The 144179-nt window shown below is 38.5% G+C and overlaps 2 protein-coding genes across 2 annotated transcripts; one reads left to right on the forward strand and one right to left on the reverse strand.

Moving 5' to 3' along the window:
• The first annotated feature begins 46528 nt into the window (after positions 1 to 46528).
• Positions 46529 to 95467, forward strand: fancl (FA complementation group L). Its single transcript, XM_084735477.1, has 14 exons — positions 46529 to 46882; positions 48609 to 48667; positions 48802 to 48862; positions 49376 to 49432; positions 49779 to 49876; positions 60448 to 60544; positions 63540 to 63608; positions 68871 to 69021; positions 69139 to 69222; positions 71637 to 71682; positions 74180 to 74261; positions 75211 to 75327; positions 94699 to 94770; positions 95199 to 95467. The coding sequence occupies exons 1-14, from the start codon at positions 46796 to 46798 to the stop codon at positions 95232 to 95234; spliced, it is 1116 nt and encodes a 371-aa protein (XP_084591603.1). The 5' UTR covers positions 46529 to 46795; the 3' UTR covers positions 95235 to 95467.
• vrk2 (VRK serine/threonine kinase 2) lies at positions 95327 to 117139 on the reverse strand. Its single transcript, XM_084736515.1, has 14 exons — positions 116931 to 117139; positions 114939 to 115073; positions 113193 to 113248; positions 112557 to 112626; positions 111646 to 111733; positions 110802 to 110910; positions 110504 to 110596; positions 110198 to 110330; positions 103373 to 103493; positions 101590 to 101648; positions 100023 to 100201; positions 97935 to 98078; positions 96760 to 96945; positions 95327 to 95653 (listed from the first exon to the last, which is right to left on the reverse strand). The coding sequence occupies exons 2-14, from the start codon at positions 115066 to 115068 to the stop codon at positions 95327 to 95329; spliced, it is 1695 nt and encodes a 564-aa protein (XP_084592641.1). The 5' UTR covers positions 115069 to 115073; positions 116931 to 117139.
• Between the last annotated feature and the right edge of the window lie 27040 nt (positions 117140 to 144179).

Raw genomic sequence — 144179 nt, forward strand, 5'->3', positions numbered from 1 at the left:
AGCATCAGATTTAAAGGGATAGTTTGGATTATTTGAAGTTGGGCTGTAGGAAGTACTTACCAAGTCTGCGTATTACTTACAGGAAATGGCGGTTAGCAAGCCAACAGTTGAGCAGAGAGCAGTACCAGCACGAAAGCTAAGCAATGTACCTTGTGCCTGTTATATAAACCAAATATCACTCTCTCCAAATCAACCAGACTCCACTGGCGAAATCAGTGATTTTTCCGTGCAGACCACAGGAGCTGCTGGTCTACTGCTGCCTTGATTTTTTTTAGTTTGTTTGTGTTATTGTGTGGCTTCAGTGAATGTGAACTAATTTTTAAAGCATCAAAGTCACAATTAAGCAAACAAGCAAATCGAGGTGACAGGAGGAGGCTCTTACGTTCTGCAAGGTAAAATTATTAATTTTGCTATGGAGTTTGGTTGGTTCGAGAGAACGCAATACTTGCCTTGTATAACAGCAGTTTGTCATCAGGACAGGATGTCTGACAGCAATATGCAATATCACACACACTTAAACTGACTTTTTAGGTGTCTAAAATACATTTTGCTGCTGACCCTGTCCACAGCAGTACGTTGCTTAGCTTCCTACAGCAGTCCTCCTGCTGCTTCTCCACACCAGAGGTATGTCAACCACCATCTAACACACTGACTATGAAGAAGTACCTCATACAATCTCACTGCAAAAAGTCCAAACATCCCTTTAAAATGAATGATACAAAAATTACACGCTGCCTGATCAATTTCCATCATAATACATGGAGCAACAAGTGAATGGACCCAAAGTTGAGACTGAGTTGGTACAGTTCAAAAGATTTAATGAAAGCAAAATCAAAATACAAAAACTCACAGAGCAGCCCAAAAGGAAAGAACGGAAAAACAAATTCTAAAAGAGCAAGCGAAGTCCAAAATCCTTGAAATCCTAAAGAAAGTCCAAAAACCTTCCTGGGGAAAACACTACAAGACTTGACACAAAACATGAAGAAGGGAAACACACAAATTAAATACACGGGCAACTAATCAGGGCAGGTGAAAACAATCAGTAAACAAAAAAAGAGGGAAAAACAACAAAGGTGGGAAGTAAAGCAACAGAAACAAGGAGGAAGGCACAAACTTCAAAATAAAACAGGAATAAGTTTCTCAGTTTATGGCAAAGTGTGTCAGGTTGGCAAATATCAGCGAGATTGATCTGTAAAGTCAGAGCTCAACAACACTGAATAAACTTTGTCTGTGTTAAACTGCAAGTTTCAAACCAACTTATGAATTTTTACGAATACAATGAGAAGTTGCTTTGTGTGAATATATTCAAAAGGATAAACTCTGACACTTCATTGTTGCATTTTTGTTTTCTCTCAGATCCACGTGTACCCTGTCGTGTGGTGGTGATAAAGGGTGTGATGACGCGCAGAAAAAGCCCCTGTGTGTCGTGAAATCGAGGACTTTGTGGACATCTGACACCTCTGCTGTGTTCACTCTTTATTTTCTTCCTACACTTGAAGGAGGCCAGTGCCTGTGAATGGCACATGATATTTGAGCAGTAGAAGAAGAAAAAGAAAAACCTTGACATCAAGCTGTATTAAAATATTTAATTTTCATCAGCTTTTATCATATCTTCTCTTTTTTAATACATCAACTTCTAGCTCAGCCAAGATCAAAAACTTTTTCTTTTCTTGTCTTTCTTTCTTTTTTCTTTTTTTTCTTTTCCTTTTTTCTTTTATTTCCATCAAGCAAATTGAAATTGTGCATACAGGTGGAAATGTTTTGATGAAATATTTAAGAGAAAAGAAGTGTTACACATTAATGGTCCAAGGTAGTAAAAAAATGGTCTGACACTGTTCTGAAGTATTGCAAAAGCACCATGATTTTCCTGTTTGGTTCTTAAAGAAATCCCTTCTTCACAAAGAACTTTTAAAACCAAATTATAAAATGTTTATACTTCAGAAATTTCCATCCTACATGACAAAGAAAAAAGAGTAGGAATAATGAAAAGAACAATACTGATGGAAAAAATTACTCAAACTTTATTTATCCATCATAATTTTGGCATTAAGACATTTTTTAAGCCTGTGATCAGCCTTTACATCAGTCGTTACAAACTCAACTTGTGCAACCCAACACAGAACTTTATTTTGAAATCTCATAGAAAATTTCCAAAGCCTGGCTGAATTTTGAGAAATTGTGAATAAAATGATGCACAAAATATCAAGAATATTTCCATTTGATGGAATGATGCAGCCATAAACATACTGATTCTCAGTTTTAGTACTGGAATGACCACAGCAGTCATTTTCACAATTTTCACATTTATATGTGCAATAACTTTGTTTATTTAAAAAATGTTGCTGGGATAGTTACCTGACTTCTCCTATAAGACAGTGTTTCTATTTTCATATATATTTATTTACTGATTGATTTATAATGTTTTTTATATATATAGTACACAAAAGGTAAAGAAAATTAGATAAATTTTACTTATTTCAGCACGGTGACACTGACCGTACAGAAATCGCTGCAGTATATTGTCACTTTTTGCGCAGTAGATGCATCTTGGTTGCTTGCAAGCGGCCTTGACTTCCATTAATTCGCCTTCATTAAAATACAACTAATTAGACTAAATCATCCTGATCAGTAGAATAATTGAGGAATTTGAGGAGCATAAAGTAGGGGAGACTTGAGATGGTTGTAACCCTTTTTGTCTCAGCACCTATAACTCCATGAATTTTTGTGTTTAAGCTCTAAAATGTCCTTTTATTGATCAGCAATGTGTCCAACTTTTATCACATTTTTGCACAATTATAAAAATACCGAATATAACAAACAGCTGCAGAAACAACCACTGCAGCTGCACCCTCTGATACCTGCTGGAAATATTATGCTATTATGATATTATGTTGTATGCTTCTATATGTCTTTAGCTCGTTCCGGCCTTTTCTCATTGGGTCTGATCATTTTTCTGATGATTCTTGGATACAATTTGTTCTAAATGTTAAAATCTTGTTCTCAGTAATACTAGATTGATCAAATGTGAACAGGATCTGTCACTGCCCTGTGAATATGTGCAATTATTATTACTATATGCAATGGCATGCATATTGATAAATGCATCATTAAACTTTATTAAAAGATGATTTTAACAACTTTAAAAACACTAAAGTGTAAACTTTATTCTGATCAAATTATTATATTCTGTGCAAAATGTGAAAATATGCGATCACTATCACAAAAAACAACACATAGATGATATTGTTCCAGAGAGGCATAGAAAAAGAGAGGAGGAGGAACAGAGGGAAAAGAGAAAAAGTGGAGGGAGACAGAGTTGGGGGGGTAAAGCTCAGGAGGAGGAGCAATGAATTCCCAAAACTAATCTGAGTATAATCAGGGCACTGCCCCAGTGTCCTAACCCCATCTACACACACACACACACACGCCAGAAAGCTTCTGCCTACCCATAACCCCCAGTGTGTGGGCGGTGGTGTTCCCATGACCCACTTAACACATCTGGGTCAGCTGTATTCAACCACATACACACGCCTAGACAGGTACATTAAGACAAATGAACACACACACACACAGGTTCAGATGAGGCAGAAAGGTGTTTTTTACACGACTCATGATAAAAATATAAAGTTTCGCTGCTCATTACTGGTAAATCTGTGACACACGCTGCTCTGTGATAAACTCCACCATTGTTCCAACATCCTGAGTTCACCGGTTCTTGTTTTTTCTGAGTGTTTACGCAGGTTGAAATCCCTTCTAATGCTTTTCTGAAGGCCCATCTCGAGCAGGAGCAGGGGCCGCATACACTTCACACTCCACCGTATATAAAGAGCACTGTGAGAGGAACACCTTGGAGAGCCAAAAGGTTGTCTCGCTAGTTGTAGCGCTGGATGTAAACGAGCAAGTTTTTTTGGCGCGGTGGGGCCTTTTTGCAGAGGCAGGAAGCGAGAAAAGGGCACATGAAGGGAGCGGTTAGGCTCTTTAAATGCAGGGGTAGCACTGACTGTATCGCTTCCAAAAATAAAAAATAAAAAATGAAAAAAAAAAAAACTTTTGAAGTGTGTTTGTGTTTGAGGCGAGGGAGCAAAGGTGTGCTTTAGAGTTTGAGGCAAAAGGCAGGAGTATCTTCAGCGTGTGTGTGTATGTGTGTGCGTGCGTGCGTGTGTGTGTGAGAGAGAGCGCGAGTGTGTGTGCGTGGAAGTCCCTCATGCCAGTTTTAAAAACCATCCGTAGCCCAGGTAAATGGCATGCTGTCCTTTGCACATGCCCGGTGGCTTTCTCTTTCTCTTCACAGGGAAGAGTTCAGAGGGCCAGTTAGCACCGTTCACAGCGGACCCTGAGGCTTCACTCTCACACACACACACACACACACACACACACACACACGCACACACACAGAAATTCATGCGCAAAGATTTCTTTGAGCGCAGACACACGAGGCCAAAAACACATTCACACATGCTCAGAGGCTCTCGTAAATTCATGCAGCGGCAGCAGTCGTACATGCATACACACACATGTGCACACACACACACGCACACACACAGTTGGCCTGTGGCTAGAGTGTTCAAACAGGCGTGATATTGAAATCCAGCAGTAGGGAGAACAGTGGGTTTTGCTGAGGTCCATAGCAGGTTATTGATCAAGGTTAGTTTACTGTGAAAACTCTGCCTGTGGCCAAGGGCCATTCACACCATAGGTGCATGTGAGTGTGTGTATGTGTGTGTACGGACGCAAGAGTGCAGATGTCAGTGTGAGAAAGTGTGTAGGTGAATATGTGTGTGCATTTCAGTGTATTTTTGCTCTCACATATATTGAAAGTTTATGAATAGACAACAGTGCTGTTGTGTTTTTATCAGCAAACAGATTTTTTTTGTAAAGGAATTTGTTTCCTTTTTCTCACAGCTGAGCTTGTGTACAGGTATAAAAATGTTATGGTGTAAAAATTAACCAGTACACACTGGGAGACCAGTAAGGAGATATACATGCTGTTTAAACGCACATTTGCATTTGCATATTTTGCTCTAAACACACGCAGGATACACAAGGCAGCCATGATGCGTAAGGGTGTGTATACAAATACATAGTTAAATGCAAGTATATCTCTGACCTAAGAAGTACTGCTTCATCAATACACAACTACAGAGCCATGGTTGACATGTGTGTGAAATTCTATCTGTGCAAAGAAAGAAAGAAAGAAAGAAAGAAATCATCAGTTTGAAGTGAAGAGTCATAACCTGGCTTTAATTTTCACTCTAATATGACACTCAGGAGTTCAAACTGCGGGGAACACGATGATGCTCAATGAATTAAAATTTAATCTGTCACTAACTTTTATTTTCCAAAACAAATTTCATCATGTACCAAAATGCTGCAGAGGCATTAGAAAAACAGTAAATCACCAAAGAGCTGCAAACATCGGTTCACTGGATCTTCTTCTCCCTGGGATGACGACGCTGACTGGTCGATCATCTCAGGAGTCGAGCTGCTGTCAGCTGACATGAAACCCGTCCAGAAGCTCCCAGACGCAGCTTCTAACTATTTCCAGATCCAACTTCAAAATAGGTTAGTTAATGCACATTTTCACATCAATAACATATACCGTGGCTTTTACTTTTTCAGACCAAGGTCGATTTTTCCAAAGTTTCACTTCCAACATGAATGCATCCGACCAATCAAACTAACAACATGGTGGATCGCTTGTTTCCCAGAACTCTGTTTTATATGACAAACAGGAAAAGAACTGGAGAGACAACAATTTAAAAGAAAACAAATAAAGAGGAATAGCAAATGAGCTACAGTATGATCTTATGTTCTAACTTTATTCTTTGAATTTTATGATTTTAAAAGTAGACTTGTAACACTAGACAGGACATTTCCTGAGGAAACTGCAGGTGTGAATGCTGGCTGTTGAAAAGCAGCTGCTAAATTGTATGAATGATGTGAAATATTTTAAGGGTTTTTGAAAAGCTGACACTGTGTTTCTCGTTATACTAAGATAAAGTCTTGTGCCCAAAGTTTTTTTTTTTTTTTTCTCAAAGAAATCTTGCTTTATTCTTGAAATTTTGGGATTTCTGTAAAAGCACACTTGTAACAAGAGTGAAGGTGAGTTTTGAAGAAAGTGCGGGTGTGAATGCCGACTGTTGAAAAGCTGCTGCTTAACTGCACTGCTGGTTTGAAAAGTTGAAATATATCCTAAACGTATGAACGATGTGAAATATTTTAAGGTTTTCTGAAAAGCTGACAGTGTCTGTCTCATAATATTAAGACTATCCTCCTTTTTTCTCAAAAAAATCTTTAGCTTTATTCTTGAAATTTTCATATTTTTCTAAAAGTAAAACTTTTCATGCCATTTTATTTGAAAAATGTCAGATTTTTCTTTCCTGACAGCGATCCTATACTCAGTTGTGAAACATAACAAAGGACAGGGTTTGCACCAACATTTCTTATAATATATTCAACCTTGTGTGTTTGCTCATATACTTTCACTACAGTAAACTACCACACACAGACGTACTGTAGAAATGTTCTGTTCACCATTTCCCAGAGAAACTTTCTGCTTCTGCTACAATAATAGAAACAAATTAAAGTGTGTATATCTGTATAACACAAGACTCATTTACATTAATAACATGTGTCTTTGAACTCAAAGCTATAACAGGGTGGTTGTTTGCCTCTTGATGATAACCTGCTGGAGGTCACTGTGCGTCCAATTTGCCACAACACTGTTTAGATACCACAAAGAACAAAACCAATCTGGCCCCAATATGGAAGAAAAGATCAAAGATTACAAATATTTCCTTTCTGAACAGCCATTCAATAATGGGCTCACTGTGTTAGAACGAGTCTCAGTGAAGTCTTTGTGGTGCTGTTAGACGACTGCAGGGTTCAGATGTGAGCTTTACAAGCAGAGAGAGGTTCTCCTTCACTGGCGGTGTGGGACCACTCGTGGTTTTTCATGTTCTGTAAAAACTACAAAACTTGGCTGCTACTCTGCTAATCTCTCTGACATGCTCCACACACGTTGGGAAATACACACACACACACACACGCACGCACGCACACACACACACACACACCAGCGCTAACAAAAGCAGATGTGTCTGTTACTGTATTCAGGGCCTCAGAGGCCTGGCATCAAACGACCTTCATATGGAGATTCAACACAAACGCACACTCACACCTTTACACACATCCATAGACCAGTGTGTGAAACAGGAGGGGCACTTTCAGCACGATCTCACACATACAGTCAAAAACTTTACCACACACACACACACACACACACACACACACACACACAGGAGAGGTCTTCCCTGAGTCCGCTGACACACACACACACACACACACACACACACACACACACACACACACACACACACACACACACACACAGCCTCATACATACACATGCATCTCCTTCACAGGAAGGCATGTATGTATGCAGGCTGCTTTTTTATTCATAAAATGGCAGAGAGATGTCAAAGCAGCAAAAAGTTAAAAAGTGGCTATCTATCTTTTTTTCACTTCATCTCTTCTCTCTGTCTTTCCAACACCCCGTTGCCCATCTACTCAAAAGTGTGCACATGCATTTTCATGGGGAGGATTAAAAAGAATATCTGCACAGGAGCATCTTCCTTGAAGACTTTTGGAGAAATTTTGCACCATCTAAACATAACTAAACATAATGTCTCTGTTACAGACTCTCTTGTCGGTCTTGCACAAACATGGTCCTATCCTAAGTCTGATCAAGTATTTTCTTGTGCCTAAACCAAACCAAACTGCAACCGTTTCACAGCATTAATCACATGTTAAAAACAGCTTTCTAGCCATGTCACGTACAGGCGCTAAAGGGTACCTTGTGCTTCAGTATGAGACGCCGAGGGGAGGTGACAAAATTGTCAGTATGCGAGGAGTTGGGATGAGAACATGTTGGCTGACTTTCCTTTAATGCCCTCACCCTCCATGTGCTGCATCTTGAGAACACATAGCATTAATCTCACTCCATAGGAACACAGATTTTTCTAGCTTTGATAAAAAAAAATGTTCTACAAATGTACAAAAGTGCAAAAGTGTCATTAAAAATGTTTTTTAGTAGGACGTGGATACTGCAGACAGTGAAGGAAGTTAATAAATACAGCTATATTCCAACACTTCATAGAGCTGTCCTGCAGAAAAGGCTGGCTTCTGTGCAGGTATGCTATCGGTGAGTTAAAGAAGGTCTGATGATGCCCCGATTCTGTGTTGTAATCCAATGCCACCCATGAAAAGACCTTCACAATTTACTGTCCAAAAACTGATCCTGCTCTGTGATGCATTTCAAATAATGACTCTTTAAAAGACAGTTCCTGTAACGGCACCCACACTGTCGTCCTGCTACCAGACCACTGGCATCCAACTTATCTAACTTAGAAATTAAAGTTACAACCAACTCCAGGCTATAACTGGTGCACCAGTTCCACTTAAGCACCTGGGTGGGACTGTATGGACCAGGTGTAACTTGGAAAGTCAGGCTAGTATCCATGGTAATAACAGCAGGACCACACACCCGGAAAAGATAAGCAAGGATGCAGCATTTCTTATGTACAGGATAAATAACAAAAGGGCATTTTATGACAAGAAAGTTGTCTGTGACAAGGACAAACCTACTGGACATCTATTCAGAAAGTGAGCTGATGGCAAGCACTGCTTCCTCTCTCATCAACTGCAGCATGTGCTGGACAGAAACATGGCACTGACCCCCGTCCTGCAGGGACTGACGAACTGATTACGCTCAGATTTTATGCAAACGGGGCCTTTCAAAACATGGTGGGAGTTATGATAAATGTACATCAGACAACAGCATGCCACATTGGTAGAAGAAGAATGTCCTTGGCTGTCTAACGCTTGCTCAGGAATTTAATTCATTTAAATTACCTGTGAGAACGTTTCTATGCTTTACATACGACTCCACAAGTTTCTCCATAAGTAAAATATATCTTTCTTTTCTTTTGGTTTGCATTATTATCTACATCTTCCATAGCTTGTTTGAAGGTAAAAGTTAGAGCTTTGGTGTGTTGCTTGGCAACAATCATCAATTTGTATGAATTCACATGGACTCACATCATAAGACCGGGCTGAGCTTCAGGCTCAGTGCATTCAATGTAAATTCCAATAACAAAGTTGGACGTAGCTAAGACTGGTGTAAGAGTTATGAGCTAGTTTTTTTATGCCAAGCTGGTGCTTAGCATGTGGTGACTAACATTGTATAGTTCCTTCACAATAAAAGCTCTCAAGTGGTTCACTGATCACAAACTTTTTATGAGAAGTATAGCAGCATCCAGCAATCCTGCAAGACAAAGTGAAAATGCATCTCCTTGTGGATTTCACTACGGTTCTACCGAATGGCCCAAGTGTGCTACCAAGCCAGCAGAAAAAGACCTTCATTCTTTGTGCTGAAAACAAAAGTCTCCACAGAGCACTGAGGCCTGTGGTCAGCCAAAGATGACTTTGATGTCTATGTTTTCTTCATTTTGCCGAAAATGTGAGTTGACCACTGGGCCAATTCCCCAAAACCTGAATTCTTTAACCTGAAACCGCAGCTCCACCACTACACGAGTAAATGACGAACAGCCAGAATGTCCTCACTTTGCAAAAATGCCCTCCCTGTGAAGGTCTAAAATTTAAAATCATTCTCACAAGGATTGGCAAGCATGAACACACACACGCACACACACACACACACACACACACATATGCACTCCCTCCATCCCCTCTCTTTCCGCCTTCCTCTGTCCGGTCAGTGTAATGGATGGTGAGTCTGTTGCTTACTCATGCATACAGCTGACAAATTGTCCCTCTCCGATCATGGCCCCGCCGCTGTGTGATTTGTGAAAGATGGGACGCGACAGGATGAGTCGGCAGCTCAGATTGAAAAAGGGCACTGAGGATACAGACAAACTAAAAAGGTGCATTTGAAGAAAATTATATATCTGAGGGCTCACAGGCCACCGGGGTGTGGATGAGCTGCCTCTGAGTGTGAGTGTATGTATGTCTGACTAAGATTAGAGATATGTGAGACACGTTTTAGCAATGACCTTGCTGTGTAGTGGACTATGAGGATTTTCATCGAGTACATGTATATACTGGTATATGAGAAGTTTCACCGACAAAGGCAGAATCTCTGAGGCACACAAGGGCCATAGACAGTATATAGTAGGCTAAAATCTGAATTCATTTGACAGGATTTAACAGAGATATCCCACATAATGTGCACTAGTCCCCATTTAAAGTGCATAATATGACCCACATACAGTCCAGCAGTCCCTGCTTACAGTATAATTTAACCCACATACTACTCACTGCTCCCTGGACCTATTATTGTAATATAACCCATATTCTCTGCAGTACATTCCACTGTTATCTCTGTCACTGGGAGTTTAATCCACCAACAACCTGCTCCTCTGCTCCCTTTAAACTGCTGTGGACAGAGTCAACAGCAAAAAGTGCAAACTTAATTCCAAAAAAGTTAAGATGCTGTGTAAAATGGAAATAAAACCAGACTGCAATGATGTGCAGATGCTTTCTGACTTGTTTTCAAATGAATACAGTACAGAGGAAAGGAGAAAAAATGTTATTGTGTGACTTCAGTGACTTGAACTAACCATTGTTAAGTGTTTGCACTCAAATCCCAAGTCCCTAACATTAAGTTTTTTGCACACTGTTAGGAAACGTAGCACGTGAAGCTACAGCTGACGTGTTTTGTATGTCTGGCTCATGGTAAAAATTCAGGTAATAAGCAGAAATTGCAATCAAAATAGAAACAGTAGACCTCGCAACCCCTCCTTTGAGCAGTCCAGGAAGTAATTATCGATACTCTTGTGTAAGGTTGCCTGCCTTTGTACCTTAGACAGACCTTAGGCGTACAGTTCTCAGCCTCTTATAACCAAACTCTGCAGATAGCTATATATTTCAACATTAAAATAATAACAGGCTGCTTCACTTGTTGCATGAAAAAGTCTTGTATAATGGTCCAATCTTTTTCTGCATCTTTGAGTCTTTAGAAATGAAACTTTTATATACAGAAAATAAGGCAGCTACTGACCTGAAGCTGTGGAAACAATCACACACACATAATCACTCATACTTTTCAACTACCCAAAAAACAAGCACATGCTCCTAATGTGATCCTGAAAATCACAGGCCAGCACAGTAGAGCTTTCATAAATTAGCCTACTTTACGACAATCCTCTAGCTATTAGGAGGAAGTAAAAAAAAAGTACATCAAAGATAAAAAGACAAAGAAAATAAAGGAGTGAAGGTACAGAGGGGTGGGAGTGGGGGTGAAAGGGACCCTGGCTAATTCAGAACACTAGACGGAGCATTGTGCCAAGTCTGCCTCTCCTCTCTAACCCCCTACTCCCACCCAAACCCCCCCACCCAACCCTCGCGGGTAGGTCTGCACTGGGCCTTTGCCACGTTACACATTTGCTTATTTGAACAAAAAAAAGCAATTTTGGCACAAAATCGGCTTCTCTCCCTCTCTCATTCTCTGTCTGATCATTCCTCGAGGCCAGAGTTGAGGCTGTGATAGAGATTAGGACAGCAGCGCTTCTGACAAGGCAGCTAAATCTATGCAGCCTGACAAACCTGGCGGTAGCAGTGTTTAGGGAGCGGACTGTTAAAAAAGAGACAGAGAGGGGCTTTGACTAATAGCGAGAAGAGAGACGAGGAGCCGGGTCAGGAAATGGAGCATTCTGGACGGGGCCAAAATGGTTGATTGGGGAGACTGATCAGTTATGATTTAAGGCAGATGTAGGGCTCTCGCACGGCTGATTTAGGTTTATAAAAGAGTGTGTGTGTGTGTGTGTGTGTGTGCCTGCATGTGTATATGTGCAGCGAGTGCATCTGTATCTGCACGTGTGGCTGTTTAAGGCTGACTACACAATCTGTGTACATAAGAAGGTGTCAGTGGTGCGCAGCCCATGGGGACTTTTGCAGACAAACAGTCTACACTTGCAAAATGCTGAATTCACAACACTACAAGAGCCACTGCTTCACCATGGTGAAACCACACGCCACCAGTCAAACACAATATGGTGCCCATATGCCCGTGATGGCATCCAGATGAGTAAAGTAGAGGGAACCACATGGCAGGGAGCCAAGTTTGGTCTGATGAAACCACTCAGGGACAGCTCAGTTTGGTTGCCTTCTTCGCCACTGGACATTCAGGATTCAAACAGGAAAAAGGTCAGTCTGTCTCTGGTTTACTCATCTCCCACAGGTAAGTTCATGAATCGATAACTCCACTTTATTCCAATTTGGCACTTGTAGGTGTTGCCATCATTTTTTGTTGGTTTTGGTAACATTGGACCTCATGCATGAATCGTTTTGTGGCATATTTCCTGTTTGTTCTTTGGTAAGCGCGCCCTAGACCACACATAAGCCAGTACACACAAAAGCCAACTTAATAACGAGGAAAAGGCTATTTACTTTATGAAAAATGTTATTAAACTATTTATTAGTTGTAAAAAGTTTAAATGTTTAGCTGAAGATGATTAGACACTTCTTCAAAACCTGTTTGCTGTTCTGGAGTCTCAAATTAGACCAGAGACAAACTGATCTAATCCATCTCATCTGCAAGTCTGGCTGCACCTGCTGCACCCCAACAAAGGAAACCTCTCCAACGATGCTCCAATGCCCTCATCCATGTACATAGAAAAGTTTTTCTTTCTCTTTTTGCTGCCCTAATGCGGCATTTCCTTAATTTTTCTTCTTCTGAGTTGTCAGATATCAGTGTTTTTTTGTTGTTGTTTTTAGTTTGCAGACAGCACTTCTGCTAGCATTATATGAGTTTATTGGGGCTTTTCTATGTGCTAATTGTGAATTTCCTGGCATGCGCATCTGATTTAAGATCAAACACTACTCATCCACATACTCGTAAGGAAGAACTGGTTTAGTTCTGGTGGTCTGTTCCCAGATCTCTGTAATTATGGTGTTATTATTTCTGATAGAAGTGATAAGACAAAAGTAGGAGGATAAGACCCAAGGTCAGACTGAACTTTCATTCTTGACCTTGGAAATAGTTAGTAGTAAGTTTTTTACTACCTTTTATTTCAAGCTTTCAATCACATCTCACAGCATCTGAATTCCAACTAAGTAAAGATGTGATTAAAAGCATGGAGAAAAAGCTATTAAATGGCACTTGAGTTAAAACTTTTTTGTCAGCTGACTCAAGGTGTAATCAAATAAATTACACACAAACTTTATTGCAGCGACTGTTCATCAGAGACAATACAGCTGAAGCAATATGCAAAGTGTAAGTCAAGATAATTTGGTTTGAAAGCATTTATTATACAATAATACACAGCAGCAATTTCTATGATAATGTAAAACAACACTGAGGATTGTAGCTCTGCACATCATTCAAAAACAAAAACAAAGCACTCTAATAATTATTGCATGTGTGTGTCTACACGTGAGTGTTTGTTCTCACCCTGGATTGTGTATTGTTACTCTCTCTGGGTCTGTCTTTCCGTCTGTCTCTCCGCATCTCTACACCCACCACCTCGCAGTCGCAGATTAGGCCGCTTAGCGCTCACCACGGGGTGAGCTAATCACCAAGGAAAGCAAGGGGTTTGGGAGGAGGAGGGGGGGTAAGAGAGAGGGAAAGAAAGAGAGACTGAGGGAGAAAAAGAAGGGGAGTGGTGTTCAACTGCCCCCCACCTCCCCATCCAACCATCCGACCCCCACCAATCCCGCCCCCGTACTGCCCGCAGGGCACCGTCACGGTGACAGCGGTGTGACAGTAATCTTCCAGTGACACTTTTCTGTTTTTTCTTTATTTTTCTTTTTTTTTAATAGGGGGTTGAGAAGGGGGATAAGGGAGGGGTGGGGTACTATCCACACACAACAACACCCCACCAAACCCAGAGGTACCATGACACTTAGGCGACTGTCCCCAGAGGAGGCAACAACACAGCGGCACAATGCCAAGTGATGCTGGCACCGGCACAGCCAGCCGGGAGCACAGAGATGCCTTCCCTTCCTTTGCCTCTAAAAATACTTCCACACAATGCATCTGATAATAGGTTTATGCAATGATGCACCGGTGCATGGTGATGCATCCACCCCAACATCACCCATCACCACCACTGCCACCACCAAGAGAAACAAGGGACTGGAGCACAGTGACTGAAGCCATTTCTTGTGAAAATAGACTAACCCGTGTCTTCATCAGAGTCAAGAGGTGATGAAAACACTGATGATTGACTCTAATGAAAACACTTTCATTGGTTTGAAACAAACAACAAACAACGGCCAAAACTGCATTTCTGGGGGGAATATTTTCAGGCCCAAATTCATATACATCTGGTGCAAGGGTGGAGAATTGTGTAGCGACATTAGGGACATGTTCAATATCTGAGGATTACTGAAAAATATCCACTTTTGTATGTCACCATCTAGTCAGTGTCAGTTAGTGATATTCAGTAATGTGACAAAGCTCCTGTGCTAAATTATAGACACAAAGACATGCATTTTTAAGCTTTGAAAGATTGCTCCACATTATGTGTCAAGTTGTACCTTGTACTTATAGAGGGTCTCTTTTTACTGACAAAATATTAAATATATGAATTAAGCAACTAGCAACAAATCTGATGAGTTATTCTGACTGTCAGTGGGAAAGTGAGAAATATACACAAATCTATGATTTTGTCATTTATTCGCATGCATGCTATAATCTCAGTCAGCACTCCTCTGGCAGCAGCACAATGTCTCTCCCATCGCACTGTGCACCTCAGGCAGGAGACTCATGGTTTTTACTATATTTATAGGGACATGTACTCATCAACTGCGGCATAAAATATCCCCGCTTGATCTGGTGGACAAAGCAATTACGGCAGTCAACCAGATGGTCAAGTCAAGTGAAATTTATTTAGTGCTAAATCATATTTATTGTTGACTGATGTTTCTGCCATAAGAGTTTAACTCATAACTAATCATGGATGCCATATGCCTGTGCTACATCGTCTTTTGAGTGTGTGCTTTTAAATTTTATTCTTAACATTTTTGGAGATTCCTCAGTGCACGACTAGAGGGAACTTCTTAAACTATATGTCAGGTCAGTGTTTCTCAAACATTTACCACCACATACCACCTCAGAAAACTTCAGGCCCTCCAAGCACCACCAGTATGACTAACTTTAAAATACAGTAGCGTAGGCCGACCCTGTTTAGATACGGACAGTTCAGGCAGGAGTCAGGTTTATTCCTAATAAGAAGATTATTTACTGTTGACTGTTGTCAGCCACAGACACACCGTACAGAGGAGTAGCGCTAGAATTGGCTTTCTCACACACATTTCACACAAGCGCTCATGAACCACAACAGGCAGCCCTTCTCACACACACACACACACACACACACACACACACACACACACACACACACAATCATTTTCACTTTACTTTCAACTAATTGTATCATATAGTTTCATAGCCTTTTGATCATATGGATTTTTTAAACTATTATTATTATTTTAAGAGATTCCTCTGCGTACCACTAGAGGGAGCTCACGTGCCACCGTTTGAGAATCCAGGACATAAAGTAAACACTGATGATTGACTCTGATGAAGACAAAACTTGACTATACAAGGGGAAAAATACACATCTGGTTGACTAAGTAATCTCAGTTAGAGCTGCAAATATTAGTTGATTAACTGATTAGTTGATTCAGAAAGAAAATTAATTGCTGACTATTTTGATAATTAATTAATCGCTTCAGTCATTTTTCAAGCAATTTTTTTTTCTGGTTCCAGCTTCTTAAACATGAAGATTTGCTGCTTTTCAATGTCATTTTTAACAGTAAATGAAGAATCTTTGGGGTTTGGACTGGGGTTGGACAAAAGAAGCAATCTGAAGACGTCAGCTTGGGCTCTGGGAGGTTGTAATGATTTTATTCACTAAAATGACTTTAATATATGTTCATTCAATTAATTATTTATTCAAATGTATGTTTATTAATATACTATTAACAAATTTATGAATGTATGTTTTAACGTTAATTTGTGTGAACTGTGATGTTTAAAGCATGTTCTTATTTCAGATGTTTGTTTTAAATGTATGTATGTATGTGGACCCCAGGAAGACTAGCTTTGCTTTAAGGCACTGCTAATGAGGGTGCTAACAAATAAACAAATGATGAACTGATTTATTGTGAAAATAATCGATTAATAACAATTAATCCATCATGAAAATAACTGAAAGTTGCAGCCCTGATTACAGTCGCATGACGGAACACTGAACGAGCTACGGTACGTTTTAGTCAGATCAATTCACTGCTGCTTTTTGTCTTTTCCTGAAATTTGCTGACAGTAAGAAAAACACTGAATATCCTGATCATTTAAGTGTAGGCACCGCTGTGTGAAAGTGAGAGCACGTATAGCAAAAGAGGGAAAAGGCGCGTTAGAGGTCACGGAGAAGCACAACCTCTCGCCACACACTGCGCTGAGTTATGATCGCAAAACCACCTGTTTATTGTAAGTTATTCTCTGTGCTTGTTTGAATTGGCACACACATAAGAATTTATCTCCTTGTTGAGCACAATGAGGAGCAATGTGTCTACGCATGTGTCGGCAAGCAGAAGGTAGCACTCCAGACAATAGGAAAAGAGCCAGATTTAAGAGCATTGTCGCTTGGTGTGCGCCAAGCATCTCCATAAATCCTAATACACAGTCATTCCCCGTGGAACGAAAAAAAAAGAAAGGCAAAGAAAGGGAGGGAATGAATGCATTTTCTTCTTATCTATCTGTCTTTCACTCTCTTTCCCCAGTGAGAGAGACAGAAGGGAATAAATGGCTCCCCTCTCCGCTCCTCTCTCCTCGGTGTGGGCTGACAGTGCAGCAGATGGTGGTTTAAGCAGTGAATTTATGAGCGCCACAATCTTAATGTTGCAGAAAGAAAAGAAAAGGACTTGCATCAAACGCCACTGACAAATGCACTTGCTAATATTAATGCACTCCTCATTCATCCAATATGCTGCCTAATTGCTTTTCTGTACACAGTAATATGGCACCTGCTGCTCAAGTCCGGCACTCGCGTCAGGAGAGGGGAGACCGGAGAGGAGGAGGTGTGGGGGGGGGAAGAGGGTGGTGTGGTAGAGAGATGAGAAAGAAAGTGTCTCTCCCTTTTTTTTTGTCTCTCTCTCTCCCCCCTTTTTCTGTGATGGATGCAAGGCTGTGGATCATGCGCCAGACCTGTCAGTGTTCCTAATTAAAATTTTATACTTACAGGCTCAGGGAAAAAAGGTGGAAAGCACTCAGTAAACAATCAGTTATGAGAGGAGAAGAAGGGAGAGGCCATCGCACACATGCAAGCAGAGTCACAAAGTGCGACACACCGAGCCACGCGCACAATCCAATTTTAAGTACAGCATCATACGTTGAAAATCCGCAGACTTTATTAGAGCTTAACAAGGCCATCTTGCCCGCAGATCAAGCCCAAATCCAAAAAGGGTCTGAAAAGTAGCGAGCCGCCCACCTTTGCTGCAAAAAAAAAAGCCTCTTTCATGGGCTCTTGTGGACATGCCAAATGTAATAAAAGCACAAAGGCTGTTAGGCTGTGTGGCTATGTCACCTTCAAAGTATCAGTGACTAAAGTGGTTTCACAGAAATGTTGAACTGAGCCAGAAAGTTACAATGAGCCATAAATTTCCTCTGGACTAGTTTCTACTGATCTTCGTCATACACTGAGACATGAAGCTCATCATTAAACATTAAACGAATCTTTCGATCAAACCTAAATTAAAAACAATCAATAGGGTATGATTGCACGTGTATTATGAATTATTCAGAGCTAATATCTTGCACATCATCCCTATCAGCTTGTAAAAATACAATCATCTGCTTTATCGGAAGCTGCTTTTATTCCTGGTATCAACTTTCATACATGTTTTTATTCACATTTATTCTCCAGTGACATCTGACTTTTTCAAGTCAGACAGATGAATACCATCATTTTAGCGCTCTGCATCATGTTTGGGGTCCATCTGGGGCCCGTGTTAGCCCCCTATAGCCCCACCATTATCTGCCCTCCAGCTGCTGTTAAATGCACTAAATTGTAAAATAATGAGTTTGTAAATTGCACGCAATTACGGATGCAAATTAAATAAATCCTCCAAACTATAGATTGTCCTTTCTCCTCACATCAGCACTTAATTGATGCATGTTTGATGGAGAGTAGCAGCAGCCAGGTAGTTCCTTGAGTGGCGGGATGAGAAACTGAAAATGCATTTTGTTGTTTGAGGCTTCTGAGGCTGCGAAAAGATGAATTGTGATTTGATGGAACGGAGTGCGCCACTTATGGAATGAAAGGTGCAGCAGGATGGTGAATGATCAATGCATGTGATGAAGGAGCAGATCAGAACATTAGAACCTCAGAAAAACACACAGTAAGTCGGTGGAAGTCGGTGGTCAGTGGGGTCAGGATGGGATACAGTTAAAAACACTTCATTTCCTGTTATACAAAATGTGGTGTATGCTCTCTGACTTTTCTCTAATAATTAATCATTTTCTTGTGAAATACTGGTTCTGAAAAATATCAACTATCAATAACAATTTAAGAAGTAAATATAAGTGACTCAGACCTGTGATGTGGGGTCAACTTACTATGTTTTAATGGCTCAGAAACAAAAAAGGGCTCAGGGTTTGTGATGTTTTTGTTATCACAAAAAACATTCAAATATATTAATGTAGGGCAAAAGAGTATTTGAACTACAATAACACTTTTTTACTTTTGCAAAACTCTAAAAATGATGCTGATTGCAAAACAGAGCAAGTCGAGTGATTGTGGAATAAATACTTCTCAACCATCAACTGAAATATTAAAGGAAGATGATGATACAATCATATTAACAGCAGGGATGGAGACAAAGTACTGGCTATTGCAATATTACATTATAAATATGTCTTGATACCAGACTGTGATGATATGAACTGTGATATTTCACTGTTAATTATTTGATTTTATTATTTGCATTTTATTTTATAAAAGAACTGCTACTGATTGTTGCATTGCTTTTGTTTTGCAATTCAAACATTTATTGCCAAAAACTATTTATGCCAAATCTTTTTTGTGCAGGCTATTTATTTATTTATTTTTTTATGAAAGAAGGGAAGCAGAAGCACTTTAATATATATATATATATATATATATATATATATATATATATATATATATATATATATGCAGACAAACTGCTGCACACATCAGATTTATTATTTCATAAATATGATTTTTTTCATTAATTTTTCTTTAATGTTGTGATCTATATCTTATCATGGACTTCTTATCATGACATTATTGTACCTTGAATTTTTGGTATCGTTTCATCCCTAATGCTTGGTAACAGTGACATAAAAAGGTGACTTTATTCTGCTCATTATTTAATTAAAATCAACAGCCAAATTACAATATTATGGAAATACATCCAAACTATTTTTTTATTTGATGAAGCAAAATAACCAAAAACATCACTACCACATTCCAGGCCATAGCCAAGATTTTAGAAAGTCTCTTGAATATCCCCTTCACCACTAATTTTTAACACTTTGACCCGAAACCCCAAATTTATCTATTTTATTTAATCAGTTATCTATTTAATTATACTCTTGCTTAAATGTATTTCCCGACTGTGAATCTAAATTGTTTTTCAAAAACCTTTTTGCACAGATATTTACTTATTTATTATTATAATGGGCTACACATACTTTAATTTAAACTACATAACCCTCTGAATCAAGCAAACTGGAATTAAAATGTGTATATTTTTAATTAATTTTAACACACTAACTCCCCCAGAGGTTGCTGTATTCAATGTATTATAGTACATTATAATGTGCAGTGTGGCTGTGTGACAAATAGTATTACAATGCATTATATGTGTGACACATGCATGTAACGGTGATGTATTATAATGCATCATAAGGATGGCTGATAACACAGTCATTTAATAGTAATGTATTATAATGCACTGTGGCTATAACACATATATTCTGCATAATACATCCATTAATAGTCACACTAATTATGAGCTTTTTTTTTTTTTTTCCAACAGCTGATTATTATTAACGTTTTAAATTCTGATCTGATTCAAGTGTTCCCAAACGTTCCTTCTCTCAGCTAAAGGAAGATCAATTATTAATCTAAAAAAACAGCATATGTAAGTTGTAATAATGAGGCAGCAGACGCCGAAACATCCGACACACACACACACACACACAGTCAATCACGCAGGATTCACTTTGAGCATCCGACACACACACACACACCTGCTTTTACCTCTCCTTTCCCCCGGTGTGTCTGCGTATGTGGGCGGGTGTTTTGCATGCATTTACCTTGTTCCCTGTGTGTGTATGTACCATATGTGTATGTGAGTGCGAGCTAACTCTTTTATGCGTGAAATGGAGAACACTATGCACCTGAAGGCACACGTCAACACGCCAAGAACAGCCATCAGCTCAGGACTTGAGTCATATCCAGCTGTTCACACACAAACACACCGAGACGAACACACACACTCAAGTGTTTTCGCCTGCATGTGTGCAGGAATACAAAAACACATTTGACATAAATAAAGTAATAAAAAAAAAAATTTTTTTTTCCAGTGCTATTCCACCCACACATTACTAACAACTAACTACAACTGCGATTTCCCCCATGAGACAAATAACTGGCATTAGTTTAATTATTTCGAAGTCTACACAGAACCATCATACACTCAGTTTTAATAAAGAATGTGCTCATAGCTGCTGAACTGATACCAAATTACTGGAATTATTCAGTAGAGTGTGATCAGAGAAAAGGAAAAAAAAAATTGATTTAAGAATAGAAATAGACTTAACACATTTCTCTGTGTTTTACTTGATACACAGGCTTGTGGAGTCCAGATTACATTTAACAGGATTACATAATAAAAAGGTAACTGTATTCCACTAAAGTTACAGACAAAAAATACATAATCAGATTACAATTACATTTAGTAAAAATGGAGATTATTAGCAGCATTACACTTTAAAATAATGAACATATGTGCACACATAACAGTCTCAAAAAATGCTTTCACTGTGTGTCAATCAATCAATTAATCACTCAATCAATCAATCACTCAATCAATCAATCAATCAATCAGTTGTACATTCAAATTCAATTCAAATTTATGTTTGTTTTTATGGTGTGTGTGTGCGCTCAGCTTTTCTCGAGCTCTAAGGAAAAAAGGTTGGCAACGCCTGTTCTGCAGTATCAGTACGATCAATACTTTCCTTAAAAACCTGGTCTATCAATCTGAGACGTGTCTCCTGCCCTCTGGTGGATTGTCTGTGCACTGCAGCCAGCAGCCCACCTGTGAGTGCAAAATCCAACATGGCCGCCTTCACGAAGTACTCTTTGCTCCTTTTGAAAAAGTTACAGGAAGAATAACAATTATATTGTTACGGTAAAAATGTCCAAATCACAACAAATAATGAGGAAAACTAAGGAAATACAGGAAGATAACAGGGTCTCTGAAGATACAACCACTCACACACTTCTGGTGGGTTTTGGGGATTATGTTCAGACTAGTTTATGCTTTTTTTTGTTTTTCAGAAGACTGTTGCATACTATGCCTTTAACAATGAATTTTAGTGTCAAAAATTATAAATAAATATAAATTTAAAATGGATCAGATTTACTTGAAATAATATCTATTATGTTTTGTTAAAAAAATAAATAAAAAACATATATGCCGATACTGTTTTATACAGCAGTGATAAGCCATATATTGGCTGATAATACTGGTCGACTAATCTTGTCATAATCTGTATGATATACTGATATACAAGTCAGATTATATTGATCAAGCTGTGTGGAAAAAAAGAACCAAATCAACTGAAATGTGCCAAATTTTCCAAAATCAATAAACAATCAACAATGTAACAAATGTAATTAATAAAGTATGCCTCCTTCTTCTTCAATATTTGTTTGTATTTCTAGAAAATAAATAAATAAATTTTAATAAATGCCAAACAAAATATCACATATATAAATGATACAGAAATAATTGTTAAAAGTTATTTTTTTAACAGGATTTTCTGGTGATTATTTGATTTATCAGGCTTTACAGTTTATAACAGTGAGGTCACATCCCAGTGCCACACTTCCAGCCACTTGTCTGCCAGCGGCAGCACCGAGGTCACCGCAGCCCACCGTGTTTTATAGTTTGTGTGTTTTAGGGAGAGAAGTAAAAAAAAAAAGTGCCTCTCCTAAATTAATCACCAGCACATTTGTGAGTCGTAGAAAGACCAGAGCATCGCCATCATCATCTTCACTGGAGATATACTACACAATCCTTTTCCACAAGCCGACTAATTAGCCGCAGAAAGGTCAAGAAAAGTCAGAGTGTGATTAGAGAGAGAAAGAGAGTGAGAGAGGAGAGAGGGGGGGAGGGAGGAAATGAGACAGACAAGAAGAAGGAGAAGAAGAAGAAGAAGAAACTCGCATACATCTAGTTTTGGACCTGTGCCAGAACGTCTCCTTTTTTTATTTTATTCACCGTCCTTCCTCCTCCTCCTCCTCCTCCTCCTCCTTTTACCCCGCGCCGACTGACTGAGAGCTTTTCTACAAAACGTTGGCTTCAATTTTTAATGAAATGCTTATGTTGCTGCACCTGGACACGTTGGCTAAGCTGGCCCATCAGGTAAGGGTTCCCAGGAGGGTTATTAAAAGCAGATCGGACCTGCCTGGGTGCCAGCCGTGATGTGAGGCCTCCAGAATCAAATGCAGGAGAGAGACGGCTCTGTTTCTGTGCTTTTAGGAAAGGTGTGTGTGCACTTTATAAGTCATGAGTGTTTTAGTCATTTTTGTTCATATTTGTAGTCATTGCTCGATGCTGCATGATTAACTGGAGGCTGTAGATGGATGTGTGTGCATGAATCTGCTGTGTGTGTCAGACGTGCATCTATGAAAACAAGTAACAGCGATACATATTTAAAATATTGTACTCTGTTGCAGTTTATATTGGTAGTACAGTCACTGTCTTTTAAAAGAAATGATTACTTTATTTGTTTTTGTTGCATGCATTTGACATAAACAGATTAAAGCTTATAATATGTAACATCTGCACTGAAATGTCAAAAATCATCAGACACATTGTAGATTTTTTTTGAGTTGTACATATGATTTATCTTAAATGATTCCAGCAATAGTCAAACCAGAGAAATCTGTAATTTGTTCAATGTAACGTTTCCTGCTAGCTGCTAACTCCAGGAAAACACAGGTTATGTCAGTTACAGTAAATGTGACTTAACATAATGTGAAAAACTTTAATCTTAATTAATTTCTGCCTGCCTGCCGTGTTAGATCATTTTTCATCTGCAACGGTTGTTGTTTAACAATGAACAACTCCAGTGATCCTACGCCACTCCACGTGTCATCAAACTATGTTCTTTTGTAATTATTTGACTGTGAGAGGGACCTCTAGTGGCACAACTGACAGACTGCATTTCAAAAAAGTGCCATAATTTGTGTGCGTGCAGTGCACCTGCCCTGCACCACACGGGAGGAGAGGCACAGTCAGGACACTGTCGGGAACGTGTTTTTGGCTTGGAAAGAAAGAATATTTTAACTACACACGCAGTAAAGAAAGCTCCCACACTCTAGCGCAGTGTGAGCTCTGCTTGCCATCAACCAAACTTCCTTTTGCAAGTTCTTTGTTATGCTAATGTGGGTTTAATGTTAAAGATAGAGGGTGCCGTAAGACGTACAGACTGTAAAGCTCCCCTGTGATTTTGTGCTATTAATTTGCCTTGCGTGTTAGTTCAGGTAGCTACCTGGATAATTAGTTGGGCTGCCCACAACTAAAGATTTTCTGAGTCAACCAGTAGTTCAAATGTAATGCTAAAGGAAAAAGTGGTTGACTCAAATGATTCTCAGTTAATGGCTCTTTGGAAGTTTGTTGTGTGCATAAGCTGCTCACCTGTTTGTGGCCAAAGGATGGCAGCACCTGCCTTTATTTAGCAATGTTAATGCTCTACATGACAGTTTGTTCTCACTCTGAAGTATTCCCAAAGTACGCTATTTAGAGTACATCCCTTAATTTAAGTATTCTAACGGAATACGTTACAAATTACATTTTAGCAGCGGTGGCAAAAGTACACACATTCTTTTCTCAAGCAGAAGTACAGAAAGTTGTGTAAAACTCTAGTAAAAGTCAAAGCACTGATTCAACTTATTTACTAGAGTAAAAGTTAAAAAAGTAAGGCTCTGAAATGTACTTGGGAGTATAAAAATAAAAAGTCACCTACTGAAGGACATTTCTACTGACTGTTTCTGTGCAAAGCTAACTGCAGACGAGTATCGTTTTCTGGCTTTTGTCTTGTTCCGTCATTTACTTCGATATCATGTTCTATTCGATACGCACTGATGGATACACTGAGGAACCATCTTTTCTATGCGTCATTGTCCCATCCATAGGTCTTGATTTTGGAAAGGTGGTGTGCAATGGTGCAAAATAAAAATAGTCAATAATTCCACTCAAATGTATTAAAACTAAAGTACCAAACCTGTTTTTTTGAAGATGTAATGAGTATAAAGTTCAGATATTTGTGTTAAAATGTAGGGAGTAAATGTAAAATAAAGCTCTACTTACAATAACAGTTACTTCTGATCTCTGCATTTTTTCGGGGCATTTATTCAGTAATCTGTAATGGAATATGTTTTAGAAGCCTCCCAACACTGATGTATTTGTGGTTGTGTGTGTGTGTGTGTGTGTGTGTGTGTGTGTGTGTGTGTGTGTGTGTGTGTGTGTGTGTGTGTGTGTGGTTGAGTGCCAAGTGAAAACATGACTGTAGATGCAGCACCGGTGCTATTCCCAGTGAGCCTCGTACAGTGGTCTTGCCGCAGGCTTCTCCCCTGGCTCAACGTTGAGTCAAAACATCTCCTGTGGTTAAAAAAAAAAAAAAAAAAAAAAAAAAAAAAAAACAGTAGCGGCGTGCGCTGCTTCCCTGTCAACAGCAAAATACGGCAACATGTTGGATGACAATGACACTGACACTGCACTCCCAACCTTTGGGAATATGCGGGAGTGAAGAGCTGGTGTGTACTCAGCATCACAGATCCAAATGATGTACAGTGTGTGTCATTCTGGAGGCTTTTCTGAAGCAACACATGCTTTGCTGCACACAAACACACTCACAGGGCTCTCTCTCTCTCACACACACACACAGACAATGGCTGTACACTTGGCCCTCTACCTGGAATAGCCTGATCCCTGAGGGGAGTAGTGTTTTAAGACATTCAAACACACGCACTCTCCTCTCACACACACATACATAGATGCAGAGTAAGTGGACCCGCAGCCTAATGTAGTTTAATCACTCCCAGCACATCCATCAGGGGCTCCAGTAAGGGGAGTGGAGTATTTTATCACCACTTTTAAGGGTTATTAGTACAAATACACTGTCACCCTGCATTACCACTGCAGCGCTTTAGGGTGCCATGCCCTCACCACATTCATTACAATCTCTATCAATATCTATCAGAACTAAACGCTCCCTCTTTCTCTCCCTCCTTCTGCGTCCTCTCCTCACACACTCGCTGCCATTAAAAGATGAAGACTGACTTCCCCCCCTCCGTCTCCTTTGCCTCCTCCTCCTTTTTCCTCCTCATCGTCATGCCTCCGTCTCCCTTCACCTCCTCTGACACACACCTCTAAAAGTTTCACTCCATTTATCGTCCGGCACTCTTCCGGCTGTCGGACCAACATGATGGAGTTTGGTGGCTGGCAAGGACACCGCCAGACGGCGACTTTAAGAGCCCAGTGGTCACTCTAAAAAAAAAAAAAAAGAAAAAGAAAGAAAAAAAGGGAAAATTCCTGGATCGGATGACTTCTTTTCATCCAGGCTGAGCACATTATTCACTTAGTGCCATTACCAGGCATGCAAAGGTGAGAGGATTAAGAGAGATTTGCTGCTCTCTTTTTTTTTGTGATGTGTGAAGTTACTTGAGGAAAGGGACAGTCTGCAATTTCTGGCCCGAGGAGGTGAAGTGGGGGTTATCAATCAAACTGTATGTGACACCTATGGAGTCCATTACTGACTGGCGAGACTGACATTTTGACAAATTTGAAGGGATGTTCTTGTTCAGGTCTTTTAGGCAATGATAATGTGTGGGGCGTATCTGTGTGTGTGTGTGTGCGTGGGCCTATATCATCATTAGAACTTGTGTAATTAGCTGTATATGACAGCTAATGTGGATGGTAGCAGTAGGGTTATAGTTATATATAATACCCATGTCTTTGCATGTTTTCAATCTGTACACAACACACCAGGCTCTTAGTCAATCATAATTCAGTCATAACACTGATTTAATAGCCTTCATATTGTAGCAGACTTTATTATGCAAACATGACTCAAAGGCCACAATGGCTTCAAAGGTTGTGCAAAATCTGGAATCCGTAATGTTTTAATTAATGTAGTTTTGATAATCATCTTTATGGGAGAGTGAAATGTTATCAAAGAGTACTAAGAAAATGTAAATCAGGTTTATCAAATCACCGCAGTTAAAGGATCATTCCAGTTTATTACAGTTTTGGTGTGGTAGTGTCGATTATTAGTGTCCTTGGTTGAGCGCAGCCCTCCACGTACTTTGTTCCTGCGTCAACCTTTCTGAGTGAAAATAACCACTGAGGTCTTTGCTGGTTCAAATGCATTACATGAGAAATTGCTTTTGAGCTTTTAGAAGCAAAAAAATCCTATGGCTAGTCAGGGGAATAATTATGCTACATGGTGTTGCCAGATGTACAATAATTATCTTATTTTTACCATAAGTTTAGCAACTGTACAATATACTATTCCAAAAAATTTTGACATAAACCTGCAACAAAACCTTGTTTGACAGCAACCAATCACATCAGCACTGCACTGATCCAGCAGCTAGCAGAGCAGCGACACAGTCTGGGGCTTTTATTTTGACAGGTAAGAACAGAGGGAGTGATTGTTTGATAGTCTGCGACTGATTCTGTGTAAAGCGACACACACAGGTGACATCTTGTTAGAATGATGGAGCTTCCCTGTGATATCATTTACATGATTGACATGTTTTGCTATTCGGTATAGTATCCTGGCTCCTTCTCAGGTTGTTTCTAATTTTTTTAAAAATCTAAATACGATATTTCTGTATTTTGCGTTCCGTTTCCATTTGCCAGAGTTGAAGCCCCAACTAGTGGTGGATAGCTGTGTAATATCTCAGGCAAGAATTAACTGGCTTTGTACATGAAAAATACTGAAAAATAGTTTAGCCGACTAGTATTTCTGGTGCTGACTAGCGAGGGTGATGCTCATTCGTATAGTCAACTAAACTGTGCACATCTCTAGTTGCTACATAGAAAAAATAAAGAAACAGGGTTTGATGAGTGTCCTTTCACTTGGCTGCAAAATGTGCAAAAACCACAAAAGGCCCTCTCTAGACTCAGTGTTTGGCATGTCCATTCTGGGCTACACATGGCGGTGCAACAAAGCAGCATACATGGAAGAGGACCTGCGCCCTCTGCAGATATAAACAGCTCATTCCAAGGAAACAAAACCACAACAGTTCTTATTTTCAGGTGATTATGCAGTAATGAAAACATCATTATGAACATTATATTCAATTTTTGCTATTCTCTGCCAATAAATATCCATGAATCTTCTCACACACAGCTCCTGGCAAACTGTCCAGCGAGTACCCTCCCTGCTGCCCAGTGTCAGATGGGATTGGCTCCAGCCTCACCGTGAAGCTCGAAAGGTTAAGTGGTTATAGATAATGATAATGTGTAGGTCTTCACAACACATTACTTACCAAAGTAATTACTGAGATCTGGCAATGCAGTGACTTAATTATAAAGTAAAAAAAAAATAAAATATGAGCAGTTGGATAATCGGACAGGTATTGAATAAGACTCCAGGTTAGCCAAACAACAAAACAAGTTATTATCCAAACTGTCTGTTGTGAACATCCATCATAGTTTAAAAACTGCTTTCCTGGTTCATTTTTGACCTATGACAACTTTCTGTAGTTTTCCAGCCAAAAGAATTATTACAACCATTATTATTTTCATTTTTACCTCCAAATATACCAGATAATCTGGCAAAGCTGTTGGTTTGTTTACAACATGTCTGATGGTTTGACATCTCATGTTTCAGGTTTCCTTCTCAACAATATGTTGGGTACAATATTGTCTGAAGTCATACGTACAGTAAGCAATAGAAATAATAGACAAAACAATTGAAATAAGTCCAAGTTGAAAAAAAATAAAAATAAAAAATTAGCCAAATCATGTTAGCTAGTTAGCCTGACTGACTTTCCAAGTTTAAACCAGCAACACTGGCCATGAGATGTTCGGTTGTTTAAAAACAAATTTTGGTGTACAGGATGACGCAGGGTCCCATTTGGGGTCTTTTGTGATATTGAATCAATGCATGGACTTGTGTACTTGCCAATACCCAATCCAGCATTTTAGGTTGTATGGGAGGCATTTCTGATAGTATTGGTATCAGATCAACCCTACTGACTGACCATCAAAGAAAAACAAAAAAGACATTGCTGCCAGAAGTTAAACAGGCCTGGATGAGAAAATGTTTGAGGAATCGCAATCAACACCAGTTGTCTATTCTTTAACAACAATTGGAGGTGAAAATTTAACTGTCAGTTTTTACATCTGTCAACAGTAGTGTGCTGGCTAATGTTAGCCACAAGGGTTAAGAAAGTTTACTCTTACTTTGCAACACCTCTCTTTCACTTCTGTACTGATGTAATCATCTGGATTTTAACTTGTAAATATCAAATGCAATTCTCGACATGGCCCCTATGATTCTGTAAACCCCTCACAAGAACAGGTAATCTGTGACAACACTGGGTCTGGACAAGATTTCTCACCCAATTTTCAGGATGGCTGATTCTGAGGAAAATAGGCCCAAAACTCCTGTAGTATGGGGTCAGTATAAGCTAACTTTCAAGCTTAGGCTGCACAGTTTAACCACTGAGGTTTACAATTAGATTATTCTGCCTTAAAGGACTAGTGTGTAGGATTTAGTGGCTTTGAGCTTATTGCAAAAACCTTGTGTCACTCTCTCCCCCCAAGCAAGAAACTTCGGAGGCCGCGAAAAAAAAAAAAAAAAATGTGAAAGGCCGTGTCTAGAGCCAGTGACTGCTTTGTCCGTTCTGGGTCATTGTAGAAACACGGTGGTGGAACATAGCAAACATGTTGCGTCACCCTCCCCTTCCAAATGTGGAGGAGAAACAATAGTGGCCACAAAACAAGCAAAAAACACAGAAGACTCTCTCTGGAGCCAGTGCTTGGTTTGTCCTTTCAGACGACTGATTCTAAGGAAGAGAAAACGCAACAGTTTTTATTTTCAGGTTATTATACATGAACAAAAACTTACTCGTGTAAATTACATTTTCAATTTCTGCCTGTAAATCTTACACACTGGACCTTTAAGAGCAGCTCTACCTCATAGAAACATTTGGGTTATCAGAAGATCCAATCTGTCTTCATTTATCTCTAAGCCTAAACACTGCAAGATTTGACACTTCCCATCACCAGCATATGAAATGTAGAGCTCGGAGTCCTGTCACCACTACGTGGCAGCTGTTGGCCACAGGTTCCATGGCTGTGGAAGGTTATTTGGAGGTAAACCCACACAGCTTTGCTTGCTAAGTGGCACAATTATCGTGCTTACACAGTGTTTACGTCCATGGCACACACCTGGCACAATTGCCTTGGTGTGCATTACCGTAAACCAACCCTTAGAAAATGGCCCCATATAGGGCCCCAACCCCCTCCCTGAAAAAATATGAGGAACAATTTAAGTTTAAACATTTAAGATATATAGCAGCTCACTCCAAATTAAAAAGAGATTACAGAGAGAAGCATTTAAATCCCACTGCTGAAACGGCCTCAAAGCCGGCAGGTAATGAGGTTTTCAAAAGAAAAAAAATCTCGATTGCATGTAAACTGTCTGCATATGTGTGCATCTGCATGTACACAAAAAGACATACAGATCGTTTAATGACAACCTCCACCATAACATCAACTCCATATGTTGCACCTCCTCACACACACATCCAACCACTTCAGTACTGTTTCAACTCTCCATCTGATCAGGTGGCTGTTTATTCTCCTTTAATTATTTTCTTCTCTTTTTTTTTCTCAGGATCATGAAATAAAAATCTATACTTGGATTCCCAGAGCTCTCGTTATCCAGTTGCACATATTTTATAGTGATATAAAACGGCAGAGTAATGAACGCTGGAATTTGACCCCATGCTGTTCAGGCCATGCAAAGGTCAGGAAAATTAATTTTGCCCAATGTTGCAAGGGAGAGATGGAGAAAAGGAGCAGGAAACGGAGAGGAGCAAAAAGGTTATGAGTACAGTGAGACATCCTGTGAAATTTGAACCTTTTAAGCGGCGTTATTCACCAGCTGATGAGTTACTTCCATGATTCAAACGTCTATGCGTTCCTCAGTTATTGCCGTGCATACGTTGTGAAATTTGAACTTGTAGCCTTGCAGATATGGAGTGTATCTTTTCGGTGCTCTGTAAATTCAATTTACCTCTTAAAGCGTGGTTAAGGATGTGTTTGTGTTTCCGTGTGTGTGTGTGTGTGTGTAGCACCTCGAGCACTGCTGTCATCCTTTTGAGAACAAAAGCACTCAGCGTTACAAGCCGGTCCAAGCCGAGTTCTGCCCTGTTATTTATGGAAAACGAGGAGTGTATGGATTAAACAGATGATGCCAAGACAAAACAACAAAAAAAAGGAGCCATGATTCATTTCCCCAACCATGAAAAAGGGGCCAAAGGACAAACAAATCAATGGCAGTTTGGATGATATCTGGCCCCAAGCACTGACAGGCCCCGGAGTGTTTGGCATGGACGTAAACGTGAAAAGTGCAGTTTTCTTTATATGCAGCGAGGCGGGCCAAAGCTACAATATATGCTATTTTGTCCTGATTAACGTTGCTCAATACATGCATTTGAAGCAGTTGTAGTAGTAGTAAAGCTTCCAGCAGCTGCGGTGTGCTAAATACATATATTTTCCTCCTTTTTTTTCCAGCTGAACGGATTAAGCAGCTGATGCTGATGATTTTAAGAGACAACGGCGAGATCCATCAAATTAGAAACCAGCCAAAACAATCAAATAATGCACTGGATAAATGATGTCATACTGTAAAATCTATGGCTTATTGTCTGGGCAGAGGGCCAATTCACATTGCTACACTGGTTATGCAAAACGGCAGGAATGCTCCGAACGTGAGCTAGTCATCAATATACAGCGGCAGCAGCAGCCCGCTACTGTTCTTCAATGTAAATTTGATATGTGTTTGTGTGCTTACGGCAGCCCTGTTAAAAGCCACATGTGAGGGAGGATGAGGAAGAGGAGGGAAGAGCGGAGCGGAGAGAAGAGGAGAGGAGACGAGCCCTGGCTGGCTGCCACTCATCTGGGCACCTTCTCTAAGCAGGGCAGAAAATCAAACACGCCAGGAAAGAATTAAAGGAGAAAGAGAGAGGGAGAGAGGGAGAGAGAAAGAAAAATGATTTTTCTTATAAATAGCAGGGCTTGCCAGAAGGCAGAGGAAATGAGAGCAAGTGAGCGCTGGAAAAGAAGGGCTTGAGCTTGACACGGGGCTTAAAATTGAGAGGGGGCGGGAAGAAGGGACCTACTGCGCGAAAATGTCTCCAACCAAAGCAAGGATTAGTGTTCCAACCTCCTCCACCGCCAAGATCCGCCAGTACAACTAATCACCTTCACAGCTTCTCTCACTCTCTACTCTTCTCTTCTCTCTCCTCGTCCTTTTTTCACTCTTTTCATCCCCCTCTCTTTTTTTTTTTGCCTCCACTCTCCTCTGCTCTTTAAAGTATCATTTCGCCCCTCTCATCGTCATTATGGCTAAAATTAAAGCAGAGTATGTTCTGCCAAGAACGATTAGCCGCCGCAGCCTAACTGGGCGCAGTAAGGTGCTCAGGGTTTTTTAGTCAATCTAGCGCGCGGGTGCACGGTGCATTACCAGGCACAGGAACACACTGCAAACTTCAAAAGGCATCTACATATATGATGACAAGGGATGTCGCAGATAAACCCCCCTCCCCTTTCCTCTCCTCTCTCCATCCCCTCTCTTCTTGCTTTCTGTCTGTCAAATCCCCTCTGTCACTCCATCCCTCACTCCCTGCACCCCCCCCCCACCTCCACCATCTTCTCCACCTGTCAGTCCATCCTCTTTTCTCCTCTTTTCCTGCTCCTCTCTTCCTCTCTGTCACCGCCATCCATTTCCTCTCCTCCCCGACGAGGCTCCTCACAAAGATGGCGACGGCGACAAGAACGGCGGTGCATAAACATAAACAAGTCAAATTGATCCCATAGAAGATGAGCCAGTTTGGGGGGGGGGGGTGTATGAAACAGACAGGAGCGATTAAGCTCCTTTCTCTCTTCTTTCTCTCTTTCTACCAATCTCTCTTTCCCTCTTGTAGAAGGTGGTGGTGGTGATGGAGGGGGGGACCATACCGGAGAAAGAGCCACTTCATAAGCAGATGCCTGGCATACGATTGCAGCCGGGGGAGTGTGTGAATTCATTCTCCTCCGCTATAAATACACGCCGTGTCTCTGTATAGGTGCATGCGCAAAATGTAATTAGGCAGTGAGGCAGAAAAGCGAGCTGCCTTTCTCTATGTTTGCATATTTTGTCCACAAATAATGTACTACAAAGGCAAAGAGAGGCGAAATCTCTCTTGAATATTCATTTACAAAATAACGGTTTGCTGATAAGGCCAAGGTATGTGATAATCAATTAGCTAAATGTTCTACAAAAACCTGGCAAGAAGGAATCAAGGCAATAATAATAAATATGCACACACACACACACACACATTCATACACAGAGTGTATGTTAGTGAAGCGAAATGACGACTTCAGCAGAAGTCTGCGCTGAATATCCATACCACATTAGCCTAGATAAAATATCACAAAGAACAAAAAGGGAGCAGGATGTGTATTTCTAATGAGTTTGTTTGTTTCAAGTGTTCGCACAATAAGAAAGAGTTTGTTTTACATACAGTGAGCCTAAACGCACCTGCTGTTGCCTGCGTGCTGTGCGTGGGATTAAGAATATTACAGGAGAAGATGCAGATAGTGCAGATGGAATACAGAGCTACGTGTGTGTGTGTGTGTGTAAGTGTGTGTGAGTGTGTGACAGTCGAGGAGGTCAGCAGAGTGTCAGGATGAGACCTGGCACGATGCTGCAGGTCCATTTAGTTTTTCTGAGCAACAAATTGAAATAGCACAAAATCACAGTGACGGTTGAGTAAGAAATGTTTCCAACCTGCACTCCACGGCCTTTGAAGACGGGCAGACACACACACTGAAAATCATCTCTGTAGGGCGGCAAGTGATGATTATTTTCATCACTGATTAATCTTAATATTACTTTCTTAATTTATTTAATTAAATGTTTGGCCCAAAAACATCAGAAAATAATGAAAAATGCCCAAGAAGGCAATCCAGGAACAGAAAAGAAGAATTCAAAAGGCTTTATTGTAGTGGCTAAATGCCAACTACATGTCTTCATCAGACACAGTGGAGCAACCAGTCATTTCTGTTTTTTCAATGAAAAATGGCCATCACAATTTCCAAAAGCACAAAGTGACCATTATTTTATTCAGTCAAGAGTCCAAAACCCAAGAATATTCCATTTATGATGCTAAATGTTTCAACTCTACACTTCATGGACTTCACAAACATGCAAACACACAGACCTCTGTATGGCTGCAACTAACAATTAATTGATATACTGTGTGGTAAGTGCTTGGTTTATCTGCCCAAAGTGTCCAAAATCAAAGTGTGTTCAATTTATAATGACATAAAACCATCAAGAGCAACAGAAATCAAAGAAAGCTCTGCATTTTTGCTTAAAAAAAAGACTAAAATCAGGGGTTCCCAAAGTAATTTTTAACGCAAAAATAGCAGAAATTGATGTTTTCAGCCTGTCACTCTTATCTCATGACTGTATACAGAATTTAGTTACCATTAATTATGTAAATTCTAAATAATGAACCTGAGAAGAATAGAGAAATCTACCAAATAAATCTCAGCAAAAATAAATGTCATTTTATATTCTTCCCTTTCATTTCAAAGTTTAGGAAAAAACAATGCTCATCTTACCTCACTACTCTTACAGACACTAAAAGACATCACCTTTGACAATAAAAAATAACTGTGTGGACATTGTTCACTATTTTCTGACATTTTATAGATGTTGCATCCCTTAACTCTTTGTTGTAATTTAGTAACTAGTACAGAGGCAAATAAAAATCGACTTCTGATAAATTCCTGACACTCTTGCCTGACTGGGCAGGTAAAACACAAAACGCCCTGTTGAAACTACATTTCTTCCACTATTGTTCCAACTTCAAAAAACTGTGATAAAAGTTAAAATTTCATAATCCTCCTTCCTGCTGAGGCACCCCTGTTGGTCCCCTTATTATAATAGTTGCTGATTGACTTTCTGTTGATCAGCTAATTGATTATTGAGCTGATTGCTTCAGCTCAGGATCTCTGCATACATGCAAATCATTCCCTGCTGAAGTCTAATTGTGCAGCATGTCCAATGTAATTGAATTGTTCTACAGGCACTTCTGCAGTATTAAGAATTACAGTTGTTACCACCACACTGTTGTGTTCGCATGTGAAACCAATTACAATACATTTAATTAGGCCTTGTGCCTATTAATAACTGCTAACTAATGCTGGTGTTAGATATAAGCAGCTGCTTTTAATAAGAAGGATAAATGTCACCACCACCAAGGCATCCCTGCTGCTCCTCCAGGCCCCCGTGCCCCTGTCACCACGCAGGGCACGTCGTCCTCTACTGGCCGGTGTGTGAATTACAGCTGACCCTGCCTCCTGCTGCCGACCTGGCAGGGAACAAAGAGGCAGCGCCGTGCCAAAGAGGCCTATCACTCTCTCCTTCAGAGGGGAGGAAGAGGAGGGAAGGGGGACAGGGTTAAAGGGGAGGGGGGGCTCCGCTGTACTGGAGCAATGCAGCTGTGCTCTGTGGTCGACTCCCAGACGAACGGGGGCAAAGTGTTTCTGTGTGTGTGTGTGTGTGTGTGTGTGTGTGTTGGGAGGTGGCGGTTGTTGGCACCGAGGGGTGGGCTGGTAAGACATCTGTCATCCTATCATCAGTGCTGTCACATCATAGAACAAATGGGCTGTGGGATTTTTACAGCCCAAAAACAAGGGATAGCAAAAGGTACCGGTTAGCATGTGATCTATCACCGCTCTTTTGTGCCGTTTTCAATAAGTGTCGTCCACTGTGCCTCACCTCATCAAAGGGCGAGGGGAAAAAAACACGATTGAAAATGGTGACAAATCAAAATAAAAATTCACAATCAACTCAGCGTCATGAAGCCGTCCTGCATGTGAACGTCCTTGGCTGAAGCCACGTTCAGGGGTCTGGAAGTCCCGCTTCCAAGCGAGGACGAGAAGTGAGTGAAGGGAGAGTGGCATATTTAATTTCCCCCACCCCTCCACCCCATTGCACCACCATCCCTTTTGTTTTTTTGAAGCGGGCCGCCGCACCGAGGCAAGGTCTTCCATAATGACACCTTGACTGTGAAGAACTTCATCCACTCCGCCGCGCTATCTGGAGCCTGCGTAACAAGACGGCGGGCTTTGTTGCCAGGAGAGTGGAAGAGAGCTTTGAACTGCAGACTGACAGCGCAGGGGAAGCCGTTCCAGGCGTAAATGTAAATTACTATTACTTACACGTTTAACCCAGCACCTACAACCCCCCCATGCACGCACACACACACACACACACACACACACACACCTCACCCCACCCTCTTCCCTGTTCACTGGCTTGCACTCGGCTGTGGATGGAGGTAGTGGTGGTAGTAGTGGGGGGGGGGGACAATTCTGACATCATGTTGCCCTCTTTTGGTGGGTGTTTGCAACTGCACATCACTGTCCTCTCACCTCAAAGGCAGCAACTCAGCCTGTCTTTGCTGTTTTTAGGTACAAAAAGTCTGAACAAGTGGAGTAACCACCAGCATGGTGACGAATCATTTGAATTATCTTTTTATTAAATGCATGAGTGCATGATGAATATGCAGCATTAAGAGCCATATTAGCCCACAGTGGATAAAATCTGGGCAAAACTTGCCTTTCTTCTCACCCTTTCACACACCTCAGCCTTTCCTTTTTTTTTACCATCTTTCAATAAAACTTACTGAAATGTCTTTTTCAAGAGAGATATGATCAAGATGGCAGCGTAAGATGAGAAAAAATGCAGACAACAGAAACTGACGGTAAGATGTATGCCACAACAGCCTGTCATCCCTTATTTAGGAACAAAAACAGTGGAGCAACCACCAGCATGTTGACCAGTGATCTTTACATTAAATGAATGAGCACATGATGGTATTTGTCATCATCACCCTTAAGAGTCATGTGGATAAAATGTGGAGAATATTAGCAAAATTTTTCTTTTCTCCTCGCTTTTTCACACCTCCCCGTCTTTGTGTCTTGCCATCTTTCTGTAAAACTCATTAAAATGTCTTTTTTTCACAAGAAATGTGACCAAGAAGACAGCTTAAGAATAATAAAACCAATGCAGTCAACATTAACTGACTGCAAGATGCATGCCACATGCTACAACAGCCTGTCGTCCCCTTTTTAGGAACAAAACGTCTGAACGGTGGAACAACCAACAGCTTGTTGACAAATAATTTGAATGATCTTTATATGAAATATATGAGCAAATGAAGAGCCATGTTAGGCTGTATCCACGTTAGTTAAAATCTGGACAAAATTTGGAAAATTCACCTTTTCTCCTCACTTCATCACACGTCTCGGCCTTTCTTTCCTCACCATCTCTTTGTTTCACCATCATTAAAATGTCTTTTCATCACGAGGGCAGTTTTAGATTACAAAAGACAACACGGGCAACACAAACTGACTGTAAGATGACTCCCACATGCTTCAGCAGAGTGAAGATAATAAGATGCATACAGGGCAGGAGTTTCTAATAAAGTAAAAACAATAAACTGGATGGAAAAACAATGAGTGAGAGTGCCACAGCATTTTCCACATCCTTTAAACTGGACTTAAATTCAACAGAGGTAAGCACCTTTGTCCGTCTGTACTTTTCTGCAAACACGATCTTCACATGGGGAACCACAACATGTAGAACACTATACATACAACAGTGCATGTACACAGCAGGGCTGAGCAATATCTTGATATTTTATCGTGATATGTGACTAGATATCGTCTACTTTGGATAAATCATGATATGTCATAGGTTTTGTGTTTTTCTGGCTATAAAATCTTCATTACAGTACAGTAAACCTACACAACTTTTCCAGCTGTTCTGTAATATATTCACATTAGTGATGATTATTATTATTTATTAATTTTATCTAATAGACTGTGAAAGAACACTGTCGTCACAGTGTCAATAGAAGAATTTGGTCAAAAATGTTTTGATATTTGATTTTGTTCACATCATCATGTACAGTGGGCAGTTTATAATACAGCAAGGCATCATATTCTAAAAAATTATCAATGTTATTTTAGAGTAAATGTGCATATACATATTGTATAATATATATTGTACGTATTGCAACATAGCCTAAAAACCCTGAGGTATTATTTATGAGCCGTATTGCCCAGCCATAGTACAAAGTGAAGAGGAATTTATATATAAAAGTCAACCGCTGGGCACATACAGTTGTCAGGGTCACACAGCAATAGCAATAGTACAGATAACCTCTACTGTAATAAACCTAAAACGACACTGGGCAGGCAGGAAGTCATGAAGAGCACATCAAGGTAATCTAATAAAAGCGCTCAAAAAAAGATTCTCTACAATTTGATGTGATGTTGTGGGGGGTTTTGTGCATTTTCTCTCACCAAAATAAAAATAAATTAATAAATAAATCCATGACTGTCCTGTCCTCACTCAAAAAGAAGAAAGAAATAAAGCGGTGCAGCGCAGGGGGACACACTGCTGAATAAATCAAAACTTCAAATGCAATCAGTGCCCGGACTAACTAGCGTCAGAGGGTTACAGCCGAGGCACGTTATGAGAAAACAGGTGAAAACAGATACTATATCGAAGCTTAATCACGGGGCCGCAGATTGGATTTTAGGTATGAAATGACACTGAGCGTGGATTGTGGATCGAGGCTTGTGTTCTGCTGTTGATCTTATTTTGCCACTCCACACGCGCAGAGCTGAGCACACTGGCAGCGCCTGTCGTCAGGCAAAGCTCCAAGCCATTTCCCCTCGATGCATCTCGACTGAATCAATAGGGCCCTCGCAGCATATCATTAGACATAAGTATTATAATTACTTGTGTTATTAATTTTGCCTTAATACCAGGGATAATATGATATGTAATTCAACCCTGTTGAGGGAAGAGAAAATAAGATAATCACAAATGCATCTCTTATGAAAATCAATGTTGAAATGGATATTCCAATAATGCCAAGCCACTGCCCCTCTGTTTTTTCCTCATGCATATCAACCAGTCATTTTCCGCATTCATCTGGAAAAAAATATATAAATATGTCCGACATATTTCACATAGGCGCTCCTGTCTGAGGCAAAACAATATGGATTTGTGTTGCCTCGCAAACAATTTTAATAAAAAGCTATTGATTGGGGATCGAGCAGCTAGCCTGTGGGCGCGGAGCAGCAGACCCCAGTGGGTCCAGATCATTAATGTCCTCAACTGCTGGCTTCACTGGCGCAAATTTGTTCAATAAGGGTCTGGCACGCATGCTTCAGGGTCTGATTCTGATAGAGCCACGTCAAAGTATTTGTGGCTGCTCCACAGGCCACAGAGCTGAGACACGTTTGGTTACAACATGACGATCTGCAGCATGTGTTCCTCGTCTTCTTTACAATAAATCCCATTTAATAAACACGTGTGATACCAGAAAGAGGCGAAATGATTAATGAATTTGAACGCACATTACTCCTCCACAGCCTGACCACTCATGGCAAACATCACCTGGAGCCACTGGAGACACACACACACACACACACACACACACACACACACACACACACACACACACACACACACACACACACACACACACACACACACACACACACACACTCTGTAGAGCTCGTCATCGTCATCCTGACAGACGGACAAAAAAAAAAAAAAGAGCAAAACACACTCTCACATCCTCTGCTTTATGTCAAACCTCACCAAAATTTGCGCAGCTGCAATATCTACACCCGTCCAGAAACACACTCGCGAATACTTTCTTGAGCAGGTATCAAAGCCTTGGCGCAGCGAGACAGTTTTAATTACCAGGTACTTTCCTTATGCTTATGATTTCAATTTCTCCCTGCAAAGCTGGTAATGATATTCAAAATGCCTGCTGGCAACTCCGACTCCTTATTCTCCCCTGTCTTTCCTTCCCACTAAGATGTGAATACCCCAGTTTATAGGCTTATTTGTCCTCCAGTCACTTTGTAAAATCTTTATTCGGCCGAAGATATCTTTTTAAATGCGAGCCTCGCTGGAAGGAATGGCAATAAAGGTTTTGGGGAAGGGGGGGGGTGGGAGAGATCAATGCAGAATGTATTAGCCTGCACTACAGAGACCGACTTCAATAATAAAAGCATTGATCCTTTAAAGTGAAGCTTATTCTGGGACGGCATGGTAAAGGAGGGATGGTCCATTCCAATACTGCACCGGCCAGATGGAGAATCACAGCAGGGTATTTCACCACCCTCCTTCCCCCCTCGACCACCCCCCCCCCAAATACTCACATTATATTTCAAACCCGTATTAGATTCAGTCGCACAATTACTGAGGGATTCCTGTTGAAATGCATGCATTATGGAGGAGCATGTCCAATAATACAGCATATGGAATAACATATTTAATTGGCACTACTTAAGCTCTGCCAAGTACAAAAGAGGGTGAGAAAAAAGAACAGAAGGACATGTGAGGAGGAAAATAAAGTTGAATAAGATAGTAGATTTTTAAAGAGAATTTAAGGACATTTTAATTTACTATACTTTTTAATTTATTAGAGCAATTTAGAGAATATATATATGTGCCAAAGATTTAGTGTCAGCTACCGCGTCATTTAATTCCATCCAATTTTCTTTGCGATTTCTTGTTTTCAAAACAGGAGCCGCTAATATTTCCATTAGTCACCGGACACATCAGATCCCAGCAGTGTCTCTGTACACAGCCGTCGGTAGTAAAGCGCCAGCAGTAATCAAGCGTGAGGGCTGGATATATAACAAGCACACTTCACAGTATGCCTAACAAGCACACTTCACACACTAATCAGCTCAAGTGGACTTGCATTGCATCCACATCCTTGCGTTTGGCTCAGAGTAGAGACGAGCCCTGGCTTAGATTATGAAATGATCTGGATAGTATCAATAGATAAGGTTATCTGTGATTCGCCCGGTGTAATGAGTGCGTCAAGGTTTAGCAGGGAGGGATCTGCTTCTGTGGTGTTTAGTGATAAAATAAAGTGCTGAATGTAAAGTGGGGGGTCAGAGGTGATCACACAATGTGCTTTTTCAGTATTGATCTTCTTATAAGCCTCTAAATGCTTTGCTTTACCCCATCAGGCTGCCATATCAACATATGCAACGCAATAATACACACAAATGAGGCGGAGACGAATATATGCGGCTATAAATATTCAGACTCAACAGGGAGGCTGCAGCTTTATCCACAGATCTGCTGATTGGTTCCAATTTATCCTAATCTATGAAATGTCAAAAAACTTTTTTAAAAAAATGATCAAAATAAGTTTTGAAAGCCCAATCTGATGCTTTCAAATGGCTTTATTTTTCCAAAAACCCAAAATATTAAATTTAACATAATGCAAGACAAACTGAAGCAGCACATTTCCATATTCAAGAGGCAGGAAGCAGCAAATAATAATAATAATAATGCCATTTTTCTTGATTAAACAACTGACCAATTAATCAAATGAAGTGAATTTTCTTTTGATTAACTAATAGATTAATCTAGAGCTGCAACAATTTACCAATCAATCAATTAATTGCTAACTATTTTGATCATCTATTAATCTTTTAGTCTAAATTCTCTGATTAAGTGTCTAAAATGTGAATATTTTTTAGTTTCTTTGCTCCTCTTTGACAGTAAATGGAGCATCTTTGGTTTGTGGACAAAACAACATTTGAGAACATCATCTTGGGCTTTGAAAAGCACGATATGATCGATATCTTTCACCATTTTCTGATTTCTAATGGACCAAAAAGCTACTCAATTAATTGACAGATTAATCGATAATGAAAATAACCATTAGTTGCAGCCTTAGATAAATGAATTAATTGTTTCAGCTCTGCGCAACAATTTGTAAAAACCTGCAGTTAAGCCCGTGAAGCTGAAATAAACCTAAAATAATCCATGAATAAAGAGGTAAGAGAGAGATGTTTTTGCTCCGTGTCAAAATTCGTATAATTTTGTATTTGGTTGGGATCTACAGTAAATCTAGTCTAATGATTTTTGCACATAAAGTTTCAGCTATTCACAGCCTAAATACAAAAATATAAGCATCAGCATCAGTCTGTTGTGGTCTAACACTAACACACACACACACACAAACACACGGTGACCTCCAGTTGCACCTAGTGTCTCCTCCACCCACAGAGGGACAAGGTGGGGATGGTAGGACAGACACCCGCCTCCTGTAATCCCATCAACTCATGTCAGACAGCAGTCTGGATACAAGCCTATCTGTGAGGCCTGTAATCCACGGCTAAGACTTCACACACACACACACACACACACACACACACACACACACACACACACACACACACACACACACACACACACACACACACACACACACACACACACACACACAGAGCTCCCACTTATCTGTAAACACACACTTGCACTCGAAAACATACTTGCAGAGAAAAGTGATAGTTGGTGGCTGCTTCACTCAATCTGTCTTTGTAGAAAGACATGATATTCGACTGTGATGTACAGAAAGGAATAATCAGCATAAACATGAAAATGTTGTCAGGTACAGTAATGAGCACGTTCAAGACAAACACACACTGATGCATGCAGTAGATATGTTTAAAAAAATGAAATGGGTCCTAAAATGTACCTAATAAAGGCTTAAAAAAAGACAGGGGGTGTATTCTTTTACTGTTAATATATCAAAAAGAAAGAAAGAAAGAAAGACAAAGAAAGAAATGTTACTATTTTGTGTGAGACTTCATGACTATTGTAGTCGTCATGTACAATTTTTGACAAATGTGCTGATATATTCCATATATTTGCCCAAAAATAAATGAAATAAAAGATGCTTTGTCTATTAGGAACACAAAAATCCAACTCGTGTAAATTAATGTCTTGAGATTGTGCATAAAAGCTGCAAATCCTCCTCGGCTGTGCTTAGAAATCATGCAATATATCCCTCAGATTCAACATAAAAACAGACCAAAATTAAAATAAAGACACAGTTCTTATTCAAAATGGTGCTCAAAAAGGACAAAACAGGAGATAATCTACAACTAGGCATGCACAAATTCCTGAATGTCTTCAACACATTTTGCTGTCAAGCCATTCAATCAATCACCAGTCCAGGGAACAATATGTCCCATTATCATTCAGATACATGCAAAACACCAGGAAGGGAAAAAAAGAAAAAAAAAAAAAAAAGAGATAAAAAGGCACGTCGGACAAGGCACCCCTGCTCATGTCTTGCTTCAAAGAGAGAGAGAGAAAAGGGAGAGGGAGAGAGAGGGAGAGGAGGAGAGAGAGAAAGAGAGGGAGACGCAGGGTGCAGGACCCACACGGTGTAGTTCCAGCCAATTGCATTCCAGAGAAGTGACCATGGCCAGTGATAAACAAAGCACCATAGATCATTCCTCTCCCAGACGGAGCCCGGCGCTGGAGGCAGCGGAAGGCAGAGCGGTCAGACAGACAGAGAGAGAGAGAAGGAGACAGAAGACGACAGAGAGCTCACCGCCTATATGCCCCTCTGCTATCCTCTGATGCTACATTTTGACGCCCTTTTTGCAACTGGAATGCCATTAAAGCCGGCCGAGCTGCACGCCTGCAGATTTGCTCTCCATGACAAGAAGGAGAAAGCGAGCCAAAGAGAAAGACAGAGAGGGAAAGAGAGAAAGAGGGAGGGAAGAGAGCTCCTGCTGCTGCTTCCTTCTCCCACTGCCACTGTGCCGATGCATCGCATTCAAAAAACAAAACAAAAAAAAGCGTTAAATTGTTCCCCATTTCCCTAAGAGAACAAAAAAAGGCATTCAACACTTACCCACTCCCAGACACAAGACTCAGTGTTCATTTGAGCCCAGTGTGCGTCACAACAGAAACCTCAGATATTCCTCCAAAACAGATGTGCAAAGAGGAGCAGTGAGGTTCTCCCTCTTTTGTTTGTGAGCCTGCCTGGCTAGGTTTCTCTATTTGCATCAGCCGGCTTTTTACAGCTTTGAAGCAGGTGGATGACAAAAACATCAATCTCTCCAGGCACATTGTGTGGCATGCACACTTTGACACACTCCCCTCACCAGCTCTATACAGTATAATCACACATTCCTATTCTCTCCTCGCAGCTCCATGAGTGAATATGGGCTCAAAAGGAAACTGAAGGACAAGTGTGCATTGTTGGAGTGTGCTTTTGTTGTAATCATGTTTTGATTGGATTAGAATGGGAATTTGCTATATCTCCAGAGTTCCATTTGCCATATGTTGAGGCAATTTTATGCACACTGGTTAACGGAGGACATTGTCTGATGGATGCAAGTTAGCAACAGACAATAAGCATGAGCCAGAATCATAAGGTGTCCATTTGATTGTTTTCATTCTTTAAGTTGACATAGAGACATTATTACGTTTTTGTGCATACAAATGTTCTCTGCAGCCCAAACAAGAACTTGGTTAATACTAAATAGCAGGGCTGTGGTCAGTGTTAAGTTCAGACTTAACAGCAGCGAGGTTAAAGTTCAGTTCATGCAGATTAAAGCGGATGATGCATGTTCATCGCTTGTAGTCTGGTTAAAGTCTGTATACTTGTTGGGAAAGAAAGGTAAGAAAGGTGTGAGTTTGACCTGGGTGGAAGAACTCTGCAGCTGCAGGTTTGTGGTCTTAAGGCTCGGGCCACATTGGCTGCGTGTACCTGTGTGTGACAGTTACCTCGCTGAACTGCTGCAGTTTACACGCCTGTTGTACTCACACAGGCAGCCTCTCTGCTGCACAGCTGCTGCTGCCAGCCCCTTATTTGTGTTGATATACAGATCATTTTCACTGTGTATTTCTGCCGAGAGCTACACGCGAAAAAATTGGCAAAACTCTGAATCTCTAGATGAAATAAAAACCAACAGGTTCTGCCTCACACACACTTCAACAGGCAGTGTGGCCTGGCTGTTACCCTTTTTTGATGATTATAAAACACAGTGCAGAGCGTTGTCAACTCTTGTGGGAGTAAATGAACGTCACATTCATGTTCACTATTTGCAAACTGATACATTAAATTCACCAAAAACATGAGCTTGTTCACTGCATGCAGTGTTGGTCAAGCTACTTGGAAAATGTAGTGAACTAAGCTACAAATTATTCTACATTAAATGAAGCTTCACTACATTATAGCTGCCCACCAGATAAATTTAGCAAGCTAAGCTACAGTAAAATGACAAAAGTAGCTTAACTACATCAAAGCGATTTTTTTAAAGTAAAAACAAAGTATCTATGAATCTGTCTGTCTGTGTTTAGTAGTATATTTATTAGCCCCCTTCTGTTCTAGGAGCCATCTACACAAATATCTAATTATTTATTATGTTATTATGACCACAATAATTTGGTTTTGTAGAGAAGTTTGTAAACCTGCAGAAATAATATTTCTGAGTTACACAACCCAAAGTTACACTTTTCAGCTTCTTCTGTCTTCTCATTTACCTTTTCCTGCCTTGCTAGCTAGCTAATGTTAGCTGTGCGTGTTTGCTGACTGAGTTGTGATGATTAGCTTAGCTAGCGATTGTTGTGTTAACTTTGGGAAATACCTGAATGTGTGTCCTAAAATTTGTGTTGGACGTCTTGGATATTGACAGGAGCTTTTCTTTTAGGGTTCCACAGTAAACACCGGAACGTGTAACTGTTCTGTGAGGACTCGACTTGTTGAGGTTTGGCCATGGAGATTCACGTCACGTACACGTCTCCTCTCCTGCTGCGCGCGATCCATCCCGCCCCGCTTCGACAATTCGCGACCATCTTTTTATACACAGTCAATGGCAGGCATCAGCAGGACGGCAGGTACGTGACGTCACACGGAAGAGACGCATTTAAGGTTTAGAAATACGTGGGGAAATGTAGCTTCTGTGGACGCTACCGCGTTATTTGATCATTAAAATAGCTTCACTACTGAAAAGCTATTTGATGTATAAAACAGCGACGTTACGACCACGTTACTGAGAAATCTAGTTAAACTAGTAACGCCGCTACTTGTAACACCGATTAATGTGATTGCATTTTACCTCTTCTGCATTTTCTCCTACTTTGTTGCTATATGTTGAGGCTATGCACCACCGTAGATGGCGCCACTGTGCAAATCTCTCTTCTTTATCTATTTCAACAAAATCTTTTGAAATAATCTTTCCTGCAAATCAGTGAAATTAACATACCAGCTGTTTATAAGGAGGGGAATTATTCTACGTACCATAACAACACACTAAAGGGTGTTGTCAACTTCATTACAACTTTGCTGCAAAAATAAGATAAGTGAGTAAGAAATTTAAACTGAAGATAACTCCTTAAACACCTGAACATGAGTCATTGTTATGAAAACAAAGGGTCTTCATTTTAACAATATCTTAATCTATTGTAATTTCATAATTTTAGGCCATGGGTTAGCTCGCTCTGATTTTGCCTAACATCACATTTTATGTCATATTTTAGCAGAATAACATGATAACTAATTAATCTTGCAGTCAGTTTTCAGTCAGTCACAACTTTTCCTCTGACAAATACTTTGTGTATCAACCCATGCAGTAATAACTTGAACAGAGGACAATGAAAGATTAGAAAAATAAAAATAAATACAGTAGCCAAACTAGTAGTTGAAACAAATACACTTTTATTTTGCAGTAAGAACTTGAAATTTGAAACGTACTTCTAATCTGCTCTCCCCCATATGAAGCTTAATTCAGCTCGTAGTGAGTGTCAACGGCAATAAAGTTATTTTTGACAGAGCTTCAAACACTCTTTTTCTGTAAAACACGATATCATTCATAAGTTCTGACTCAGACATTGCAATAAAGGGCCTTTAAAGTCATAACAGGCCTTGTAATCATTGCAAATAACGGTGATACAATGAATGTACAGCGATATGACACATTCACACACTTTGACATTTAAACGTCGCACCAACATGTGAGTGTGTCATAATTCCTATATTTCCGATACGTTCCTGAAGGCAGCTACATGATGTCACCAGTTTTGTTTTTCATGGCGCGATGTGAGGCGTTTAGGTTCAACTTTATGAAATGTGTTCGGGTAAAACAAAGTGACTTCTTGCTAAATTCTGCGATTTAACAGCGTCGGTGGAATCATCTACAGCAAGTGAAATGTTTCGTCGAGGCTTTCGAGTCCTTTAAATATCTTAAAATCATTGCTCGGGTGTACTGTCAGGCTTGCTAACGTTAGCTAAGGAAGCAGTCCTCTTGGTTGGACAGCTGACTGAAAGGTTGACTGATTAACGGTGGTGCGATGGAGGGTTCACTGATTAAAGACAACCCGCTGCTTTTACCTCTCAACAAGGAGAAAACTGTCTATGACGGCTTCATCACAGTCCAGGTGAGTTAATGTGTTTCTAGTCAACACACCCATCCACCAAACTAGCTACATTAAAAAAATGTTATTTTAAAGATTCCTCGTTATGCACAAATTTATATGTGTATTAGAATATACATTCATACATTTTAAGAATGTCTATGAACTGGTAGTGAATTCGGCTTACGTGTAATATTTGGGGACTTTAGAAAAACTACTTTTGTGTCAATTTTATTGTTTTACATACACGTTACAACACCTAACTACTGTCACGTTACGTCATGTTCTCACTCATGTTCTAACTGTAAAAAGCCACATTTTGAATTTGAAGTTTGTTACTTTCTCTGTATGCTGTTTGCAGAATTGAAGAGTTGATGCTAGTGATTCAGTTGAGGTGCAACGTTATGTTACACACAATGTGCACATTTGACTATAAGTGCAGAGACTTTATATTGTTCAATTTCTCAGTGGAGTTTGGCAGGCCATGCGTTCCTCCCCCTTCCGAGTCAGTTTAAAGGGTATTAAATATCACACTACAGTCATGCAATGATTCACTATGATTCCCTAAGGAGTGCACAATTAATCCAAATATTATCAAAATCACAATATGGCCAAGTGCAATATCCAAATTGCAGAGGCTGCAATTTTTTGATAAAGGAAACATGTTTGACAGGCTATAATGAAGTACTGTGGTGCTGCAGAGGTGTCCTGACCTGCCAGATGTGAGAAAGCATGTTTGTTTGGTACAGATGCCAACAAGTGTCATATCATCATGATTTTGAGAAAATTGCGATGCAAAAATGACCACACTACTTATTAATCATATTGGTATTGAAACATTTGTCAAAATAATCACAAGTGGGTTTGTTTTAATATTGTGCAGCCTAGATTCTGTGTGTGATGTGTTCACAGCACAGGCGTAGCATTTAAAAAAACACGTTGCAAATACACCAATGCAACCAGATACATAAATGCAACATACCATAGAAGAACACCCCCCTTGTGTGCTAGTGACTTTTTAAATATCAACACATAAGTTATCTCTTTATCATCACAATGCTTGGCCTTCTGTAGCCTGTATTTCTGGTCTAATGCCTATATGATTATCATGCAGGCTATAGTCTGTGTGTTAGGATAGTAAACTATCTGTCATAAATGCTAAATATCCTCACAAATCATTAAAAGTCCTTGATAGAATTCCACTTTTTCACTCTGCAAGGTCTCATGAGGTTTGTGCATCGGCTACTCTGAGCTCATGCTCAGAGTAGAGAAGCAGATGTCAGAATAACTCGTAACAATAAGTTCATGAGTCACAACCGTGGCAACAACAAGCGTGTTCAGCACTTCTTCATGTCCTCTGGAAACACTTACGTTTTTTAAATTTTGTGCATTTGTTAGAAATTTATGAAGATATTTTCCTCTTTCTTCTTTACTTGAGTTTTCATGTTTTCTTAAGCTGCATATTTTCTGGTTCCTTGGCTTCTCTATAACAGTAAACTGAATATGTTTGGGTTGTGGACAGAACAAGACATTTAAGAACATCACCTTGGGTTTTGGGAAACACTTATTGATATTTTTCACTATTATTTTTCACCAAACAACTAATCGATTAATCAAGAAAATAATCGATAGATTAATATGCACTGAAAATAACCTTTAGTTGCAGCCATACATGTAAAACTGACTTTCTCCTAGACAGGTAATAATAATAAACTATCTTCTTCTTCTTCTTCTTCTGTCTCGTGGACAGGAACAAGATTTCAGACTGAGGATTCTGCTGCCACCAGATCGCCAACTTACACACGCCAGGTACAAATGATCATTTCACCTTCTCTTTACAAGATACCAAGACCGGATATATTGATGTCAGAAATCGCATTTAACAAAATGTGTTTTATTTACCGTTTTATTTGTTGTAACTATGTGTAACTCTGTTCTTGCAGGCTGCACTGCTGCTGGCAGTTAAAGCACCTGTTGCGTGGGTATGAGCACATAGTGAAACAGGTAAACTCTCCACGCAGCACCAATCCCTGTGTTGTGTTTTGCTGCAGATTTTGTCATATTATTTGTTTTTGTCATATTGTGTCTGCCAGCTGAGATCAGGGTGACTGTTTTGTGTCTCATATTTTTTTGTCATGTCACTTTGGCTCCTTTGTGTTCTGTGCATCGCGCCCGGCGTCGTTCTTGTTCTCTCTGTCACCCATCAGGCTCGCCTCACTCACAAGCAGAGAAAAATATTTTTCACTGTTTAATTAACATCGCCTGGAAAATGTCCCTATTTGTTATGTGGCCCCTCAGGGTTATTTGGATGAGATTGATATTTCACCCCGGGCTGCAAAGTTCATTATTTTCACAGCCTTTAAGCTATCATTAATTATTAAAGCTGGTGGCAGCCCCCATTAATCACAAACACTGTGTTTGATTTGAATGGCTGGCTAGAGGAAAAAAAATAGACACTGTCACTTCATTATCCTCCCATTCAAGGATGTCTTTTCTCTTGTGTTTGACTTCTCGCAGAGGCTGCAGCAGTCGGCCGATCTTGTCAGTTTCATTCTGGAGCTGAAGACCGTCTTGGTAAGGAGGAGAATGACACAGTGGTTAGCACGGTCACTTTGACATTGTTGCTTCATGAATAGGAAGCAAATGGGAACCTTCAGGCACTATCAATAGCCTTGATTGTGAGGCAGACATGTACATGTATATTTTGTTAGATTAATGAAAAGTGTAACAGCCTGTGTGCTTGCCACTGAAGCCAAAAGGCACAAGACTTGCTGGCCCTGATTCTTTTTTTTCCCTGTATTTACTGTTTGTTGTTTGCTTTTAGTAGAAAGATAACGATGCAGTGTGGTGAAGTGGTGATGATGTGCACACAGTAGTAATCTGAGCTTTAAAATAAGAGGCGTTCTATCTGTCTTTGCAGGAAGTGGGTCTGAAGAGTCGTCCTCGGTGCCGCTCCATCCCGCCTCCACAGTATTACTCGCAGCTCATCTCTGAGATGGAGACCCTTGGCTGGGGCAAGTAAGTGACTACTAGGAGCATTAACACTATCTGGAAGCAGGTTTTAAAGAAACATAAACCACGAAGCATTCAAATGTTGGGAAAGTTGGCAGCGAGCGTTATGTTGCCAGCTTTACAAATGAAAATAGAATTTTCACATACACAAGGGGTGCATTATTCTGTCTAGAAATCAAATATTGAACCTTTGCCCATAACAGTTTTGCAGAGCAGAACTTAACATGTTTAAATAGCTTAAACTTGAGCCACGTTTCCACCGCAGGAACTTTCCCCGAGGACTAGGAACATTTGGAGAAACCACAGGGACAAGGATTGAAATTAAGATCCAGGGATATTTTACTCTCCAAACAGGCCCTGCTCGACTTTACAGTACAGGAGCTTCAGGAATGGGGCTTGCAGGGCTGGATATTCCTGATTGGTTGAGAATTTGCAGCATTTTATTTCAGCTACCTGTTTAAAAAGTCTGCATTCTTGTTTTTGATCGTTGTTCTCTGACACAAATAAAAAATCTGTTGCTTTATATGGCACTATTGTAAAAATGTGTAAAAACAGCTGTTGTTTTTTCATACATCAGCGGACTACGTTTTTAGTTAAAGTCTTTAGACCGCAGTGGAAATGCTTTGGGTTGAAGGTACCTTTTAGTTCCTGTGAACTAGAACTGCTCCAGTTTGATACCAGTATGGGAAACCCCTCTGATGCAACCAATACTGCTGGATCAGTTATCAGCGGATACACAAGTCTGTGAACTGACTGGAACCAGGAAGGAAAAAATGGTATCAAAACATCTTTAAAGTTGTCGGTACTTTGTAGTGGTGGAAACATGATGTAGTCTTATTTGTGTCAGTGTAGATACTCCAACTCCCAGCAGCACTCAGATATCACATCCTACACAGTGCTGAACATTAACTGTTTGGAGTGCAGATGTGGCTTTCAGACATGTTTCCCTGTCTTTACTGTAGGCCTGGAAAAGATGCAGTCTTGTATTTTTATCATCTGGTTTTTATTGGGTCCCTTAAAGGGACGGTTCATCCCAACATCAAACATACATATTTTCCTCCTACCTGTGATTTTTTTTTTTGATGTCTGATTTCTCTCCAGTATAATGGAACAAGATAGCACTCAGCTTGTGGTGCTCAGACAGCCAAAAAATACATTTGGAAAAACTCAACAGCAAAGTCTCTTTCCAGAAACCATGACCTGGTTACTGAAGATAATCCACAGACCTTGTTGTGAGCAGTTTCATGCAGGAACTTATTTTTTTCTACGATAGACAGAAAGTAGTTCCTAGAAAGATGAGATTAATTGTGACAGTAAACTACTGCTGCAGTGCTGCTAAATGAATCTTCACTAAATGCAAACAGTTGTTAAAATTGGTGTACGGTGAGAATCAAGTGATAATCAAATAATTATTTTCTCTTAATGAACACCAGGCTGATGTTCACTCCCCCACTTACATGGTCCCAGGACACTCTGGAAGTAATTTGCCTGCAGAGTTGGTTTCACAGTGATCTAGATGTCAACTCTATGGTTTTCCACGTTGGGAACTTACTATCTTGTACTGAACAGGTCAGAGTTCGTGGGCCAGAAAAAAAAGGCAGTTGTAGGAGACTCACAAGCCAAACACAAGGAAAAGTTATCATTGAAACTGTAAGTTATTGACATAGATTTTTTTCACGTATTTTCTCCAGAGGTAGGATTAACATACCGAGGTGTATATATGGCGAGAACGCTATATGGAGCAGCGCTTGTTTTTTTTTATTTTTTTTTTTCCCCAGCAGTCTGAAGTGATTGGAGAGCCTGCAACAACACAGCTCCACATTAACAAATGGCTCTTAATGACTTCCTTATTTTTAGTTATTGAGTTATAGTTAAATCCAGGTCACATTTAATAACTCTGAGCCCACGTGCGGTGACAGGCCCCGCTAATACCGTCGTCTCCACTCGTCAGGAGAGAAGGAGGAGGAGGAGGAGGAGGGGGGTGGCGGTGGTTAGTAAGATAGCTATTCTCCCCGAGCTCGGATTAAGCCTTGACTACTACACTCATTTTCCACTTTCCTATTAATGACCATGGCTACAATTATGATATTAGCAAAATGCAAATGGCTCTAATTGAAGACTCTCAGGTTGTAATAGGAGAAGGGGGGGGGGTGAAGGTATGCTTTATGCTGGAAATGGGACCAACATCATTTTCAGTGTCGTGTTACGGTTAGGAGGCATTATACACAGTGGGCCTCAATCTCCAAAGCACTCGAGATTCGCTTAGCGTCTTAATTGGTATGGGCCGTGCTAATAGCCACCAGGGGTTTTCAGCTGTAATTCTGTCTGCTGATTGGGCCAGGTAAGTGAGTCTTTCTCTCTCTGTCGTCTCTCCGTGTGTCTCCGTCTCTGCATTTGAGAGTGTGGTCATCTTAATTGGCTGGAGATGGCGCACCATGTGTTAATTAATGGAAAATGAGGTCAAGTAGGTCAGCCGCCATCACTCGGTGGCCCCAAAACGTGGCCCTGGAAGCTCCGGGGCTCATTACAGGCACAGCTGGCACTCCATGTTCGCAGCCTCTCGGTGTACAGACAGAGCGGTGCGGAGCGTCGTCTCCTCTCACAGTGTTATCACTCTGTCACACTGTGTTGCTGCTCTGCTGAGGACAGTTACACCGGCTCTCATGACTGCAGGGCTCTGTTGGGCCAAACGGGGCCTGAGCTGAGGGAGTAGATGCTTTCTAACGGATTTTTTTTTCTCATATTTGTTTTGTTACATTATTAGGCCAGCTAATAAATGACTTCTACAATCATGTGATGTAAATGCAATGACAAATAGTACTGGGATTTATGCAGTTACGTCCAGTAAGTAATGGAAATGTCCTGGTTAGCACAGTTAGACTGCAAACCAGGCTAATTAATATATAGGCAAGGGCAGATATTTCATGCTACTGTTGGGGGGGGGGGGGGGGGGGTAATATATACTGGAGAATTAGGGTTGCACCAGCATGTCCAAATGTTTTAAATAATTATTTTAATGGTAATAATAAAACAGCAGTGTCCATTGAAAACTATTGTTTACAGCGAGGCAACACCCATTAAATGAACTAAAGTAAATATATGCCTAATTAGATTCAGTTGATCTGTCTTTGTAAAAATCCAGAACGCTATGAGGCCTAATAGAAACTTAATATTTTAACAACTTTTTAAGGAATTAAGTCTTAATTTTTTTCCATTAAAAAAAAATCAGATCATGGCAGCCATGTTTACATGCAGAAAAAAAAAAATACACTGAGAACCTAATTACTTAGGTAAGTTAACTTTAAATTTACATTGCAGTAATGTGATGTAATTTTCTGAACCAACTGTTCTATCATTTCGTCTTTAGCCACTTATTCGTTATATCCACATTATTGATGATTATTGATGAAAGAAATCTCATGGGTTTAATATTTTGTGAAAACGCCAGCAGTCAACTCTAAAAGTATTGTCACAATGTCAAGGTTTTTGGTAATTTTGCTAATTTTATCACTTGAAATCCCTTGAAATACACAACATGTAGTCAGTCACAACCTACATGATCAGTAATTGTCAATACTGGCAAATATGTCACTTCACTGTTGTAATAGATTTTTCAGCTAGATCACCCAGACCTATTAAATAATATGTTATAGAAATATTAATGTTACCATCTATAAAACAAAAAGTACTTTGATATGATTTAACAAAGTATATATCATAAATACATATCTGACATTTGTAATAAAAAAAAAGAAACCGCGATTTTTATAAAGGATAGTCCTCTTGCCTACATAAGCATTAATGCATTAGGACACGCCCGCGTTGATGCCCAAGATTCAACCGTGATGTCATGGAGTAAACACAATGCAGTAAAAGTAAAGTAAAACATCTGACACATCCTTTAATTAAGATTTGCAAACTAGTGACTTACTGGAGGTCAGACGCCACACACTTCCAGTTTGCAGAACTTCCTCTACAGACACTCCTCTCAAGAGCTAGTGTGTGTGTGTGTGTGTGTGTGTGTGTGTGTGTGTGTGTGTGTGTGTGTGTGTGTGTGTGTGTGGGAAACGATCATTTTAAGCTTAAAGATGTATTGTTTTTCATCTGTAATTAGCACAAGTGCTTTGAGAGCATATTATTATATTACATAAAATTATATAGTTATGTTTCCAATGATGTGTGAGGGAGACAACTGTCTGGTTTTTCCCCCTGCCCTCTGTAATTTCCACCCTTGTATATAGTAGTCTTCTTTGGGCTTTGTGAGATTAGTGTACTTGTATTTTTGTGCACTTGTTATGCACATACATTGTTTGTGTGCATGTAACTTACATCGTCCTCTATTGTACCTTGTGCATGGCATCATTTTGCATGTGAATTCCTCATGCATCACACACAAGCACTACATATGTGTTGATCTCACCATTCATTAATCACTTTGTCGACACACACACACACACACACAGAAAATCAGAGACATGCGCACGCACACACAAACACACGAGCACAATTGTGCGTGGTGTGCACTGTCTGGAAGCAGCTCACTTGGCTGTGGAGTTGCAAATGGGATGCTCTCATCAGTCTTCCCAGCAGGACGTCTGACTGTCACGCTGTTTCCATCATGGCCAAGTAGGGGCGGCAGCTAGTCCCTGCTATCCTGGGTGTGAGACCCCAGAGGAGAGGAGATGGAAGTGTGTGTTAGTGATGCACTGACTTTTTCACTGCCAGTACTGTTTGTAAAGTAAACCCCTAAACCTTCAAAGTTGGTTGATGCTCAGTACTGGTGTGACTTTCTTAATACAGAATAAAATATATGCTAAAGCTTACATTATTTCTGCTTCATGGAAAATCACCTGCATATTATGTCTCATATTAGTTTTTTTTAGCATTCTGCACATTCTACTTGAATACCTTGTCATGCATTATACTTGCATTATTTTTGACTTTCTATTTGGAAATTACCACAAAGACTGAAAAGGTCAGTCTAATAATGGTGCTCTAATCGGCCATCATTCGTTATTGGCTGATAGTCATTCAAAGTAGTTTCACTGGTCTCTGTAAAGGCTGATCAGAAGAGCCAATCAGCCAAAACAAACACCCATCAAGCGCCAAATGTATGTAGGTTTTCCTTTTGGCAAGTAAATCTCAAAAGGAATAGTTATATAATAAAAAAAACATGCTGAGAGCTTCTACCACATTTTGGTGTTGTTTACAGGTGCAACGTTTGACACAAACAGAGACGGGGACTTCATTGTGCATTCAAGTGCACCTTGTAAACTTAGAAGTCTATACTCAAATGGTGACAGAGGTTGTTTAAAATGAGAACGTTTCAATTTTTTTTTATCACTATTCTTGCACAACATGTCCCCAGTTCTTCTGTGATGATTTTCAAGTTGTTTTATACTTAATATACAATGTTGTTAATAGTTGAATAAATAAATAATGCTCCAGGATAAATAAGACTTCATGATTGGCAAATGGTATCAGCTAATACTGCTTCCTGTGATTGGTGATCGGCCCACAAAATCCTGATCGGAGCATCCTTTAAGTCTGTCTACAGTACTGAAACATAGGGCTGGGCGTTAAATTCCAGTAGCAGATGTGCAATACATTTAGACAGCTGACTTCTATTTTTTAACCATCACTGAATTAATTGCTAATTTGAAAGGTTGGATAACATCCTATTGACTCAACTCAAGTCACACAGTGTATATTGTAAATATACTGCTAGCATCCTGCAGGTGGAATAGTGGGTAGTAAAAGATTAATTTAATTCCTTTATAAAAATGTTATAATGTCTAATATGTGTCTTTAAAACCTGTAAAAACCATGTGCTGTGTTTTCCCATCAGGCCTAACAGACTGGTGACTGCAGAAATACAAAGGGCATGCAGTGATTTACTCAGGTATCATGACTGAAATAGGATTAAAGAGCTAAGATTTTCCTTTTGAGAGAACCGGCATTCTTTTAAATCATGCACTCTGCAAATCACCAGCGCTTTATTTCAACAACTCAACTTCTTATTATTGATTTGTCCATTTGGATGCTTCTCACTTCCTTCACTTGAATAGGTTTGTTAACTGGTCTTGCGTGACAGATTTGTGCATTCATTGCTGTTAACAGTAATGGTTATTTTACGGTATGTTCCTGTACTCTTTCTACATGTGTGTCTGAGGATAGGGCTCGGTGATATGGACAAATCAAATATCACAATATTTTTTACCAAATACCTCTGTCGTTATCTTGCCAATATTTTAGGGATGACTATTGGTGCATTCACAGAATATGAACACACTGATTTATTTTCAATAAATAATCAACATGAATGTGGGTATAATGATCAACAGAACAGTTAGAAGAGTCTGGTAAGTTCAGAAAATCACTTAACTGTAATTTATGGTTACTGCAGTTCGTTGTTTGTAGGGAAATATTCTATTTGCATAAACTGACAGCTGATGACTGACATACATAGTTTGACTGCGCTGCTGCTGCATTTACCATAAAATACTTTACCTCTGCGGAGAGAACGCTCCTGCCTTGAACTCTGCACACACCGCAGTAACCATAAATTAGGTTGGTTAGGTTCACACCAGCCTCGTTTAGTCTGGTAGAACCGAATCCTGGAGTGTTGGTGCAGTTTATTTGAGTTTGCCTGAATGCCGGACTGGAACTTGGGTCCAAACCAAACAACTGCAACTGTCCACATCAGAGGGCTAGTTTTGGGTTGCTGTCAAGTGAACTCTGGAGAAGTTTGTTTTTTGTGTGAACACGGGCTGTGTGATAGCAAGAATCCAGCGACACACTACGTGTCACGATACCAGGGTAACGATTAAAGATTGCTGTTTTTCTTTTCTTTTTTTTTTTATCTACTTTTAGTCAACAGTTTAAGGTGAAGGTTAACTTTTTTAATGCAGTCAGAACATTGAAGAGAGAACAACACTGCTGTCTAGTGGTCGGGGGTTTAATCACAACACAAAATAAACCATTGCCACAAATCTTTGCACATATCACAATACAGTATCACAAAGCATAATACTGCGATACTCAGGTTTAGTGAACGCCATTTGAAACAGTCATTTCATTCGTTAAAGATGTTTTCTCTTCCTGTTTCGGTGAACTAGTGGTGGCGTTCTCTACCAAAATATGGCCTGGCAGGAGACAAACCTGGACTCACAACAAAGTGAGAAGTCCTTGCATTATTATATTATTCAATACCTGCTGATGGCGCTCCAGGATTTTCGCCATCCAGGTATAAATTTTGCCATCGGTTGTCTTTCTACCTGTGTACTGTCTTACCAATAAACGAACAACATTTCCACCAATTCTTACAATTCTTGGACAGTTTGAGTTTTGCTCAACTGAAAATGCATCGTCCTCTCATTGGATCGATTCAGGAACCGGACTTCCTTGTGTGAACCTCCAGAAGACAATATCTAGTGTCATAGTATTGATATGACATCGATTTATTGCCCTTACCTACCTGACGATATAAAGAAAATCTGAGCTGTTAGATTATTTCTGCCTTTACTGTATATCCCCCATCGGTATTGACACATCCCTAAAATGTGGCATAGTGAGAGGCGTGTGTGTGTTACAAACAAGCAGAGAGGTCAGTGTGTTTGAGTGATCTTAATCTGCAGATGGTGTAGAGTTGAAGAGATGAGGGGATGATGAAAGTGAGTAAGTGCGGGAGCAGAAATTTATCAGGTCAGCATTCAAGAAAAGGACACAGAGTTGAATTTGTGTGATCATGATATTATTTGTATGTGTAGTTGTTAGTGTGCGTATGACACTTCAACACTGTTGCCCTTCGCCCGTGTTTGATTGCAAGTGTTTGAGTGAGCAGACACTTTTATGAATCGGGCACATTGGACACCGTCTCCCATCATTCCATCACTTCACTAAGTGTGTGTGTGTCATTCCTGAGCACACTGCTCACATCACTCCTCTCTAACACACTCCATAAATCCTCCGCAGATATACAGCCATGTCAGCCTCGGCACAGAGCGTCCATCGTAATGTACTGTAAATCTGGAGGAGGACTGTCCAAATCCTTTGTCTCAGATCAGTCTTTAGTCTCCGGGTCTCAGCAGACCAGAGAGGGACTTGAGCGGGGGAGGAAGTGGTTCCTTCACAGTGTGCTGGAGCGGCAGTAAATCTGACAGTGTTTTGTCCTCAGCCTCAATAGGTTATAATTAGCTCAGGAAGGAGGGGCTCTGATTTACAGGTTGATTCAAGCTTGAAAATGTGAACCTATCCTAAGGTCACTGGAGACGCGCAATTTTATGAGAGCTTGAATCTGTCTCCCGTTACAGCTCAAGTCCTTGTGGTGTTATGCTGCGTTCCAGACAACGTCAGGGGTCGAAATTCTCCTTCTAGAGTTCCTACTTATGAATTTTGGGCAAATCCCTCTACCTTGACTTCATGATAAAGCTTCTGTCTGTGTCACACAAAAGTGGCAGCATCCATAGACGCCTTAAATAATACATACTATAATATAGTAAATGCTGTTCTGCATGTAAATTGATGTCAACATATGTTGAAAATGTTAGTAAGTGCTGTAATATAAAATGTACAATGGCGCCTTTTACCTAACCTGTCATTTTTCTTCATTTTTGTAGTTTATGCAAGGAAGATGCATGTCAGAGGGTTCAGCTGAGTGGATATTTGCCACAGAAGTTATGAATTTATCAGGGTCAGCAGTGTTTTGTGTTTACTTTTGCACATGGAATGCTTTTAAGGTGGAAGTTGAAAATTTCAGACAGAATTGAACTGGAATGGGAACTGAAATTCTGACCTCTGACGTTGTCTGAAACAACAAGCTTTAGTATTATATTCTTTTTACTAAAATAGTGGAAGAGTGATATCGGGTTGGGTGCTGTGTAGGACCACAACTAATGATTATTTTCATAGTCATTTAATTTGTTGATTATTTTCTTGATTAATCGAGTTCTTGTTTGGTCAATAAAGTGTTAGAAAATTGTAAAAAATGTCAATCAATCAATCAAAAGTCAAGGTGAAGTCTTGAAATGTCTTATTTTGTCCACAATCAAAAGGTATTCAGTTTATTGTCATAGAGGAGTAAAGGATAAAATATTCACATTTAAGAAGCTGAAATCAGAGAATTTTGACTTTAATCAATTAATTGTTGCAGCTTCAAAGTTGAGCTAAGACAAGTTTAACTGCCTTGTAAACTCATTGTAAACCACACCTCCATCTACCTTGACATCTTGGTTCACCAAGACGAAGTTTGGTTGAACTGATCTCCACATTAGATGTGAACGTATTCTGGGTCTTGAGGCTGTTTTCCTCCCACTCGTTCTTTGGCTCGGTGGGTGTCCTGTGCTACTGAATGAGAATTTTTCCCTCAGCACTCAATCTCAAGACCATTAAAGTAGCAAAATAAAATGAAAAATATCGCCCCAAAAAACACTGGTGTTTGTTCCTGTCAGCAGCAGTCCGTTGTTTAGTCATGTGTCCTGTTGAAGTGTCTTTAAGCAAACTTTAAACCTAAACTTCACCAGCTTTAAAAAAACAACATCAATCATACAATATTACTCTTGTCACTGTGAGAAAGTTTCTCCCCAGAATTTAATCAATCACAGCACTTTTTCTTAAAGTCCAGTCCATTGAAATTATTCTTGGGTAAGCAGCTCTTAAATGTAGTTTAGTTTATTTGACAAAAGTTGAAATACAGTACTAAAAAGAAATACGAGCATGTAGTGCTGCAAATTTTGTGCATTTTCTTTAACCAATAGTTAAAATTGCTAATAATCAATTAATTAATAAGATACAGAACACACATTTTTTCTCATTTTAAGATTAAGCTTAAGTTTCCTTATTCAACAAATGACAGAAACAGTGTCAAATGAGGTGCAATTTCACAACAAGATGGAGATGGAAGTTTATCATCAGTCTTTGAAAGGGTTAAGATGTTGTGTTAGTTTTGAATTGATACATAAATATAATTAGTTTTAGCAGTTATCCTCCCGCTCATCACAGTTATTCTTTGAATGCATCTGCTCTGATTCATGGAAAATTGCAGCGTAATTTTATTGCATCATGAAATGTGTCCTCACTCCTGTTCTCCTGCATCAGTCAGGTGATGTGATGGTTACTATTGTGCAATTAACAGTGTGTACATACAGTCAGCGTGTCTGCACACAATTTTACTAGAAAGCATAAAATCCAGCATGTTTCTGTGGTTACTCAGCATGAAAATGAGGCTCTCGTCCTCGGCACGATTGGATTTGTTATGTGCGATTTGTTGTATTACTCCATTAGAGCATTAAAAAGGCACTTGCCTGGAGATGAATGCAAATCAAAATTTAGAGAAGAGAAGCCTGTGGTTACGTGTTGCGTGTTTTGGGGCGTGAATGTGGAGCTGTAGCCTGATGTAATGTCACTGCGTTGGTAGCCGCAGTGATAAATCTAAAGGCAGAGTTGATGTCTCAATATTGCTCTCTGCAGCTGTGATTAATGATGGATGATGGCTGATGTCAGTTTACAGAGTTATGTGTACCCTTCTCTGTGAATGGATGTTGATTTATTGTGTATGTATTGTGTGCGTCCATCTTCAGGCTGCTCTTCATAGACACCGAGTTCCAGACGCTGAGACTGAAGGCAGAGGACTCCTCTGGAAGGCAGCACGTCCTCACTGTTAAACTCAAGTCGAAGGTAAGACACACTCTCCTACACACACAGAAACACACACACACACAGTTTACTGTAAGAACTGGATAATTTTCACACTGAAAATTATGCATCATCAAATGGAATACTCTACAGCTTGATGTTGACCTATAGCCAATCCAAATCCAAACAGGCCGACTCCAACAAACGCATATGGGATGTTCAATTTGCTGATAGCAAATCAGTGATTTACATCTGCGCCCCTAAATCTAGGTCAAACTGGAGAGGGTGTGGAGAGACATGATAACCCGCTGTGACTGAGATGTAGCACAGATAAAACATCTCCACATAGACCCCAGCATGATAGAAAACCTTCCTCTATGCATAGAGAAAACCAATACACCCACACTCATCTGCATAGCTGCTGGCTCTGCTCGCTGCTATTGAGAGAAGTACACACAACCTTTACCTACTGTAGGTAAAGGTAAATGTAGGCTGCTGGAATAGCAGTGTAATACAGGGAGTTTGAAATGTTTGCATGTCACAGTTCTCCAAATTGTCAGATAAGAGGTGACAGAGTGTGTTTAATGATATTTTGTCCCAGGAACATGGAGCGGTTTTGGCTGATTATAGTATTGAATTGTAGATGCATCTAGACAAGACTCTCTCGCAGTCAGAGTGTACTAGAACATACTTCTACAGTCTCAATCTCAAATCTGATCATTTTGTATGAATTGTGACATTAAAGTGCCCCTTATGTTGCTGGTAACACTCTGCAATAGGCTCAAGTATTCCCACAATAAGAAGCACTACTCTAAAACAATGTTAATAAAAATAGTTGCCTCATGTTAACCTTAAAGGACAACACCAGTTTATTACAACGTGGCTCCACTTTTCATAGTTTAACAAAGTTATTGTTGAGATCTGAGAACACAACATCATCGCTACAACAAAGTCTGAAACAAACAGGCTGGTTGTAGTTTAGCCTGATCATGTAAACCGCTTTATTAGGAGGTAAAAATCCCTCAGTGTACAGAAAAATTGTACAGCAGATCAAAGTTTAAACAGGAAGTAGGTCTGAAAATTGCATGGCTGTATTAAGAGGACTAGAGGCAAGGGTGACCAGTGGTCAGCTGTGTTAAGGCCACCACAAATTCAAATTATTTGTATTTCAATCTTGTTTGGTACTGACCTTTCTAAGCGCAACCAATGAGATAAGAGCTGTATGTGAGGATGCAGGTGGGAGAGACCACAGATATGTGCAGGGAGAGGAGGGAGAGGCTGATGGTCGAGTCTTGAAGGGAACCCCAGACCCGTGGAAGATCGCAAGAGTGAACATTTTAATGTTTGTGTAGCGTTACAATGAAGGAACAACAAACACAAATTTCACAAGAGTTTTGCAAATCAAGTGTTTCAGGGTTCACTAAACGCTAAATCTGGCTACATTCTCGCTAGTAAACATTATTTGTGGTGAAATGTGAACAGTCAGGTTTGGCTTTGAGATATGAGCTAAATCCAGTGCTAATGTTAGCTCAGCCATTTGTATACCAGGCTAACAGGATGTAGTGGTTGTAGCACTGTGCTTTGCCTTTATGCGCCCTACCTCGCGGTGAGTTGAGGACAAATTTCTTAAAACATGATGGGCTCCTTACTGCTAGAAGAAAATCCCCTCAACTCAAAAAGCATTTTTTCTTGTACACTGCATGGATGTATTAAAACATCTGGATTCCAGACTCAAAGATGGTGCCTCGTCACTTTAATGAAAACTGCTCACCAAGCTCATTATTTTTAATTTTAAAAGTTGTATGCCTGCCTTTTTTCTTTAGGGTATTTCAAGGTAGTCCATTATGATCTAGTCAGGAAAAATGTATTATGACAAAATCATGTCCTACATGGTCAATTTTTTCTGTGTGACTGGAAACTGGATGTGTTATTATTATAAAATATAAGAATATTTGCAAAAACTTGTGGTTTCATTTAAAAAAAAGTAATTCTTAGTATAGTAAACTGGATATTCATGGAATCATAGTAGTGTAAAGTAGAGTAAAAATAGAGTTCTCTGTGTCTGAAACTCTTTTCTTAAAATCTCAGTCAGAGCAGAGCCTGTAGTAGCTGGCAGGAGTGTAACTATCTTCACAGTGGGGTTGCGTATTCTAAGCCTAGTGGGTGAGTGGCATGGTGAGGTGGTGCTTACCTAAGCCCAGATGACATCCACCGGGGACAAGGGAGGGTGGTGGGACCCCACTCTGTGCCCACCTGCCCACCTGGCCCTCCTCACCCCTCTGGCACCAGGTAAAAATAGCTTGGAGTCCTCCCTGCGTTCCAGCTGCTTCCACCAGACAGGTCATCCCTCGCCAGGCACAGTTAGGAAGGAGGCGGCACTGGCATGGACGCATGGAGGCTTGGATGGCAGGGGAGTGAGAGAGGGAGAGTGCAGGGAAAGGACGCAAAGTAGCTGGATGTTGAAGGTGAACGGAGAGAGGAAACCAGAAAAATACATGTAGACCAGTGAAACTCAGGGTCACAAATCATGTGAGAAGGAAGTGCTAGAGGAGGAAAAAAAAAGAAATAAAGATAGATGTAAGGAAAGGATTCAGAAGATTTATTAGATTTTACATTTAGTTTTTTACATTTGTTAACAAGCATTTACCTTAAGATAATTTTTCTAAACTCTTAACACAGTAACACACCTACACCACACAATTAAGAACAGAATTAGTTGTCATTTAATTTATAGTTAATTAATATTTGATTAACTGTTGCAGCTCTATAAATAAGACAGGACAGATCTATGAATTTGGTTTTGCGTAAGCTTGTATGTAAAGATTTAAGCCTTTTTGAAGCGTGTTAACTTACTGCATATTTTGTGAAAACAACGTGAATTGTGTTAATGACATGGTCCACAACAGACAGATGTTGTGCTGAATGTGTTTAGAGCTTTGAAAATGTGACTATAGATTTGACAAACGGATGTTAATGATTGTAAAAAAAAAACTGTAAATGAGGTCTTAATATAAGCCTCCGTCTTCTGCACCCACAGCACCCTGCAGAGGCTCCTGAGTGCTCAGCTGACCTGCCGGTGCCTCTGGCCTTAACCTGGACTCCACAGGTACATACATGTGCAAAGTAAAGTATTTACCAAAACTATTTCATCAGCTCTACATTAAATTTTCTGCTTAACATTTGACAGGCTGCTAAAATATGTTTTTTTTTTCTCTCAGCAGGGTTGATAAAAACAAAGGAATACTTAAATTCAAAATTTATACCACAGTATCTTACAAATCCTCTTACAAAACCTGTTTTTTTTTTAACAATAAAAGGACATTCATAAAGTCTGTCAAAACATGGGAGGAAAAATTAAAAACTGTTAGCACCAAATTAACACTGAGCATTGAATTAAACATTAATAACCCATTTCTGAGGTCAAATATTTGTGTTTATACGGGACTCAATTTAAGGTTTGACAAGTGTAAAGGCCACGCTGCTGTATACTGTTTTTAATGATTAACCTTCGGTTTGTACAGCTTGTGTGTGTCTGCACTCTGTGATCTTCTCACAACAGTCCTCATCATTTCAGGCAAGGTCCACTGTGATTAAATACCCCCAAAACACTACACAATAAACTGAAAATGTTCAATTAAATATTTCACTAATGGCCTTAGGTTGCAATTTTTAACTTATTAATTTAACTAAAGCAGTTCTCCTCTCATTCAGTTGTGGTTCCTACAGAAGCTGCTGAAGTTATTAATTGTATATGGAGCTTTATGCAAACTTTTAGTGAAGTACTGGAGATACTGCGGTTCTAATGCAGCCGTCATAGTGTAAATAAGTCGAGTGTGTGTTTGGTGTCAGAGATGGAATGATCGCAAGCATTGTGTGGAATGATGGCGATCAGCTCCGGTTGCCGTGGTGCAGCTGTAACACGACGCAGCCGTGCCTCAGCCAATAACATCGTCACGTTAATAGTAATTCCCATAATGTTAACATCAAGCTAACGGACTAACCAGTATGTTAAAAAAAACAAATGATACTCAAGAATTTTTTCTCCCATCCTTAATAATCACAACACTTGTCCTTTATTGTTGACTGACATGAAACATAAAGAACACTAAAGATAATCGTGTCAAATTCAGTCCACCATCATAAACTGCATTTCTAAAAGGTCACAGTGGAAAAATGTCTACTAGACATTTTTAGGCCACAAATTTCCAGCTGTTATGTTGTGAGAATATCTTATGCCAAGTCTGTCACATCACTTTTTTGTCAGATAGATTTGATACTTTTGAGATTTCTTCTTTTTTTGCTAAACCTCAGAGCCTCAAATGTGGACGGGGATGTTTGATGTTTTCCGTTTAATGTTTTGTAATGTGACGTTTTGAGGCCCTCTGAGACTCAAACTGTGATTAAGGGGCTACACAAATACACTTGACTCATCCTGCGCTACCTATTGCATAATTTGACAAAACACTTCTCCACCTGCTGTAATGAAGACGTTCTCTTTCAGCCCCTCAAATGTAGTCCACTATAATTGGCATGAAACTGTTTTGATGTAAAACCAGCTGTGCGCTCTTTGTATCTCTTTGCTTCCTCGTTATTGTTGTTTGCCGTCTTGCCTCTTTCACCCACGACTCTGCTTGTCATCTCTGTCGCTGCCTCTGAGTCTGTGTGTCACTTGCTCACTCATACACACACACACACACACACACACACACACACACACACACACACACACACACAGAGTTGCTTTTTCCATCATAGAAACTACTGCTCCATATCTGAGCATTGCACTGGACCGTACTTTCTGGTGTTTCAAATATATAACAGAAGGGTGTGTGTGTGTGTGTGTGTGTGTGTGTGTGTGTGTGTGTGTGTGTGTGTGTGTGTGTGTGTGTGTGTGTGTGTGTGTGTGTGTGTGTGTGTGTGTGTGTGTGCTGAGTGACGGTGTAGGCAAAAATCAGAGAGAGGAGAGAACAGTGAGAAAGAGAATTTGAGCAGAGAGATGCTAATGTGTGTGTGTGTGTGTGTGTGTGTGTGTGTGTGTGTGTGTGTGTGTGTGTGTGTGTGTGTGTGTGCGCGCTGTTGAGCTGATACATGGCAGGCGTACAGTGAGGACCAGCTTAGAACAGCGCTACCGTATGGAGCCTGTCTGCCTGCTGGGTCGTTGATGGATCTCTCCTACACTGCAACATGAAGTGTGTGTGTGTGTGTATACGTTTGTGTATGTGCTTGCATCTGTGCCAAGTGTGTTTTTGTCTGATGTGTGAAGGGTGTGTGTGTGTGTGTGTGTGTGTGGCGGGGGGAAGGGCCTGTCTGTCGGCAGTCCTGACATGTTCATTTGAATGAGTAATTATTGCCTGCTCTGTTGCAGGGCCAAGACATGCCACTCTGTGCATTTGTGTGGAACTAGAATGGGAAGAGAAATAAACCTCTGTGTGTGTAGTGTGTGTCCTTTGTGCTCGCAGACTACACAAAGGTGATTTTTAACAACCAAAAACAGCATGAATTAAGAAATCGTGGAGGTTTCAGTGTGAATAAAAAGGTGAATGTGAGCGTGGACACCAGAGTCCGCTGTTGAACACACATCAACAGTTTTACTCAAAGTCCTTCCCGTGCGTCTGTTTGTGTGTGTTGTCTTGTATTTAATCACCACATAGAGTAAGTTTAAGTCTTTTTGAAGGTCATGACCACTGACATGAATAAAAGTGGACGCCGCATCTACATCTCTAAAAGCTACAACGATGAAGCCAAAATATTCAGGGTACGAGTGCTGCCATCTTGTGCTGGTGATGTCATTTGGACCCAGAGTCTGCACAGTGGTGATCAGCGTCAGAGCCGTGATCACTCCTCAGCTGTCAATCATGGCATGAAACCTGCTTTTTTATAGTATCAAATAACAAATTAAAACCAAAATGATCAGAAAAATGAACACTTGAACAAACAAAATCATCAGAACTCCCTAAAATGACACAAAGCATCTTTGGGAAAAATGTATTTGACGTGTGCTTTGATGCTCTAATTCAGCTTATGTCCTGTCTGCTAAAATACAAGAGATGGGATTTATGACCTATACTGCAGCCAGCCACCAGGGGGCGATCATGTGTCAGATATGTCAGTGGTCATGAATAGGGGTGTTTCCTCTACTTAACAAATCACCTGGATTATTTAGACTTTTTCTAACACGCCGCTGCTATTAGTCGCCGCATCTCTCAACTGATAACCACAGTTGAAGTTCATTCTGTATTCATGTTTTTTCAGCCTGACGTTGTTGAAACAGATCAGTTGATGTTGCTGCAGCGAGAGCAACAAGTTAGCAGACTGCATGTCTGTCCAAGTTTGTTGTCTTTCGTGAGTATTTTATCTTGTAACAGGATAGTTTGCATGCATTTCCACACTGCTGATTTATCCCTGTAAGGAAAGTAACTATCCTGATTGTCTTTTTCTTGGCTGCTCACTTTTATCTGCCAGGTGCCAGCGGTGTTTGTCTTTTCTTAAAGATAAGGGATCGATGATTTCACTTTTCATCAATCATACTGGATATTAAGAGATATTAAGACGTGAAAAGGTTTTCAGTGAACACTGATAAAAAACAAAAGAGCAACTGCTTCTCACATTTGAGAAGTGTTTAAAGAAAAAAACAACCCTTGAAAGACTTCACAGTGTGGCTTTCCGTCTTGATACCATACCTTTCTGAAGAAGAATTTCAGAATGTAAATGACAGTTGTCAGAGCATAAAACCAATAATCTGTTGATCTTTACAAATCAGGACTCAATAGTCTAATAACAGCATAGCTGTCACTACTAAATAAAAAAGTTAAAATCAAAATTCAAATTGAATCGTCCATTTGGAGAATTGTGACACCTCTTGAGAGTAGACTAAAACTGTGGGGATTCATCATCATTATTATTTTTTACAATAATGAATGAATAATTCTTAATTCCTTTATAAGTCTGATTCTGCTCGGTGAGAAAAGACATGATTGAAAACGGGTTAAAAACAGTAAAGTTTAATAGCAGCCATGTGAAGAGGAGTGAATTCTTTCAGCCGAGCTGCTTTTAAGAGCTAAATTGAGGTCAGTCGGAGATAGCATAAATAGATAATATCTCAGCTCAGATTCAGTCTCTTTCATACTTTCTTACAGCCTTCCGCTCTCACTCATGTTCTTCTCACAGATAAAGCAGGAATTCAATTACCAGCTCTTCTTCGTTTTTTTTCTTTCTGAACTGGGCCTAGCGTAGTTATCCTGAGCTGTAACCATAATCATGCCACTGGCATTAATTGGGCTGTAATTGCTGAGGCTCTCAGCACCTGGACGATGCTTAATTGTGTGCACTGTGCTGGCACAATGACCCATAATTTTTGGTTCATTTTTTCCCCTAATTTTTTCCCTCTCATTCCATCTGTATTGCTCTCCGACACCTCTATCAACCTCCCTTTCTCTCCTGTGTGCGTGTGTGTGTGTGTGTGTGTGTGTGTGTGTGTGAGAGAGAGAGCATGTGTGTGTGCACCTTTTTAAGTTTTTACAGTTTTTACCAATCGGTCAGTTGCTATCTGCACTCTCCGCTCGCTCTATTTGCCTTCAGTGAGACGCAGCAATTGAAGCACTCTGCGCTTCGTCGTATCAAAAACTCAGTTTTACAGCTTCTCAGTTATAGAATTAAAGGATTCTGAATTCAAGAGGACGCTGGTGCAGACAGCAGCCATCGTGCCCGTTCTCTTCAGAATTTATTTTTATGCACAGTTTCAGGGTTTGACGTTAACCATGGCCCTATAACCCGTGGCCACAAAAAGGTAAGATATGGGCTACTAAAGTATGGGTTTACTAAACCTACCCAAACTGCTAATGTGATCCTTACAGAATAATTAGAAAACACATAAAGTGTACTGTGGATAAATGAAACGAACATTAAGGAGTGATTGGAGAACAGTGTGCTGTGGTGTGTGCCACCAGTTTCCTCAACTAGCTGAAAAGTCTAGCTCATTTTTCATTGGAAACGGTGCCTTCAGAACACACCACATCACAATTCATAGGGAAAGTGGGCAACACAAGTGTCACAGTTAAAGAAAGCTGTGTTAAGTTGCATTAAATTGCCTTTTTGATATTGTTTTTAAAGAGGTTTACATTTGGGCCACTAAGAATGTACTATGGCCACCACATTTAGGGCCTTGGTGGCCCATGGGGCCAGTGCTTTGAAACACTAGCATCTATTCCCGATTTTATTCAGCTCTTTTGCACCCATCATTTCAGCCACCATCACACTCAACAGTTTGGCACTTTTGGCACTTTTCACACAACAAACATACATTTTTTTCATTCACTGAAATCTCTGATGTTGCGAGTGACCTCTGCGTTTGTTCTGGTTTGGTTTGTAGACTACTTTGGACCAGCTTCACAGCCAGTTCCTGCTGGTTTTGGAATCCCTGACTGAGTTCTGGGACGTCCTGGACGAAATTGACAATAAGACCTGGATTCTGGAGCCGGAAAAACCCAGCCGGTCCGACACCATGAGACGGATCGCCATCGGTACTGACAAAGACAGTTTATATGCATAAACCTGTATCTTTCAACTGACACCAGATATCACACTAAGAGCAACACCGATCAATCCGTATGATAACACATCTCCATCTGTGTGTGCAGGAAACAACGTATCCATCAAAGTGGAGGTGGATCCCAGACACCCTAAGATGCTGCCAGAGTGCTGCCTGCTGGGAGCCGAGCATGGTGGGTAGGACCCCAGAGACATGGCAGCACTTGAAAGTGTGTTTCCAGGCAGTGCAAGAGAATAAGAAACGTATCTGCACTAATACTCGCCCAGAACGGACACACTGTGTCGTAGCATCTAAAATCCTCCTCTATAGTCTAATCCAGTTATCAGGTATCCCTGTGAGTAAATTGTTTCTTCAAGTAGTTTTAAGAATTGCAGGTGACCGTCGCCAATGAAAAGATGACTGAACTGTCAGACAGTAAACAAATGAATGATAACACCAGAAAGTGGCACAATAAAATTCACCCACTTCCTCATGAAATAGCTGCTACTGGAAGTTGGGTGACGTAGTGACTAATGGTGGGTCATTCAAGAGCTGTTTTGAAAGCTTCTGGAACACGTTCTGTGTTTCTTCACAGTGGACAGTGCCTGGTGCGATTTCAAGAGAAAATCAAACGGCAGAGTAGAAGTGGAAATGAAAATTTGCCTTTTTATATCAAGACAGCTTGTAATCAGTAAATGGAGAAAATTGACTCGATATAAAAGGACCAGACTGCAGCGATCCATTTAAGTAATTTGATGTAGATCAGAAAGTTTTGCTCTTAGATAAGCTGGTGTTACTGAGCATATAGTCTCACTGGAGATCTAAGGTTATTATACCAAATTGATTAGTTATTTGATGAATCATGTGGTCTATAAGTGACATCTTCAAATTCATCTTTTTATCCATCTAAATACCCCCAAAATACTCTGTATGCTCTTTAGAGCTGTAACAATGAATTAATTATCAATCATTCATTAAATTAATCACTAACTATTCTAATAATAGCTTCAGTGGTTCGAGTGATTTTTTTTTAAGACAAAAACTCAGTATTTTCCAGCATCTTAAATGTCAATATTTTCTGGTTTCGTTTGTCGTCTTTGACAGTAAACTGAATATTTTTGGGTGTGTGGACAAAAGAAGGCATTTGAAGACGTCATCTTGGACGTTGGGAAACGTAGATCAACATTCTTCTGACATTTTATAGGCCAACAATTATTTATCAATTTATTGAGAAAATGATGGACCAATTAATGGACTGCCCCCCAGAAATTATTTTAAAAAATAGACAGATCAATTAATATAAGAATTGTTTCATCACTAAAGGAAACGACTGTCCTGAGCGTCTGAACGAGGCCCATTTTAGGGATGCGTGATAATATGATGGTGATAAAAGCTATGAAGTGAAATATAATATCAGCCTGAAGTGAAATTTCATCTCACTGATTTCACTGAAATTTCTGCACATATGACAACACTTTAATCGTGACTTTTTCAGCAGTGTGGAGTTTTTTTTTTTAAGTGTCCGAACCCGATGGCAGAGATTTGCATTGATTGCTCGGTGTGGGTCATGTGAGGAGGAACCAAATCACATTCCTTCAACACTGATCATCAAATTTGTGAGGAACAAAGAGAAAAAAACTGTCAGTTGTTCATTCCACTTCAGGAGAGGTTTGATGTTCTCTGCAATTAGGTGGAAAAAAAAAATATCTCCGTATATCGGTATCAACATCAACAATCTGCCAAAATTAGTTGGAAAATATTGGCATATTCGATAATGGCACAAATCCAATATGGTGCATCCATATAGCCCATATCATTGCAGCCTGTTTTCAGAGAATAATCTGCCAGCTGAGGATCAACACAGGCAATAAAGTACAAATTCTGTCTGTGCCACCATTATTCAGATGAGATCAGTGAGGAGCCATCAGGTGTGAATGAAAAAGAAATAGCGCTGCTTTCTCACTGATCTCCATATGTCTCCACTTCAACCAGGCTGGACGTGTTGACTATTGTCTGTCGTCGTGTCAAAGGACTTGCTTCCAGAACGGCACGTTTTCATTCTCACCACGCCAACACCGGGGCCAGCCGGCGAGCTTCGGCTTCAGCTTTCTATTTAAGTTCCTATCAGTTGTCGGCCATTGTTTCTGTAAACCCAAGGTCATGCAACTCCTAGCCTGTTGCCTAGCAATGCAACTCAAAAGATATTAAACACATACACACTTCAGCCACCCAGACGGGAGGCAGGCGGCGACCCTCAAATACGAGGGGTCGCGCAGAAATATTGCTTTTTGCATGTAGGAATAACAAATAGTGAAAGTGATGAGTGCTGCACGGAGACAAAGCTCCCCTGTGGAACAGAGGAAGCAATGATGGCTCATATCTGACAGTAGTGATGCCGCTGTCTGTGCTGGACGGGCTGTTGTCAAATAACAGACGGCGGGCGTTTGAGGGTATGCAGAGTATGTTTTATAAGACAGTCTAATTTTCTGAGGGCTTATATACAATAATAGTGTATCTGCAGGTGCTTGAAATGTATGAAAAGAGACTTTTATTAGTAGTTGAGTTTACATCCAAGACCAAATAATTCCCTTTGTTTTGTTGTTGCAGTGGTGACTCCGCTGAGGAATAAGCTCAACGCCAACATGCACCTGTGGTGAGATTTTACTTGGGTTTTGGGCGGGCTGATAATACATATCATCATTTATTAACTTTAATATCACAATGATGCATGTATCAATATTGTTTTCTGATTAATATTAATTTTGTTATGTTGTCCAATTTTGTTTTTTTTATTACTGCTTACACATATGAAGAGCATAATATACATCTCCGTACAGTATGTCGGTTATTTTATGTGATTTTTTTCATTATTGTCAGCGAATCCCATGAAAAGACCAAAACCAGACTTTCTTACCTTCAGTCTCATCAGTCTCAAGAGCTTTAGTTACTGCTAAATAAAAGCATAACATTAACACTGCATTTATGTGAACTATGTGCCAAATGACTCTGCATAATGTCAAAGAAGTCACTTGTCCCGATGAACCTCAGAAAACTTTCTCCAGATTCAGCTGCTCCCTTTAGCTCTCCGTTTTAGCATCATTGTTTTGGTCTTACAGCCTTTAACTTTACCGTTTTGGTCTTTTTAAAGGATTTGGTGACTTTGCTTATTTCACGGCTTTGTTGAAAACTTGAATGTGATTGGTCAGTTAAGACTTTCCTGTTCTGATCATAGATTCTGGAAGACTTAGCAGAAACAATAAAATTATTTTTAAATAGATTAAATAATTTTTAAATCAAAATTTTGCTCCAAATGACTGATTTTCTAGTAAGCAATAATGTAAAATATGTAATAAGTGTGATGATGCAGAGTGGGCGGGTCATTAATAAACTCAGACAGGGTGGGTCAGGAGTCCCTGTCGAGCTTTATTTCATCGTAATGACCTGCTCACTGTACATTATCCTTTACATATCGTCCACTTCTATGTTCTTATGCTTCCACCGGCAACATGGGTTGTCTGTCTTAAAGTAGGTCTGTATGTCCTATTCTTGTATCACAAAAATATCAATATATTGATAAATATAGATACTGAATACTCTTCATTCACAGTAATACTCTGGTATCTTCTGAATCGCTCGGTGCATTTGCTGTATCCACTGTCATGCTATACCCTTGTTATATTTATTTTTCAAAAAAATCTAAAAGTTTATGCCCTCAAAGTCAAAAACGGTCTTGAATATCAATAATTTTCAAGGTGTTGTATTGAAATTATCCATCATCGTGACAACACTTCATTCTTGTGAACACAACATCTCAAGAAGTCTTAGATCGAATTTCTTCAGATTTGGCTCAAGGATGACCTGATTAGATTTTGGAGGTCAAAGGTCACTAAACACGTGTCTGTCCATAACTCAAGAACTCACAGGTGAATCGTGACAAAATTTCACACACGTATCTAACAGGATAAAATGATGAGATGATGACATTGTATCACCAGAAGGTCAAAGGTCACCTTCACTGTGACCTCATGATGACCACCCCTCCCTTTGGGTGAAAATAAGCAGCCAGTCAGTGTGTGTGTGTCAGAGGCCAACGCTTCATCACAAGTCAGTTAATGATGTTACTGAGTAAATGACCCGTGCCGAATGTGTCTGTAGATTGAACTGAGTCAGTAAAGAGACTTAATGATGATGTCATTTAAGTTTTTACTGTGAAAAAATATGTTGCTACCATAAAACACCTGCTTTTAAACTGGAGTTTGGTTCAGTAGTACCAAAACGGCAAAATTAAGTGTTTTAATGATAGAATAAATGACTGAAGTATATTACCTGAAGATTCAATAAGGTAGTTATCATGTGTCAGGTTTGTCCGTACTGATGGAGGCGGACTGAAAGGACCTCTACTCTTTCATTTTTTTTATTTTCTTTTGTAACAACGCTGATCACGGATCATGAGAGATATTAAAATAATTGCTCACCTGACTGGCCGGAGGGTTTAGGCTCTGCTCAAAGGTGATACAGTTTTCTTATTTCATGCATTTAAACTGGCAAAAACCTCTGAGGTTGTAGTTATCGCCAGTTACCATGGGTTCCTCTCTTCCATCAGTCCTCAGTTCTCCTTTGTGACAATAGTCTCTAAGAGAAGACGGCACGTTTCTGACTGTGATAACCTCAATTGTGTCAAAAAAACACACTTAATACCTTTTTATTAAATTCCCTCTAAGTTTTCACTACATTCTGTTTATGAAATGAGTTTGGACGTGGACGTGGATTTAAACTGCAGCTGATTCTAGTTTCACTGTTGTATGCAGTTGTATTATCAGTGTATGATGAGTTAAATCATGCATACCAGTGCCACTGCTTAAAAAAATAACACAATTAAACTTCATTTTAAAATAAAATACAGATTTTAATTTCACCACAGGTTGTAACATTAGCCTCCCTGCATGACACGTCTGAAGAAAACCTCCCTCCACCAGCGTTCAGTGTGAAGCAGCACAAACGCTCCTGCTTTTCTTTTCTTTTCTTTTTTTAAACCTCTTTTTTTTTTATACCAATGGTGAAAGTCTCCTAATCATCCCCCAGTGTCTTTGCAGGCTCATTTGCATGTGGTTAATTAGTGTGTGAAGGAGCTGTCTGTGGTCTGCTGGCAGGAACCCGGACTCCAGCGTCTTGCACAACCTCCGGGATGTTTTGGAGATCGAATTCCCGTCACCTGCCACCCACGAAAAATCTGTATGTCACACAGTTGCCCCCTTTCCATTTCAAACATGTCCATTCCCATCACGATTACCTCAAGGAGCTGCGTGTGTGTGTGTTTGTGTCTATGCATGCATACTCCAGTTTGTGTGTCTGTTTGAGCTTCAAGTTATAAGGGGGCGGACATACGCTATAGCCTATTTTTCCATATTTTTCTTTCTCTCTGTGTTTTGTTTTTCCATGAGGTGGGCACAAATTCTCCTTTAATTGGGTTGTTTACAGAAAAGATCATTAGAATAACAAAGATGGCAGAATTCTCGGCACTATCAAATCGCTTTAATCACGCAAAACCATTTATCTCTCTTTTTTTAACACTCGTTCTTTTTCCCCTCCCCTCTCTGCGGATGGGTTAAAAGGGCGTCGTGTTTATTCGCTGTCGCCGCGGTGATTAATGCCTCAGCTTCATTAACATTCAGAGGAGTGCAAAAAAGTTGAGTTGACCAGATGTTGATTTTTTTTTTTTTTTACCTGCCATCCTCTCTCTTAATGGATAGCCCCAGAAAAACAGGAGCTTCTCATTACGCCAAAATGCAAACGAGAGCAGAGAGGACTGTGTGTGTGTGTGTGTGTGTGTGTGTGTGTGTGTGTGTGTGTGTGTGTGTGTGTGTGTGTGTGTGTGTGTGTGTGTGTGTGTGTCTGTGGAGTGGAGTGTGTGATGATGGGACTGAGGCAGAGAGAGGCTGATGTTAGCACAGAGTCCTAACTAGGAGGTTGTTTAACACTAAGTGGTTACAGAGGCCCTGCCCAAGTCTTCAGCATCTGTAGCCACAGAGCATGTGAGGAAGACTGCTGAATATTTATATTTCTCTCTCTCTGTTGGTGTGTGTGTGTGTGTGTGTGTGTGTGTGTGTGTGTGTGTGTGTGTGTGTGTGTGTGTGTGTGTGTGCGCGTGTGTGTGTGCGTGTGCGTGTGTGCGTGTGCGCAGAGCTTCAGCGTCGAGTGTGGGATCTGTTACTCGTATCGTCTTGAAGCTGCGATCCCTGATCAAGTGTGTAATGACCCTCGCTGTGGACAGCCCTTCCACCAGACCTGTCTCTATGAGGTATGGACAGACACACACACACACACACACACACACACAGCGAATAAGTTAAAGGGGTATTCCATTGACTTTATATTTACACACATAAAGTTGGGAGCATCACAAAATTACTAATTATTAAATCATTTTCAGTCCTTAATTTGACTCCAGCCTTAAATTCCCTTGATCCTTCATTTCCCACAATGCAACCAGTGACACTGTTTTGTTTAAGGAGAAATATGTGATGTATTAACTGTACTAATCAAATCATATCCTACAGACTTAAAAAAAATAATTTAGTACAGATTGCTGCACAAAAGATCACCCCATGGTCACTTTAACCCTCTATGGTACCATGTTGCCCTCAGGCAACAAACCCATTTTTGCCCTGTCACATCTCCACAATGCATCCCTTTAAATGATGCGATACTTTAAAAAATAGGTAAAACCATAGGAAACCATTAACAATGCTTTAAGTTGTCACATGACCTCCAGGAAGCGATTTTGAAACCCTTCTTGGCGGGCTTTTTCTAAGGAGACAGCTCTGCTATCTTGCTGCAAAAAAAAGACTCTCAAAAAGTTATTTTTTGTCCCTTTTCCACCTGGAAAAAAAATGTCTTCACACTAATAGGTGAGTAAACTTTAAGTTTTGATAGTTTCATGCAACTTATTTACTAATTTAATAGTGGATACTTGTTAAAATGCAGCTGTTGCCCTGAGGCAACAACGTGCCATCATGGAAAGTTGCAATATTGCCTGCAACAGTGAACCATTATGGAATCACTATAGCAAACACAACACTGACCACTGGCCTATTTGGGTGGAGAAAAAGGGCAGATGCAGATACCCTGGATGTAAGGGTATAGTGAAATCACAGTGCACAAAATGTGTCACCTGCCTGTGCTTCACTCCTGAAAAAAACTGCTTCATGGAGTTCCATAAGCACTGAGCAGCAACACCACAAGTGATGGCAACACATGTCAGGAAAGACACAGGGGACTGACACAAAACATGCACTGAAATGAAGCAGTGATGATCAAACACTGGAATTTGTTGTTTTTGTTTTTCAAATGGTTATGGTAATGGTTATCTTTGTTGATTTAAGTAGTTTAAAGTTTTATACTTTACACATTTATTTCAATGGGTTGTTCCTAAATGGTACAATGTTGCCTACAGGCAACATTTAGCCAAGAAACTTTTTAAATTCTTTTTAAAATTCTTTTTAATTTAAAATTTAAAATGAATTGTGACTTCTTGATGTTATTGAATATTTTTGCACATGTTTATGGAATAAACAATGTTCAAATTGGAAAAGGAACGTTCTTTTTCACTTATGCACCATTATGGTACAATGTTGCCTACAGGCAACGAACCCCAAAAACTTCCAAAAATAAAAATAAAAATAAAATTTCTTCAGATTATGTTTATTTAGTCTATTTTGAGACATAAAAACACATTTCCCTCACTGGCATCATAATGTGTACCATAGAGGGATATGACCGTACATACATACATACATACATACATACATACATACATACATACATACATACATATGAGCATACATACATACATACATATGACCATACATGCATACATACATACATACATACATACATACATACATACATACATACATACATACATACATATGAGCATACATACATGCATACATATGAGCATACATACATATGAGCATACATTCATACATATGGCCAAACATATGACCATGCATACAAACATACATACATATGACCATACATACATACATATATACATACATACATACATACATACATACATACATACATACATATGACCATACATACATATGACCATACATACATACATACATACATACTTATGACCATACATGCATACATATGAGCATACATACATACATATGACTATGCATACATACATATGAGCATACATACATACATATGAGCATACATACATATATATGACCATACATACATATATATGACCATCCATCCATACATACATACATACATACATACATACATATATATATAAATTCTTTTAATAATTCTTTTTAATTTAAAATTTAAAATGAATTGTGACTTCTTGATGTTATTGAATATTTTTGCATATGTTTATGAAATAAACAATGTTCAAATTGGAAAAGGAACATTCTTTTTCACTTACGCACCATTATGGTACAATGTTGCCTACAGGCAACGAACCCCAAAAACTTCCAAAAATAAAAATAAAAATAAAAATAAAATTTCTTCAGATTATGTTTATTTAGTCTATTTTGAGACGTAAAAACACATTTCCCTCACTGGCATCATAATGTGTACCATAGAGGGATATGACCATACATACATACATACATATGACCGTACATACATACATTCATATGAGCATACATACATACATATGACCATACATACATACATACATACATACATACATACATACATACATACATACATACATAAATACATATGAGCATACATACATAAATACATATGAGCATACATACATACATACATATGAGCATACATACATACATACATACATATGAGCATACATACATACATACATACATACATATGAGCATACATACATACATACATACATATGAGCATACATACATATGAGCATACATACATAAGAGCATACATTCATACATATGGCCAAACATATGACCATGCATACAAACATACATACATATGACCATACATACATACATACATACATACATACATACATACATACATACATACATACATACATACATACATATGACCATACATACATATGACCATGCATACATACATACATACATACACACATATGACCATACATACATACATACAAACATACATACATACTTATGACCATACATGCATACATATGACCATACATACATACATATGACCATGCATACATATGACCATGCATACATACATAAATACATATGACCATACATACATATGACCATACATACATATGACCATGCATACATACATACATACATATGACCATACATACATATGACCATACATACATACATACATACATACATACATACATACATACATACAAACATACAAACATATGAGCATACATACATACATACATATGAGCATACATACATACATACATACATACATACATACATACATAGATACATACATACATACATATGACCATACATACATATGACCATACATACATACATACATACATACATACATACATAAATACATACATACATATGACCATACATACATACATACATATGACCATACATACATACATACATATGACCATACATACATACATACATATGACCATACATACATACATATGACCATGCATACATACATACATATGACCATACATACATACATACATATGACCATACATACATACATATGACCATGCATACATACATACATATGACCATGCATACATACATACATATGACCATACATACATACATACATACATATGACCATACATACATACATACATACATACATATGACCATACATACATACATACATACATATGACCATACATGCATACATATGACCATACATACATATGACCATGCATACATTCATATGACCATACATAAATACACACATACATACATACATACATATGGTCATACATATGACCATGCATACATACATACATACATACATATGAGCATACATACATACATACATACATATGAGCATACATACATATGAGCATACATACATATGACCATACATACATATAAGCATACATTCATACATATGGCCAAACATATGACCATGCATACATATGACCATGCATACATACATACAAACATACTTATGACCATACATGCATACATATGACCATACATACATACATACATACATACATGCATACATATGACCATACATACATATGACCATGCATACATTCATATGGTCATACATATGACCATACATACATACACACATACATACATACATATGGTCATACATATGACCATGCATACATACATACATACATACATATGAGCATACATGCATACATACATACATACATATGACCATGCATACATACATACATGTGACCATACATACATACATGTGACCATACATACATACATACATACATACATACATACATATGAGCATATATACATACATACATATGACCATACATACATACATATGACCATACATACATACATACATACATATGACCATACATACATACATATGACCATGCATACATACATATGAGCATACATACATACATACATATGACCATGCATACATACATATGACCATACATACATACATACATATGACCATACATACATACATACATACATACATACATACATGCATACATGCATATGAACATACATACATACATAGATACATACATAGATACATATATATGACCATACATACATACATACATACATACATACATACATACATACATATGACCATACATACATACATACATACATATGACCATACATACATACATACATACATACATACATACATACATACATACATACATACATACATACATACATACATAAATTCTTTTTATAATTCTTTTTAATTTAAAATTTAAAAGGAATTGTGACTTCTTGATGTTATTGAATATTTTTGCATATGTTTATGAAATAAACAATGTTCAAATTGGAAAAGAAACGTTCTTTTTCACTTATGCACCATTATGGTACAATGTTGCCTACAGGCAACGAACCCCAAAAACTTCCAAAAATAAAAATAAATATAAAAATAAAATTTCTTCAGATTATGTTTATTTAGTCTATTTTGAGACATAAAAACACATTTCCCTCACTGGCATCATAATGTGTACCATAGAGGAATATGACCATACATACATACATACATACATACATACATACATACATACATACATACATATGACCATACATGCATACATACATACATAAATGTGACCATGCATACATACATACATATGAGCATACATACATACATACATACATACATACATATGAGCATACATACATACATATATACATACATACATACATATGAACATACATACATACATACATATGAACATGCATACATACATATGACCATACATACATACATATGACCATGCATACATACATACATATGACCATGCATACATACATACATATGACCATACATACATACATACATACATACATACATACATACATACATATGACCATACATGCATACATATGACCATACATACATATGACCATGCATACATTCATATGACCATACATAAATACACACATACATACATACATATGCTCATACATATGACCATGCATACATACATACATACATACATACATACATACATACATACATACATACATATGAGCATACATGCATACATACATACATACATATGACCATGCATACATAGATACATGTGACCATACATACATACACATGAGCATACATACATACATACATATGAGCATACATACATACATACATACATATGAGCATACATACATACATACATACATACATACATACATACATATGAGCATACATACATATGAGCATACATACATATGAGCATACATACATATAAGCATACATTCATACATATGGCCAAACATATGACCATGCATACATACATACAAACATACATACATATGACCATGCATACATACATACATATGACCATACATACATACATACATACATACATACATACATACATACATACATACAAACATACTTATGACCATACATGCATACATATGACCATACATACATACATACATACATACATGCATACATATGACCATACATACATATGACCATGCATAAATTCATATGGTCATACATATGACCATACATACATACACGCATACATACATACATATGGTCATACATATGACCATGCATACATACATACATACATACATACATACATACATACATACATACATACATATGAGCATACATGCATACATACATACATACATATGACCATGCATACATACATACATGTGACCATACATACATACATGTGACCATACATACATACATACATACATACATACATACTTAGGAGCATATATACATACATACATATGACCATACATACATACATATGAGCATACATACATACATACATACATATGACCATACATACATACATATGACCATGCATACATACATATGAGCATACATACATACATACATATGACCATGCATACATACATATGACCATACATACATACATACATACATACATACATACATACATACATACATGCATATGAACATACATACATACATGCATACGAACATACATATATATGACCATACATACATACATACATACATACATACATACATATATATGACCATACATACATAAATTCTTTTTATAATTCTTTTTAATTTAAAATTTAAAATGAATTGTGACTTCTTGATGTTATTGAATATTTTTGCATATGTTTATGAAATAAACAATGTTCAAACTGGAAAAGAAACGTTCTTTTTCACTTATGCACCAATATGGTACAATGTTGCCTACAGGCAACGAACCCCAAAAACTTCCAAAAATAAAAATAAATATAAAAATAAAATTTCTTCAGATTATGTTTATTTAGTCTATTTGGAGACATAAAAACACATTTCCCTCACTGGCATCATAATGTGTACCATAGAGGAATATGACCATACATACATACATACATACATACATACATACATATGACCATACATGCATACATACATACATAAATGTGACCATGCATACATAAATACATATGAGCATACATACATACATACATACATACATATGAGCATACATACATACATACATACATACATACATACATACATACATACATACATACATATGAACATACATACATACATACATATGAACATACATACATACATACATATGAACATACATACATACATACATATGAACATACATACATACATACATATGAACATACATATGAACATACATATGAACATACATACATACATACATACATATGACCATGCATACATTCATATGAGCGTACATACATACATACATACATACATACATACATACATACATACATACATATGAGCGTACATACATACATACATATGAGCATACATACATACATACATACATATGAACATACATACATACATACATACATACATACATACATACATACATACATACATACATACATATGAGCATACATAGATAAGAGCATACATTCATACATATGGCCAAACATATGACCATGCATACAAACATACATACATACATACATACATACATACATACATACATACATACATATGACCATACATGCATATGACCATGCATACATACATACATACATATGACCATACATATATACATACATACTTATGACCATACATGCATACATATGACCATACATACATACATATGACCAGACATACATATGACCATGCATACATATGACCATGCATACATACATAAATACATATGACCATACATACATATGACCATGCATACATATGACCATGCATACATACATACATATGAACATACATATGAACATACATATGAACATACATACATACATACATACATATGACCATGCATACATTCATATGAGCGTACATACATACATACATACATACATACATACATACATACATACATATGAGCGTACATACATACATACATATGAGCATACATACATACATACATATGAGCATACATACATACATACATACATATGAACATACATACATACATACATACATACATACATACATACATACATACATATGAGCATACATAGATAAGAGCATACATTCATACATATGGCCAAACATATGACCATGCATACAAACATACATACATACATACATACATACATACATACATACATACATATGACCATACATGCATATGACCATGCATACATACATACATACATATGACCATACATATATACATACATACTTATGACCATACATGCATACATATGACCATACATACATACATATGACCAGACATACATATGACCATGCATACATATGACCATGCATACATACATGCATACATATGACCATACATACATATGACCATGCATACATTCATATGACCATACATAAATACACACATACATACATACATATGCTCATACATATGACCATGCATACATACATACATACATACATACATACATACATACATACATACATACATACATATGAGCATACATGCATACATACATACATACATATGACCATGCATACATAGATACATGTGACCATACATACATACACATGAGCATACATACATACATACATATGAGCATACATACATACATACATACATATGAGCATACATACATACATACATACATACATACATACATACATACATACATACATATGAGCATACATACATATGAGCATACATACATATGAGCATACATACATATAAGCATACATTCATACATATGGCCAAACATATGACCATGCATACATACATACAAACATACATACATATGACCATGCATACATACATACATATGACCATACATACATACATACATACATACATACATACATACATACAAACATACTTATGACCATACATGCATACATATGACCATACATACATACATACATACATGCATACATATGACCATACATACATATGACCATGCATAAATTCATATGGTCATACATATGACCATACATACATACACGCATACATACATACATATGGTCATACATATGACCATGCATACATACATACATACATACATACATACATACATACATATGAGCATACATGCATACATACATACATACATATGACCATGCATACATACATACATGTGACCATACATACATACATGTGACCATACATACATACATACATACATACATACATACATACTTAGGAGCATATATACATACATACATATGACCATACATACATACATATGAGCATACATACATACATACATATGACCATACATACATACATATGACCATGCATACATACATATGAGCATACATACATACATACATATGACCATGCATACATACATATGACCATACATACATACATACATACATACATACATACATACATACATACATACATGCATATGAACATACATACATACATGCATACGAACATACATATATATGACCATACATACATACATACATACATACATACATACATACATATATATGACCATACATACATACATACATACATAAATTCTTTTTATAATTCTTTTTAATTTAAAATTTAAAATGAATTGTGACTTCTTGATGTTATTGAATATTTTTGCATATGTTTATGAAATAAACAATGTTCAAACTGGAAAAGAAACGTTCTTTTTCACTTATGCACCAATATGGTACAATGTTGCCTACAGGCAACGAACCCCAAAAACTTCCAAAAATAAAAATAAATATAAAAATAAAATTTCTTCAGATTATGTTTATTTAGTCTATTTGGAGACATAAAAACACATTTCCCTCACTGGCATCATAATGTGTACCATAGAGGAATATGACCATACATACATACATACATACATACATACATACATATGACCATACATGCATACATACATACATAAATGTGACCATGCATACATAAATACATATGAGCATACATACATACATACATACATACATATGAGCATACATACATACATACATACATACATACATACATACATACATACATATGAACATACATACATACATACATATGAACATACATACATACATACATATGAACATACATACATACATACATATGAACATACATACATACATACATATGAACATACATATGAACATACATATGAACATACATACATACATACATACATATGACCATGCATACATTCATATGAGCGTACATACATACATACATACATACATACATACATACATACATACATATGAGCGTACATACATACATACATATGAGCATACATACATACATACATATGAGCATACATACATACATACATACATATGAACATACATACATACATACATACATACATACATACATACATACATACATACATACATATGAGCATACATAGATAAGAGCATACATTCATACATATGGCCAAACATATGACCATGCATACAAACATACATACATACATACATACATACATACATACATACATACATACATATGACCATACATGCATATGACCATGCATACATACATACATACATATGACCATACATATATACATACATACTTATGACCATACATGCATACATATGACCATACATACATACATATGACCAGACATACATATGACCATGCATACATATGACCATGCATACATACATAAATACATATGACCATACATACATATGACCATGCATACATATGACCATGCATACATACATACATATGAACATACATATGAACATACATATGAACATACATACATACATACATACATATGACCATGCATACATTCATATGAGCGTACATACATACATACATACATACATACATATGAGCGTACATACATACATACATATGAGCGTACATACATACATACATATGAGCATACATACATACATACATATGAGCATACATACATACATACATACATATGAACATACATACATACATACATACATACATACATACATACATACATACATACATATGAGCATACATAGATAAGAGCATACATTCATACATATGGCCAAACATATGACCATGCATACAAACATACATACATACATACATACATACATACATACATACATACATACATACATATGACCATACATGCATATGACCATGCATACATACATACATACATATGACCATACATATATACATACATACTTATGACCATACATGCATACATATGACCATACATACATACATATGACCAGACATACATATGACCATGCATACATATGACCATGCATACATACATGCATACATATGACCATACATACATATGACCATGCATACATTCATATGACCATACATAAATACACACATACATACATACATATGCTCATACATATGACCATGCATACATACATACATACATACATACATACATACATACATACATACATATGAGCATACATGCATACATACATACATACATATGACCATGCATACATAGATACATGTGACCATACATACATACACATGAGCATACATACATACATACATATGAGCATACATACATACATACATACATATGAGCATACATACATACATACATACATACATACATACATACATACATACATACATATGAGCATACATACATATGAGCATACATACATATGAGCATACATACATATAAGCATACATTCATACATATGGCCAAACATATGACCATGCATACATACATACAAACATACATACATATGACCATGCATACATACATACATATGACCATACATACATACATACATACATACATACATACAAACATACTTATGACCATACATGCATACATATGACCATACATACATACATACATACATACATGCATACATATGACCATACATACATATGACCATGCATAAATTCATATGGTCATACATATGACCATACATACATACACGCATACATACATACATATGGTCATACATATGACCATGCATACATACATACATACATACATACATACATACATACATATGAGCATACATGCATACATACATACATACATATGACCATGCATACATACATACATGTGACCATACATACATACATGTGACCATACATACATACATACATACATACATACATACTTAGGAGCATATATACATACATACATATGACCATACATACATACATATGAGCATACATACATACATACATATGACCATACATACATACATATGACCATGCATACATACATATGAGCATACATACATACATACATATGACCATGCATACATACATATGACCATACATACATACATACATACATACATACATACATACATACATACATACATACATACATACATACATGCATATGAACATACATACATACATGCATACGAACATACATATATATGACCATACATACATACATACATACATACATACATACATACATACATATATATGACCATACATACATACATACATACATAAATTCTTTTTATAATTCTTTTTAATTTAAAATTTAAAATGAATTGTGACTTCTTGATGTTATTGAATATTTTTGCATATGTTTATGAAATAAACAATGTTCAAACTGGAAAAGAAACGTTCTTTTTCACTTATGCACCAATATGGTACAATGTTGCCTACAGGCAACGAACCCCAAAAACTTCCAAAAATAAAAATAAATATAAAAATAAAATTTCTTCAGATTATGTTTATTTAGTCTATTTGGAGACATAAAAACACATTTCCCTCACTGGCATCATAATGTGTACCATAGAGGAATATGACCATACATACATACATACATACATACATACATACATACATATGACCATACATGCATACATACATACATAAATGTGACCATGCATACATAAATACATATGAGCATACATACATACATACATACATACATATGAGCATACATACATACATACATACATACATACATACATACATACATACATACATACATACATATGAACATACATACATACATACATATGAACATACATACATACATACATATGAACATACATACATACATACATATGAACATACATACATACATACATATGAACATACATACATACATACATATGAACATACATATGAACATACATACATATGACCATGCATACATTCATATGAGCGTACATACATACATACATACATACATACATATATACATACATATGAGCGTACATACATACATACATATGAGCATACATACATACATACATACATATGAGCATACATACATACATACATACATATGAACATACATACATACATACATACATACATACATACATACATACATACATATGAGCATACATAGATAAGAGCATACATTCATACATATGGCCAAACATATGACCATGCATACAAACATACATACATACATACATACATACATACATACATACATACATATGACCATACATGCATATGACCATGCATACATACATACATACATATGACCATACATATATACATACATACTTATGACCATACATGCATACATATGACCATACATACATACATATGACCAGACATACATATGACCATGCATACATATGACCATGCATACATACATAAATACATATGACCATACATACATATGACCATGCATACATATGACCATGCATACATACATACATACATATGACCATACATACATATGACCATACATACATACATACATACATACATACAAACATACAAACATATGAGCATACATACATACATACATATGAACATACATACATACATACATACATACATACATACATACATACATACATACATACATAGATACATACATACGTACATACATACATACATACATATGACCATACATACATACATACATACATACATACATACATACATACATATGACCATACATACATACATACATATGACCATACATACATACATACATATGACCATGCATACATACATACATACATATGACCATACATACATACATACATACATACATACATACATATGACCATGCATACATACATACATATGACCATACATACATACATACATACATACATATAAACATACATACATACAAACATACTTATGACCATACATGCATACATATGACCATACATACATACATACATACATGCATACATATGACCATACATACATATGACCATGCATACATTCATATGGTCATACATATGACCATACATACATACACACATACATACATACATATGGTCATACGTATGACCATGCATACATACATACATACATACATACATACATACATACATACATACATACATACATATGAGCATACATGCATACATACATACATACATATGACCATGCATACATACATACATGTGACCATACATACATACATGTGACCATACATACATACATACATACATACATACATACATACATACATACATACATACATGCATACATACATACTGATGACCATACATGCATACATATGACCATACATACATACATATGACCAGACATACATATGACCATGCATACATACATAAATACATATGACCATACATACATATGAGCATACATACATACATACATACATACATACATACATACATATGAGCATACATACATACATACATATGAGCATACATACATACATACATACATACATACATACATACATACATACATATGACCATACATACATACATACATACATACATACATATGAACATACATATGAACATACATACATACATATGAACATACATACATACATATGACCATGCATACATGCATACATATGACCATGCATATGACCATACATGCATACATATGACCATACATACATATGACCATGCATACATACACACATACATACATACATATGGTCATACATATGACCATGCATACATACATATGAGCATACATGCATACATACATACATACATACATATGACCATGCAGACATAGATACATGTGACCATACATACATACATACATACATACATACATACATACATACATATATACATACATACATACATATATACATACATACATACATACATACATACATACATACATACATACACATGAGCATACATACACATGAGCATACATACATATGAGCATACATACATACATACGTACATACATATGACCATACATACATATAAGCATACATACATACATACATGCATACATATGACCATACATACATACATACATGCATACATATGACCATACATACATTCATATGACCATACATACATATGACCATGCATACATTCATATGGTCATACATATGACCATACATACATACACACATACATACATACATATGGTCATACATATGACCATACATACATACATATGGTCATACATATGACCATGCATACATACATACATACATACATATGAGCATACATGCATACATACATACATACATATGACCATGCATACATACATACATACATGTGACCATACATACATACATATGAGCATACATACATACATACATATGAGCATATATACATACATACATATGACCATACATACATACATATGAGCATACATATATACATACATACATATGACCATACATACATACATATGAGCATACATACATATGAGCATACATACATACATACATATGACCATGCATACATACATATGACCATACATACATACATACATACATACATTCATATGACCATACATACATATGACCATGCATACATTCATATGGTCATACATATGACCATACATACATACACACATACATACATACATATGGTCATACATATGACCATGCATACATACATACATACATACATATGAGCATACATGCATACATACATACATACATATGACCATGCATACATACATACATGTGACCATACATACATACATACATATGAGCATACATACATACATACATATGACCATACATACATACATATGAGCATACATACATACATACATGTGACCATACATACATACATATGAGCATACATACATATGAGCATACATACATACATATGACCATACATACATACATATGACCATACATATGACCATACATACATACATACATACATACATACATACATACATACATACATAATTTAAAATTTAATTTAAAAATAAAATTTCTTCAGATTATGTTTATTTAGTCTATTTTGAGACATAAAAACACTCCAAACATTTTTTCCCTCACTGGCATCATAATGTGTACCATAGAGGGTTAACATGTTTTTCAATTATTAAAAATTATCATTACCTCTAATATCAGAAATCATATCGTAATGGCAATATCACTCAAAAAAATCAGTAGATATTTTTCTAAACTTACCCAGCTAAATCATAAAACAACCACAATAAATCATCCGAGTTAAAGGAAACATGCTAAATTGAAATACTGACAAATAACACCAACAACGCTCTAACCAGTGTTCTCCTTTGAAATTTCTATTTCAGGCCAGAATAACTGTTTTAGTTTGCCAGTTTAACATTTAGTAGAGTTCAAATTAATGTTGAATGTTCGCTTGATGAGTTAGTGTCTAACAGCATTCTTTTAGAAGGAGTAGATGTTTATAACAGTTAAATTGACCAATATGTTAATGGAGTCTGGCAGTCAGTCATTGAACTACAACTCCAGTGTGTTTTCAGAGCAGTGGGCTTTTATTTTTGGGATTACAGGCTCAATGTTGTGCTCCTGTTCAGTGTCCCTGCAGTCTTTTTCGAACGCTAGGGCCTTAAATACTTTCTCCTTTAAGCAAATCCTCGTCTCGTTCTCCACACCTGCAGTTTGTGATGCAGGTTTGCTGTTAGAAATTTGCTGTCCAAAGCCCTGATGACATCAGCGCCCCTTTAACTGTCACTTTTCATTTTATTTTCTAAAAAATATTTGTTCAACTTCATCAGTCTGTCACGAACACTAAATTTACTTAATTAACTGAGACAAAATAAGTGTGTTGACGATAGTTATGTTTATATAGGAGTGTCACAATTTCAATATTAAATGGAAAATAAGGTTTCAATTTCAGTTCATTTCTAAATCAAAGGCAGAATCTGTGATTCTACTAGTAGAATTTTTTTCTCTCTCCACCAAGCAGGCAGGGGGTGGACACTTCAAAGACGATACAGCGTAGCTTAGCAGCACTTTATGCTATATACACAGATTTTTTAAAGAGGAATTTGACGATGTAAATGACAGTGACAGGGATCTTTAGTTTAACAGTGACCAAACTGTCAAAAAGTTTAAACTGAAGAATCTGATGGAATTATGACAGAAAGTCAGATCAAATTGTGGATTTGGAAAATCATTTTTGTAATTGATTAATGTGGTCTTAATGTTCTTGATTAATTTATTTATGAAATGTCAGAAAAAATTTCAAAATGATGATTGAGATTATTGAGATGATGTGTCCAAAGTGCTTGTTTTGTCAATTTAATGGTACAAAACTAAATATATTCAATTTATTATAAAAGATGAACATAAGAGGCAAATGTTCACTGGAAACAGAGAAATTTTGGCATTTAAATTAGTGCTAATTAATTTTTGGGCAATCGTTGTACTGACCTAAATACTCATATATTGAATATTAATCAGCTGATATGATTTAATCTGATGAATCCAGAATAAGGACGACCTGACCAGCCCACATTACATCTAGTTTCTGTCCATTTTCTGCAGTGAGTTCATGTTGATGTATAAACATCAGCTGATGCTAAATCTTCTCTTCCTTCATGTGCATCACAGTAAGTCTTTACTGTGACCTTCAGTTAACCAATGTTAACAAAAATGTTCTTAATAGAGTCTAAAACTAAAACATTTTCTACATTTTTGTCAGATGGTTGTTTTAGTAAAAGACTGTTTTGGATCAAAACTCTTAATTAGCTGATATCTTGGATCTGATTATCAGACTCTGTATCCAGAGATAAAGAGTTGGATCGGTGCTCCCTATTTTAAAATCCATAAAACATAATAGATCAATACTAGTTACCTGCTGGAGACCTGTTCGGTGCTGTGTGATGGTCTGGATGTTGTTCACAGGTTTTTGTTTTTTTTCCCACCCTGACCAGAACGAGCACAAACACTGAACACTGGTAGTTTATTTGTTATGTAAATATACTGATTCTCTCTGAAGAGAAAAGATCATTTGAATAATCTTTCACTTGATCACTGGACACAACCTGAACCGGTTTGTGCAAAAATACTGTTATATATAAATACTGTTTTTATTCCAGCAGTCGATCAGTTTTTGCTGGAGACAAACAACCGCATTGAATTTCATTTCTGTAATACACATATCAGTGTTCCAGATATAAAAAATAAGTCAATGTTACAATTCAAAGAGAGAAACTTGTCACTATACTGCAGTGTTGAAGGTCATTGAAGGTCTGAATGTACCAGTTCAGATTATTTGAAATGTGGTTGTATGAGCTACTGATCCACGGTCAGTGTATTACCTACAGTAGATGGCAGACAACACGCCTCCAGCTTGAGGAAACAGCTGGAGAAACAGCAGGAGAACCCATGTAGAAAGCTAAGCAATGTACTGCTGTGGACAGGGTCAGCAACAAAATGTATTTAAGACACAAAAAAATTAATTAATCAGCTAAGTATACACTATATTGAGAATATTTTCACTGCCTCGTCTTGCTAATAGGAAACCAAATATCACCCTATAAAAAGTCAGGAGGAGAGAAGTTGCTGGTCTGCTGCTGTCATGACTGGTTAGTTTGTTTGTGTTATTGTGTTGCTTTCGTGAATCCAAACTAGTTCTTTAAAATACTGAAGTTACACAATAATGTAAACAAATGAACAGATCGAGGCAGCGAGAGACCAGCGACACCTGTCTTCTGAAATGTAAAATGATAGTCATAGTCGATCAGTTGATTTAATAGTTGTTTTAAAATGTCAGAAAATGTAAAAAAAAAAAAAGTATATCCCCACGTCCAAGATGACGTCCTCAAATGTCTTGTTTTACTCACAACTCAACGATATTCAGTTTACTCATTTAGGAGTAAAGAAACTAAAAAAATATTCACCTTTAAGATTTTGAAATTACAGAATTCTGACTTTGTTCTTAAAAAATGACTCAAATTGATTAATCCTTGCAGCTCTAGTTTGGAGAGAGCTATATTTGGCTCATATAATGTCAGTTTATCTTCAGAAAAAGCAGTCTGACAGCTAAGTTAAGTTCTAAATATAGCTTACACTTAAACAGATATTTGTGGAGGATATCTGTTAATATTTTGTATTTTTTTTTTTTTTTTCGGGTTGGCTAAAGTACATGTCGCTGCCGACTCTGTCCACAGCCGTATGTTGGTTCACACACTGGGGTTTTACTTGAGGGACCGCTGAGGTGGACTGCTGCAGCTTCACAACACCCAGGAAATGAGCTCCATCTGCCTGAGCGGGGACATTTCTATACTCTGTATTCAAGAATACTGAGATCTCTTTTTAAAGAGAGATAGAAAAAGTGGCAGGAGGACATTCAAAAGTTCCACATGAAAGCCCTTAAAATCCTTCAGTGTCGGATAGTCTTGAATATACCTTTAAAGTGTGCAGTAATAAGTGTGCATTGAAACAAGCGTTATTATCACTTGACACTGACACGTCAGATCCAAGGTAGTGATTTGATGAAGTAGTCTTTTTCCTCCTCTGTCCTTTTCCTTCAGTGGCTGCGAGCGCTCCCCTCCAGCAGGCAGAGCTTCAACATTGTTTTTGGAGAGTGTCCTTACTGCAGCAAGGTACGTACGTGTGTGTGTGTGTGTGTGTGACTGACAGCCGCCTTCACAGTGCTCCATAAAGGCCTTCACTGCACAGTCAATAGACATTCAGCATACTTCATTAGCATGGCTCTATACATCAGACTTCTCTTCGCTGAAAGGCAGCCCACAACAATATATCACATTCAGGCGTTTTTACTGGAGCTACTCCTTCTGTGATAAAGGAGTAAAGTAAAGTATGTGATACTGAATATGTGTGAATACAGACAAAGTCAAAGACAGTTTGATTTGTGCATACGATTCTGAGTGCGTTTGGAAGTCCTTCATCTGCAGGCCAGTCAGAAACGAGAGCCCACTTCATTTTTCCACAAAGCGATCCTTCACACCACATTTAACTGTAATGAACATTTAATAAGCAGAATAAACTGACGCTTCTCTTTCTATTTCAGCCCATTACTGTAAAAATGGCAGCCCAGAAGTCCTGAGAAGTGGCTTTGTGTTCCCGTCAGCTCCATCTCCACGTTGGGAAACAGCTTACAAAGACAGTATCGGCTCAGAAGGACTTTTTTTTTATTGTTCAAAAGGACTTAAATGCACCTTGGCTAACTCCAAGACAAACACCCAAGAAAAGGAACACACCCACTAAGATAATCCAGGGAGGCTGTCCCTTCTCATGTGTGGGACTAGATCCCTGTTCAGACTGTTCCCATTCACCAAAGTGGTCACCGTCCCCCCACTGTCGATGACTGTAGCCTGCACTGTGAGGGTGGTGGTGGAGCGGCCTTTTGTCCCACCTGTCTCTGTGGTTTGTTAGTACATGATTTCTCCTTTGAGGTTGGAATCGTCCGTCCCGTCTCTCTGAGGTCACGGTGAGGTCGTCTGTTATCCACTTGGGTTTAGTTTTCTGTTAGAGAGGGTAATCCAAGTGTTTGCTCTTTTAGAACCGGCAATAATATGAACAACTCTACTGTACTACATGTGAATTATTTAAAGATAAAGTTCAGAATATTTGAAGTGGGTTGTATAAGGTATGTATCATCACTACAGTAGATGGCGGTCGATGTGACCCCCCCCTTCAGACAAGCAGACAGGAGCACCAGCATGGAAGCGAAATAACTTACTGCTGTGGATGGGGTTGGCGACAAAAGGTTTTTGAATATTTCCACCCCTTTATTTTACCGTCAGACAGCTCTTTTCAGAGGGGAAACTGCCGTTACAGAAGTCACATATCGCTCTCGCCAAACCAACCCAACTCCAGAGGCAAAATCAGTCATTTTTCCTCACAGAACACAGGAGTTGCTGGTTGACCACTGCCTTAGTTAATTAGTTTGTTTGTGTTATTGTGTGCGTTTGGTGATATAAAAGGATCGTTTTAATTCACCAAAGTCACACGATAACACAAACATACTGACTGATCAAGGCAGCTGTAAACCAGCAAACCTGCATGTTCTTGTGAGGTTAAATTACTGATTTTGACTTTGGAGTTTGATTGTTTGAAGAGTGATATCTGGCTTCTATAATGGCAGGTTCCCATTAGAAAAGGCTTTTGGACGGCAAAGTAAAGCAGTAAAAATATTGTAATATAGTTTTCACTTAACCTGATGCTAAAATCTGTTTTGTTGCTGATGGTGTCTACAGCAGTACATTGCTTAGCTTCCGTGCTCGTGTCCCTCTCTGCTTCTCCAAACTCAGGGCGTGCTGACCTCCATCTACTGTAGCTATGACACACTGACAATTTAGTACCTCCTACAACCCAAAGTCAAATAATCCCTTTAAAATGTTGTGAAAGATTGCCATCTGAATGCTCGTGTATTTCTTTGTAACCTTCTTGAGAACGTGAGTCACAACAAGAAGTCTGGAGGGTTTAAAACATCTTTATAAAGACTTAACTGACAATAAAATACTTGTTTCGAAGCCACTTTTGTAAAACAGGTTTAAACCAGACAACAATACAGTTTTAACACAGTTGCACATAAGGAGCCTGGCTGCTCTAGTATCTTGGCCTCACACCTGTTTAGACTGAGCTCTGGGGCTTATTGGAGGGCCTCTCAAATAGCATGCAGGAATGGGTCTGGGCCTCTCCTCGCCCCCCCCCTCCTCCTCCTCTTCTTCCTCTGGACTGTCGTACTCCTCATAGGTCACCACAGGCCTCGGCCTTAGTGATCTGCCGGCACGAGGCAAGGCGTCGTCTTCCCTCTGAGCAAACAGCAAAAAAGAGCAGCTTTATAAATATGTTTGACTGGATTATTTGTGCAATCATGATGAACGTGTGTCTGAGTGTGACCTGATGTAGGAGGAAAATAAGGCCTCATTAAAACACTTTTTTTCAAATGAAAAGTGTAATTTTGTTGTTTTGTCTCATAAATCATGTCCTTTACATCTCCACACAGTTCATCCTGGTAATTTGTGAAAGCATCTGTATATTAGTATATGTAGTATTTTAGTATTTAGCAGGGGTGCACAGAACAGATTACTACTCAAAATACTGTATTTGGGTATTAGTATTAATTAGTGTTTTTTTCTACTTTTGACCATTTTTTCAAGTCTATAATTTTCCTCTTATTTAAGTATGTATAACGTAATTTTAAAATCATAATTGACTACTGTGAAGGCAACAATCTGAATTAAAGACACTGGAAACCCAGTTTGACTTAAAAACCTTTCATCTGCATTTTTCTAACCAATAATTATAATTATGCAATAAGCTTCTGGCTCGAGGACCAATCGTTTTATCATATTTGGGCATATTCAGGACTATGTCAGAGATGATGGGACCCAGGCCCTTGGCGTGGACGGAGACCGTAAACTCTACACAACCTTGTACTTTTGTTTGTTTTGTTTTCCCTGGAACACGTTGCCTTTGATTTTAATAAATCACACAAAAAAACATACAACTTTCTTTTCCAATTTTCACTTCGTCCTGCAATTTCATCACAAAAAAATCCTCTAAACATTTTTTTTTACGAAGAGCTACTGTGAAATAAGGCATTTAGCCCTTGAAATCCTGGAGGGACTGCTTGAAGTACACCTTGTGCTTGATATGGTATTTTCTATGCTTTATGCCTGATTACCCCTGCTAAATATTACTACAACTTATTTATTTTATTTTTAAAAAAGTGAATCCTTTTTGGGTAAATGTGGAGAGTGTGTTCTGTGTTGAGGGTTTGTAATGTTTCAGACGTTACCTGTTGTGCCTGACGTTTATTGTGGGGTGGTCCTCTTACGTAGCGAGCTGGCACTGGTTTACACTTCATCTTCTCTTCTGGTTCGTCGTCCACGTCCATGGGTACAGCCTTGGGTTTGGCCGCCCCTCTGGGTCGTCCTGCTTTCTGTTGAGAATATGTTTGGGTTATTTACTGCTGTCAGAGCTTTTCTCTCAGCGTTGACCAATGAATTCTCACTTTCATTATCACATTGTACAGCTGTATTAGGTGCTGCTACATTACTGTTTTAAGTAAGAAATAATGGCTACTTTTTTACAGCAACGTCATTCATATGACACTAAAATGTATGTTTGACAAGTTTCTCTTGACTAAAAGTTCAGCTCACTACATAACTATAATCACCCATAAAATAATCATATATTTATACAACACTAGTGGCAAATGAGTCAGTGAACATGCCCACTGAATGGCCTTTATCTCGGTCGACATTTACTCTCCCCGCTAAACCGCCGGTAAATGGCCACTTCTGTTTATCAAACTGGCCAGCACTTTAGCATGGAAATTAAATGACACAAGGAGAGGAGAGGAAATCAGCAGCATAATTGGAGACACCCTGCACTGTGCAAAGTGTGTGTCATCAACTTCTTCAAATTGGGCCATTGAGAGGGCACTCACTGGGCCCGAGGGGTCAAGAAGTGATTCTGGTGAATTTGAGGAGAATCGCGGTCCTCCTCCAGCGTTCAGACCTGCCCACCCCCTGGCTGACAGGCTCATTTGAGGGAGGGGGAGGTGAGGTGTCAGGGGCAGGCTAACCCTCCCCTTCACTGCTGTCACGTTCCTCCACTCTGAGGTTAAGAGACTGAACAGAGGAAGCGTGAATCTTTGTGACCAATGCTCAAGTTGTTGAATGTTCACTGAATACAAAAATGTTTCATGTCAAATATTCGCCACTGACTGACTGCAGTGATGTTTTAAATCAACACCTCTGATCACATGATTCAAACTATTAATAACTGATCAGACTTTCTACAGCAATAGCACATATCCACCCTAAAACACATTACCATATTTTATTTTATGGTCTATTTTGAACTCCACAAACATTGTAAACATTTATATATAAAGTTTATAAAATATATAAATATAGGATATAGAAATATTATTGATTATTTAATCAGTTACAGTGTGACAGTAAATAGAGACAGAAAAAAAAGTAATGTACATACTAGGGTTTGGCCAGTGCAATTGATATTAAAGGGATAGTTCATCCAAAAATGAAAATTCAGTCATTATCTACTCACCCTCATCATCACTGACTGTCAGGTTTAGTTTTTTTAGTCCACAAAACAATGCTGGAGTGTCGCAGGAAAACAGTGTTGCAACAGTGGAAGTGAATGGTAGAATAAAAACATAAATGCCAAGTTGACTGAAAAAATGTTATTTCCACTATGTTTTTAGCCTTCCTTGGAGCCATGGTCACATGCACACTGTCTGACCTGGATGTGTGTGGTGTGACAGTGTGCAAACAGCATGTTAGGACTTTTTTTTTTTTTTTTTACCATTTTTTGGGAGATTGTTTTCCTGTGAAACTCCAGCAGTGTTTTGCAGACTAAAAATAAATCAGCATGAGGGTGAGTAAATGAATGACTGAATTTTCAGTTTTGGGTGAACTATCCCTTTAAACTAAATATTGGCTCAGACCAGTCATAGAGTCGTATGTGACTCAGCTGCCTGCTGCATTAAAGAATGGATAGCGTTTTGTCAGAATGTAAGTATATGCAGACAGATATGGTTTTAGCTTGTTTGGAACAATTTGCTTCAGTGGACATGATGAAGAGGAGGAAGAGTTGGTAAAAAAAAGAAGACAGTTGTCAATTACCACTACATGGGAGCTGACAATTGTCGTCATTAAAGTAAATTTATGCAGACAATCTCATGACCATGAAGAAATTATTTAGTCAGTTGGATGTTTTCATGTTGTTCAAATGTTTCACTGTGGACAGACGTCTCCACAAACCAATCAGCAAATACTTAAACCACATAAAAACGGTGTTTGAAAAGTTGGATGTTGACACCAGGCCCCTGACCTCGTCATGTTCACGTTCTCACCTTCTCCCTGGTGGGGGGATCTTGTGCTTTGGTGGTCGATGCCCCTGCAGGTCCTTGAGGCGTGGACAGGTCAAGTCTTCCTGTGACAGCACTGGCCAGCACCGCTCTGAGACGATCGTAGTCTGGCTTATCCTGGTAGCTCAGTGTCTTCACATAAAGGAGGAATGTGGCCACCTCGTCTGAGGACAGGAAGAGAGCGAACGTCAAACAACAAAGTCCAAGATCTGAGTCAGAATGTTTGTAGAAAATAACAAATCAAACCAGATCAATCAGACAGCTGGATAAAATGCTTCATTATCACACAGTGGTTTGGTTTTACTAACTGAGACACACTATTTTAGACAGGCAGGAGTTTCAGCAGTGCTGCAGCCTCAGTATGAATTTCTGGGAGACTTGAGTCATGCAGCAGCAGAGGCAGGATGAACCTGAAGGTCTCACAGTCCAGATTATACTCTTCCTGGCAATGCATCTCCCCGCAGACAGTAGATTAGGCATGCGCACAGCTATGGATATGCATTGTGTGTGTGTGTGTGGAAGTGTCATACACAGTCAGCTGCGATGCATCACACACTGGCCAGATGACGTGTATGACACATACTGCGGTAGAACTTGTATCTCATCCACACACACACATACGCAGTTGATGCATACCCAGGCTCTTATCTGAGGCGGGCAGCCGGGCCTTGTCAGCAAAGGAGCACCCGGTCCCAACCATACATCACACACTAAGCCCTCACACAGGTGTGACCTCTCCTTATAAAGAGGAGAGATAAAACACGACAAACTTTGAAAGGCATGTCAATGGGACAGCTGTTTAATTGGTACAAAGTTATTCAGGAGCTTCAGGTAACTGAGGGAGAGATGGAGGGTTTTATTCTGGGATTTGATCTTTGTTTTGGTGAAGTGTGTGTAGAAATGAGGCTAAACAACGGTCCAGACTACACAAAATTCTGACTTTAACATCAAGTTTAGTATCATGATAACTTATACCAAAACGAGACTTTAGACTTTATACAGCTGCTGTCTTTTGAAGTCAGAGCTGGTAACAATCTGGATGGTCCTTTTCCTCTTTAGCCCGGAGGACACAACGTCCATGATTTGTGAAAACAATCTGAAATGTGGACCCGTCAGACCACAGCACATTTTTCCACTTTGCGTCAGTCCATCTCAGATGAGCTCGGGTCCAGAGAAGTCTGCAGTGTTTCTGGATGTTGTTGATATATGTCTTTCTCTTTGCATGGTAGAGTCTTAACTTGCATTTGTAGATTCAGCAACAAACTGTGTTTACTGACAACGGTTTTCCAAAGTGTTCCCATGTGTCCTTTATACTTGAAAACTATTCTGTCTATGCATGCAGGAATATTGGTGTATGTCAGCCCAGTATCTACATTAGTCTTGGCTCTGTCTTTTACTTTGGATCTCCATGAAAAGAGCAGAAGATTAGACAGAGAGATTCTCCTCCTCTCCTCCACGGGCTTGTCATCATGTTTCCAAATTCTCAGTTAAACCCAAGAGGAGTAAGTGATCCTGTCCTGTAACCTGAGGACGCCCTGCGGATGTGGCTTACCTGTGCTGGCTCCGCTCACTGACAGCTGCTGGACTGACTCTGGCAGATTATCCATCAGTCTGATAAAAGAGAAAAGGAAGATAAAACAGTGAGGAAGCGAGGACACAAACATCATGAGAGATGGAGTTCAGGGGGAGTGAGGAAGGTGGGGAGACGCAGCAGGAGAACAAGCTGAACCCAAACTGTCCTATGAGACAGGTTCAAACACTGACAGACATTTATTTATTGTAAATACTAGGTAAGTACTGCAGCTCTAGTACTAGTACTCTAGTGGACATTGATTCAAATCAACAGCTCTCCTATAATCTTTAAAATTGAAAGTTATAAGCTTCACAGAGTATTTTATTACATGACCAGTATTAGACTGTATAAATCTTGGATGCTGTGTCCACCCAGTGGATTCACTTTTGGGTTTCTCAGCAGATATTTGGCAAGCTTCTAGTGTATAGTAGGATTTATTTAGATTGAAGGAATACCTTAGACATACAATAATTATCTAAGGAAAATAAAAGGAAATATAAAACTGCAAGTAGCTATCATGTAACTCTGCATACTTCTATCTGTCAACAATAATTTAAAGATTTTCTAAAGTAATGGACAACCTGGTAATGTTTCTTATACTGTAGAACACAGTGGAGGATTGTGGAAGAACAGCCCATAGGGAGTGACCCAAGAACCTGAACCTTAAAGAACCTGCACAGTGTAACGTTCTGCCTCGTGACAGCAGGACAGACCACATCTGCACGGTTGTGTGCAGTTTCTTTTAGGTGAATGCTACTCAAGAAATGGCACTAATATCAACATTAGGCTACAAATAATGACTTCTAAACATCATCATCAGAAATCAACTGTTTTCAAAGTGTTTATATGTGTGATGTGACGTGATCCTCCAGAAGAGGATGGATCTGTCAGAGCAACAAATCTTGGAATGCAGTGTAGTCATTGTTTTTTTTTTTACAGCCATATACTATTAAAATATACTTGTAGTATTATGAAATATGCTGGTTAATAAGGGTGAAAGAGAAATTTGGCCATATTGCATTGATTCACAGATGCCAAGTATTTATCTTAAATTATTAATATTGCAAATGCAAATTAAACTGATGTAGAATAATTAAATTCATTGCTTTACTAGACAGGGCTGTGTTTCTTTCCTCATGAGGACAGCAGAGGTCATAGTCAGCAGGGCTGGTAGGATTTTTTTATGATAGTGTTGGTCATTCTGTCTGCATGACAATCCAGATTTCCTGCATTAAAAATGTGAGATGAACAGACTGGAAAATTTATTTAAATAGATAAAACAGATGTTGACAAAGTTTTACTTTGGGGACATAATTTGCTGTCGAAAAGTAAGTAATATATCACAATATACAGTCTGTTATCACAACACACAAAATATCAAAAAAAAATTTACAATTGCAAAAACATTGTATTATGACTTAAGTATTGTGAAAATATTGTATCTGGTGATTCCCACAGATTTCAGATTATTTTATCCCATGCAATCAGATGTTGAGAATCATTACATTACCACACTATGTTGTGTTGCCTCTGCAAGCAAGCTGTTGCATCAATGACAACAGACTCTGTTGGGTATACTTGCAAAAATTAATAGTACAAGTTGTGGCAGGTTTTGGCTCTGGAGAGGACCTTTAATGTTTTTTGCAGCCACCAGAGGTTCACAAGAGGAAGACACAACGACGTGTTTGCAATCTGCAAGCTTCCGATAAATCCCACACACTGTTCCTTTAATTTAAGCATCTGCTGTGAAAAGAGTACCTACCTGGCCTTGGCCTCCTGGACCTGAGCTGGGTTCTTGAGAACATTGTCCCAGGGCAGAGAACCACATAACCAGTGAAGAAGACAAAAACCCAAAATCTGGAGGTCACCACGTCTAGACGGAGCTGTGAAGAGACGGAAAGATGGAGTAGTCAGAAAAGAAGACTAAATCTAATATTCAGCTGGCATTAATAGTCCAATCAGATTCAGATGAGTGGAGTGATTCCACAAAGACTAGAAAAAAGATTTAAAAAGCAGCAGTACAAAAGTCAGAAGAGTCAGAAACAGTTTCACAAAAAGTCGCTGTATAGTGGAATATTTTCAAACAACAGGTCTTTCCCCAGAGCAGTCAAGGTTGGACACAAGTGCCATTTGCACTATTGTCAAGTTACAGCAGATTTCTGATTCACAAAGACATCAAAAACCCTGCAGCACAGACACCAACTCACATTTACACTGGGTCACCTGTCAGTGGGATGTCTGAGTTTCACCCAACAAAATGTAGACAAGAACTTGTTCTAAAAGCAGATTGCTGCTTTGGATTTAGAATCTGCTCAGATTCATCTGAGACACGATGACAGTGAGATTACACACTCCAGACCAGGATGATGAAGATGATCACGGGGGGTTCGATTTGTGTTCCAGGCTGGGTCTGGTTCCCCTCTCGCTAAGACAAAAAGCTCTCTGGAGGACTCTCTTTGACGTTTTTCGTTTTCTTCATGTAATTTCCTATTTTATGAAACCAGATACCTGTGGCCTTTGACATGATCCAGACACAGATAAGAAATGCATCCCCTTCTTTCTCACTGTAGTTACTGTCTGCTTGTAAAACACAGAAATGTCTGAGGCCAAATCACTCCCACATTACAGTACTCAACAAAGGTGCACTGTTGACCCCATTTACACATGACTATGTGTATAATACACACCAGCAGTCTGCTTTAACAGTTTGCACCCAAAGCCATTTTATGTCTAACTTAAAATACACAAAGAACAACACAATTCCCATCTGATTATGTATCAATAAGTGAGACTCTAACCATGCAAGAGGCTCTGTGAAGCTCTACAGTGACAGCTCTGCCTCGACTCGTGTAAAGAAAAGTTGTGTATGAAAAGTACTTTGTGTTCAAGGCAGATCATCAGGGATTAAAAATAAGTTGGCAAAAATCAGTATGCAAAAGGTGCAATCAAACCTTTCAGATGAAAAGAGGAAATATTTCCAATTTAAAGCACCTCAAAGACAGATTTCCAGGATTTTCTTAAGCTGCATGTTATCCTTTTTATACTAAAATATACTGAAATACTTGTTACCATTATTTCTGCAGTATTATTTTTGTATTTACTGTAGAAGCGAGAATTGTCGGATTTCACTGGTAGTGGTAATGACCAAGAAACTTCTGGTGTCGTACCTTGAACAAGTAGAACTTCATTGATTTTACAGTCTGTTCACAGATTTTTGGATTGTACCACTAAATAGGTCTGCACGATACAGTAAAAAAGAAATATTGCGGTTATTTTGACTGAAATTGCACTTGTGATATGTGATATGATTAGTGGGAATGATCATTTTTGCATCACAAATTTCAGTCAGTGTCAGCTGGGACTGAAGACTATCGACTGACATTTGAAAATGAAAGAAATCTAGGGGTGTGGAGATAGAAAGAAGTGAACTTGCCTATCAGAAACTTTAACTGTGCAGCTCTTCAAGACTCTCCTAATATTACTGGACTGATGGATCAATGGATGGATGGATGGCTGCAGTTGTGATTCTCAAAAAAATGTAGCCATCATTTTACAGCCACTTCATTCACAATGTAAGCTTATGGGAAAGAGTCTCTTTGGTCTGATGTGCATCACCTGATGTTGTTGTTAGAGTAAAAGGCGATACGTCTGGTTCTGCTGCAGTAATTTTGATCTTTTACTTTTACAAATTAATGGAGTCCTCTTAATGTTTACAGAACTTGGTTTGTATCACTCCACTATTGCTTGTTTTTCTCGCTATGTGCAATTAATGTGAATAAAGCAGCAACAAATTCTTCATTCATCTATAAAGAATGATACATCTGCTGAAGGGCACTATTCAAAAGGATCATCTGTGGACAAAGTGTTTAACAGCACTCTGAAGAACTACAGTGTTCAACATATGCTTCACATCTTGTTTTTTAATTAAGAGTACTGTAAACAGACATGTATCTGCACTTTAAATGTCTCCTGAATGTAAAGAAAAGCTTCCTACATATCAAAAGTAAAAACACTTCAGCACTAAAAGGATCTGAGCCGAAGGGCAAGTAGAACAAGAGAATTTATTCAAGAATTTAGTATTTGAAGACTTGAAAACAACTACGACTTCTTTAAGAGCAAGTCCAGAGTGTGTTTGCATCTTATAGTGAGCTTGCGTGATTGCATGGGTCTACATTAATGTGTGAGGTCTATCAATACTTGTCGACCAGTCCATCCAGAAGGGTCGAGCCTGGGGAGTTTTAGCAACTCAATACTGTAACGGCCGTCACACATCTCTGGAGAAATTACCTATCGACTGGCTCCATCAGAGGGGAGAAATCTCCTCCCTGAGCCACGGCCGGCATTGATCCTGCCCAGCCAACAGGCTGCTCTAAAGAGGAAGCATGGTCACTACCACACAGGACCAGATTACACGGGCACCAGGCAGTAATCTGATTACACCTTAACAAATGTGTAGTTCATGAATACAAGTAATGCAAAACTGTTTAAGGTATCAAGACGAAGATATGTGTTGATGAGGAGAGTGGAAAAGATGACCAGAAATCACTTCTGGGAAATAAATGTTGAGTGTTGTCTCTGAATAAAAAAAAAACCTCAGGAACACTGAACTGTTTGGACCCAGCAGGGAGGCCGAACGATCAATGAACATGATCAGAATGGGAGAGGTGGTTAAAGATTGAATGTTGACACCAACTTCATAGATAGGGCCTTGAGAGGAGCGATGTCTGCCAATGTCCTGACAGCTGGCATCAGAAACTCTACAGTAACACAACGCTGAGGATATGAAGCTACGAAGGAGATTTTTAAGAGATTTCTTTAAATTTTAAGGGTGTGTCTGAAATGTGTTTATATATAAAGATGAGCCGACCCAAACCAATTTCAGCATCGCTATTTCTGTAATGCTGCAACAAGTTCTGTGTGGAAGAGTTAAAAAAGATTTTTAGTTTTGTTTGTTTTTGTTTTTTTAGATATCGAGGTTAAACAAAGTGAATCCTTGCAAATATTATTAACAGCTTAGTTGTTTAAGAGAGAGAGAGAAAGACGGTACTGGATTGGTATTAGTATTGATAGATGACAGATATCAGAAATGGAAAACTGATATCTAACTGTACAGTGAGGACATACATGAACATCTGTTGTCAGGAGAGTTTTTTTTTTTGTTTTGTCATGCAAGTCGTGAAAGGCATCAAGCTATGATTGATCGGGGTCCCACATGATTGCAGGTCAGAGTGTCAGTAATATACTTGGTGATTATTTCAGTCTGATTTTTGTGTTGCACAGACTATAAAACTAGAAGTAAAACTGATTTCACAGATCTCTTTCATGGCCACACTTTTAATCAAACACATCTGCACAAACCCACAGTGAAAACTACACAGTGTAAACTATCTGTTAGCTCCGAATATGAAACTGTCATCATCTGTTACACTACATCTCAACAGCTCTGATATTAAGAGTTAGGTCTGTTTGCCCTTGTGGGTGTAAAGTATGCAGTAAGTCAGCATCACAGTGCGGCTTCCTATTGTTGTAAATAATTACACTTCATTGCTACTGAGAGCCTGTTGAAGGAGAATAAAGATGAAAAATACATGTGATACTGACACTGGAAAAAGTGTTGCAACTCCCAGAGCACCATAATAGATTAACAATTAAAAAGATCAACAACTACATTAAGCGTTGCTGCCCTCTGTACGTGCTCTGGGCGCGTTATCGAAGCTCATAATAGTGTTTTGTGTGTCTGCTCTTCTGTATTTAATGCGTTTTGCCCTCATATGAGAAATGACACAGGACAGGGCAGAGAGATATGCGTGTGCATGCGCATACACACTTAAGCAGCTCTCAAAGGGAGGCTGGGCATGCTTGAAAAACACACACATGCACAATACATAAATACAGAGCACCAACACGAACACACACACCACTCACATGTCCTCTACATGCTTTAGACAGGGAGGTGAGGCGGCGATGGTGTTGTTGTTAATTATCTCCTATTGTTATTCAGATTCCCTAAAGCATGCTGCAGTGTCACACTCTTAACCCTTCTGCTTCACAGTCTTGTCGTTCGGAGACGGTCTTCTGTCCGCTGGACGCCCACTGAATGCCGGTAATTACACCGTTTAGCTCGCGGTTCAAAGGCCTGCCAGTCGGCAGCTGCGTTCACCAAACCTCACCATGGCAACCTGTCAACATCTTTGCAGGGATTGGTGCCATCAGGTCAGAGAGGGGCAGAAACGGGTCCAACCTCGGTCATAATCTCCACGCACAGTGGAAAATGCCCCAACACTTGTCTGTGCTGAAGCAGGTGTTAAAGATGACAATATATATGTTTTCTTCCCACAGGTGGAGACTTCTTCAGTTCTCTGAATGCCTGGCGTAATGCAGGCACGGATCTGTGTTTAAACAATGATTATCTCTGTCGGGCTCACAGCACTCCTGTAGCTCTAATAAGAGCACTTGGTGGAAATGGATGCTTCCTTTTTACATCTTTAATACAGAATAGCAAAAAGGTACATCACAATTTTTACAGCCCACCTTTCTCCCGCTGTTCAAAATCATATTAAAATCGACATGACTTCCATTTCATGGTTATTGCTGACAAGACATTTTCTGCCCCTCTTTTACTTATTGATTGTGTTGATAGAAACACTACCCGTAGCGATTAGGCAGTCTGAGCCATGCTAACTCACAATATCGAACTGGAGGGTAGTGGAGTTGGTCGGCGTGGAGCTCACAGAGGTTATCTGTGGCTCGGGCCTCGCTCTAACCAAACATCAAAGCCCTTAATTAATGGGGGATGAATACACGATGCAGGTTATGACTTCAGCTAATTAGGGAATTGTTAAACAGAGACGGTACCAGGGAATTCAGCAGGGGCCGCGGATGGAGAATCGATGGTCAATGAAGAGAGGGAGCATGTAGGCAATTTGCCAGTTAATGTGTTCCCAATATCAGCCGAGGGAGGCAGAGGGTGGCAGGGTGGAGAGACTATTTTACATGTATTGACAAACAAAGACTGCAAACAAAAAGGGCAGAGCTTATAGTAGGGTTGATACAGATACTGTAAAAATACCTGAATACTGGCAATTGTGAATACCTGTCATTTTCCCCCACACTAAGTAATAAAAAAAATACTAAAACCACTTGTAGTAAAACCACCAGACTGAGATAAACAAGTCAAGGACATATCTTTGTCCAGGTAGTTGTATGTAGGTTTACTGCTGGTGTTTTGTCCCAGCAATCCACCTTCTAGGACACAACTCAGCAAGGAAATGGTGTCCAAGAAAAAAGATGGGTTTTGAAGATTAAAAGCTTCGTAGTACTGCTGAACTTTGGCTGAACTTGAGAATGCAGTTTTGCATTGTTTGCATTATTTTCATTGCTGATTAATTTGCAGGTCACATTCATGATTTTTGAATTCATTGTTTATTCTATAAAATGTCATTACATTTTGAAAAAAAATGCTTCTTTTGCCCAATCAACAGTCCAAAACCAGATGACTTTTTTTTGGCAAAGAAAAGCAGCAAATGCTTACATTTTACATTTATTAATTTAATAGGAAATTAATTGCCAACTATTTTGATCATCAATTTATGTTTTGAGTAATTTTTCTTTAATAAACAATGTCAAAATTCTCTGATTCCAGTTTCACAAATGTGAGTAATTTCTTATTTCTTTACTCCTCTACAACAATAAATGTTCTGGTTGTGGCCAAAACAAGACATTTGAAACACGTCACATTGGGCTTTGGAAAACACTGATCAATACATTTCACCATTTTCTGACATTTTATAGACCAGAGAATTAATCGATTAGTTGAAAAAAAAATCAAAAATTTTGTTGGAAAATGAAAACAAACGGTAGCTGCAGCCCTAAGTAGCATATCAAAATAGCTGGTGAATAATTTTCTTCAGTCGACTAATTGTTTCAGTTCTAAACCAGTCTTTCAATATAAATATGGCCTGTGAATATTATTTTAACATAGACTTGAAAAATCCAAACCCACACTCTAGACTTATTCTTCAGGTGAACGTCTCTTTTCATGGGTGAAACAAACAAAATCAAAAATGCAAGTCTCCTCCGTATGTGACCAACAGAAAGACCCAGCAGCTCTTCCACTTTGTCGTCTTCACATGCTTTCTGTTCGTAAATCACACACTCTCAATCAAGCAACTCCCACTTTTGTCTTGACAGGTTGTTTTGATTTGTACATTAGAGCTGCTCATGTTTAAAATTACTGACCGAACTTGAAGTGTTTTTGTCTTCTGCTCTGTGAGTTATTTCCATATGAAAGACAGAACGTGGACAGGGTTGAGTTACTACAGATAGGGCAGATAAGAACCACCTAAAATAAAAAGAACTGTTTAGGGGAAAGATTTATTTGATGTGAGCTTACATGGCTAACTTGAAGGAGGCGGATTTATGACCTCTACTGCAGCCAGCCACAGGGGGGCGATCAAGGTGCTCTGGCTTCACTTTTAAGGAGCTGTTGCATCATCCATGTTTTTATTGTTGCAGTGCATAATTTGTGTTGATCAACTACAATGCTACACATGGTATTCAAATCAACTGACCATCTGCCGAGTCTTACCGAGTCCTTTGTGGGCATCAAGGCTCGTGTACTCGATGGTTCCATTGTGGCCTTTCTTGGGGTTTTCCTTGTATTCTTTGTGGACTCCATCAGGACAGTATCTGTAGGACAGCCCATAATCTGCAAGGTATACCTACAGCACACAGCAAGATACACACACATAACTAATCACAAGACCATTCAACAAATACAGTGACTTTATCTTGTCCTCTTAGAGACATATCCTCATTAAAATTGATATCTGACCATTTGTGTTATTAATCTAACAGAAGCAGGATAATTAGTGGAGGTCTACGGTGAACTAACCTGTTCAGGGTCTCTGTAACCCAGCATGAGGTTGGCAGCTTTAATGTCTGCATGGACATACTCGTTATCATGAATATACTCCAGGACAGACACCTGGCACAGGGCAGAAACATAGCATGTACACACAAAAATAACAATGACGATTTCACACAGTGTCAGAGATGTCATGTTGTTAATCGGAAGATAAACAGGTGTCATTATCTTTCAAGGTGGCCTATTGTCAACCCAGCTCACTTAAACAACTACCACTGAACATAAAAAGACAGAATCTGCCTTTTAGACAACAAGATGATCTCACCAGTCCCTGACCAAGCTGGAGCACGGTGGCCTTCTTCAGTCGACCTCCGTTGCGGTCACAGACCTTCTGAAGGTCAGTGCCCAGTCGGTCCATGGCCATGAAACGATATCTGAGTTGGAAAAAATAAAAGTTTATAATCTTTTCTCCTGATTGTGAATAATCACAATCGTAGTTTTTTGCATGTTGTTCCACCCTAAATGCCACTACATCTCTCTTTTACTCAGGTGACCTTTATTCTTGTTGGGTGATTTTTTCATTAAAATGTGTGAGCACTCATCATTTTATGTTAATTATTTAACATAAAACGGTGTGTGCTCATACTTTCAGGCATATATTTCCTCAATGGAAATGCTGAGTTCACATTGTTAACTGTTGGTAATTGTTAACATGTCCTTTTATGTCAAGCATGTAAAATAGATCAGTTTGTTTAGATAATTTTACAGTGATCACAATGCTAATTTCATTTAGCACGTTAATGGTAATTCCCATTATGTGTTATCATCAAGCTAACATTGAAAACACATGATTGCATCAACAGGATAACATCAGATTTCATTCAAGTTTCATTCCATATAATCAGACTTTTATTCAATATATTCAGTTATCAGATCAGATCTGTCCCAGCTCTATTTGTGTGTTGTTGCAGTTTCACACGGCGCTGTTATGATGATCAACTAAGAATCCCGCTTACACTGAGATGGAACTATGTGCAGCGGAAAATCAAATCAAGAAAAGAACTTCGTACAAAAAGTGAGTCAACTCCAGTTGAGCCGAGCAGTAACATGCAGTGGAAACACAGCTACAGTCATCATCTAATAATGTGAAACATGTCCTACATCCATACCTGAGGTCATTATATTCAGCGAGCCCTGAACCCCAGTAGGTTGGGATGCCCAGGAAGTCCAGTTTCTTGCTTCTCATCCATTTTTGCACTGAAACAAGATTAAACGAGGAATAATAATGTCAGTGTGTGTATGCCCATTTCTACTCATACAATCCTGAGGCACTTACATTTGGGAGTCTGAAAAGAACGACTAACAGGGGTCAAACCACCAACTAAATTAAAACTCTAAACCACAATGGCTGTATTGAGAAAGCAGAAACTCTGGTGCCTTGGACCACTTAGTTGTGCTGACAATGAGTGTGAAGGGAATGGTTGGTGACTACAAAAACTTTTGATGAGAGTCTAATGAGTCCCTAACCTTGACCTAACCCACAGTCCAACACTTCTTCTTTTCCAAGAAGAATCTGAACAAAAGCCCCTAAACTCTGTGAAAAGTATGTTTTTTGTTGTTTTTTTTTTTTGTCCAGAACTCTAATTTGTCCTTGTAAGTGTAATAATGCATGCATGCAAATATCAATCTTACTGTATTGAGGGTGCAAACACACAACTGCAAACACACACACATACACAGAAGCCCCAGACAAAGCAGTGGGCCTGGCTCAGAGCTCTGTGGCGGCTGGCCTGACTGGCGCTCAACCAGGCTGGCAGGTGGTTAGGGGCTCAGCGGAGGCCCAGCCATCATTACGTGTGAGTGGCTTCCTCTCTCTTGCTCCTCTCCAAACGAAGGCGTTGGAGAGCTCAGACAAGCGCGGAGAGGGGGCTAACTGCCACTGAGGTGCATGTTTGCTTTGGCTTATTATTAATTACTGTGCGGCAGGCAGCAAAGCCTCTGTGTCTGCGGCCACTTCATCAGTCAAACACGCTCGTGCACCAGCGACCTGCCGGGACGCCGGACGGGCGGTGCTACTCACTGCTCTCTGGTTTGGCTGCCCTCTGATAGAACTTGAGCTCCGAGAACAAGGGGCCATTCTCGTGGTACTCCTGCACATACAAGGGCACATTATTACAGACCTGCAAACTCTACAGCAGTGAAGAAGGTGAAAAGATACAAAATTAAAATCTAAATAAATAAATTTGGTGATTTTAATACATAAAAGAAACCTTTTAGATCGGAATGCAACAAAACCAACGTGTTTTTGTGAATAAATAAGTTTCATTGCATTTTTTTCATCACAATGTCACACATGATGGGCCACAGGATAATCTAGCACACCACTTAACACACACATACCCAGGTCAGAAGCAAAAGCAGAAGAGGATGAGATCAAGGAGGGGTGAGAGAGGTTAGAGACAGAGGAAGAAAGAGAGAGAGAGAGAGCCTGCTGTTGTTGAATTGCTCTGATTTTGTTGATTTAGTTATTTTTTCCTTGACTTTTCTGCTACTGTGGGTAAGTAGGCTATACAGTCAATTAGTTTCTTGTCGATCTGTTTTAGGATCAGGAGTCTGTATGGTATAAGTGCTTATAGTTTATAGTTTAAAGTGTATATATTGCCCAACCTTTAAACCAGCATTATAGGCTGTCTGTGTGCAACACAAATGTACTCACCAATTTTATGACAAAGTGAGTGTCTGCTGCAACAGGTCTGTCCACATCCTGGGAGGCTTGGAGACAACAGAAGACAGTGAGGACACATCAAGAAAAAAAAAATGCAGGCTACAAAGTTGTGACACATTATGTTAAGTCTAAACTCTTATGTATTCAATATCATGAAGAAATGGACAGTACTGAGCACAATGTACTGGTAAATGTTGGGAGTGACAGCTGATCTGAGAGGTCTTCATAGATTAGAGAAGTAAGGTTCTGTTACAAAGGACAGATAAAAACATATCAGAGCAACGTCTCCCAGAAACAATGAGCCTGTTTAGATCTGGAAGTAAGAGTGATCCAATCACCAGTAGAATGCGCTGCGTGATCTGATCACTCAAACCACATGCCAAGTTGGTCTGGCACACGTAACTCTTAATGCATCCTGGGCCACACTGAAGCACCACCTACATAACTGGCGTCTGCTGGGGCAGAAGCATGTTCTCATTCATATGTGCATCAACAGTATCGTCTATAATATATGTGCAAAAAGAAGGAGACATAACAACAGGCAAAATGGACTCTTGTGGATGGAGTAAACACAAATTGTGTTGTCCGATGTCCTCTGGCTGCTCTACACCAATTCTCTGTGATTTACAGAGTTTCCTGATGGACAGATAGCTTTACTTGTTGCAAAATCAGTGTTTTTCAAACTGAGGTTAAGGGACAAACAGAAGTCCTTGAGTGGGATGTAGGGGGGTCCCAGGCAAAAGGAATAAGATATTATATTATTTTTATTACATTTTTAAAAGTTGGAACAACGAGGGAAGAGATACAGTTGGGCTTACTGATTGATTATAATTAATAGAGAATGTAGGAAATCCTCTAAAATTGGGGATCTAATGTGCATCTACTGCAGGGTGACAATGTATAGGAGTGCTTGACATGAAAAAGTTTGGGAACCCCTGGCTAAAGTAACCGCTAATCGATGCTAACCACTGCTAGCCACCATTAGTTCAGTTAGCAACTAGGAACTAGTGGTGGTATTAGCTGACTCACCCCCAACTGGGAGCTCAGCCCACCACGGGAGTGTTGATGTTTGCATCACTGGGAGGAGGGGGTTTAATAAACCTTTTTTTTTAAGTTCTAAAGCTAACAGGACCACTAACTGCATGGCTGACTGAGCTACCTAATGGCAGCTAACACTAGAGATGGCAGCAGCTATCCGGCCATTCAAAAAATCACAGCGAGTTGAAGCAGAGCAGCCAGAGGATGTCAGAGGGAAAACCAGAAAATATTCTCTCCATAAAATATGATCACATTTCACCAAAATCAGTGAATAAAAGGAAATAACAGTTTTTGTTTCTGTGCAGTAATCAGCAAGACCTGTCCCCAAGAAACACAACTTTTGTAATGTTTATCATTTTTTTCAACCTAATTCTTGTCTCATTTGTGGTCTGATAAACAGTAAATTCAATTTGGTTTTTGCAAACTGATATGATGTACATGTTTACATGTTGCATATAAAGCGGAGAAAGTCAGATAAGCAGTCACTTGAGACACACTCAATGCAAACTGACGCACTCACAGCTGTCCACTTGTGATTTAATCACCTAAGACTCATGTTAATAACAAGTGTAAACAGGCTCAATTTGTGTATCTGGTTGTGAAAGAGGGGGAGTTATTCAACTAGCCTGCATGCATGTCTGTACTCGCTTGTGTGGCAGAGTGTCAATGTACAAGGTGTGTACATGCGTGGGTGTTTACCAAGATAGATCAATCCGAAGCCTCCTTGACCAATGATTTTCCCCAACCTCCATTTCTTCTTCTCAGTGTCGATCAGTATGAAGCCCTCTGGCAGCGGTTTGGGTAACGCACTCTTTTTTGGCGGCGCCATGAAAGCTGAGTTTAAGAAAATATGAGTAAGAAAATGTTAGAAAAAAATGTATTGACTAGGGAAATATACAGCTGTAATTAACATGACATTTTCTGATGTAGCTGTGACCCCAAAACCTCTCAGTATAAAGGGAGATAATAATTTAATTATGACTCAGTAACCTCTTTCACTCAGTCTAACATGAAAACAAAAATGAAACAACATACTAGTTGGTATGAAAACTTGCTGGTACAACTGCCCTACCATTATACTAAACAAGGTACAAGGTTCTCTGATTAACCATTCAACAACAAAGGTGTGTATAAGGAAATGCAAAGGTTCATCCCTTTATGCTACTCACAAAACAGATTATATAAGTGGATGAATGAATCATAGTCTAAGTCACAAAAGTAAACTATTTTTTATGGTGGAATGCTGAAGATTGAGAAGTCTAAGAGCCTGAGGACCAGCTGTTCTGTAACCTTTACTAAGAGTTCTCTATTGTGCAAGTTAAACATCATTTAAAATATGTCAGCTTTAAGAAACTGACCTAAGATTGTTTATGAGCAAAAGTTTGGCGGAATAACTTTTAGTATAAGTATATAATTTTATCAACTGAAAAACTTCCATGACGATTATTAAAAGAGTCTTGTGACCTCTCACCTCAAGATATCTGAATGAAAATGGGTTCTATGGGCAGTCAAGAGCAAATACTTTACTAACATGCCCACTTTATGCTAATCTCATGCTATTCTGGGCAAAAAGCATGCCGTTTTTGTTTTTTTTACATGCAGTACAAATATGTCATTTTCACCATCAGTTCATTGCTTTAAGTATTTTTTTAAGGCAAAATTCTCTGATTTCAGCTTCTTAAATCTGAATATGTTTCAGTTTCTTTACTCCTCTATGACAGTAAACTAAATATCTTTGGATTCTGAGTAAAACAGGACGTCATCTTATGCTTTAGGAAACACTAACTGACATTTTTCAGTATTTTCTGACACTTTAAAACAAACAACTACTAATCAATTAGAGAGAATAATCAAAAAATATCTTTAAAAAAAAGCCTTAATCAAATCACAGCATGATTTTCTTTTATAGTGTTTTCAAGGTCTTGGTGTCTTAATATGGCATTTCAGATGGATTTTTGAACATGTTTATTAATTCTCTAGTGGTCGCACGTGGTTACATTTTTCAGCAAATCTAATAAATTAATGGTATAAACCTCAAAACTGCTTCAACAATTTATGAGACACAATTGAGCATGGAAATGGCTATCACAGACTTCCATCAGAAGGTTTTACACCCTAATTCTTAAAAGGTGAATAGGTGTCTACTGAAAACACAATGTTTCTAACAAATTTAAGACTACAAAATCTTGACACACAGCTGAGCTGCATCTCAAATTAATCTTCAGGTTCCCAGAGTTCAGATGATATATACTGTTGTCCTGCTATCTCCCCCTAAAAATACAAAAATCAGTGTATGGTAGGGGGGGGGTGGAGTGGAAATGAATAGCAACAAGACTGTCGTTGTAAGCCGCACACACATTCGCAAGCTTTACATTTCCACATGTTAACGGCAGCCCTCTTATCATACTGGATGTAATTTTCGTCAATTTGAAGATTTCAGGGATGTCTGGAAATTCCAACTGGCGATGCAACTTAGCAGATAACAGTATCAGACATTTCGTAAGGTCGCATGAAACCAAAGAAAAAGGCGATTGAAAGAGCTGGACCGTGAAATACGTTACAGTTAGCTGACAACATTTAGATTTTAAATACCTCTGGTGGGTTGAAGACAACGTTTGGGCAACTTATGTAGCACCAAACTAGCAGCTAACCTAGCTAGTAAGCAGCTGTTAGCTCGTTAATTGGACTCACATGCTAAAATACGCGCCGACCTCCGTAGGGAAACCAAGCCGTACGTCGTCAGTTGAGCTTTTTGACTAAAAACATATCCATAAAATGTCGTATTTATTGCTATTATAAGGAACGCCTTCCCGAAATATTTAGCCTTCTTTCATAAACCGGCGTAAAACAGAAACCAAAACCTCCTCACTTCCTGAAACTTCTCCCTCTGGCTACGCAACGGCCAATGGCACGCGAGGAAAAGTTTCTCAACGACCCAACACCCAATAGAGACGCAGTAGGGGCGGGAATAGGCAGTACGCAATCACGCTGACTACTCAGCATGCTTTACACGTAATTTATCATGTCCCTTACAGTTACTCCTCAAAGAAAAAGGAAAAGTAAGTGTGTGTGTGCGTGTGTGTGTGTGTGTGTGTGTGTGTGTGTGTGTGTGTGTGTGTGTGTGTGTGTGTGTTTATAAATGCACTGATAATGGCTGAGATGGTGAGAAACCTGGATATAGTCATGATCATGTGCAGAGGGATATGAATAACAAGGTTGCTATATGCTGAATAAAATCATAATAAAACACACTCCATATCATGATCCCTAAAGCACTGGATTCATCAGAAGCACAAATGCAGCTCTGGAAAGACGTTACGTTGATTTAACCTGATACAATGAAATTCATTTAATAAAAAAATAATAATAAAATATATATCAACCACATGTGAACCATTCAAAGAAATTTGACATGAACTCTGAGTATTGCAGAGACTGTGCTTTTATTGACATTGCAATTTTATTCTCTGAATACAGTAAATACTTACAGCCCGGCTGTGTCCTTCACTTACTCACTTGCAATATGATGCAAGTCTGCCCCTGCATAAAGAGAGTCTGTAAATTAAATCATTTAATTATTCAGTAATATTCTGAATTAAATTTTCATTTAAAGGCCAATTATTTCTGCTATTTCCCTGAATAGCTCACCCTACTTTAAAGAGCATATAATTCCACTCTGACTTTCTCTGAAGAGTGAATGGTTAAATTGTATTGATACTGATGTTTTAGGTAATGTCAGTTTAAAAAGATAAGGATTAAAAACATACTGTAAATCTTTTTTTAATTAACTGAATTTAAATATATTTTATACTATGCTATAAGTTTTATTGGTTCAAGTAACATTTCTAGAGCTCTTCAGAACTTATATTTGAGTTCTTAAACCTTGAAATCTTTTGACTTGAAATGATGAGTTGAATGTGCGTTTCAAAGTTGCACCAAATCATTAAATTAAGTTTCTAAAGAGATATAATCAGCATTTTAGCAGAGTTCCCAACATGCATTGTTTAAAACTCTTCTGAGATGCTTTTTTTAAAACATGTTTTAAAAAAGCATATGATGAAAGCTTGTGTCTCTGAGACACTTTGAGATAAGTTATGGTTGCTAATTCTCATAATATAAGGGTTCCAAATGGGTTCTCCCCAAAGGGCTGAGGTTCTACCAAGAACAAAGGGTTCATCATAGGTTTTTCCAAAGACCAAGTGTTCCATCCAAAGAACTCTGATTGAAAAAGGAGCTCTTCAAGAATAGTTGGTATCCTGGATTTTTTTTGTCAAGGTTTCATCAAGGGTTTTTTGTAGCATAATGAAAAAAGGTTCTTGGTAGAACCCCCTGGTGGGTTCTAGATGAAACCCTTGGAATCTAAATCAATTCTTGGCAGAGCCCGGTGGAATGGTTCTATATAAAACCCTTAGAATAGGAATACAAAATAAGTTCATGGTAGAGAACCTGGGTGGGTTCTTGTTAGCAACCTTAGACGGTGACAGGGTTCTGGATAAAACTTCCAGAGAAGGTTCTGGGTGGAACCATTACACCATACAGGGATGCTTTGTAGGACCTCTCATAGGTGGCACTGGGTGAAACAAATGGTTCTAGGTTTAACCTTTTATGTTGGGTTCTAGGTAGATGTCTGAAAATGTTTCAAGTTTCTTTACAAAAGGTTCTACCAAGAACCAAAAAGAGTACTGGTTCTGGTTGGAACCTTTATTTCTAAGAATGCAGCTGCAACTGTGTGTGATATGAAGAACTGACTTTTTAAACTGGAAATTAAAATGTAAAATGTAAAAAGGAAATCGAATTTGTAATGTTCTCCCAGTGTGACTGAACCGTTACTGGAACAACTTAATCTTTTTGAACACGTTTTCTTAAGTACAACAGGTTTATTTGACTAGAAAAGTTTATTTGTTCTGATTCATTTCAAAATTACCTCAACTTGTCTTTTCAAATTCAGTCAACTTACAATTTTAAGGCAGCTCAGACACAAACCTTTCTCAGTTAAAACAAATGTTTGTTTTTTTTAATTAGTTATTTGGTTGGTTTTACGGTGTATCCTTCTGTGCATCAGCTTTGTTTTGTTTGTTTTACAGTGTATCCTTCTGCCTATCTGTCTTGTAAAAAAAAGTATCAGTTAGTATTGCTGGATCCGAGGCTTTCATCCATAAATTTGCAGTTTCACACAGATCCTACTGCACCCTTGTCACACTCAGTGCTAAAGTGGACTCCACCTATGCATGAATACTCCAAATTGTCAATAAGGGCAGCCAGCGTTCGTAGCATGCAGTAAAATGGAAGCAGAGGTGGAGGTGCAATCTGACATGAGGTTGGGCCTTCAAAGCAGCCTCTTGTATTCTGCTTATTCAACTTACTTTCACAAATCAATAACAGTTTGTTTTCAGGAATTCAGGCGTCCCTGTTGTAACCCAGCTTGATCTCCGTTTTGCTGTACAACATGGTCAATACCGCGCCTGGCTAATGAACACAGGTTGCAGGAACAAATGCAACACTAGAACTGCTGGTGGACAGAAACTCGCACACTTCCCTCCACTCATCGCTCCTAATCAAGCTTGTTTTATTCCGATGAAAGGAGAGGGAAAATGCCTTCTCTTGTTGTTCCTGTCGGCGTGCACCTGCAGTGAGCCTATCGATCTACAGGCATCCTCGGGGCCCAATTTAAGACTCGAGGATTCTGCTATGAAAGGAAGAAAATAAAACATCACTGGTTGAACATCAGGTAGTCGTAAGGAAAACTGGGGGGAAACCGGGTCTGCTTTGGTTTGAAGATGAGCTCTAAGTCATGTGTGCGGTTTGTCTGAAGATCAACGGAACAACACTTACAATGAATGTGGCCTAATTATTGCACTATGGAGCCCGGTGTGCATCTGAATACCTGCTATTAACTGAGCTTATATCTAATTGGCTCAGGAAGGCTTTTAATTGCTCAGTCCTTCCCTAACTTCTTTTTACAAATGTGTGCATCACCAATTCAGTGGTGTTAATACATTTTTAATACAGCTCTGCAAGGTGTCCTTTCAGAGTTTTGGACTTTTTTGTCTTCAGAGGAAAAGTATCCGAGGAGAGATTTGAACCTGTGTGTCATTTTCTTCACATTTGAACAAGAGTTGTTCTGATATTGATGCCATCGGAAATGCCCAGGATGATCAGGCATCAGAGAGATCTATGCACTAATCCGATGTCACGTAATTAAAACACTGCTATTTGTTTCCTGAGGGTCCTGCCTCTTTTTTAAAGTATTGCACCATAATTGAGGATATACTGTGTGAGCGTAAGAGGCCAAAAAAAGGCAACACCGTACCATGAAGGGATAAGGGTTTATTTCAACCAAACCAGAGTCTGTGATTGTTGGGGCAGCAGAAAGATGAGCCAAGACATTTTTATTTTGCTTGAATGAGGATGACAATGTTAAAGTTACAATTACAATTTTGGAAAAAGAGTCTGGTGGGTTTGGCAACAGTAATAACACAGCTGCTTCTGGTTAAATATAGAGGATCTTAGTCTTTAAAAAAAGGTTCATATCTGCAGAGATCATTTCCATAATGTTACCAAACACTTAGAATAACAATCTGTGCTACTTTTAGTGGACTGACATTGACAGTGCATGGTTGCCCAGAGGGATTAGGCCTACGTTGTGTCTCAGTTTTGCTCATGCTGGCTGCAGTGCTCTCCTTCAATACTGGAAAATTTCAAACGTTGTTGTCCCCATTTAGTCACTTAGGCACAAAACTTGGGAAAATAGGATTCATGTTGGAGAATAGCAAAGTTACCCTCTAACTTCACTTAGATCAGTAGAGGTTAAATGACTAAATAAATAAAGTCATTGTCCTTGTCCAGTAGGACACTGTTGTACAGCCTCACACCAATCAATTCAAAAGTCACCGGTGTTAACTTCATTGATACTGTAACCTCTCACTGTGGTCCAGGTTTGAACCCTCGCCTCGCTCCATCTCTCCACCATTTTCTCTCTGTTGTCTTCTCTCCTTTCACTTGCCCTCTACCTCTCCTGCTCTCTCTTCTCTCCACCCCACCCCCCAACTCTGCCACCTCTCACCCGGGGTAATTGCTCTGTGAGCTTGGCGATACCCCGCTGAACGACGCTGCGGTTTCCTCTCGCCGCCTCTCATAGTCTGGGCTCTGTGACACCAATCTCGGCGAGGGCGTGACACCATTTTGTGTAACTGGCCCTCATGATGGAGATGGCATAATTGTCCTAATTAGGGGGGTGCGGCTCGGGCGGCCGTGGCTTTGACCCACCCCGACCCGAGTCCATATGGTGGGAGGCTGATAATGAGCCAGTTAATGTGCTGTGTCCATCAGTAAGAGATACTCAGTATGGACGTTGTGCCAAAGAGATGGAGGAGGTTTTACTCTCTTTGCCCTCTTTTCTATTCCCTCCCTCTCAGTCACTCACACACACATACATTTACATTTTGGCTCCAATAAAAGATTCAAAATTCACTCAAAAACCTTCATGTATTTATGTGCTTAATTACCTACAGTAGTCATACCTGTCAGCACATCAGTGGGCGTTACATTTTGTCAGTAACACTCTGCCCCCATATCATAAATGACATTTTCAAACTGTTTCATTTTACGAATCATTTGTTCCTGGCCTTGTCTCTCAGCTCCCATCATGCAGCTGTGTCACTATTTCATGTTGTGACTTTGTTCCGTTTATGAATATGAGATGTATTGCCAGTTCAAATGAAAGTAATACAAATCTAATGGCCAGTAATGAGATGCTGTTTCGCCATTATTGGACGTGGGCTGGGTCTGTGCCAGTGTGTGTGTGTGTGTGTGTGTGTGTGTGTGTACATTCTGAATGCTGTGTATGATTTGATGCTAATAAAACCATACTTTCTGCTCCAGGGAGCAAGCACTGACCAGGATTCAGATTAGGCCTTAATGGTTTCCAGACCTGGGGCTAAATTGAAATGTAAAACCCCAAACCAAACATCATTTAGTCCTTACGTTTCTTGATGTGGCCCAGCAAGTGGAAATTGGAGACATGTAGCTGTTTAATTGTAATTTGCTGTGTTTCATGCACACATTGCATTTAAGAGGCTGCATTACATGAACAAAGATGCACGTCTGGATTTGCATTGTGATGCTGTGGCTGTTCATTTCTGGTAATCTGCATCCACTCAGCAACCGCCTTCCACTGAATTCAGCAGTGCAAACACTTAGGAGTTTTTCTCCTCTGTTGTGTATTAGCCAGACAAACACATTAAAGGCAGGATGAGCAGGATTTTTCAGCTGCAGTTTGCAAGGACGATGTTCAAATTTTGCCCCTCCTCCCTGGTTCAACACTCATGTTGTGCCCCTTTTATTCTGTACAAAAAACCCACTAACTCATCCTTAACATCTGGCTTTTGTCTGGGAAATGGGAAAGGGTACAATCAGTATTCACTTTCAGTTCAAATGACCATGCAGTAGTCATGGGTATTTATCAGCGCCAGCTGAGCATGACATGCTAATTTTCACCAATTTTCAATGGATGCAATGAAGACTTGTTGCCTCCACTGGCAGCTGCTGCGACTCAACTCGGTTTGACTTGGTGTGTCTGCCCAGCACAGAGTTTTTATTCACTTTAAGGTATGTATTTAACCAATGACAAGCTCATCTTTAATCAAGCACAGCATATAAACACATTTTATTTCCTATAACTTATTTTGCTATCTAAAAGCTTTTATTATGAAGCAGCAAAATCAGGAAATCTTGCATTTTCATCAGCAGTAACTTCACACTACTTCTATCGGCTGAGAGTGAACGTGAAAAAGTAAAATAAAGCAAACACCTGAAAGTACAAACAGCAATGCAGGAGAGAAACGTCAAACCACAGAGGTTCATTTAGAAGCTACACTTTTAGACACATCTTTAACTCTCTGGTCTCCTGCACAGATATGAGTTAAGTCTCAGCCTTCCAGTGCACATCAGAAACAGAAAGGCAAAAAGAAAGAAATATATTATATGTATATTTTCAGCATTTTTAGTAACATACTCATTAATTTTGAGGTAAAAGGGTATTGGGTGTGTGCTTATGATCTGGCATTTGAAATATACACCCAGAAATATCCCCAAAACACAGCAAAAAAGAAAATACCAGCAGAGGACAGGGTCTCTGCAGATACAGACACCAATAAACTCTTTTAGTGGGTCATGATGATTTTAGATTATTTAGGAATTATTTTAGTGATAACATTAGTGGGGGTGTTACTACATTAAAAAGAAAATTGGACTTAATCTTGAGGGATTTCTGGAGACATTGCTGTTGAGTTTTTCAAATGTATATATATATATATATATACATATATATATATATATATATATATATATATATATATATATATATATATATATATATATATATACATATATATATATATATATATATATATATATATATATATATATATATATATATATATATATTATTTTTTTCCACTTTGAGCAACACAAGCCAATTGCCATCTTGTTCCATTATTTTTAAGAAAAGACAGACATCTCTATGGCTGATATATCCAAAACTCAACACCAAAGCTAAGAGGAAAAGTGTACATTTTTGATTTCTGGGTAAACCTTCCCTTTCAGCAAATTTCTTAATTTAGGCCTTTTACAGTTAAAAGAATTTCTACACTGCAGTATCACTACCTTTACTTAAGTGAAATATCTGAATACTTCTTCCACCACTGGGTTGCTGTTGTCATAGTAACATGTGGAGATCAATTAAAATGTTGCACTAGAGTCAATCTAGCTTAAAGGGCTTGTCATAAACAACAATGATCAATTCTTCAATAAAATCATAATGCATCATATCCATCAAATCAGTGGTGGACAGCTCAGACTGGACAACATATCAGACCATTGTTGTTGGTCTGACAGACCATCTAATCAATGCACTGGTCAATAGATCAGAGTTGAGTCTGGTGAGGCAAAGGTAGTGGCACTATAGGGAAATGTTTTGGTGTATCTGATGTTAGCATTAACACGCACATGCCAAGCAGTGAATGTGAGGCTCCAAGAGCAAAGGCATAAAACAGCTGGCAGCAGACCTCAACCTGCAAATAACATCAGAATGACTGGAAAATTTAATACTTGCAAAACCATCCAAAGGGCAACACATATTTATTTTATGTGTTTGATCTTGTTGTAATGTAAAGTTTATGGGATGGGCTGGCAGTTTCAGGGAAACAAAAGAAAAGTTTATTTTTTTGTAGAGCAACTGTAATTGGAATGAATGGATGAGTCCAGTATCAAGTTCAGTTTCATTACATCCATGACATAGACATGCACAAGCATGCAAGTGGCAAAATACCCAAGCATGTTAGCATTGCCACTGTGAACTTGACAGCATGCCCACATTAGCATTTAGGCCAAAGCACCACAGTGCTTACAGTACATCCTCACAAAGCTATTGGCATAAGGTTGTAGACCACTAGTCATGTTTGTTTTATGTGTGAAAGAAAACTCCACAGATCACCTCTAAAGTGATAGTTTGGATAATTTGAAGTAGGTTTGCATGAGGTACTTATCCATAGTCAATAAATCATCAATGTACTGCTGTGGACAGGGTCAACAACAAAATATATTCTAGCCACTTCAAAAAAATCAGTATCAGTTTAAGTGTACGCTATATTTAGAAAATTTACACCGCCTTACTTTACTGTCAGACAGCCTTTTCTGATGGGAAACCATTGTTAGTTTGTTTGTAGAATTGTGTGACTAACATTTTAAAACATCAAAGTCACACAGACAAACCAACAGATTGAAGCAGCAGTAGACCGGTCAGTCCTGTGTTTTGCTAAGTAAAAAGACTGATTTCGCCAATGGAGTTTGGTTGGTATGGAGAGTGTGATATTTGGCTTATAACGGTGGTTTCCCTTCAGTTGCAGCTGAGTGACAGCAAGGTAAAGCAACTATCGATAAACCCAACTTCAGATAGTCATTACTATCCCTTTAATTTGTTAAATTCCATACTTTTGTCAAATTAGTAAATCTCAAAGTTGGAAACAGACTCAAAATCTTCCAGAATTTTCTATCTATACATATAAGAAATGAGACCATTTTCCCTTATCCGCACTGTATTTGTTCAAGGTCTCCCTGACAGTAGCCATAACCTCCAGCGGCTAAACGCCTAATCAGTTATCTCTTCAGACAATGACCAATACAATACCACTGCTACAGTACCACTGGGAGCTCTTCTGTCTATCAGCCTGAGGTGCACACATGGACAAAACAAGAAAAAAGTGAAAAGGGAAGACTGAACAAAATTAATTGTCTTCTTGCATGGGGAGGTCGGAGCACTGGCCAGGCTGCCTTTGTTGTATGTTGTAAGAAGCAGCACACTCCAACACTTGACACATTCATGCTTGATGCATTCACTCGAGATGACCTTGACCAAGGCAACACCAAGTCCAGTGTTAACCAGCGGAGTAAGATAGAAAAAAGGAAGATAGAAAGAAGGTGAGAAAATACGCAAGAAATTTTGAAATACTTTTCATCGGTCTCTACCCCATCTCACCTTGAGCGATATTGATTGGATATGGTTTAGAAACCATGGCTTGACCCTGCCTCTCGTCACTCTTCTATGTGGCTTTGTCTACTGGTTCATGGACTGTGGTCACTGCTGCATTTTATTCAACAAAGCAGTCACACATCACATCAGTACCCTCTTTGTATGTTCAGAGTCTTAGTTGAGAGTTAACTACAAGTAATCAGACTGAAGAAAATTTCAGTGCACTATGAATTCTTTGCAGCATTTCATTTATAAATGCTGTTGTTTGAGAGAGGGTCTGACCAAGACAGGATATTTCTTCTTTGACCAGAATTGGCATCAGAACAAAACCAGTCTCTAAACACATTTGGGACTGAGGACAATGTCCCAAGTTTTTTTTGATAATTTTTTTGCCTTTCAAGCAGCTGTTTTCATTTGATGATCGTAGGCGATGAGGTCATCTGGAATTACAAGACTAGCGTCAGAACAAATCTGATCGCGTATGGGATTTGGGTATCAAACTGGGCATCTAATAGGATGGGGAGAAAGCGATTGCCCCCTGGTAGCCACATGTTCAAAAAAATGCAGTGAAAGTGCCCTCTGGATGACCCTATGTGGTAAATAAAAGATGACAAATGCCCTCTAAAGTGGCCCAGTGACCTCATCTATGTGATAAAGTGCCCTCTAGAGTGCCCTTCCAGTGCAGAAAATGTGATCAAGTGCCCTCTAGAGTGTTCTCCCACTGAAGAAAACATGGCGAAGTGACCTTTGAGTGCCCTTCCAGTAGAGAAAACATGATAAAGTGCTCTCAGCGTGCCTTTCCAGCAGAGAAAATGTGGAGTTCCCTCCAGCATACTCTTCCAGAGGATAAAATGTGAACCAAATATCAAATATGAAAAATATATATGTGAGTAAAGTGCCTCCTTAGGTGCCCTTCCAGTGGGCAAAAAGGAATAAAGTGCATCGCGACTTTCTGTGTATTGGTGCCCCACTACAGACAATCGGTGCCCTTTTGCTCTGGGGAGGGGCCCAAACTGCCAATTGGGAATGGCAGTGCTTGATAATGAAACCAACACTGCAACCCAGCTCTTGAAGAGGAATATCTCCTCTCTAGGCTAAAGATAATATGTCCAGGTCCCGTTTGGGGTCAGTTACAAATCCCAAAAGTATATCAAGACTATCTTTGCCTCCGTTCTGTCTCTAGGCCAGCCAGTGCAGCTTTCTTGATAACTCCATCTCAATCTCCCAGAGGGACCAAAGCTGTAGGAGGATATGTTTGTACTTCAGACTAAACAGTTTGACAGAGAATTGGAGTAGAAGGCGCTTCATGTGACAATGAGCACAGCTTCCAATACTGAGGTTAAATACACTTCAAGAAGAGGACATCTTCAGCATTGGGTGGCAGTTACACAGTGATTATCTTTGTGTTCCTCCGCTATTCTCTTCGATCGAGCCTCAATAAATGCTTCTGTGTAAAACATCAAGGTCTCCTGAAACATCTTCAATCACAAGTTAAGATTTCCACCGCAGCTCTTATTATAAAACACGCTGCAGTCTCTCTCTTTCACACACACATTTGAAATACGCTAGTCTGCATACTCCACTTGTAACAAATAAATTCAGAAAAAAAACAAGGATCATTCAAGATGTTGTGTAATAGTCATGAAAGCCAAGGCTGGCATCATAAATCGAATTAAACGCATGGCCTAACTTTAGAAGAGTTCCAAGAGTGTTGGCGCTCAGCCTCCTGAGAATGGTGTCCTTCCACTCAGTTGTGGAAAATATGTTTCTCAGAGTTTATAATAAAGGCTTGCACATTGCCAGGATGTTACAGTATGTTTAAAAGCAATACTGGGCACTCATCAAATTTGCAATCAAATCACAATATCGTTTGTCATAGCAGAGGGGGACAACTCAGACTGGACCAGATATCAGACCAGCGTTGTTTGCCTGACAGAACAGCCAATCGGTCTGCGCCGACATTTCCAAAAGTCATTCAACATTTTGTGAAACAATCACGGAAGCCAAGGCTGACATCATAAATTGAATAAAACGCATGGGTCGCAGGCAGAGAGTGTTGGTGCTGAACCTCCATCCTTCCACTCAGTTGTGTAAAATACATTTCTCAGAAGTTTTGCACAATGCCAAAATGTTACGACATGTTTGAAAGCAGTCACTGCATTCATTTTGGGACATCTTTCAATCAGAAAAACCCTTAAACTTTAAAACGTTTTTATCTTGCATTTACACTTTATACTCAATGCGGTTCATTTCCTTTCTGCTTTAGCTTGCTGCCATTCAGCTGTATCATTTTACTCTCTTTAACCAGGAAGCGATACTGTTGTTTTTCTCTCTCTGCAGCCAGAAAATAGTAATCACACTTGAGAAAACGACTGGTAATAAACTTCTCCTGATTACTGGCTATTTTGAGTAGATTACACCACTTTGTAGATTTGTGTTTATTTTATCTCTCTAACACATATTTCCAGTTACAGAGGCCTGCACTCATGAAGACATCCAGCGTCTGGGACCTCCAGGTGGCGCTAGACTGCCAACAGCAAAAACAGAATGCATCCATTAGCCTTGTCCACGTATTCAAGACAGTTTTGGTTGTGATACCAAGCGGAGACAAATGAACTCTCTCTGGCAGCCTGCTGCAGTTAAACAATTTGGTTGGGTTTATGAGTCTCAAGGTGCTGGATTAGGGTCAGGGTTAGGGTTAGGGGTTACAAGGCTTTGCAGACACAGCACCTAACTGTGTCACCGTCATGCCATCCCCCAAGACACCGACCTTCTTCATCATCTTTCCCCAAACATCTAATTTAAGGGACCCAGATGGGTTTTCTTCTCTCTGATTGGAGGTTTCCTCGTTGTTAACTTTAGTTCTGCATTTTGTGCATCAGTATTCTGTGCATCAGTACTGTATGAACTGGACTGTGCATCCTGTACCATGACGGCTCGGCACGATTATAGAACTGTTACAGCCCTTTTAGAATATATAACATTTGTTTTGTACCCAGCAGTTAGTATATTTATAGTGGCTCTAATTATTCAGCTTTACAGGATGAAATAGACGGATCATTAGTATGATGATGTTTACCTTCTGCTGACTTGTTTAAAGCAAACAGGCAGCTTCAATATCCTCTTAACAGACAGAACTCCTGTCTCAGTATTTGTTTTTACATTTTGAAGTATGATTTGTTGAAGAACATTAAATATGAAACTTCACGTATTCTTGTGTTTGAAAATCTCTTCCAGCAGCTTATTAGCATCATCCTTTATTGGTCCTCTGGGACTTTAGGAGCCATAAATCAAGCAGTAAACAACATCTAGTGAGGCAAATTTTGTCTTTAAGTCATTTTAAGCGTGTGTCATCGCTCGCGTTTTAATTGCTCCTCAGGGGGTCGTAGAATACATGATTCAGATATTATTCAGCACAAACCAAGTTAGCTTTACAAAAATAGATTTTAATCCTTAACCAGTAACACCAGTAACCTGATACGTGACACATTAACCTGTGTCAGTTCATAATGTTGTTATGTACATTAGTCTTTATCTATTTTTCTTATATTATGCAGGATATATTAACAGACATGTAAATTATGCAAATTCTACATTTTATGTTGGTTGTTACTACACTCAATGCCTGATAAAAAAAACAAAACAATTATATTATAATTTAAGGACCAGTGTGTAGGATTTGGTGTATTTACCAATGAGCTAGTAGACTGCAACAAACTGAAGACCCCTCGCCTCACCCTCCCCTTCCAGGGATGTCACAAAAACAGTGATGGTTGTTTTCTGTGCACAACTCTGCAGGATTGTTTATTTCCTCCAAGTGTGAATAACTGCAGCTGTTTGTAATTCGGCAGATGGTGACGGTGTCATCCACAAACTTCACAACAGAATACAGGACACTTTTAAGCACTTTTCAGTTCAAGTTGAGATTTAAGAGTGCAACAGGCACTGAGACTGTGCAACTTTTAAAATAGGTTCCCAGCTTTCAGATGATATATACCACTCCTATTTAATATGTTAACTGTTGACTTGCTATTTCAAACAAACAAGACAACAGACAAAAATACAAACAACAAAAACAAGCATATTGTAGGGACCAATGTCATGGTAAAAATTAAAAGCAATGAACACATTTTAATACTCACTGCTCTAACTGTCTTTTTTTTTAAAGACACTTTGGATTTTTGATGCTACAGCCTTACTTAGTCTGGTAGGTTATGGTGGAAAATAACAAAAAATGCTGTGTAATTGACATTGAGCAACACTGTGCTACATTTTAATATGATGGAAACTGACATAAAAATATAACAAGACAAAAGACACAACATGAGAAATAAGATGTAACAAGACAAAAAAGACTCAAAAAGATGAAAAACAATGTAAAAGATGTAACAGGATGAAAAATGACATAAAATACGTAACAAGACAAAAGAGGCTTAACAAGATACAAAAGACATAACAAGACTGATAAAAGTGAAAGACATATCAAGACAAAAACGACATTAGAGACATAACAAGACCAAACACACACACACACACACACACACACAAAAAAAAACAAAAACATAAAAGACATAAGATATCAAGATGAAAAAGACGTAACAGGACTTTAATACTTTGAGTACGTTTCAGAGCCTGTACTTCTTCACTTTTACTTAAGAAGTTTAATCAGTACTTCTACACTTCTCTACTTCTCTTTTTCAGACAAGTATCTGTACTACTTGAGTACGTAACGTGTGTGCTTGTACCACCTCTGCTGTTTAGTATTCGCCATTATTCTCTAACTACCACTTGTGTCTACAGTTGCAGCTGTTCAGAAAAAGTTGCACAGGCTCACTTTAACAATGGTGACCCACTGCAATCCATTTGAAACAGTCAGGATGGGTCCGAGTCAAAGGTCAAAATAAGTGAAGCAGATGTTTTGAGATCAGAAAATTAATTGTGTAACAATATTTGAATGAACAGAAAGCTGTTGAAGAGGAATTTTTCAGAACTTAGTTTGTGTGTTCTGATGGAGGTCAGGCTCTACTCTTAATGTGAAAAAGAAAAAAGATAAGCACTTAAAGGCCTACTGTCTGAACACAGACAGCTCTGTATGCAGAATATGCAGGTACACACTGCAAGGCACACAGCATGTAAGAAAGATCAGTGAGTCAAGAACGTGTTGACATAACTCAAGGAAACATTTTATTATTTTACACAAATATAAGAAGTAAGAATGTGTGAAGGGCTTTTAAAAAAGCAAGGTGGACATCACATGTAAGTTGTGGAAAAATAAAAGTATTAAGATATAACTCGCGAACATTCAGAATGTGTAAAACTGCTCATATTCACTTTTGCACGTGTTTGTGAGAACACCTGAAGCTGCTTCACACACACACACACACCTCACAAACAGGAGAGAGGGTGCTGGCCTCCGAGCCGTTCACACTAACAAGACTCACCTATTTTCCCTCCTCACGGCGAAACCGAGCGTCCAACGCAACAACAAAGGAACACTGCTGGCAGAGAAGAATTTATTGATTTATTCTTTATGCTAACTAGAGTTTGCAGTTGCACAAACAAACAGCACTTTGCTTCTCTTTTGTTTCATCCCAAGTCCCGCCCCAAAATCACTCTGACCCCAATAAACAATATACTTTTGAAAATACAAAAGCATCTCTGATGTTGATCCCAAAAGTTTCTATCCAATTTATGCAGGTGTGCGTTTGTGTCTGTGGTGTGTGTGTGTGTGCGTGTGCGTGTGTGTGCGCAGACTACAGGGGATGCAGAGATCCGGCCCTCCTGTTCTCTCACCTGGGGCTCCTAACTAGCTTGGAGAGTGCGGTCATACGGCTCGCAGGTACCGCGGGGCAATTACACAACTATCATTTGCCAGAGACTACCTTTGTCTTTGATGTTGTTCCTCAAACAACAATGCCTTCCTTCTCTTCATCCCCCACCGGTGCTCACAGAGTGTTAATTACAAAGGCGATTACCATCTGCATCCAAACCACTGTTTCCCAAACTGTGGGCTCGGATCCTGATGTGGCTCGTACACACTTCTGAAGAGGACTTCTGAAGAGTCAGGCAGAAGTGGATCATCATGTCAAATGATAAACTGGGCTTTATGTAACGTGATATTTGCTGTTAAAGAGATGGTGTTTTTTCCATCTAGATAGCTCTGGTGTGAGTTACAGAGTTTTGGAGATATTGGCCATAGAGATGTCTGCTTTCTGTCCAGTATAATGAAATTAGATGGCTTTTGGTGAGCAAAACAAACACATTTGAAACTTAACAGCAGTGTTTCTTCCCAGAAATCAGAATATTGTGAGCAGTTTTTATGTGAATCAAAGAAAAGAATCTGCAGGAAAGAAGTAGTTCTACTACAGGGTTTCTGGATTATTTTGTATAGCTGGATCAGGATTCCTGGAAAAAAACACTGCTATTTAATTCCTCAAATGTATTTTTTTAGTGGTTTGAGGGCCACCAAGTTGGATTGAAGGCAAATATCTCTACAGCTGATGTCTCCAAAACTCTGCAGCTCACATCAAAACAATCTAGATGGATACGTAGCACTACGGGTAAGAGAAAAAAAAAATGTAGTTTTGATTTTGGGGTGAACTGTTCCTTTAAATTTAAAAAGGAATAAAGAATAGAGAATAAAGCTGTGATGTGTGCAAAAAATAGATTGCTGCACAAATCAGTACCCACTATTTGGGCATTTTCTACTGTTTGTCATGTGAAAAGTTAAAGTAGTACAGGAGGTCCAACAGTAAAAGATGTGTTACCTGAGGAATCCCAGATGAGTCTGTCTGCTCTCAAAACTACATTTTGTCATGAAAACACAAGCGAGACGTGACATTAGATTATTAATACTGAAGCGTTATTGCGCAGCATCTACTTTTAAACTACTCTTTGTTTCACATTTGGGCTTTTCTGGCTGCTGCTCCTGTATTAATCCATCTCCAATATAGGGCACCTAGATGGGTTGGACATGTGTCCCAGATGGACAAATTGGACCACAGTCCCTCCACACAGATCTGATAGAACCTTCCTCATATTAATACATGAAACTAACTTGACTGGCACTCTTTTAATTACGTGATCTGGTTGCACCTTCTTCCTTTACATTGGTGTAATGTTTGTCTGACTGGAGAACTGGTGCCACTCATTGTACCTTTATAAACTAACTCCTAATAATCACTTAAAGGACCAGTGTGTAATAATTTCAGGAATTTATGTACATAAATGAGATGTTATTTATTATTATCAATCAACGTAAACTCATAATCTATATATTCCCGTTACTTTAGAAATAGCCATTTATAGTTACATACTGTCGGGTCGACTTACAGAGATCATCATCCTGCGCCATCTACAGCAGCGCAGAGCGGACAAACTGCACTAACAGTGAGTCTTGGGAAGCCCATGGCGACCTTATGTAGACACCGCAGCGTAAACACGGAAGTAGACGGGGAGGATAGACGCGGGTGATTGCTGGCAGACCATTTAGCGTTGTGAACCTTGACTGGCACAGTTTTGACGAATGGAGGATCATACATACACTGTACCAGAACAAAAAGCAGCGGACAGTGAATCCCCGTCATCCAAGAAGCAGAGACGCGAAGAAAGTAAACGCAAGCATGACAGGAAACGGCAAAAAAACGAATCAACATCGGCATAGCGTTCACACAATGGAAATCGCTGATGGAGGACAAACGTGTTCACAGTGACGCCGACGTTGCCTGTTTTCTGCTGGACAGGTAATTCATCCTACACACATAATTGTAGTTTGTTGTGAGATAGCTTTCGCTCGCCATTTTGTCCACTGACGGCCACCGTACTCTTGGTGAGAGAGGGGCGGTGTCGGGGTAAATCCTCTTAGTTGCAATCTAAGGTTTGAACGCTAGATGCCACTGGAAATCACACACTTCTCCTTTAACGGTAGTGAATGGAAACACATTCATCAGTGTTTGTTTTGCGGATTTACTCGAAATTCACTTCAAATTTGTGGTCCATTTGGACAGAAATATCTGTCTTTGGTAGCATACAGTAGGTTTTTAGATCTTTTTCACTGAGAGCAGCAGCCTGCAGTACATGGAGTTTGAAAGAAATAGCATTATGGAAACTGAAGGTCAGGATATTTTCAGCGTATTTCAGAAATATATATATTATTCATCTATGTTTTATGATTTGCCCAACTTTATGAAAAAGAAACACTAAATCAGCACCTTTTTAAGGAGCTAAACCATGAAAAAAACCCCACTTGACTTTTGGAGATTCCCCACTCATGTAATCCTTTCATGGTGGGAAAACAGATTTCTCAGAAGTTTAGTTCTGGAGCAACATTTTGTCATGCACACAACATGCGATTTGGACTTTAACAGGAAGATGTAATGAATAAAATCATGGTAAATAAAATACTGGTGTCAGCTGATCAACATGAGGCAAACAGAACATCTATATGAACATAAAACTGAAAACATATTTCATACAGTGTCAGTTTCAGTCAGAAAAGGTTGTAATCCTTCCAATAAAACGCTGGATAAACAGAGTTCTGCTTGGTTTACCTTCCATTATAACGCACACACACACACACACACACACACAGACACACACATCACTTTGTCACCTCGATGCCAAGAACAGATATGCCCAAGTTTTTTTTTAGGCAGAGCACATCGCCAGCACAGTGGGAATGCATTATTCAAATAGATCTTTGTTACTCCTCCAAGATGATTGTGGCACAATCAGCCATGAAATAAGTTTGCTGTTTTAAAAGTGTTATTCTCCCTCCAGGTCTCTCAGGTGTAGCTTTGTATTCAGGTCGCCTTGCCTGCGCCAAAAATCAATCTCAATCAAAGGTGCCGAGGAGTTTATCATAAATTATCATGAAAAGGGTTCCCACTCAGTAGATGCTTAATTACAATCTCATTTGAATAAGTTTGCATATTAATGAGTTTGGAATGAAAATGGTTTGTGGGGTTGGTGATGGGGGGCCGCGGGGTAACCTGCGGCGATAATGACGGTCCTTTAAAATGTATGCGATATTATTGCTGGTGGAGAGCTGCACACTTTTCTGTCACTGTCTCACACACATACACACACACAGATTCATGAGTACACACATACGCACCAATAGAAACAGGCATATGCTCAGACACACTCGCAAAAGTGACACACACACACACATGCAGGCTGTGCACACATTAGTGCGAGCACATGCACACTCAGGGGCGTTATAATATGATTAATGGGGGAGTGTCTCTGACATTAATAAACTATAACCAAATTAAAGACTTCATTAGTCTCAACTTGGGCTCAGCGTTTGGTCACACGGTGAATCAGCGCTGTGTGATATTTCCCTTGCATGACTTTCCCTTTTTCTTCTCTTCCTCTTCCACAACACAAAAGTTTTCTCAGAAAAAAAGTTTCTCCTGACAGTTTTTGTGTAGAAGTTTGTGTAGCAGAGTCACGTGACACTGACATCGGAGCTGATTTTTTAATTTTTTAATTTTCTGCAAAGTGTGTGTGTGTGAAATGGATGTTTGGAGAGGATCATGTTATATAGAAAGTCAACAGAGGCCATCAAGTGGTGGACATTTACTGTCTAAAAATAGACTTATGGGAAGGTACACTGTGTACAATCAAAGTAAATAAAGAAATATAAAAAAAACCATTAAAAGTCCTGGCTTTGTATCTTTCCTTTGTTATATAATACTGTGAAATCCTATTTTCCACATTTTCATATGTGATGTTAACAGCACATTCAGGGTGTTTCCAAATATGTGCATATAATTCTCATATTGTTTCTGTTCGATGAAATGTATCTCCTAAAGTGTTAACTCTTCCTGAAGAAAAACACAAGTCTTGTTTTCTGGTTTGACAGAGTACTTTTTAAAAATATTATTTAGATGATTGTTCATGATCATGTTTTTTTTTTTTTTTTTTGTCTTTTTCTCCACATTATCGTCTCCTGATGATCGACTTTTAGGGACTGAGAAACACAAAAGCTGCTACTTTAGGTGCTTAAAAACCCTCCCACAAACATATTTGTGGTAGAAACATTGACGTGTCCATGTAGAATTTTTTTAAAAAGCATGATTATTATTATCATGTTATCCCATCACCAACAGTTATCTTGTAAAGTAGGAGGAGCCACTGGTTCCAGGTAATTTTCTGAATTATTTTCCTCACTTGGAATTTTAAAATACTGCATCATAGTTTCTTGGACAATCTAAGTCTAATCAAATGTCTGTATGATGTTGACTTGGACCAAAGATAATCTGGCTAAACCAGCCAAACAGCAGAATTTGAGGCTTGGTGATTGGCTGGTTCTTGGATCAATGCATGATGGAATTCGTAGTTGACTTGCATATAACATTTTTATATGCACAATCTTATACCTGTAACTTTTCTTAGATGAACCTGAGTTATCACATTTGTTTGTACAAATGATTTAATCGGTAGTGTTTCCTGCCCATCAGTGTGTTGAAAAGTGAGGCCTTTAATGACCACATGACCTTTCCTTTAGTGCCGCTCTCAGGCCAACATGTACAAACCCTGTTAACCCAGCAGTATCAAATTATTTACCAAACTATTTGAACTGATATGTTCAGTATAATATAAGAAATACTCAAATGCTCTCCAAAAAAATGTGAGTCAATTTAACTTTTGAATGACACTCATTTGGGGAATCAAAACAGATTAAATTCAAGTATGTACGTAATGGAAACGGAATGGAAAAAAACAGACTTTTGCAAATCTTAAAATTAACCAGATCACACACTAAAAAAAGTGACTTTACCTGCTACCAGCTTTACCTGTATAATATTATGATGCAAAACATTCATCACTTCACAGCAGCAAATCTTTAGCAGTCTGTCTTCATATGCAATTTTATCATGTATAAAGTCAGCAATATGGTGTTTATATCAAATATGATCATCTCTATGAAATTCATAAGGTCTCGGGCCCAGTGTAGTCCAGCTGACAGAGTGTTTGTTGCTGTCAGATAAAAGAAATCAGAGTATCAGCCAGTTCAGTCAAGAGATACTTCCACTGCACATGTTCCAAACATGCAGAGGACCAGGAGTCACAAGCTAAACCAAATCTTTAAACTGTTAAACATGCAGGTACAGGTGATCCAAACCTCCCCTCTCCTCCTGTGACATGCTAATGCTGAGGATGCCATCTGCATGATAAATGTCAGCTTCACAAAATGAGACAAATTTCACATCATCCCGTCGCTCAAAAAATAAATATAGAAAAAGTAGAGAGGTAGAATCAGTAGGATTTGTCCGAGGTGTTGCTAAATGCACCACAATGATAGTTTATTGCTGAGTCTTATTCCCGGGATGTAAAATACCAACATTTTTGTTTGGTAAAGCATCTCGAGAACCAAACTAATGAGAAATACACACAGAGGGCAGCGTCTCTGCAGATACAGCTGCCATCACACACTTGAAGAGGGTCATAAGTGATGATTTAAAGGGATTATGTCTCTGAGTCTATACAGGAAAATGTTGCATTTAAGTTCAACCCTGCTGCTAATCTGTGATGCCACATTTATCTGCTACTGTGCGAGGAAGGAGCTCGACCTGATGGAGAAAAAGCTGAGTCAGGTTCTTGTTCTCAGGTTCTTGAGGACATTTAGCTTGCAGGTGGTGTTTCCAGACTTTGCAGGCAAACATCTAATTAGTGGCCTCAAAGTCACAAATAACACAATATAATAATCATACTGTGACATTTTGCATGGACCTGATTGGACCAGTGAGGTGAAACTGTACATTATTTTGTCTGATCCATGGATTTTTATTATTATTATTTTAAACAAGTTACAGTGTGACACTTTGTTAATTACCTGTTGTGTGGAAACTTATGTGAAGCAAAATTAAACCAAAAGTCAAAGATCTGTGTGCTCACAGTTACAGTCAGCAGTGCTTTTTAATTAGTTATAGAACGAGGCAGCTTTAATAGAAAGGATGTGTTCGCTGACGTAGGTGAGACTGAACATGAAGAACATGAAGGTACTGTGGCAGATTTTATTTGTATATCCAACAAGACGAGACTAAGCTCTTTGTTTGCAACGCCATGACACACTAAAAAAGAAGAAGAGTTGAAAAAACTCACAAGGCAATGAACTTTACTAAGTTTTTGAGTTTTACATCAAACTCCTTGAAATAAACTAAAAGAAGTTTTGCCGACCTGTAATCTTTTGACTTTTCCTCTTTAAGGTTAGACCTGAATCTTTGAGTTTTAGAAACCCCCAGAAATCTGTACTTCAGAATCTGTGAACCCGATTTGTCATTATTTGGGTGCTTGAAAATTGAATTGTTGAAGTTGAAAATATTAAATTATTAAAATTATTCACTTTCACTTTAATGAATTTAATTAGATTTTTTGAAATACATTTCTTGTCTTTCTAAAACTCAATTTTTTTTTTTTTTTAAAGATTATATGTATATGTGAACATGTATATGTAAAATTATACTCCTGTTTCTTTTTCTTTTCTTTTCCTTTTTAACAGTACAAAAAATACCTCAACTGTATTTTTGGGTGGTGTCTTAAAAGTCCCTGAGGTCTGAGTGGTAACACTTTTCTTTAACCTCCCTATTCATCATTCATTGGCAGCAATAAACACTTAACACACTATACTGTAGTTGTAAGCAGTAACCAATATTTTTTGTTACAATTTTACAGATACTGGTAATTAAAAAAAAAAAAATGTGTGTGATGTTTCTTTTTTTTCGCTCAGTTCTCATGGAGAGAGAAGAAGAAGTCTTTATAAATGAACAAATACTTATAATTATTATAGTATACTACAACATACCTACCACATTATAATAAGTCATGCACTGTGCAGTAAAACGTTCCCTGTGATGGTTTTTATATCTGATCTCATGTATTAATATAAAAGCAGGATTTTAATGTTGTCGTTGGTTGAGGTGGAGCTCATATTGAACTAGTTTCTATCTTTATCTAATTATTAATTTCATTATGGATTAATCTTCTGATCTTTTGACTTTAATGAACAATTATAAATGTCCTTATTTTTGCTTAAAACAACATAATATTTTGTGTTATATATCGATAATTAATGTTTCATATTTTGCTCATATATGAGACATTGCCTCCTATTTTAAGGCTACAATGGGAGGATTAATATAAAGTGTTGCTCTACTACTGTACTGCATTTTCAGAACTGAATTAATGTTCATTAACACTGCAAAACCAGATTTGACCTAATTTGTGGGAATCCATCAAGCCGGCATAAACTGAACTTGCAATGACTATTTTACTGTGTAATTTTACAAATATAACATTCTCACTTTGTGCAGAACATTAATCATGAAGTCATGGTGGGAATAAAATGTTTCATGTGTAAAATTCAACAACAGTCAGTAAAGAGTGACTTAAAAATAAATGTGCCATCTTCAACATCAGCAAGTCTGAAAAGGTGAGTAAAATGAGTGAGGGGGCTTTTATCCTCCACTCCATCCCTACTTATCAGGCCCAGTATGAGAACATAATGAGCACACTGTAAACATTATGTAACACTCCATAATGCAGTGATGCTCCACAGACTGCTTTAAGTAGAGTGTCACCTTTGTTCTCCATAGGCAGCGTGCTTTAGTGGAGCTCAATTGTTGTGAGCATCGTGCTGTTTCACCCTGCAATGGAACAATACAGCTGTCAGCGAGGCCTGGAACAGCGCTGTGTGCGGAGTTGGACAGGAATTCAGCACTGCCTGGGAGACCTTGGGCTTTCAAGAAAAGGCAGGAAGAGTGGAGGAAAGAAGTGTGCGGGGTCCAATCCAGTGATGAGCATCACTCATCCCTGATGCAACAGCAGAGACTAGTGGTGAAAGGCGGCAACGTGTGCTGACTTTTCTCCTCTGTTTCCATTTTTCCCCTCATATTCTCTCGTCTTTGTTTACTTTTCCTCTCATTCTCAATCACTCTCCTGTTGTTCCTTCTTTTTTTCTCCTCCACATTCCTCCCATATTCACCTCCCAGACTTGACCTTTTCCTCAGTGTGCAAGATTATTACGGCTACAATTATTACAGATTACACCAAGGGAGGAGGAGAATGTGTGCGTGTGTGTTTGTGTGCATTTACACACACACACACACACACACACACACACACACACACACACACACCACACACACACACACACACACATAAAGCAGCTTTTTATTAGATCTGTACAATAGAGCTTATTGACTTCTCATATCAGCTAAAGGGCAACACCCATGAAATAGGGGAATTATATTTCTGTTGTTTTTTATTGTGTATGCATGTGGGAATTGTTTCCCCCATTTTCAGCTGCTTTTCAGTTTCCTAATTTTATACACATTTATATAGAAGCTGTTAGTTTTCCCTCTCACATCGTTCAGATAGTAGCTTTGACCCAGCAATAATGGACTAACAAGGGTGCCACAGGTGGAGAAAAGGATGTACAAAAGAGTTAAAACAAGCCAGTTAAAATAAAAAAATTAAAAAACCTCCCTGCTAACATTAATGTTACATGCAAACATCCAAAGCCAAACTCAAAGCTCCATTAACTAACACAGAAAGTTCAGTTAAAGTTTCTTGTTTTCAGGATAATCTGCCTTTAACTTTAGCCTTCAGCCTCAATATTATCTAAAATCTGTTATAACATCAAAAGTACAAAACCAGTACTTTTTTTGAAGCTGTTAAACAGCTTCTAACTTGCTGACAAGCTAACAGGACAGCTATGCTATGCTAACGTTAGTTAGCTGTGGCTTGTCTATTGGTAGGCTAACATTATAGAACATCAAAGTCCCCGCAGTTCTGCAAACCTGAACGTTGAGCTAGTCCCTCTTTTTTTTTCTGCATAAAAATATTAAGTTTCATTAGGTATCAGATAATAATGAAGCATTATCAGACAGATAATCTTCTAAAAACCTCTTGAAGTGAAAGTTGCAAGGACAATTTCTTGACCTCTGAGGTTAAAACTCACCATTATCCAAAAAATTGCTCAAATCAAGGACGGTCTTTTATTTGAGGAGGTTGGAGGTTTAGACTTCACACCCAACAGTCATGTAAGTGACTTTCTCCCTCCAAAAGCTAATGTTAACCACTGAAGTGTGTGTGTGTGTTTTCATAGCGGGATCTAATTACAAGAGCAACAGTTCTGGCTTCGTTCCTTACCGCCTGGTAAAAGGACAGGAGTCGCTGGACAAAACACACTATAAGATAATGTGGTGTTGGTGACGTATATTGCACAAAACAAGATACGTAACTGAGCAGTTTCACACAAAACTAAACTAAACTACGACAAACTTAGGACGAACAAATGATTCAACATAAAAATGCTGTTGCAGTGACTTATTAACTTACTAAATTAGTCATTTATTTTGATATTTTCATTCCTTAAAAGTCACCAGAATGCAGGAAAGAAAGTTTCTGAAACTCAACCAAACAAAATAATCCGTATTTTTGAGGTCTCAAAGTTGGTCAGTATGAGTAATAATACTGTGAAAATAACATAAATCGTATATATAATATATATATATATATATATAATCGTATATTTTAAAATGTTGCCTGTTTTTTGATTAAAAATCTATTCATCGTGATACTAGATATATAGATATGTACAATAACTTTATTGAATTAAAAACTACAATGCTGCTGGTACTTGACTTTCCCTATAAGTCTCTGTATTTTTGTTTTTTAATATATATAAATTACACACAAAAAAAGAAAATGTGATAATCTTTGCCTGTTTATATTTATAGACGGTCATACTGACCACCCAGAAACTGCCACTGCACAGTCGCAGATGAATCTTGGTTGCTTAGCAACTATCATCATCCCTGTCAATAAAACTTCACAAGTGATCTTGATTTATAATTTCCAGGCAATAATAAATAAAGAAATAATTAATTAATTAGACTGAATTAAAAATAAAGTAGGGGAGACCAGGGACGGTTGTAACACTTTTTGTCTCAGCACCTATAGCTTCATGAATTTTTGTGAAACAACATACACTTACTATAGCAATGTTTCTAACTTTTTTAAAAAAAAATCATTTATCATTTATTAATGTAAAAACAACATGTTTATGAAATACATTTAACTGTTTCTCGCTCAGAATAATTCTGGATTAATATAAAATTTTAATTGGATCACTGATGGTTATTATCTTACAGAAAAATACTGCTGTGAATATATGTGGTTACACTTTAATACACGTGACGGCATGTACATTAATAAATATATGCAAAAATGTGAAAAACTGAATGCATTAATCTCTTACTGTGGTATTAATCATGATAGATAATAGAGTTTGGAAGTCAAAGGTCAAAATGACCACTGAGGGTTGTCCTAGTTGTTGTGAAATTTTGGCACGTCTAGTGTTAAAAATGCTTCCCCTCTATTTCTTTTGTCAGGCTTTGTATTTTCTTGACACACAGAAACACAATCATCACATTTGACTGTGTATTTCTCAGCGTGTTGACGAGCAGAAGCCAAAAAGACGGGAGGAGAGTGGAGAGTGTTCAGCTGTGTGGAAGAATCTGAGCTTAATCAGAGCTGAGGGCAAGCAGATTAATTACACCACGACTTATACACACAACACCTAAAGTACACGCTTCATGTTCACACACACACACACACACACGAACAGAAGTAGACACCGGTGGCCCTGGCTAATAAAGACGGCATGCTAATGAGCAAGTGTAGCCCCTGTTAAGAAAAAGAAAAAAGAAAAAACAGCCGCGGAGCAAATAATTCATAAAGTCATATTGATCTGTGAGTAGAGACGTTAAGCCTCCATTAAGGGCAACAAAAGGAAAGCATCATGCTTCATCAACAGGAGAAGCTAAGGGGAGAAATGTGAGATCGCAGACAGATTGTCATTAAGGACGTCATGTGACATCCTCGCACATGCACACACTCGTCATGTTTGCACTCATGCACACATGATCGCAATGACAGCAACACACACACACACAGAGGAAAGTGGATGTGTGCCGCCCTCACACTGTAACACAGAAGGAGAGGAGGGGAGAGACAGAGAGGAAAAGACAATAATGAAAGATTAAGAGGAGGAGAAGGAGAACAAGAAGGGAGGGCTCCTCTAATAAATCAGAAAAACACGCAGCTCCCGTTTGTTTGGTGATGGACTCAGGCTGAGCTTTTATGAGTGTGCTGCGATCCTGCAGCACGCCGCATGAATACTAAATCTTTACTGTTAAATAGCTCAACATGGTCACTGTGACGGGATGCCACTGAAGCAAACATACGACACACAGAAACTACTAGAATCTACATGCGTTCAAAGGAAAAAATTGAAAAATGGATTAAAAGAATTAAAAAGAAAAATTTTCTCATTTACTTTTAGAAGTAACTATCCATAAAGAAAGTTTTGTTTTATTTGATTGAGTTTTGTGATACGTCTTTTTGAGATTTCTGCATCAGTTCTTAACACTGATTTCTTGAATTTGACCGAAAACACATTTTGGTGAATAGTGATGCAATGACTCCTTTGAGCAGTTTCCCACACTTAAGGCCTTTTCACATCAGCAGCGACAAAAATAAATGGCGTGAAATTGCTAATAATCATAGGTGATTTTAACGTGCCTGACTATTTTGCGTATAAATTAATAAACTTTAAAAAAAGACGTAATTAATATCAAGTAAGCTTGACTTATTGCTCCTTTTCCTTTTCATAAAAAGAGGGAAAAGAAAAATACCTTGGTACAATCTATTCTGAGAAAGAGAGGAGAACCTGCTCGCTTCAGGGGCTTAAACTGAACCACAGCTGCTGTTCACTGACATGTTACTTATTTAATAGTCGAATGTCAGACTTTGTGTTGTAATATTGCACATATTTTGGAGTAATCTTGTGTATATGATGATGTGAGGTCAGCGTGTGAATAGATAGATAGATAGATAGATAGCATTGCTTCCACCCCAATTTTAATCAATCAGCTGGTTGAGACCAGAACAGAGCTAAAAAGAGAGGAAATATTGGACTTAATTTCTAAGAGTCACTAGAAAAATTCAAAACTACAAATACTACAGCTCTGTGGCTGCTGCTGCACGTGTAAATTGACAACTGTTTGCTAACACTTTTACAAGATAATGATCCATTGCTGCTTGTTAAATGGATAATGGGTAGAACTGTGTGGATAAAAAAATGTATAAACTCAAAAAAAAATAATCCTCAATTCATCACTTATGACCCACTTGGACTGTGTAGCGTTGTCTGTATCTGCAGAGACTCTGCCCTTTGTCTGTATTTTCTTATGCCAGATCATAACCATGCACCAAAGCTTGAGCTTCTGAGAATGAAGGAATGCTTTTCTTTTGTTTCCTAATTTAAGTGAGCTGGCCCTTTCAAATAAATAAACTAGAAATGGCACACCACAAATGTCTCAATCAAACACTTAAACTCC

Source organism: Lutjanus erythropterus, chromosome 14 (genome assembly GCF_056507025.1).
Source record: "Lutjanus erythropterus isolate fLutEry1 chromosome 14, fLutEry1.hap2, whole genome shotgun sequence".
Lineage (NCBI taxonomy): Eukaryota > Metazoa > Chordata > Actinopteri > Lutjaniformes > Lutjanidae > Lutjanus > Lutjanus erythropterus.

What these genes read in the sequence shown, in the direction of transcription:
- fancl (XM_084735477.1), top strand. Translation starts at nt 46,796, where the DNA reads ATGGAGGGTTCACTGATTAAAGACAACCCGCTGCTTTTACCTCTCAAC. An exon ending in CTGTTAAACTCAAGTCGAAG is followed by an intron (nt 60,545 to 63,539) that starts GTAAGACACACT and finishes CTGCACCCACAG; the next exon opens with CACCCTGCAGAGGCTCCTGA. An exon ending in CTGCCACCCACGAAAAATCT is followed by an intron (nt 74,262 to 75,210) that starts GTATGTCACACA and finishes GCGTGTGCGCAG; the next exon opens with AGCTTCAGCGTCGAGTGTGG.
- vrk2 (XM_084736515.1), bottom strand. Translation starts at nt 115,068, where the DNA reads ATGGCGCCGCCAAAAAAGAGTGCGTTACCCAAACCGCTGCCAGAGGGC. An exon ending in CTTCGGATTGATCTATCTTG is followed by an intron (nt 113,249 to 114,938) that starts GTAAACACCCAC and finishes GTTGTCTCCAAG; the next exon opens with CCTCCCAGGATGTGGACAGA. An exon ending in ATAAACGTCAGGCACAACAG is followed by an intron (nt 96,946 to 97,934) that starts GTAACGTCTGAA and finishes CTGTTTGCTCAG; the next exon opens with AGGGAAGACGACGCCTTGCC.